Source organism: Mustela putorius, unplaced genomic scaffold (assembly GCF_011764305.1).
Source record: "Mustela putorius furo isolate JIRA1106 unplaced genomic scaffold, ASM1176430v1.1 tig00003899_pilon_pilon_pilon, whole genome shotgun sequence".
Classification (NCBI taxonomy): domain Eukaryota; kingdom Metazoa; phylum Chordata; class Mammalia; order Carnivora; family Mustelidae; genus Mustela; species Mustela putorius.
The window spans coordinates 20,495,628-20,639,806 of record NW_025422048.1 but is presented as its reverse complement, the minus strand read 5'-3'; the positions used below and the strand labels follow the sequence as shown (position 1 = coordinate 20,639,806).

Sequence of the window (144,179 nt, the reverse complement as noted above, 5' to 3'; positions counted from 1 at the left end):
AATCTAACCAAGTTGAAATCAAAAAAGCTATTAATGAGGTGCATTCAAAAATGGAGGCTCTCACTGCTAGGATAAATGAGGCAGAAGAAAGAATTAGTGATATAGAAGACAAAATGACAGAAAATAAAGAAGCTAAGCAAAAGAGGGACAAACAGCTATTGGACCACAAGGAGAGAATTCGGGAGATAAGTGACACCATAAGACGAAACAACATTAGAATAATTGGGATTCCAGAAGAAGAAGAAAGTGAGAGGGGAGCAGAAGGTATACTGGAGAGAATTATTGGGGAGAATTTCCCCAATAAGGCAAAGGAAATGAGCATCAAAATTCAGGTGGTTTATAGAATGCCCCTCAAAATCAGTAAGAATAGGCCCACACCCCGTCACCTAATAGTAAAATTTACAAGTCTCAGTGACAAAGAGAAAATCCTGAAAGCAGTCTGGGAAAAGAAGTCTGTAATATACAATGGTCAAAATATTAGATTGGCAGCAGATTTATCCACAGAGACCTGGCAGGCCAGAAAGAGCTGGCATGATATTTTCAGAGCACTAAACGAGAAAAACATGCAGCCAAGAATACTATATCCAGCTAGGCTATCATTGAAAATAGAAGGAGAGATTAAAAGCTTCCAGGACAAACAAAAACTGAAAGAATTTGCAAATACCAAACCAGCTCTACAGGAAATATTGAAAGGGGTTCTCTAAGCAAAGAGAGAGCCTACAAGTGGTAGATCAGAAAGGAACAGAGACCATATACAGTAACAGTCACCTTACAGGCAATACAATGGCACTAAATTCATATCTCTCAATAGTTACCCTGAATGTGAATGGGCTAAATGCCCCTGTCAAAAGACACAGGGTATCAGAATGGATAAAAAAACAAAACCCATCTATATGTTGCCTCCAAGAAACTCATTTTAAGCCTGAAGACACCTCCAGATTTAAAGTGAGGGGGTGGAAAAGAATTTACCATGCTAATGGACATCAGAAGAAAGCAAGAGTGGCAATCCTTATATCAGATCAATTAGATTTTAAGCCACAGACTATAATAAGAGATGAGGAAGGACACTATATCATACTCAAAGGGTCTGTCCAACAAGAAGATCTTACAATTATAAATATCTATGCGCCCAACATGGGAGAAGCCAACTATATAAACCAATTAATAACAATATCAAAGAAACACATCAACAATAATACAGTAATAGTAGGGGACTGTAACACTCACCTCACTGAAATGGACAGATCATCCAAGCAAAAGATCAACAAGGAAATAAAGGCCTTAAACAACACACTGGACCAGATGGACATCACAGATATATTCAGAACATTTCATCCCAAAGCAACAGAATACACATTCTTCTCTAGTGCACATGGAACATTCTCCAGAATAGATCACATCCTCTGTCCTAAATCAGGACTCAACTGGTATCAAAAGATTGGGATCATTCCCTGCATATTTTCAGACCACAATGCACTGAAGCTAGAACTCAACCACAAGAGGAAGTTAGGAAAGAACCCAAATACTAAACAGCATCCTTCTAAAGAATGAATGGGTCAACCGGGAAATTAAGGAAGAATTGAAAAAAAATCATGGAAACTAATGATAATGAAAATACAACGGTTCAAAATCTGTGGGACACAACAAAGGCAGTCCTGAGAGGAAAATATATAGCATACAAGACTTTCTCAAGAAACAAGAAAGGTCTCAGATACACAACCAAACCCTACATGTAAAGGAGCTGGAGAAAGAACAAGAAAGAAACCCTAAGCCCATCAGGAGAAGAGAAATCGTAAACATCAGAGCAGAAATCAATGAAATGTAAACCAAAAAAACAATAGAGCAAATCAATGAAACTGGGAGCTGGTTCTTTGAAAGAATTAATAAAATTGATAAACCCCTGGCCAGACTTATCAAAAAGAAAAGAGAAAGGACCAAAATAAATAAAATCATGAATGAAAGAGGAGAGGTCACAACTAACACCAAAGAAATACAAACTATTATAAGAACATACTATGAGCAACTCTACGCCAACAAATTTGACAATCTGGAAGAAATGGATGCATTCCTAGAAACATATAAACTACCACAACTGAACCAGGAAGAAATAGAAAGCCTGAACAGACCCATAACCAGTAAGGAGATTGAAACAGTCATTAAAAATCTCCAAACAAACAAAAGCCCAGGGCCAGACGGCTTCCCAGAGGAATTGTACCAAACATTTAAAGAAGAACTAATTCCTATTCTCCTGAAAGTGTTCCAAAAAATAGAAATGGAAGGAAAACTTCCAAACTCATTTTATGAGGCCAGCATCACCTTGATCCCAAAACCAGACAAGGATCCCACCAAAAAAGAGAGCTATAGACCGATATCCTTGATGAACACAGATGCGAAAATTCTCACCAAAATACTAGCCAATAGGATTAAACAGTACATTAAAAGGATTATTCACCATGACCAAGTGGGATTTATTCCAGGGCTGCAAGGTTGGTTCAACATCCGCAAATCAATAAATGTGATACAACACATCAATAAAAGAAGGAACAAGAACCATATGATACTCTCAATAGATGCTAAAAAAGCATTTGACAAAGTACAGCATCCCTTCCTGATCAAAACTCTTCAAAGTGTAGGGATAGAGGGCAAATACCTCAATATCATCAAAGCCATCTATGAAAAACCCACCGCGAATATCATTCTCAATGGAGAAAAACTGAAAGCTTTTCCGCTAAGGTCAGGAACACGGCAGGGATGACCATTATCAACACTGCTGTTCAACATAGTACTAGAAGTCCTAGCCTCAGCAATCAGACAACAAAAGGAAATTAAAGGCATCCAAATCGGCAAAGAAGAAGTCAAACTATCAGTCTTCACAGATGATATGATACTATATGTGGAAAATCCTAAAGACTCTACTCCAAAACTGCTAGAACTTGTACAGGAATTCAGTAAAGTGTCAGGATATAAAATCAATGCACAGAAATCATTTGCATTTCTCTACACCAACAACAAGACAGAAGAAACAGAAATTAAGGAGTCAGTCCCATTTACAATTGCACCCCAAACCATAAGATACCTAGGAATAAACCTAACCAAAGAGGCACAGAATCTATACTAAGAAAACTATAAAGTACTCATGAAAGAAATTGAGGAAGACACAAAGAAATGGAAAAATGTTCCATGCTCCTGGATTGGAAGAACAAATATTGTGAAAATGTTTATGCCACCTAAAGCAATCTACAATTTTAATGCAATTCCTATCAAAGTACCGTCCATCTTTTTCAAAGAAATGGAACAAATAATTCTAAAATTTATATGGAACCAGAAATGACCTCGAATAGCCAAAGGGATATTGAAAAAGAAAGCCAACGTTGGTGGCATCACAATTCCGGACTTCAAGCTCTATTACAAAGCTGTCATCATCAAGACATCATGGTACTGGCACAAAAACAGACACATAGATCAATGGAACAGAATAGAGAGCCCAGAAATAGACCCTCAACTCTATGGTCAACTAATCTTCGACAAAGCAGGAAAGAATGTCCAATGGAAAAAAGACAGCCTCTTCAATAAATGGTTTGGGAAAAATTGGACAGCCACATGCAGAAAAATGAATTTGGACCATTTCCTTACACCACACTCGAAAATAGACTCAAAATTGATGAAGGACCTCAATGTGAGAAAGGAATCCATCAAAATCCTTGAGCAGAACACAGGCAGCAAACTCTTCGACCTCAGCTGCAGCAACATCTTCCTAGGAACATCGCCAAAGGCAAGGGAAGCAAGGGCAAAAATGAACTATTGGGATTTCATCAAGATCAAAAGCTTTTGCACAGCAAAGGAAACAGTTAACAAAATCAAAAGACAATTGACAGAATGGGAGAAGATATTTTCAAACGACATATCAGATAAAGATCTAGTGTCCAAAATCTATAAAGAGCTTAACAAACTCAACACCCAAAGAACAAATAATCCAATCAAGAAATGGGCAGAGGACATGAACAGACATTTCTGCAAAGAAGACATACAGATGGCCAACAGGCACATGAAAAAGTGCTCCATATCACTCGGCATCAGGGAAATACAAATAAAAACCACAATGAGATATCACCTCACACCAGTCAGAATGGCTAAAGTTAACAAGTCAGGAAATGACAGATGCTGGCGAGGATGCGGAGAAAGGGGAACACTCCTACACTGTTGGTGGGAATGCAAGCTGGTGCAACCACTCTGGAAAACAGCATGGAGGTTCCTCAAAGTGTTGAAAATAGAACTGCCCTATGACCCAGCAATTGCACTACTGGGTATTTATCCTAAAGATACAAACGTAGTGATCCGAAGGGGCACGTGCACCCGAATGTTTATAGCAGCAATGTCCACAATAGCCAAACTATGGAAAGAACCTAGATGTCCATCAACAGATGAATGGATCAAGAAGATGTGGTATATATACACAATGGAATACTATGCAGCCATCAAAAGAAATGAAATCTTGCCATTTGCGACAACATGGATGGAACTAGAGTGTATCATGCTTAGCGAAATATGTCAAGCAGAGAAAGACAACTATCATATGATCTCCCTGATATGAGGAAATGGTGATGCAACATGGAGGCTTAAGTGGGTAGGAGAAGAATCAATGAAACAAGATGGGATTGGGAGGGAGACAAACCATAAGTGACTCTTAATCTGACAAAACTGAGGTTTGCTGGGGGAAGGGGGGTGGGGAGAAGGGGCGTGGGGTTATGGACATTGGGAAGGGTATGTGCTTTAGTGAGTGCTGTGAAGTGTGTAAACCTGGTGATTCACAGACCTGTACCCCTGGGGATAAAAATACATGTTTATAGAAAACAAAAAATTAAAATAATAATAATAATAATAAAATTAAATTAAATTAAAAAGAAGAGATTATATGGGTCCTGGATTCCTAGAAGACTCAAAATGTCTATAAAAGCTAGCATCCTGAGAGGAGTCAAGATGGCGGAGAAGTAGCAGGCCGAGACTACTTCAGCTAGGCGGAGATCAGCTAGATAGCTTATCTAAAGATTGCAAATACCTGAAAATCCATCGGCAGATCGAAGAGAAGAAGAACAGCAATTCTGGAAACAGAAAAACAACCACTTTCTGAAAGGTAGGACCGGCGGAGAAGTGAATCCAAAGTGACGGGAAGACAGACGCCAGGGGGAGGGGCCGGCTCCCGGCAAGCGGCGGAGCAACGGAGCACAAAACTAGGACTTTTAAAAGTTTGTTCCACTGAGGGACATCGCTCCATAGGCTAAACCGGGGCGAAGCCCACGCGGGGTCAGCGTGGCCTCAGGTCCCGCAGGGTCACAGAAGGATCGGGGGTTTCTGAGTGTCGCAGAGCTTACGGGTACTGGAACGGGAAAGCCAGTGACAGAGACAGAGCCGACAGTAAGCTCACAGCTCGGTGTTACCTTGAACCGGTCGCAGGCTCAGTGAGCTCAGAGCGCAGCCAGAGGTCAGGCAGACGGGAGTGACTGGGCACTGTTTCCTGAGGGCGCACTGAGGAGTGCGGCCCTGGGCTCTCGGCTCCTCTGGGCCGGAGACCAGGAGGCCGCCATTTGTGTTCCCGACCTCCGGAACTCGACGGAAAGCGCTCAGGGAACAAAAGCTTCTGAAAGCAAACCCGAACGGATTACTCACCCCGGCCCGGGTAAGGGCGGTGCAATTCCGCCTGGGGCAGACACTTGAGAATCACTACAACAGGCCCCTCCCCCAGAAGATCAACAAGAAATCCAGCCAAGACCAAGTTCACCTACCAAGGAGTGCGGTTTCAATACCAAGGAGAGCAGCAGAATTCCAGAGGAGGAGAAAGCCAAGCACGGAACTCATGGCTTTTTTCCTGTGATTTTTTTTAGTCTTGCAGTTAATTTAATTTTTTCTTTTTCATTTTTTTTTTTTTTTTTCTTCTCGCCTTCGGGTAAAATTTTTTTTTAACTGTTACCTTTTTCTTTTTTAACGATTTTTTACTAGTTTATCTAATATATATATATTTTCTTTTTTATATTTTTCTTATGTGTTTTCTTTTTTTTTAATTCTTTTCTTTTCTTTTTCTTTTCTTTTTTTTTTTCTTCCTTTTGGAACCTCTTTTTATCCCCTTTCTCCCCACTCACGATTTGGATCTCTTCTAATTTGGTTAAAGCATATTTTCCTGGGGTTGTTGCCACCCTTTTAGTATTTTACTTGCCCCTTCATTTACTCTTATCTGGACAAAATGACAAGACGTAAAAATTCAACACAAAAAAAAGAACAAGAGGCAGTACCAAAGGCTAGGGACCTAATCAATACAGACATCGGTAATATGTCAGATCTAGAGTTCAGAATGACAATTCTCAAGGTTCTAGCCGGGCTCGAAAAAGGCATGGAAAATATTAGAGAAAACCTCTCGAGAGATATAAAAGCCCTTTCTGGAGAAATAAAAGAACTAAAATCTAACCAAGTTGAAATCAAAAAAGCTATTAATGAGGTGCAATCAAAAATGGAGGCTCTCACTGCTAGGATAAATGAGGCAGAAGAAAGAATTAGTGATATAGAAGACCAAATGACAGAGAATAAAGAAGCTGAGCAAAAGAGGGAAAACAGCTATTGGACTATGAGGGGAGAATTCAAGAGATAAGTGACACCATAAGACGAAACAACATTAGAATAATTGGGATTCCAGAAGAAGAAGAAAGAGAGAGGGGAGCAGAAGGTATACTGCAGAGAATTATTGGGGAGAATTTCCCCAATATGGCAAAGGGAATGAGCATCAAAATTCAGAAGGTTCAGAGAACGCCCCTCAAAATCAATAAGAATAGGCCCACACCCCGTCACCTAATAGTAAAATTTACAAGTCTCAGTGATAAAGAGAAAATCCTGAAAGCAGCCCGGGAAAAGAAGTCTGTAACATACAATGGTAAAAATATTAGATTGGCAGCTGACTTATCCACAGAGACTTGGCAGGCCAGAAAGAGCTGGCATGATATTTTCAGAGCACTAAACGAGAAAAACATGCAGCCAAGAATACTATATCCAGCTAGGCTATCATTGAAAATAGAAGGAGAGATTAAAAGCTTCCAGGACAAACAAAAACTGAAAGAATTTGCAAATACCAAACCAGCTCTACAGGAAATATTGAAAGGGGTCCTCTAAGCAAAGAGAGAGCCTACAAGTGGTAGATCAGAAAGGAACAGAGACCATATACAGTAACAGTCACCTTACAGGCAATACAATGGCGCTAAATTCATATCTCTCAATAGTTACCCTGAATGTGAATGGGCTAAATGCCCCTGTCAAATGACACAGGGTATCAGAATGGATAAAAAAACAAAACCCATCTATATGTTGCCTCCAAGAAACTCATTTTAAGCCCGAAGACACCTCCAGATTTAAAGTGAGGGGGTGGAAAAGAATTTACCATGCTAATGGACATCAGAAGAAAGCAGGAGTGGCAATCCTTATATCAGATCAATTAGATTTTAAGCCAAAGACTATAATAAGAGATGAGGAAGGACACTATATCATACTCAAAGGGTCTGTCCAAAAAGAAGATTTAACAATTTTAAATATCTATGCCCCCAACGTGGGAGCAGCCAACTATATAAACCAATTAATAACAAAATCAAAGAAACACATCAACAATAATACAATAATAGTAGGGGACTTTAACACTCCCTTCACTGAAATGGACAGGTCATCCAAGCAAAAGATCAGCAAGGAAATAAAGGCCTTAAACGACACACTGGACCAGATGGACATCACAGATATATTCAGAATATTTCATCCCAAAGCAACAGAATACACATTCTTCTCTAGTGCACATGGAACATTCTCCAGAATAGATCACATCCTCGGTCCTAAATCAGGACTCAACCGGTATCAAAAGATTGGGATCATTCCCTGCATATTTTCAGACCACAATGCTCTAAAGCTAGAACTCAACCACAAAAGGAAGTTTGGAAAGAACCCAAATACATGGAGACAAAACAGTATCCTTCTAAAGAATGAATGGGTCAACCGGGAAATTAAAGAAGAATTGAAAAAAATCATGGAAACAAATGATAATGAAAGTACAACGGTTCAAAATCTGTGGGACACAACAAAGGCAGTCCTGAGAGGAAAATATATAGCGGTACAAGCCTTTCTCAAGAAACAAGAAAGGTCTCAGGTACACAACCTAACCCTACACCTAAAGGAGCTGGAGAATGAACAAGAAAGAAACCCTAAGCCCAGCAGGAGAAGAGAAATCATAAAGATCAGAGCAGAAATCAATGAAATGGAAACCAAAAAAACAATAGAGCAAATCAATGAAACTGGGAGCTGGTTCTTTGAAAGAATTAATAAAATTGATAAACCCCTGGCCAGACTTATCAAAAAGAAAAGAGAAAGGACCCAAATAAATAAAATCATGAATGAAAGAAGAGAGCTCACAACTAACACCCAAGAAATACAAACTATTATAAGAACATACTATGAGCAACTCTACGGCAATAAATTTGACAATCTGGAAGAAATGGATGCATTCCTAGAAACATATAAACTACCACAATTGAACCAGGAAGAAATAGAAAGCCTGAACAGACCCATAACCAGTAAGGAGATTGAAACAGTCATTAAAAATCTCCAAACAAACAAAAGCCCAGGGCCAGACGGCTTCCCGGGGGAATTCTACGAAACATTTAAAGAAGAACTAATTCCTATTCTCCTGAAACTGTTCCAAAAAATAGAAATGGAAGGAAAACTTCCAAACTCATTTTATGAGGCCAGCATCACCTTGATCCCAAAACCAGACAAGGATCCCACCAAAAAAGAGAGCTATAGACCGATATCCTTGATGAACACAGATGCGAAAATACTCAACAAAATACTAGTCAATAGGATTCAACAGTACATTAAAAAGATTATTCACCACGACCAAGTGGGATTTATTCCAGGGCTGCAAGGTTGGTTCAACATCCGCAAATCAGTCAATGTGATACAACTCATCAATAAAAGAAAGAACAAGAACCATATGATACTCTCAATAGATGCTGAAAAAGCATTTGACAACGTACAGCAGCCCTTCCTGATCAAAACTCTTCAAAGTGTAGGGATAGAGGGCACATACCTCAATATCATCAAAGCCATCTATGAAAAACCCACCGCGAATATCATTCTCAATGGAGAAACTCGAAAGCTTTTCCGCTAAGGTCAGGAACACGGCAGGGATGTCCATTATCACCACTGCTCTTCAACATAGTACTAGAGGTCCTAGCCTCAGCAATCAGACAACAAAAGGAAATTAAAGGCATCCAAATCGGCAAAGAAGAAGTCAAATTATCACTCTTTGCAGATGATATGATACTATATGTGGAAAACCCAAAAGACTCCACTCCAAAACGGCTAGAACTTATACAGGAATTCAGTAAAGTGTCAGGATATAAAATCAATGCACAGAAATCAGTTGCATTTCTCTACACCAACAGCAAGACAGAAGAAAGAGATATTAAGGGGTCAATCCCATTTACAATTGCATCGAAAACCATAAGATACCTAGGAATAAACCTAACCAAAGAGACACAGAATCTATACTCAGAAAACTATAAAGTACTAATGAAAGAAATTGAGGAAGACACAAAGAAATGGAAAAATGTTCCATGCTCCTGGATTGGAAGAATAAATATTGTGAAAATGTCTATGCTACCTAAAGCAATCTACACATTTAATGCAATTCCTATCAAAGTACCATCCATCTTTTTCAAAGAAATGGAACAAATAATGCTAAAATTTATATGGAACCAGAAAAGACCTCGAATAGCCAAAGGGATATTGAAAAAGAAAGCCAACGTTGGTGGCATCACAATTCCGGACTTCAAGCTCTATTACAAAGCTGTCATCATCAAGACAGCATGGTACTGGCACAAAAACAAGACACATAGATCAATGGAACAGAATAGAGAGCCCAGAAATAGACCCTCAAATCTATGGGCAACTAATCTTCGACAAAGCAGGAAAGAATGTCCAATGGAAAAAAGACAGCCTCTTCAATCAATGGTGCTGCGAAAATTGGACAGCCACATGCAGAAAAATGAAATTGGACCATTTCCTTACACCACACACAAAAATAGACTCAAAATGGATGAAGGACCTCAATGTGCGAAAGGAATCCATCAAAATCCTTGAGGAGAACACAGGCAGCAACCTCTTCGACCTCTGCCGCAGCAACATCTTCCTAGGAACAACGCAAAAGGCAAGGGAAGCAAGGGAAAAAATGAACTATTGGGATTTCATCAAGATCAAAAGCTTTTGCACAGCAAAGGAAACAGTTAACAAAATCAAAAGACAACTGACAGAATGGGAGAAGATATTTGCAAACGACATATCAGATAAAGGACTAGTGTCCAGAATCTATAAAGAACTTAGCAAACTCAACACCCAAAGAACAAATAATCCAATCAAGAAATGGGCAGAGGACATGAACAGACATTTCTGCAAAGAAGACATCCAGATGTCCAACAGACACATGAAAAAGTGCTCCATATCACTCGGCATCAGGGAAATACAAATCAAAACCACAATGAGATATCACCTCACACCAGTCAGAATGGCTAAAATAAACAAGTCAGGAAATGACAGATGCTGGCGAGGATGCGGAGAAAGGGGAACCCTCCTACACTGTTGGTGGGAATGCAAGCTGGTGCAGCCACTCTGGAAAACAGCATGGAGGTTCCTCAAAATGTTGAAAATAGAACTGCCCTATGACCCAGCAATTGCACTATTGGGTATTTACCCTAAAGATACAAATGTAGTGATCCAAAGGGGCACATGCACCCGAATGTTTATAGCAGCAATGTCCACAATAGCCAAACTATGGAAAGAACCTAGATGTCCATCAACAGATGAATGGATAAAGAAGATGTGGGATATATACACAATGGAATACTATGCAGCCATCAAAAGAAATGAAATCTTGCCATTTGCGACAACATGGATGGAACTAGAGCGTATCATGCTTAGCGAAATAAGTCAAGCAGAGAAAGACAACTATCATATGATCTCCCTGATATGAGGAAGTGGTGATGCAACATGGGGGCTTAGGTGGGTACGAGAAGAATCAATGAAACAAGATGGGATTGGGAGGGAGACAAGCCATAAGTGACTCTTAATCTCACAAAACAAACTGAGGGTTGCTGGGGAGAGGGGGTTTGGGAGAAGGGGGTGGGATTATGGACATTGGGGAGGGTATGTGCTTTGGTGAGTGCTGTGAAGTGTGTAAACCTGGTGATTCACAGACCTGTACCCTTGGGGATAAAAATATATGTTTATAAAAAATAAAAAATTTAAAAAAAAAAAAGCTAGCATACTTATTACCGTTTTCTTAGTGTTTCCAAAAATACCTTTTCTGAACCTATTTAATGACTTTCTGGGTGCCACATACTGCATAATTTTTCTCTTTTAATATTATTTTTTGTTCATCTAAAGAAAATCTCTTGGGAGCAGATAGGAGAACATCAAAGGAGGCAGGCTTTCTCATTTCTAAGCTGCTCAGTCTGGCATCATGAAGCACCTAGTGCTCAACTCACATGTTGTTTAACTGAGTTGGAGGCTGATTTTTGTCTTTTAAAGCGAAGCAGGCTACCTTGAGTATTAGGTGGGAATTTTGAATACATGGCATCTGGAATGAGTTGGAATACTCAATCTGCCCTTCTCTGGAGAGCTGGAGGCAGGACCCACTTCTTTGTCAGCCATGAAGTGATTTCCTTACTGTAGACGACAGGCTCAGGAATCTAAGAAGATCTTTCAGCCAGCAGCTGTTGTCTAAGTGTTGGAACTGAGGTCAGAGAGTCCTGACCAGAAAGATGCCCCATAAACCTGCTGACCTGCCTGGCAGTTGAAAATGCAAGATTCTTTCCCCAGGGCTTGAAATTGGCTTCCCCTCTTCATTAAAAATGAAATTCATAGAATTTAGAAGTTCATGAGGTTGAAACATCACTTGCTGAATTTGCCTTTAATGGCTTCTCACTTCTCATCTGTGTTTTCCTGTGTTCCAGCCTCCTGTCAGCATGTCCATAACATAAAGAAAATAGACCCTTCTCAGCAAAATACCTTGAAGTTTAGAAATTACAAATACCTGAAAAAGAAGAGAGCCTGTGCCTTAGTTGGCTATATAAGTTAAAAATGTGTCATCTCCTATTTTTAAATTATCTTTTGTTTTTTTTTTATTTCCCCCAATGAATCTTTGCAGAAGTTAGGTAACCATAAATACAAGTCAAAAAGAAGGCCCTCCCCACAAGGTAACTGGCAAGATTTTCAGCCATAATCATCATGACCAAATAGCTAATCATCATATATAATCATGCCCTTGACATTTCCAAAGGTTTTCTGAGATCTAAAAGTGTATCCCTTCAGGAAGACATCAAATAACAAGGTAAAATGGGGAAATTATGGCAAAGTTTAGCATTGTCACTATATCTTGTTAAGTTTTTTGAAAGGTAGTATATAAGCTCTGATGTATGGTGTGATTTATTTACTCATGTATTCTTTCAGCAGATATTTTTTAAGAACGTACTATATTTTAGGCACTATGCTACACACTGAGGATATAGTCCTAGGCAAGATGGACCTTGCCTTCACTGCAATGAAAGCAGCAATTACAATAATATGTGATGCATTCTGTAAGAGGTTATCCTCTCAAGTTGCTGTGAGACAATAATGAAGGGATATTTTTTCTGGACCTGGGAGTTGGAGTGGAGTTAGGAAGGCTTTCCACTGGTGGTGAAATTTCAGCTAAAACCGGAAGAATAAGTTAGACTGGCAGGATGTGGGCAGATTTTAGTTCTAGTTCAAGTCGACTATAACTAAACAGGCCAAAACTGTGAGGCTATCATTGTAAAAGAGAAAGAAGTAGGGCAAAAAAAAATGTAATTGATCAACTGGACAGATGCCAGGTCATAAAAGATTTTCTAAAATGTGTAATAAATTTAGACATTATCCTTTGGCAATGGGAAACCACAGAAGGCTTTTGAGCAGGGAAGTGACATGATAAGATTTATGTTTTAAAAGGTACATTCCAGCTATAATGTAGAGCACTGACTGGAGGATGGGGAAAGAGTAGATGCCAGGAGACAATGAGAAATAATGGTGGCCTGGAAGGGAGTGGTAGTCTGGTGCAATGAAGAAAATGCAGAACAATGGAGAGATTTGAGAGATACTTAGGAGTTAAGATGTATAGGACTTGGTGATTGAAAATAAAAGAGGAGAAAAAAAGGTGTTAAGGATAAGTCTTTGATCTAGGGCATAAGAAAGTGTGTGGTTGGCAATGCCATTCACAGGGGTAAAGAATGCACAGGAGACTGTCCAAACTTGAAGGACTGTGGAGAGGGACAAATGAGTTTAGTTTCAGAAGTTTTGAGTTTGTAGGACATGTAGTATATTCCAGTAGAGACACTTAATCAGTAATGAGGCAAAGCTTGGGATGAAAATCTAACTTGAGAGCTGCCATCATTTAGAATATACTTGAAGCTATCAAATAAGATTGCCTAGGCAGAGAATGCAGGGCAAAAATTAAAAACGGCTGATGCTCAAGTCCTAAGAAATCCAACATTTAAAATGATACTGAGAGGGAAAAACTAGGAAGTAAGAGGAAAATCAGAAGAGTTGTATCATAGAAGAATAAGAAAGGAATGTGTTGAGCAAAAGGGAGTAGTCAACAATGCAGTATGCTGCTGAGGAGCCAGGTAAGATGTAGACTAAGTGTCCCCTGGATTTAACGACATGGAGATAATTTTCTGTTCTGTATCCCAGTTGTCTCACTCCTAAAATGTAGGAATTGGGTTCATCTTGGTCTTACCCAAATTCAACTAAGTGCTTTGGCTTTTATATGCTTTATATGTTGGGCTTCTTTACGTAAGATTCTATTTGAAGAAAAAAAAACTCTATGGATTAAAAAGAATCTAATGAAAGCTATAGGAACTAGATACTGGACTAGGAATTCCAGCTCTAGCTGGAATACTAATGATATTAGCTATTAGCAATATTAGCCCTTCCAGCTCTGACATTCTGTGATTCTATCTACTCAAGATGCACTCCAATCTATACTTATTTTACTACTATTGTCTCCAAATGGTTCCTGATATAGATATTCAACCCTAATTGTTGGCCTCCTTATATTGTCAACTCCATGGTAGTTTCTTTGTATCCCTTTCACACTTCTCTCTATTGAAATCTTTCCAAATTAATTTAAGAGCTCACCTTCTCTCTAAAGCCTTCACTGACTTCAAGTCACACTGACAGTATATAACCCTGCCTTTGTTTTAGCAACTATCACACACTATCTCTAACTTAATAGCTCTCTGTTTGAGACATGTTAGTCTTATCACTCCAGTGAGATTGTAAACTCCTCTAGAGCATCAACAGTGTATTTGCTTGCCTATCGCCCCATGCCTGGCACAGGCTACATGCCCAGCAGTGCCTAATAGAAGCCATTTTTCTCCTAAAACTGGTATGCTGCCTGTCTTTTTAGCTGTTAATGCAGCAAGACCAAGCCCAACACTCTGACATCTGTGTAATGCTTATTGCAAAAGATTTTCATTCTATGGCATTTGCCATAGTTGATGGGGTGGGGCAGGGAAATGTCAATATTTTAGTTGCAGTAAAGCATACACATAAACACACACACACACACACACACACACACACACATCAAAAACCACACAAGCAAATGCCACAGGAAAGAAAACAGCAGGCACTGCGCTCAGGAACCTAGGACCTTTGTTCCAAACCTTCAAATCCCAGCACAGGTCTGGCCTTAAGAATAAATATTTCAAGCTAAGAGGTATTCATTTCTAAAGAAGGTCATGTTTGAGGTCATAGCTAGTAGACTATACTGCTTTAATGGGGACAATATAAAAATCATACATTTTCTAAACAAGGGCTTTGGGAATGGCTTTGCTTTGGCTTGTGATGCATTTACCCTAGAAGGAAAGCAGGTAAACATGGTTGAGACTTTCATTAAGCTATGAAAATTGATGGAGCCCATTATCTCCTTCTGAAACTCAGCCAATATAAGAGGAGAATGGAAATGACTTAGAAATGGAAATGAGGCACTAACAGAGGTATGAGTGGCATCTAGGCAGTCTGACTGTTATAGTAGCCTATAAGGAACTGGGGGTCCTTCTGGGGGAAAATTTTTGACTGAAGTCAGTTAGCTTTTTTGAAGCACCTCTTGTTCCTATAAGCCTTAGTGTAGCACTCTGTTGTAGATAATATTAAAATACAACTTTGCTGCTCCTTGCTCTATAGAAATCTACAGTACAGTTGGTAGGAGCAAGGACAAAGATATCTGAAATAACAGAAGAACATTTATAAAGTGGTATGAGCTGAAACAAAATGTAAATTAGCTTCAAGCACCCAGAGAAATGAAGAGTCGGGAAACCACATGATGTGTGTATATCTCCATGTGTATGTGTACCCACTTATATCTGTTAAGGAGGTGCTGGTGCAATGATTTGGCAAATTGAGCTTTATCCAGAGGAAGTATATGAGCTAGAATGCTCTCTTTCAATTTGTCTTAACTGTCTTAAAAATAGGGCAAGAATGCCCTATTGTTGAAAGAAATAGGGCATTCTTTGTAACCATATAAGCAATGGGTACAGAAGCAAAAATAAACAGTACATGTAGGGGCACCTGGGTGGCTCAGTTGGTTAAGCATCTGCCTTTAGCTCAGACCATGATCCCAGAGTCCTGGGATCAAGCCCCATGTCAGGCTCCCTGCTCAGCAGAGAATCTGCTTCTCCCTCTCCCTTTGCCCCTCCCCCCACTCATGTGGTCTCCCTCATTCTCTACTCCCACCTCAAATAAATAAAATCTTCTTTAAAAATTGTGATGTAGGGGCACCTGGGTGGCTCAGTGGGTTAAGCCTCTGCCTTCAGCTCAGGTCATGATCTCAGGGTCCTGAGATCGAACCCTGCATCAGGCTCTCTGCTCAGCAGGGAGCCTGCTTCCCCCCCTCTCTCTCTGCCTACTTGTGATCTCTGTCTGTCAAATAAATAAATAAAAATATTTTTTAAAAACTGTGTATGTAAAGAAAAGAATAAAAAATATATAGGTTAGGGGTACCTGGATGGCCCAATCATTAAGCATCTGCCTTCAGCTCAGATCGTCATCCCAGGATCCTGGGATCCCTGCATCTGGCTCCCTGCTGAATGGGAAGCCTGTGTCACCTGTCTAAATAACCTGTGTATATATATCTGTTATGTGTATATATATATATGTTATGTTATTTTTGTAAACAAGGCTGGGATTCTGGAGTTCAGCAACAGGCATGCAAAGGTCAGTAGTGGGAGAAAAGTTGGATAGATCAGTTAAGACAAGTCGAAAGAGAGCTTCAAAACCCACAGCTCAGGGCACCTGGGTGGCTCAGTCAGTTAAGCATCCAACTCTTAATTTCAGCTAAGTTCATGATTTCAGGGTTGTGAGATGGAACCCTGTGTCAGGCTCCACATTCACAAGGAGTCTGCTTGAAATCCTCTCTTCCATCTCCCTCTAGCCCTGCCCCCAAATGCTCTCTCTCTCTCTCTCTCTCTAAAAGAAATAAATTTTTAAAAACAAAAACAAAAAATAAAACCCACAGTTAACATCATAATCAATGGTGAAAGACTGAAGTCTTTCCCTCTCAGGTCAGAACAAAATAAGGATGTTCACTTTCACCAATTCTATTCAACATTGTGCTGATGGTTCTAGCCCAAGCAATCAGGCAAGAAAAAAGAAATAAAATGCATCCATATTGGAAAGGAAGAAGTAAAACTGTCTCTATTTGCATAATATAGAATCTTAATATTTAGAAAACACTAAGGAATCCACCAAAAATCTATTGTAACTAATAAACATGTTCATCAAGACTGCAGGATATAAGATCAATATACAAAAATCAATTGTATTTCTATACACTTGCAATGAACAATCAAAAACTGAAATTAAGAAAACAAGTATACTTCCAATAGCATCAAAAAGAATAAAATACTTAGGAAGAAACTTTAAAAGAAGTGAAAAACTGGGGCGCCTGGGTGGTGCAGTCAGTTAAGCATCTGACTCTTGGTTTCAGCTCAGGTCATGATCTCAGTGTCACGTGATTGAGCCCAGCATCAGGCTCCATGCTTGCTACAGAGTCGTTTGAGTTTCTTTCTCTCTTTCCTTCTTCTCCTGCTCCTCCCACTCATTCTTTCTCTCTCTTTCTCCCAAATAAATAAATAAATAAATACATAAATCTTTTTTAAAAAATTAGAAATGAAAAACTGATACTCTGAAAAACTACAAAGTATTGTTGAAGGATATTAAAGATCTAAATAAATGGGAAAACATCCATGTTCACAGATTGGAAGACTTCATATCATAAAGATGGCAATATTCCCCAAATTAATCTGCAGATTCAACATAATCTCTATCAGAATCTCAGCTGACATTTTTGTAGAAATTGACAAGCTGATTCTAACATTAATATGGAACTGCAAGTTTCCCAGGATAGCCAAAACAACCTTGAAAAAGAAAAAAGTAGGAGTACTCACACTTCCTGATTTCAAAACTTTACTAAAAACAACAGTAATCAGGACAGTATGGTAGTAGCACAGGATAGGCATATAGATCAGAAGAATAGGATCATGAGTTCAAAAATAAAATTATGTATCTAAGATCAACTGATTTTCAATAAGGGTGTGAAGACCATTTAGTTGGGGAAAATATTCCCTTCAATAAATGATGCTGGGACAGCTGGATAGTCATATGCAAAAAGAAAAAAAAACACACCTCACACCTTACACAAAATTAACTCAATATGGATCAAAGACCTAAATGTAAGAGCTAAAACTATAAAACTCTCAGGACACATAGATGTAAGTCTTCATTACCTCAGATTTTACAAAGAATTCTTGGGACACCAAAAACATGTCCAACAACAACAAAAAAAATAATGTGGACTTCATCAAAATTTAAAACTTTTGTGCTTCAAAGCATACCATGAAAACAAGTGGAAAAAAGAACAGAATGAATGCAAATATCTGTAAACTATATATTGAATAAAGACTTGTATCCAGACTATAAAAAGAACTCTTACAAATCACCAATAAAACGACAAATAACTCAACTTAAGATATGGCCAAAAGATCTGAATAGACATTTCTCCAAAGAAGATACAAATGGCCACTAAGCACATGAAAAGATGCTCAACATCATTAGTCACTAGGAAAATACAAATTAAAATCACAATGGAACACTGAAAAAATAAAATTAAATTTATAAATAAATAAAACAATAAGATATCATTTCATACGCACTAGGATGGATATAATAATAAAGATAAACAAGGGTGCATGGCTGGCTCAGTTGGTACAGCATGTGATTCTTGATCTCAAGGTTGGGAATTTAAGCCAAAGATTGGGTATAGTTTACTTAAAAATAAATCTCAAAAAAAAAAAATAGATGACTAGTACTAAGTGTTTAGGAGAATGTGAATTAAGTGGAAACCTCATACATTTCTGATGGAAATGTAAAATTGTGCAGCCACTATGGAACACCATTTGGCAATTCCTCAAATAGCTAAATATAGTAATCATATGACCCAGCAATTCATAACTATATACCCAAGAGGAACCTAAACATATGTCCACACAAAAGTTTTCAAACAAATGTTCATAGTAGCACTATCCATATAGCCCAAAAATGGAAATACAAATGTCTATCAACTGATGAAAGGATAGCCAAATTAGTATATCCATATGATGGAATATTATTCAGCCATAAAATCCAAAGTATTGATATATGCTATAATGTGAATCAAACTTGAAAACATTTTTCCAAATGAAATAACAGTTATATTGGACATACTGTATGATTTCATTTATATGAAATGTCTAGAAAAAGCAATTATAGATTACCAATTGCTTAGGATTGGGGCAGGGAAAAAGGGTAAATAGAGAGTGGCTACTAATGGATATGAAGTTTCTTTTAGGGGGAATGGAAATTCTAAAATTAAATTGTGATGATGGTTACACAACCCTGTGAGTATACTAACAACAACTGATTGTACAATTTAAATGGGTGAATTGTATGATATGTAAATTATATATGAATAAAACTGATATCATGAGTTGAATTGTATCTCCCCCCAAAATATGTAAAAATCCTAAACCCCAGTACTGGTAAATAGGACCTTATTTATAAACTTAATCAAGATTTAATCAAGTTAAGATGAAGTCACTACATTGGTTCCTAATTCAACATGACTGGTGTCCTTATGAAAAGAAGAAAATTTTAACAAAGACACACAGGGAAAATGCCATGTACAACAGAAGCAGAGACTGGAGTAATGCATCTGCCAACCAAAGATTGATACCCACCACAAGAAGACAGGAAGAAGCAAGGGATGATTCCAGCCAGAATCTCAGAGGGACCATGGCTCACTGATACCTTGATTTCAGGCTTCTAGCCTCCAGAGATGTGAAACAATAAATTTCTATAGTTTTAAGTCACCCAGTTCATGGAATTTTGTTATGATAACCATAGCAAAACAATATAGCTATTAAAAATAAATAAAGCAACCCAAAGTGTTTCAACTTGTAGGAGATTTAAAAAATAATTAAGAGACCTAAATTTCTTGTCCCAATTTTCTCCTGACTCTCTGGATGACATAAGGCAAGTCACTAGCTCTCTCTGAGCCTACATTTTACCATTTATAAAATAATGCAAGAATTGGGTTACATAATCACTAATGTCCTCTCAAGGATGACATTCCCACTGGTAGTAGAACTAATTAACTTTACAGTTCTGAAATGTCAGCATGGGGTCCCAAATTCAAAAAACACTATTAAAAACTAGGGAAATATTTTGTAAACAAATCAACTTTGTCCATCTTGAAGCTCTTTTGTTCACCTTGAAATCTTGCTGGAACTAAAATCACACCCATTTCTTCTTAGCTCCTACAGGAACATGAAATCATTCTCCAAGCCTTGTAGGGACTATGAACTGAGACATAACATACTAAGACATAATACAGTTGTGAATTAAACTCCATTTGTTCTCTTACACTTTAAAAATGCAGAACATTCTTTCTAGCATTGTATTAATATAAAGCTTATGTGATGCCAACAACTAAGCCTCATTTAACTAAATAAAGAGCATTGTCCTAGTTCTTGTTCTGGCTTGTATTCAAAGATACTTTATGTAGTTTGTAAAACATTGGTTTTGATATATATTAAAGAAATATCATGCTGACATGCCCTTCATTATTAAAAATGTACAGGATACTTATATAACACAGAATGTGTTCAAAATGGTTTCCAATCCCCTTTCTATGTTTTAAAGATTTGGAACATAAAAAGCTTTCCTTTATGCTTCCTTTATGCTTTTTTTATACTCTTTTTATCTCTCCTGTGGTCCTTTCTCTTTGCAAGAAAAGTCACTTGACCCTCTTGACACTGGCAAAATCCTTTGTAGCTCAAGAAATGGAGTATGTATCAGTTGCTGAATTGCGCCCCAGCCATAAAAAGTGTCTTTTCTTCAATACATAGCCTCATGTGAAGTTTAAATTACCTTCCCAGATCACCACAAACCAGCAGAATGCTTTTTCATAGGCTGAATATTCAGGAAGCAGTTTTTTATTTAGTTTCAAAATAATGAACTCTTCTAAGGGTCAGTCATTGGCTTTTTGGCAACTCATTATGGTTTCTATTTAATAGCCTGCCTTTGCACTTAAGGTTTTCTAACTTACTACTGCTAATATGTATCAAAACTTTTTACCCTGTAGGTTTTAATAAAATGGCATTTTTAATTTCATGCTACAGTAGTTAGTTTTAAATTTATTCAGTCACTCATTCATTCAGCAAGTATTTGTTGAGTGTTGTGCAAAGCTAAAAAGTTAAAATTTTTACAAATTAAAACACATTTCAATATAATACATGAGTTGTTATTTAGAAGAAATTTAGAGGGGAACCTTCTGTCAAGTAAGTAATCATTTGGTAAAGAGATGCCTCTAACTTAATGTATGCAGCATTGAGTTTATTTAAAATAAGGACCTTATTAGTTGAAAGGATGGAACATTAATATTCCTAATGGGGCACGAAATGTGGTCTTGAGCCCACATAAGACAGAAAACTGGAATTGAGACTCCTTTTTAAAATTAGGATCCTCAAAAATCTACCCGTTCTTTGTAAAAGAGATTGGAACAATTTCACCCATCATCTCAGGAAAACATCATCTAGGATACTTACAGGATCCTGGGAGCTACAGATTGAAAATAAATTCCTCCATCAGAAGTAACATTCTGAGTATGTGACACATTTTTGCATGGGTGTGCCCCATTAACATTATTCACATAGAATACGACAATAAATTAACATAAAATTTGGTCCAGACCTGGTAAGACTCTTAAGGTTCTTATGGAATTGAAACCAATTACTTAGAAATACCTCCACACCCCATGGTATGAAACACCCAAGAAAAGACAACCTTGAGTTTATAATAAAAACATACAGACTAGAGGCACCTGGGTGACACAGTGGGTTAAGTGGCTGCCTTCAGCTCAAGTCATGCTCTCAAGGTCCTGAGATCAAGCCCCACATCATGCTCTCTTCTGTGCTTCCTGCTGAATGAGGAGTCAGATTCTCACACTTCCTCTGCTGCTTCCCCTGTACTTGTGCTCTCTTGCTTGAACACACTCTCTCTCAAAGAAATAAAAATCTTTAAAAAACAGACAAACATGTTTGTATATGTATTAAAAGCTTTTTTTAAAAAAACAATGGGGCATAGTACTTGTTTCAGCCTATAGGTCTGATAGCTCAAGTTAACTACTTTCTGAAAATGAAAGAATTTGGGAATTAAAGATACCAGGGCTGAAATAATGACAATGAAAATAATAGCTACTTTATATTATTTATCAACTTATACATGACTATTTAATCCTTAAGTTACACGTATTGATTACTGACACTCATTTTGTAAGGTCAAATCACTGTTCATCTTACTGGAACAGTTTTTGCCTCATCTAACACAATTTTTCAGAGCACATCATTTCAACTTCCAAATAGTAGAAGAAATATACAATGGAATATTATTCAGCCATAAAAAAGAATGAAATCTTGCTGTTTGCTAGACAAGGACAGAGCTAGAGAGTATAAGCAAAATAAGAAAGCCAGAGAAAGGCAAATACCATATGATTTCACATATATGTGGAATTTAAGAAACAAAACAAATGAGCAAAGGGGGGAAAAGAAAGAGAAAGATGTAAATCAAGAAACAGACTCTTAACGAGCGAGAACAAACTGATGGTTGCCAGAGGAGAAGTTGCCGGGGAGGGGAGAGAAGATGGGTGAAACAGATGAGGGGGATTAAGGAGTACACTTGTTGTGATGAGCACATGGTGATGTATGGAAGTGCTGAATTACTATATTGTACACCTGAAACTAACAGCACTTTATGTTAACTCGAATTAAAATTAAAACTTAAAAAATTTGGGGGTGCCTGGGTGGCTCAGTGGGTTAAGCCTCTGCCTTCAGCTCAGGTCATGATCTCAGGGTCCTGGGATCAAGCCCTGCATCAGGCTCTCTGCTCAGTGGGGAACCTGCTCCCTCTTTCATTCTCTCTTTGCCTGCCTCTCTGCCTACTACTACTCTGCCTACTCTCTGTTTCTTAAATAAATAATAAAATCTCTAAAAAAAAACTTAAAAAAAATTTTTTTTAATTTAAGGTACAGCATGTTAAAAATACTATGAAATTGAAAGAAAAAGCCATCAGTAGAAGAAAACTATGAAAGGAAAAAATGTCATATGTAAAAGCAAACATATAATAAAGGTACCAGACTAATCACTTAATACACATAAAATGTTATATATAAACTCAATGGTAACCACAAATCAAAAGCCTATCATAATTACACAAAAGATAGAGAAAGGAATCCAAACATAACACTAAAGAAAGCCAACAAACCACAACAGAAGAAAAGAAAAAGAAAGGAACAGAGAACTACAAAAACAACCAGAAAACTATTAACAAAATGGTAAAAAGTACATAACTATCAATAATTTCTTTAGGGGCAACTGGGTGGCTCAGCGGGTTAAGCCTCTGCCTTTGGCTCAGGTCATGATCTCAGGGTCCTGGGATCAAGCCCCACATCGGGCTCTCTGCTTGGCAGGGAGCCTGCTTCCTCCTCTCTCTCTGCCTGCCTCTCTGCCTACTTGTGGTCTCTCTCTCTGTCAAATAAATAAATAAAATCTTAAAAAAAATAATTACTTTAAATGTAAACAAACTAATTGCTCCCATCAAAAGGCATAGTGTGACTGAGTTGAATAAAAAAACAAGACCCATCTATATGTTGCCTGAAAGACACTCACTTTAAACCATGCATACTGAAAGTAATGGAATGGAAAAACAAATATGATCCAAATGGAAGTTAAAAAAAAAAACAAGCTGAGGCAGCAATACTTATATCAGACAAAAGAGACTTCAAAACAAAGATTGTGGCAAGAGACAAAGGGCACTACATAGTGATAAAGGGATCAACCCAACAAGAGGACACAACAGTTTTAAATATCTATGCACCCAACATAAGAGCACTTAAATACACAAATCAAATATTAACACACATAAAGGGATAAATTGACAGTAATACAATAATAATAACTTTAACACCCCACTTACATCAATGGATAGATCAGACTCAAATTGAGAAAAAAAAAAAATCAGTGGCTTTGAATGACACATGAGGCCAGATGGACCTAACAGAGACTATTTCATCTAAAACCAGCAGAATACACATTCCTTTTAAGTACACATGGAATACTTTCCAGGATATATTACATGTAAGGCTACAAAACAAGTCTCAATAAATTTAAGAAGACTGAAATCATATGAAATATCTTTTCCGGGGGAGGAGTCAAGACAACAGAGAAGTAGCAGGCTGAGATGACATCAGCTAGCAGGAGATCAGGTAGATAGTTTATCAAACCATTCCAAACACCTACAATTCCAGCAGGAGATCAAAGAGAAGAGCAGCAATTCTAGAAACAGAAAATCGACCACTTTCTGAAAGGTAGGACATGCAAAGAAGTGAATCCAAAGCAAAGGGAAGATAGACCGCTGGGGGAGCAGCTGGATCCCAGCAAGCAGAGGAGCAATGGAGCACAAAATCAGAACTTTTAAAAATCTGCTCCCCTGAGGGACATCAGAGCCTAAGCTGGGGTGAAGCCCACACGGGGACAGCAGGGTCTCAGGGCCTGCTCCAGAGGCTAAGTGGGGGTGGACCCCTTGCGGGGACAGTGTGGTATTGGGTCCCGCAGGGTCACAGAAGGATCAGGGGTGTCTGAGTGTCACAGACCTCACAGGTAGTAGAGCAGGGAAGCCGGCTACAGAGACGGAGCCGAGAAGTGAGCTCTCAACTCGAGGTTACCTTAAACTGTGATCCATGGCAGAGTCAGGCCACTGCTCTGTGAGCAGAGACCCCACAAGATCCAGGGAGACCCCCCTGGAAGAGCACAGGGATCTGCTGGGTTTGGAGACTCCAGGCAGGGCTGTGTGCCAGAGAGAGAGAGAGACACTTGGTCACAGGCTGGGTGAGCTCAGAGCACAGACAGAGGCCAGGGAGATGGGAGTGATTGAGCACTTTTCTCTGAGGGTGCACTGAGGAGTGGGGCCCCGAGCTCTCGGCTCCTCCAGGCCAGAGATTGGGAGGCTGCCATTTTCATTCCTGTCCTCCAGGGCTCAACAGAAAGTGTTCAGGGAACAAAAGCTCCCATAAGCAAACCCGAGTGGATTACTTAGCCTAGGTCCTGATAAAGGCAGTGGAATTCCGCCTCAGGCAAAGACACTTGAGAATCACTACAACAGGCCCCTCCGCCAGAAGATCAGAAAGAAATCCCCCCACTTACCATGGAGAACAGCAGAATTCCAGAAGAGGAGAAAGCAAAGCATGGAATTCATGGATTTCTCCCCATGATTCTTTAGTCTTTCAAAGTTAATTAAAATTTTTTTAATTTTATTTTTTTCTTAAGCTAAAATATTTAAACTTTTACACTTTTCTCTTTTAACATTTTTTAACTAGTTTATCTTAACAATACCCTTCATTAAAAAAACTTTTCTGAAACATCGTTATTAAAGTCATATTTTATCCTTCATTGTATCTAACTTTATTTTTTGTATACACATAGGGTTTTTTCTTCTAAAAAACTTTGGGATATAACTTCTTCTAATAGATCAAAATATACCCTAACTAATGTAGGACTTTGTTCTAGTCTCCAGCCTGAGCAAATTCCCTCCACTTTCTTTTTCGTTATTATCCCAACCAACTTATCTCATCAATTCATCTTTTAGAAATTTTTTTAAAAGTTTCATTTTATAGTCATATTGCATCCCTTCATTGTGTTTACTCTTATTTTGTGTATGTGTGTGTGTGTATTTTTTTTTCATTCTTTAAAATTCTGGGAGGTAGTTTCTTCTAAGAGACCTAAATACTCCCAGAATTAAGTGGGTGACTCTGTTCTATTCACCAGTCTAATATATATTTTTTCTTTTTTATATTTTTTCTTTATTTTTCCTTTTTAAAATACTTTTTACAACTTCTTTTTACTCCCTTTCGTCCCCCCACAATTTGTGTCTCTTCTGATTTAGTTAAAGCACATTTTCCTGGGGTCCTTGCCACCCTTTTAGTATTTTATTTGCTCCTTCATATATTCTTATCTGGATAAAATGACAAGGCTGAAACACTCAACACACACACACAAAAAAAAAAGAACAAGAGGCAGCATCAAAGGCTAAGGATCTAATCAATACGGACATTGGTAATATATCGGATCTAGAGTTCAGAATGACGATTCTCAAGGTGCTAGATGAGGTAGGAAAAGGCATGGAAGATATTAGAGAAACCATGTCTGGAGAAATAAAAGCCCTCTCTGGAGAAATAAAAGAACTAAAATCTAACCAAGATGAAATTAAAAAAGCCATTAATGATATGCAATAAAAAATGGAGGCTCTCACTGCTAGGATAAATGAGGCAGAAGAGAGAATTAGTGATATAGAAGACCAAATGACAGAGAATAAAGAAGCTGAGCAAAAGAGAGACAAACAAGAATTGGATCATGAGGGGAGAATTTAAGAGATAAGTGACACCATAAGATGAAACAACATTAGAATAATTGGGATTCCAGAAGAAGAAGAAAGAGAGAGGGGAGCAGAAGGTATATCGGACAGAATTATCCCTAATGTTGCAAAGGGAACAAGCATCAAAACCCAGGAGGTGCAGAAAACCCACCTCAAAATCAACAAGAATAGGTCCACACCCCCATCATCTAATAGTAAAATTTACAAGTCTTAGTGACAAAGAGAAAATCCTGAAAGCAGCCCGGGATAAGACATCTGTAACATACAGTGGTAAAAATATTAGATTGGCAGCAGACTTATCCACAGAGACCTAGTAGGCCAGAAAGAACTGGCATGATATATTCAGGGAACTAAACGAGAACAACATGCAGTCAAGAATACTACATCCAGCTAGGCTATCACTGAAAATAGAAAAAGAGATTAAAAACCTTCTAGGACAAACAAAAACTGAAGGAATTTTTAAGCATCAAACCAATCCTACAGGAAATATTGAAAGGGGTCCTCTAAGCAAAAAGAGACCCTAAAAGTAGTAGACCAGAAAGGAACAGAGACAATATGCATAATAGTCACCTTACAGGCAATACAAAGGCACTAAATTCATATTTCTCAATAGTTACCCTGAATGTAAATGGGCTAAATGCTCCAATCAAAAGACAGAGGGTATCAGAATGGATCAAAAAACAAAACCCATCAATATGCTGTCTACAAGAAACTCATTATAGACCCAAAGACACCTCCAGATTGAAAGTGACGGGGTGGAAAACAATTTACCATGCTAATGGACATCAAAAGAAAGCTGGGGTGGTAATCCTTATATCAGATAAATTACATTTTAAGCCAAAGACTATAATAAAAGATGAGGAAGGACACAGTATCATACTCAAAGTGTCTCTCCAACAAGAAGATCTAACAATTTTAAATATCTATGACCCTAACATGGGATCAGCCAACCATATAAACCAATCAATAATGAAATCAAAGAAACACATCAAGAATAATACAATAATTGTAGGGGACATTAACACTCCCCTCACTGAAATGGACAGATCATCCAAGCAAAAGATCAACAAGGAAATAAAGGCCTTAAATGACACATTAGACCAGATGGCCTTAAATGACACATTAGACCAGATGTCCATCTGTGTATCACAGATATACTTAGCACATTCCATTCCAAAACAAAAGAATACACATTCTTCTCTAGTGCACATGAAACATTCTCCAGAATAGATTACATTCTGGGTCAAAAATTGGGTCTCAACTGGTACCAAAAGATTGGGATCATTCCCGCATATTTTCAGACAACAATGCTCTGAAGCTAGAACTCAATCACAAGAGGAAACTTGGAAAGAACCCAAATACATGGAGGCTAAGGAGCATCCTTCTGAAGAATGAATGGGTCAACCAGGAAATTAAAGAAGAATTGAAAAAGTTCATGGAAACAAATGGTAATGAAAACACGTTTCAAAATCTGTGGGACACAGAAAGGCAGTCCCGAGAGGAAAATATATAGCGATACAAGCCTTTCTCAAGAAACAAGAAAGGTCTCAAATACACAACATATCCCTACATCTAAAGGAGCTGGAGAAAGAAAAGCAAAGAAAGCCTAAACCCAGAAGGAGAAGAGAAATCATAAAGATCAGAGAAGAAATCAATGAAATAGAAACCAAAAAAACAGTAGAACAAATCAATGAAACTAGGAGCTGGTTCTTTGAAAGAATTAATAATACTAATAAACCCCTGGCCAGACTTATCAAAAAGAAAAGAGAAAGGACCCAAATAAAAATCATGAATGAAAAAGGAGAGATCACAACCTACACCAAAGAAATACAATTATAAGAGCATATTATGAGCAAATATATGCCAGCAAATTTAACAATCTGGAATAAATGGATGCATTCCTAGAGACATATAAACTACCACAACTGAACAAGGAAGAAATAGAAAACCTGAGCAGACCCATAACCAGTAAGAAGGAGATTGAAGAAGTCATCAAAAATCTCCCAACAAACAAGAGCCTGGGGCCAGATGGCTTCCCAGGGGAATTCTACCAAACATTTAAAGAAGAATTAATACCTATTCTCCTGAACCTGTTCCAGAAAACAGAAACGGAAGGAAAATATCCAAACTCTATTATAAGGCCAGCATTACCTTGATCTCCAAACCAGACAAAGACCCCACCAAAAAGAATTACAGACCAATATCCTTGATGAACAGAGACATGAAAATTCTCACTAAAATACTACCAATAGGATACAACAGTACATTAAAAGAATTATTCACCATGACCAAGTGGGATTTATTCCAGGGCTGCAAGGTGGGTTCAACATCCGCAAATCAATGGGATACAATACACCAATAAAAGAAAGAACAAGAACCATAAGATACTCATAATAGATGCTGAAAAAGCATTTGACAAAGTATAGCATCCTTTCTTGATCAAAACTCTTCAAAGTGTATGGATAGAGTGTACATACCTCAATATCATCAAAGCCATCTATGAAAAACCCAAAGCAAATATCATTCTCAATAGGAAAAAACTGAGAGCTTTTCCCCTAAGGTCAGGAACATGGCAGGGATGTCCATATCAGCACTGCTATTCAATATAGTACTAGAAGTCTCAGTCTCCTCAATCAAACAACAAAAAGACATTAAAGGCATCCTAATTGGCAAGGAAGAAGTCAAACTCTCACTCTTTCCAGATGATATGATACTATATGTGGAAAAACCAAAATATTCCACTCCAAATCTGTTAGAGCTCATACAGGAATTCAGTAAAGTGTCAGGATATAAAATCAATGCACAGGAATCAGTAGCATTTCTTTACACCAACAACAAGAAAGAAGAAAGAGAAATTAAGGAGTCAATCCCATTTACAAATTGCACCCCAAACCATAAGATACCTAGGAATAAACCTAACCAAAGAGGCAAAGACTCTCTACTCAGAAAACTACAAAGTACTCATGAAAGAAATCGAGGAAGATACAAAGAAATGTAAAAATGTTCCCTGCTCATGGATTGGCAGAACAAATATTGTGAAATTGTCTATGCTACCTAAAGCAATCTACACATTTAATGCAATCCCTATCAAAATACCATTCATTTTTTTCAAAGAAATGGAACAAATAATCATAAAATTTATATAGAACCAGAAAAGACCTAGAATAGCCAGATGAATATTGAAAAAGGAAGCCAAAGTTGGTGGCATCACAATTCCAGACTTAAGCTCTATTACAAAGCTGCCATCATAAAGAAAGTATGGTACTGGCACAAAACCAGACACATAGATCAATGGAACAGATTAGAGAGCCCAGAAAGAGACCCTCAACTAATCGTTGAAGAAGCAGGAAAGAATGTCCAATGGGAAAAAGATAGTCTCTCCAACAAATGGTGTTGGGAAAATTGGACAGCCACATTCAGAAGAATGAAACTGGACCATTTCCTTACACCACACACAAAAATAGACCCAACATGGATGAAAGACCTCAATGTGAAACAGGAATTCCTCAAAATCCTTGAGGAGAACACAGACAGCAACCTCTTCGACCTCAGCTGCATCAACTTCATCCGAGAAATATCGCCAAAAGCAAGGGAAGCAAGGGCAAAAGTGAACTCTTATGACTTCATCAAGATAAAAAGCTTTTGCACAGCAAAGGAAACTGTTAACAAAATCAAAAGACAACTGACAGAATGGGAGAAGATATTTGCAAATGACATATCAGATAAAGGGCTAGTATCCAAAATCTATAAAGAACTTATCAAACTGAACACCCAAAGAACAAACAACCCAATCAAGAAATGGGCAAAGGACATGAACAGACATTTCTGCAAAGAAGACATCAGATGGCCAACAGACACATGAAAAAGTGCTCCACATCACTTGGCATCAGGGAGATACAAATCAAAACCACAATGAGATACCACCTCACACCAGTCAGAATGGCTAAAATTAACAAGTCAGGAAATAACAGATGCTGGCGAGGATGCAGAGAAAGGGGAACCCTCCCACACTGTTGGTGGAAATGCAAACTTGTGCACCACTCTGGAGAACAGCATGGAGGTCCCTCAAAAAGTTGAAAATAGAGCTACCCTATGACCCAGCAATCGCACTACTGGGTATTTACCCTAAAGATACAAACGTAGTGATCCAAAGGGGCACGTGCAACCAAATGTTTATAGCAGCAATAACCACAATAGCCAAACTGTGGAAAGAACCTAGATGTCCATCAACAGAAGAATGGATAAAGAAGACGTGGTATATATCTACAATGGAATACTATGCAGGCATCAAAAGAAATGAAATCTTGCCATTTGCGACATGGATGGAACTAGAGGGTATTATGCTTAACGAAATAAGTCAAGCAGAGAAAGACAATTATCATATGATCTCCCTGATATGAAGAAGTTGAGATGCAACGTGGGGGGTTTGGGGGACAAGAAAAGTATAAACGAAACAAGATGGGGAATCCCATGTGGCTCAGTCAGTTAAGCATCTGCCTTTGGCTTGGTTCATGATCCCAGGATCCTGGGATCGAATCCTACATTGGACCCCTTGCTTGGTGGGGAGCCTGCCTCTCCCGCTGCCTGCTGTTCCCTCTGCTTGTGCGCGCACGCTCTCTCTCTCTCTCTCTCTCTCTGACAAATAAATAAATAAAACCTTTAAGGAAAAAAAAAAAGAAACAAGATGGAATTGGGAGGGAGACAAACCATAAGAGACTCTCACTCTCACAAAACAAGTTGAGGGTTGACGGGGGGGAGAGGGGTAGGGAGAGGTTGGTGGAGTTATGGACACTGGGGAAGGTATGTGCTATGAAGTGTGTAAACCTGGCGATTCAGAAACCTGTAGCCCTGAGGCTAATAATACATTATATGTTAATAAGAATTTTTTTAAAAAGAACATCTTTTTTCGGAGGAGTCAAGATGGCGGAGAAGTAGCAGGCTGAGACTACTTCAGCTAGCCAGAGATCAGCTAGATAGCTTATCTAAAGATTGCAAACACCTGAAAATCCATCGGCAGATCGAAGAGAAGAAGAACAGCAATTCTGGAAACAGAAAAACAACCACTTTCTGAAAGGTAGGACCGGCGGAGAAGTGAATCCAAAGCGACGGGAATATAGACCCCGGGGGGAGGGGCCGGCTCCCGGCAACCGGCGAAGCAACCGCGCACAAAATTAGGACTTTTAAAAGTCTGTTCCGCTGAGGGACATCACTCCAGAGGCTACCCGGGGTGAAGCCCACGCAGGGTCAGCGTGGCCTCAGGTCCCGCAGGGTCACAGAAGGATCGGGGGTGTCTGAGTGTCGCAGTGCTTGCGGGTATTGGAATGGGAAAGCTGGCTACAGAGACAGAGCCGACAGTAAGCTCACAGCTCGGTGTTACCTTGAACCGGTCGCAGACTCGGTGAGCTTGGAGCGCGGCCGGAGGTCAGGCAGACGGGAGTAACTGGGCGCTGTTCTCTGAGGGCAAACTGAGGAGTGCGGCCCTGGGCTCTCGGCTCCTCCGAGCCGGAGACCAGGAGGCCGCCATTTGTATTCCCATCCTCCGGAACTCTACGGAAAGCGCTCAGGGAACAAAAGCTCCTGAAAGCAAACCCGAGCGGATTACTTACCTCGGCCTATGGTAAGGGCGGTGTAATTCCGCCTGGGGCAAAGACACTTGAGAATCACTACAACAGGCCCTCCCCCAGAAGATCAACAAGAAATCCAGCCGAGACCAAGTTCACCTACCAAGGAGTGCGGTTTCAATACCAAGGAGAGCAGCAGAATTCCAGAGGAGGAGAAAGCCAAGCACGGAACTCATGGCTTTTTCCCTGTGATTTTTTTTAGTCTTGCAGTTAATTTAATTTTTTTCTTATTCATTTTTTGTTTTTTTTTTCTCGCCTCCGGGTAAAATTTTTTTTTTAACTTTTACCTTTTTCTTTTTTAACGTTTTTTAACTAGTTTATCTAATATATATATATTTTCTTTTTTATATTTTTCTTATGTGTTTTCTTTTTTTTTAATTCTTTTCTTTTCTTTTTTTTTTTCTTTTTCCTTTTTTTTTATTTCTTCCTTTTTGAACCTCTTTTTATCCCCTTTCTCCCCCCTCACGATTTGGGATCTCTTCTAATTTGGTTAAAGCATATTTTCCTGGGGTTGTTGCCACCCTTTTAGTATTTTACTTGCTCCTTCATATACTCATAACTGGACAAAATGACAAGACGGAAACATTCAACACGAAAAAAAGAACAAGAGGCAGTACCGAAGGCTAGGGACCTAATCAATACAGACATTGGTAATATTTCAGATCTAGAGTTCAGAATGACAATTCTCAAGGTTCTAGCCGGCCTCGAAAAAGGCATGGAAGATATTAGAGAAACCCTCTCGAGAGATATAAAAGCCCTTTCTGGAGAAAAAAAAGAACTAAAATCTAACCAAGTTGAAATCAAAAAAGCTATTAATGAGGTGCAATCAAAAATGGAGGCTCTCACTGCTAGGATAATTGAGGCAGAAGAAAGAATTAGTGATATAGAAGACCAAATGACAGAGAATAAAGAAGCTGAGCAAAAGAGGGACAAACAGCTACTGGACCACGAGGGGAGAATTCGAGAGATAAGTGACACCATAACACGAAACAACATTAGAATAATTGGGATTCCAGAAGAAGAAGAAAGAGAGAGGGGAGCAGAAGGTATACTGCAGAGAATTATTGGGGAGAATTTCCCCAATATGGCAAAGGGAACGAGCATCAAAATTCAGGAGGTGCAGAGAACGCCCCTCAAAATCAGTAAGAATAGGTCCACACCCCGTCACCTAATAGTAAAATTTACAAGTCTCAGTGACAAAGAGAAAAATCCTGAAAGCAGCCCGGGAAAAGAAGTCTGTAACATACAATGGTAAAAATATTATATTGGCAGCTGACTTATCCACAGAGACCTGGCAGGCCAGAAAGAGCTGGCATGATATTTTCAGAGCACTAAACGAGAAAAACATGCAGCCAAGAATACTATATCCAGCTAGGCTATCATTGAAAATAGAAGGAGAGATTAAAAGCTTCCAGGACAAAGAAAAACTGAAAGAATTGGCAAACACCAAACCAGCTCTACAGGAAATATTGAAAGGGGTCCTCTAAGCAAAGAGAGAGCCTACAAGTAGTAGATCAGAAAAGAACAGAGACCATATACAGTAACAGTCACCTTACAGGCAATACAATGGCACTAAATTCATATCTCTCAATAGTTACCCTGAATGTTAATGGGCTAAATGCCCCAATCAAAAGACACAGGGTATCAGAATGGATAAAAAAACAAAACCCATCTATATGTTGCCTCCAAGAAACTCATTTTAAGCTCTAAGACACCTCAAAATTTAAAGTGAGGGGGTGGAAAAGAATTTACCATGCTAATGGACATCAGAAGAAAGCAGGAATGGCAATCCTTATATCAGATCAATTAGATTTTAAGACAAAGACTATAATAAGAGATGAGGAAGGACACTATATCATACTCAAAGGGGCTGTCCAACAAGAAGATTTAACAATTTTAAATATCTATGCCCCCAACGTGGGAGCAGCCAACTATATAAACCAATTAATAACAAATTCAAAGAAACACATCAACAATAATACAATAATAGTAGGGGACTTTAACACTCCACTCACTGAAATGGACAGATCATCCAAGCAAAAGATCAGCAAGGAAATAAAGGCCTTAAACAACACACTGGACTAGATGGACATCACAGATATATTCAGAACATTTCATCCCAAAGCAACAGAATACACATTCTTCTCTAGTGCACATGGAACATTCTCCAGAATAGATCACATCCTCTGTCCTAAATCAGGACTCAACTGGTATCAAAAGATTGGGATCATTCCCTGCATATTTTCAGACTACAATGCTCTAAAGCTAGAACTCAACCACAAAAGGAAGTTTGGAAAGAACCCAAATACATGGAGAATAAACAGCATCCTTCTAAAGAATGAATGGGTCAACCGGGAAATTAAAGAAGAATTGAAAAAAATCATGGAAACAAATGATAATGCAAATACAACAGTTCAAAATCTGTGGGACACAACAAAGGCAGTCCTGAGAGGAAAATATATTGCAGTACAAGCCTTTCTCAAGAAACAAGAAAGGTCTCAGATACACAACCTAACCCTACACCTAAAGGAGCTGGAGAAAGAACAAGAAAGAAACCCTAAGCCCAGCAGGAGAAGAGAAATCGTAAAGATCAGAGCAGAAATCAATGAAATGGAAACCAAAAAAACAATAGAACAAATCAACGAAACTAGGAGCTGGTTCTTTGAAAGAATTAATAAAATTGATAAACCCCTGGTCCTACTTATCAAAAAGAAAAGAGAAAGGACCCAAATAAATAAAATCATGAATGAAAGAGGAGAGGTCACAACTAACACCAAAGAAATACAAACTATTATAAGAACATACTATGAGCAACTCTACGCCAATAAATTTGACAATCTGGGGGCGCCTGGGTGGCTCAGTGGGTTAAGCCTCTGCCTTCGGCTCGGGTCATGATCCCAGGGTCCTGGGATCGAGCCCCACATCGGGCTCTCTGCTCAGCGGGGAGCCTGCTTCCTCCTCTCTCTCTGCATGCCTTTCTGTCTGCTTGTGATCTCTCTCTCTCTGTCAAATAGATAAATAAAATTTTTTTTAAAAAAATTTGACAATCTGGAAGAAATGGATGCATACCTAGAAACATATAAACTACCACAACTGAACCAGAAAGAAATAGAAAGCCTGAACAGACCCATAACCAGTAAGGAGATTGAAACAGTCATCAAAAATCTCCAAACAAACAAAAGCCCAGGGCCAGACAGCTTCCCAGGGGAATTCTACCAAACATTTAAAGAAGAAATAATTCCTATTCTCCTGAAACTGTTCCAAAAAATAGAAATGGAAGGAAAACTTCCAAACTCATTTTATGAGGCAAGCATCACCTTGATCCCCAAACCAGACAAGGATCCCATCAAAAAAGAGAGCTATAGACCAATATCCTTGATGAACACAGATGCGAAAATACTCAACAAAATACTAGCTAATAGGATTCAACAGTACATTAAAAGGATTATTCACCACGACCAAGTGGGATTTATTCCAGGGCTGCAAGGTTGGTTCAACATTCGCAAATCAGTCAGTGTGATACAACACATCAATAAAAGAAAGAACAAGAACCATATGATACTCTCAATAGATGCTGAAAAAGCATTTGACAAAGTACAGCATCCCTTCCTGATCAAAACTCTTCAAAGTGTAGGGATAGAGGGCACATACCTCAATATCATCAAAGCCATCTATGAAAAACCCACCGCAAATATCATTCTCAATGGAGAAACTCGAAAGCTTTTCCGCTAAAGTCAGGAACACGGCAGGGATGTCCATTATCACCACTGCTCTTAAACATAGTACTAGAGGTCCTAGCCTCAGCAATCAGACAACAAAAGGAAATTAAAGGCATCCAAATCGGCGAAGAAGAAGTCAAATTATCACTCTTCGCAGATGATATGATACTATATGTGGAAAACCCAAAAGACTCCACTCCAAAACGGCTAGAACTTATACAGGAATTCAGTAAAGTGTCAGGATATAAAATCAATGCACAGAAATCAGTTGCATTTCTCTACACCAACAACAAGACAGAAAAAACAGAAATTAAGGAGTCAATCCCATTTACAATTGCACCCAAAACCATAAGATACCTAGGAATAAACCTAACCAAAGAGGCACAGAATCTATACTCAGAAAACTATAAAGTACTCATGAAAGAAATTGAGGAAGACACAAAGAAATGGAAAAATGTTCCATGCTCCTGGATTGGAAGAATAAATATTGTGAAAATGTCGATGCTACCTAAAGCAATCTACACATTTAATGCAATTCCTATCAAAGTACCATCCATCTTTTTCAAAGAAATGGAACAAATAATTCTAAAATTTATATGGAACCAGAAAAGACCTCGAATAGCCAAAGGGATATTGAAAAAGAAAGCCAACGTTGGTGGCATCACAATTCCGGACTTCAAGCTCTATTACAAAGCTGTCATCATCAAGACAGCATGGTACTGGCACAAAAACAGACACATAGATCAATGGAACAGAATAGAGAGCCCAGAAATAGACCCTCAACTCTATGGTCAACTAATCTTCGACAAAGCAGGAAAGAATGTCCAATGGAAAAAAGACAGCCTCTTCAATCAATGGTGCTGCAAAAATTGGACAGCCACATGCAGAAAAATGAAATTGGACCATTTCCTTACACCACACACAAAAATAGACTCAAAATGGATGAAGGACCTCAATGTGAGAAAGGAATCCATCAATCCTTGAGGAGAACACAGGCAGCAACCTCTTTGACCTCAGCCGCAGCAACATCTTCCTAGGAACAACGCAAAAGGCAAGGGAAGCAAGGGCAAAAATGAACTATTGGGATTTCATCAAGATCAAAAGCTTTTGCACAGCAAAGGAAACAGTTAACAAAATCAAAAGACAACTGACAGAATGGGAGAAGATATTTGCAAACGACATATCAGATAAGGACTAGTGTCCAGAATCTATAAAGAACTTAACAAACTCAACACCCAAAGAACAAATAATCCAATCAAGAAATGGGCAGAGGACATGAACAGACATTTCTGCAAAGAAGACATCCAGATGTCCAACAGACACATGAAAAAGTGCTCCATATCACTCGGCATCAGGGAAATACAAATCAAAACCACAATGAGATATCACCTCACACCAGTCAGAATGGCTAAAATAAACAAGTCAGGAAATGACAGATGCTGGCGAGGATGCGGAGAAAGGGGAACCCTCCTACACTGTTGGTGGGAATGCAAGCTGGTGCAGCCACTCTGGAAAACAGCATGGAGGTTCCTCAAAATGTTGAAAATAGAACTGCCCTATGACCCAGCAATTGCACTATTGGGTATTTACCCTAAAGATACAAATGTAGTGATCCAAAGGGGCACGTGCACCCGAATGTTTATAGCAGCAATGTCCACAATAGCCAAACTATGGAAAGAACCTATATGTCCATCAACAGATGAATGGATCAAGAAGATGTGGTATATATACACAATGGAATACTATGCAGCCATCAAAAGAAATGAAATCTTGCCATTTGTGACAACATGGATGGAAATGGAGCGTATCATGCTTAGCGAACTAAGTCAAGCAGAGAAAGACAACTATCATATGATCTCCCTGATATGAGGAAGTGGTGATGCAACATGGGGGCTTAGGTGGGTAGGAGAAGAATAAATGAAACAAGATGGGATTGGGAGGGAGACAAACCATAAGTGACTCTTAATCTCACAAAACAAACTGAGGGTTGCTGGGGGGAGGGGGTTTGGGAGAAGGGGGTGGGATTATGGACATTGGGGAGGGTATGTGCTTTGGTGAGTGCTGTGAAGTGTGTAAACCTGGTGATTCACAGACCTGTACCCCTGGGGATAAAAATATATGTTTATAAAAAATCATATTAAAAAATAAATAAATAAATAGATAGATAAATAAATAAACAAACAAAAAACCCAAACAGTGATGCCTGGGTGACTCCATGGGTTAAACCTCTGCCTTCAGCTCAGGTCATGACCTCAGGGTCCTAGAATCAAGACCTACATTGGGCTCTCTGCTCATTGGGGAGCCTTCTTCCCTCTCTCTCTGCCTGCTGCTCTGCCTACTTGTAATCTCTCTCTCTCTCATAAATAAATCAATAAGTCTTTTTAAAAAACAGACTCTTAAAAACAAAGGACAAACTGGTGGTTACCAGAGGGGATATTGGTGGGGAGATGGGCAAAATAGACAAAGGGGATTAAGAGGTACAAACTTCCAGTTAGAAAATAACTAAGTCATGGAGATGGAATGTGCAACACAGGGAATATAGTTGATAATATTGTAATAACATTGTATGGTGACAGATGATGACTACACTTATGGTGAGCACTTAGTAATGTATAGAATTGTTGAATCAATACATTATATATCTAAAAGTAATATAATATCATATGTCAGTTAGTAGTAAGAAATTTTTCTCCTTAAATAATGAAAATTACTTATAGGATAATAAAAATTACTATACATACATTACTTATATGACGTTCTGTATTTAAAAAAAGTTCCCAGGCGAACCCTCCTACACTGTTGGTGGGAATGCAAGCTGGTGCAACCACTCTGGAAAACAACATGGAGGTTCCTCAAAATGTTGAAAATAGAACTACCCTATGACCCAGCAATTGCACTACTGGGTATTTACCCTAAAGATACAAACGTAGTGATCTGAAGGGGCATGTGCACCCGAATGTTTATAGCAGCAATGTCTACAATAGCCAAACTATGGAAAGAACCTAGATGTCCATCAACAGATGAATGGATAAAGAAGATGTGGTATATATACACAATGGAATACTATGCAGCCATCAAAAGAAATGAAATCTTGCCATTTGCGACGACGTCGATGGAACTAGAGGGTATCATGCTTAGCGAAATAAGTCAAGCAGAGAAAGACAACTATCATATGATCTCCCTGATATGAGTAAGTGGAGATGCAACATGGGGGGTTAAGGGGGTAGGAGAAGAATAAACGAAACAAGATGGGATTGGGAGGGAGACAAATCATAAGTGACTCTTAATCTCAGAAAACAAACTGAGGGTTGCTGGGGGGAGGGGGGTTGGGAGAAGGGAGGTGGGGTTATGGACATTGGGGAGGGTATGTGCTATGGTGTGTGCTGTGAAGTGTGTAAACCTGGTGATTCACAGACCTGTACCCCTGAGGATAAAAATATATTATATGTTTATAAAAAATTAAAAATTAAAAAAAATAAGTTCCCAGGCAACAAGTATGTATAGGCATAACATGCATAACAGTCCATTTTTTCCCACTAATAATTTAACACAATGATTAAAATATAGTCTCTGGAGTTTAACAAGCTAACATCTATTGAGGACTTACTAAGTGCCAAACCTATTCTTCACAGTAATGCTGTGAAGTAAAGTGTGACTTAGTGGCATTTTTTAGATGATGAAAACCAAGGCTCTGAGAATCTGAATTATCTACAGCTAGGGAGGATCTGATGGTAAAGCCCAGTGTCTCTACTCTAGCTGCTCCTATCAAGAGGATTATCTACCCAGAGACATGTTATGAAATTAGCCACAAGAAATCTGGTAGAAAGGGAATGTTGTCCACAATCCTTGTCAATGCTGTCAGAGCAAAATCTTGTTTTCAGTTCAACCAATGATTTCAAGTAATTTTGACAACAAGAATTCCAGAGAATTCAGATGTCTTTCCCTGAGCTTTTCAGATTGCTTAAATGTTCAAATTACCCAAAGCAATTGACAGATTCGTTGCAATTTCTATAAAACTTCCAATGGCATTTTTTACAGAAATATAAAAAACAATCCCAAAATTCATATGGAACCACAAATGACCTCAAATAGCCAAACGAAGTTTGAGAAATAAAAGCAATTTTAAATAGCATCCTAAGAGAGACTCTGATATTACATCCCTAAAACAAGGACAAAATGCTATGACAAAGGACCAGAGAAAAAGTTTGCGTATACTTAAAATGTTATTTCCAGGTGTGCCTGGGTGACGCAGTCAGTTAAGCATCTGATTCTTGGTTTCAGCTCAGGTCATGATCTTGGAGGTGATGGGGTTGAGGCCCGCATCTGGCTCTACACTGAGCATGAAGTCTACTTAGAGTTTCTCTCCCCCTCTTCCTCTGACACTCCCTCTTATACTCTTTCACTCTCTCTCTCCTCTAAAATTAAACCAATCTTTAAAAACTAAATAAAAATAAAGTGTTACTTTCAAAATAAAATTTACTGACAAGCTTGAGCATAAAGCTGAGGAAATTTCCCAGGAAATAGAAGAGACAAAGAGATAGGAAATACGAGCAAGAAGATTAGAGATAGAGAGAATCAACACAAAAATTCCAAATTTGGTTAACAGGAGTTTCATAAAAGAGAACTGAGAAAGGAGAAGGAAAGAAAATTACCAGAACAAAAAATACAAGATAATTTTATGGAACTTTTTGAAGAACAGAGTTTCTATGTCAAATGGTCCCCCCTCCCCACAGTGTTGGGCACAATGAAAAAAAAAAAAAAAAAAAACACTCCAAAACAGGCCACATCATTGTGAAATTTCAGAATGCCAAAAATCAAGAGAACTTTCTAAATGCATCCAAAGATTACAAAACTGTTCATCTACAAAGGTACAAGAATCACACTCACATATTTTTCATCGGCCACATCAGATGTTCAAGAAGACACCTGAACCATGCCTCCAAATTCTGAACAAATTCTCAAATGAGAATTCTGTATCTACAAAGTTATCTATCAAGTATAAGACTAGAATGAAAATACTTTCAGATATGTAAAATTCAGAGTTTATCTCTCACACATTCTTTCTTAGGAAGTTACTTGAGGATCTATTCCAGCAAGAAAAGGTAGTAAACCAAAAAAAAAAAAAAAAAAGACACTGAGATCCAAGAACCAGTGTTTCCACCCAAGAACTTCAGTGAAGAGAAGTCCTAGGATGACTGCTGTTCTTTGGAACTGGGGAGCAATCAAGTCAGATTGCAACAAGGTAAAGGGCTCCAGAAGTGAGATATCCATGGAATCAAGAGATGTACTATCTTTAAAAACAGGAACAACCTAAGGAGAGGATTAAGGCAAGAAATGCCTGGGAATTAGGAAAGCAACCAAGCTAGCAGTAAGTAATACAATGCCCACAGACCATTCTGGAAAGAAGTACTTAAGGATACAGTACATTCAGGCAAGAAATATACAAAATAAACTTATAAATAGACATTCTTGTTAAAATGGATTGGTGGTCCTGGCATTAAATCAATGTAAATATAAAGCTAAAATCAAGCAACTATGGAAACTGAGGTTATGGGGACTTCCCACCTCAGGTAATATGGTGAGTAATAACACTAAATTTATTGGACTCCCCTAGAGATGGCAGGGGCCTGGGGCAGGCAATGAAATATAAGTGGTATTTGGGGCTTCTAAAAGAGTCTTTTTGAGGGCAGCTGGCTGGCTTAGTCATTAGACCATGAGACTCTTGATCCCAGGGTCATGAGTTTAAGACCCACATTGGGCATACAGATTACTTAAAAAAATTAAGACTATGAAATAAAGCACATTTTGTTTATAAGGGTCTGTTTTACCTTCTTCCACCTTCTTCCTGCTTCTTGCTTGGAGTATAAACACAAGGACTGGAACTCCAGAAGCCACCTATGACCTTGAAAATGAAAATCATATACTAAACATGGTAAAGGAAGAAGATAGAGGAAACTAAGTTCCTAATGAGTTCATGGAGCCCTGCCCATGTCATAACCCTTACCTCCAATCTTCCTTTAGATGTGAAACTAAATCTTTATGTGTTTAAGTCACTATAGTCAGGTCTCTAGAAACTGGCAGTCAAACACAATTTCTAATCAATTACTAGAACATGAAATAAATGTATAAACTTGACATTGTGATAAATTTTATTTTTTAAAGCATAAATTATGGAAGGGGAGAAGAAAAAACAGTCAATCAATACTATTAAAATTAAAACAAGGTGGAAAAAGTAACAACCTCTTGATGCTTTTTAACATCAATTTTTTTTCCCTCAATCATACAGGGATCTATTAGAAACTGATATACCTTATGGGTAATAAATGTTTTTTGGAAGTGTATAGTTTTTTCATTTTCTTTGTATTGCATTAATTTCTAGTAACAGTACATTGAGTAATTTTAATAAAAATATGTATAATAGGATACAAATTTTTTTTTAAAAATTGATTCTGTACATCTATCACCTATCTACCTGCAATGAGATATTTAGAATGCTGTAAACCTCACATTAATGGTGTTTGTATCAGGGTGGTAAGAATTCAGGTGGTTGTAGCCCTCAACTTTTTACTTTGAACTGCTTAAATTTTTTAAAATAATGACCATGTATCATTTTTAGAGGAACAAAAAAGTCATTTTGAAATTAGATTAGGCTCAAAGGTCTCCAAAAATCTCCAAGCTCTGTAAGTCTATGATGTAATATTCTGTGAAGCAAACATAGATTCATAATTCAATGATAAAAGTCTCCAGATTTTTTTTTAAAAATGTCTCACTGAATCTTCTAGCCTTCTTTGATCACTGATCTTTGTCTAGGCACAAGCCAAATAGAAAAGAACTAAAGGACCTCAAATAATTAACCTTAGAAGACAGTGTGTTCTCATCAACTAAAAACAATTTTTTTAATATAAATGAAAATTTTAAAACAGGAAGCTTGCAGAGCACCTGGCTGGCTCAGTCAGAAGAGCATGTGACTCTTGATTTCAGGTCATGAGTTCGAGCCTCATGTGGAATGTACAGATTACTTAAATAAATCTTTTTCAAGAAGCTAAAGAAATAAAATGAAGCATGCTATCTAATCCCAGAACAATGAAGAAACATTAACTTACACAAAAAGTTATTCTAGTATTTAACTGTAATTATGGTAAACTGTTTAGAGAGGTTGTAAATACAGCTTCCATTGGCATCCTTTCTTCAAACAAGGAGTACAAACATATGATCTGGTAGGAATATTCACTATTCCCCTTATCTCCCAGCTCCTGCATATATCTTTGTCTTTATACACATCCTATAGCTTCCTCCTTCTTCTGTAATTTGGACCAATGCCATTTGCCTGGCAAAACTCAATCCTTCCCACCACTTTAGGCCTATAGCTCTTGGCTACACTATATACTATACTCTGTTGTAACAGTTCTCAGGGCCATAGTATATAACTGTGCAGTTTGTGCACTACATAAAGGCACACAGAGTGGAGAGTAACTGGGAGTTGAAGTCCATCTTGAGTTCAGTTGCCAAGCTAGGCTGGACCTGCCCAGATGAAATCTTTCTCATTAAATTTGCACAAAGGAAACTTATAGGTTCACATTAACTCTTAAAACTGTTGGGTTGAAATCAGAGTTTATTCATCTATTGTTCTTCCTAGATGGTGAACTCATCAAAGACCCTTCACAGAGTAGGAACTTAACATTTGCTTAATGGAACCTGAATAAATATAAGAGATAAACAATTCCCCTTACTCTCTTAACATCACAGTAAAAACAAGTGTCAGGTATTTTCTCTTCCTTTATTTAAGTTGAAATACATGTTTTTTAAAACTTCTATAGAAAAAAAGGAAGAATATAAAACTAAAATTTCATAAGTAATCATTGTATTTTAGGAACTTCATATATATTTCATTTGATGTTCTCAATAACCCTACCAATTGAGGCTTATTCAGAGTAATAGCCAAAATATTTAACAACCGGTACTGTATGGGCATCCATCCGTCAGAGTAGACATTGGCCAAATCAGAACAGAGTCCAGCAATAAACAGCTGCTCCACTCATGCTGGCTAAGTATCAGCTGAATGTCAGCCCTGAATAGATCATCCTCACCTTACCGATGGACAAATTAATGCTCAGAGAGGTTACCCCCACATAGCTTGTAAGTGGTAAGTGGAGAAACTAGGACTAGACCCTGGATGATTCTGAATCCCAAAACCAGTGCTCTTTTCACTATACCATGATACTTCTCCCTGTCTCCAAAGCCCAGCAGGAGTGTGGAAGTTGAGTCTGAGTTTCCTGAGTTCTAATCAAATGTCTATTCACTAGACTACTTACTTCCCCCAAAAGGAATAACCATTGTTTATGATTCTAGAATAATCACCCTCATTCCACAAGTCACATACAAAAAAGAGTCGTGTTGCTTTAGAGTCACGGTTCATATCATAATAAATCTGAGTGAGACATTTTTATTACTTTATATATTGAAGGGGTCAGCAAAAGGAGACAATTCTTGAATAATGTTCCTGACTCCCTCTGAAATACTAAAAGTCTGCATTCTTTGAATTTGAACTACATAATGTAGTTTCTTTCAGCAAACACACTTCAACTACTGAAGAATAAACCAAATGTAATTTTGTTCTGTGAAAGTTCAGGGCAATACTTTGCATCCTACACATTTTAGTATCAGCCAAATTCTAGCTTAAGACCTCATATGTTCTATGAACATATGTTCATTTCTGAATCCTATTATTTACTCAGTCCGTGGATCAGCACTGATCCATGATGGCCAGACACTATACATCATGCCAAATCCTTACCAGGAATGAAAACATTCAACAATGCTTGGTTTACTTTTGGGTAGTTTTCCATCACAGCCCTGTAGGAGATTCTAATAAATCTGTTTCTACTGTGAAATCAGTTCTTCTCTGTAAAGGAAAGGGGATTTTCCCCCCATAGGTCAATTTTACTAAAATATAATACTAACAGGCAACCAACTCATTCTGATTTGTGACCAAAATTAATTTTTCTGGCAATAGAAGAGTGAACCTAGGGAAAGATTATCACTTTAAAAATGCTTTTTTAAACACCTGATTTTTTTTTTTACATATTAAGTGGTGAACGTTTTTAAAAATGCAAAACTTATAGACAGACACATTGAAATTGCTTTAAAATAAATCAACTGAATTACAAAATGTGTTACAACTATACTTACACAAGTACACAGAGAAAATACTGTACATATGCCTTCTGCAATATGAATTTTGAATCCTCTTTCCTTGCAAGTCACAGGAGTAGCATTCAAAATATTTAATAATCACTGTGGCACTAGGCCAATCAAAATGAAAGCCAACCCTAACCCTGGGACAGAAGCCTGGAGTCCTCTGCTATACCACAAATTAACTCTTTAGTTGCTGGGTAGTAAGAAGATCTTGGGGTTCTGAGTGAGAGGTCAAGTCAGCAGGGGTGGGAGAAACACTGAAGTGGCTCAGAAAAAAACCTACTTCTCACTAGGAGGTATTCAGTATTTTTTTTGGTATTCAGTATTTTTTTTGGTATTCAGTATTTTAATAACCAGTACAGCTGTACTAGCTAGCAAATAATTACCATTAGTATATTTTAATGTATATTATATTTTAATATTTTATTAAATATTACTATATTATTGAAAAATAACCAGTAGGGAAGGTAGCATCTGAAAACTAATCCTGCCAGTCAATATTCTATACTTAAAATATCCATTAGTGAGTGCCACAACCCAAGCCCCTGGCCTAACTACCCTACACTTAAACCCTGCTGCCCAGTCTACCATGTTATATACCATATGACTCGGACATTCACTGGTTACAGCCACCAAGACAGACCATAGCCAATGGAACTCAGTATGGACTCACAATCCAAGGGATGAAAAACCAGAGGCCAGCCAGCAATGCTTTTTGGCCTAACACAAAAAGATAACCTGGCCAACCAATCAGATTCCCAGTCTTAGGATTTTGAGTTAGGAAACACAAAAAGACTGATACAAGCAGGAGTAAGTCCTTTCCTGGCAGGAAATTAGAATGGGAAAGATGATGACAAAGCTATCACTACATACACAAAAGAAGAGAGCAACTAGGGTTGGCCACAAGTGGCAGCAGCTAATCGCAGAAGGGAGTATGTGCATCACAATCAGCACATGAAGAACGCTGATGATCCGGGTGCCAGGAGGGACAGAATGCAGAGACCTCTGTTTTGGGTTTACAGATGGAAGGCTTCCCACAGAACGGAAAACTCAGAAATAAACCCACAATTATAAGGTCAATTAATCATCAACAAATCAAGAAAGAATATATAATGGGGAAAAGTCTCTTCAATAAATGGTGCTGGGAAAACTGGACAGCAACATCCAAAAGAAAGAAACTGGACCACTGTCTTACACCATACACAAAAAGTAAATTCAAAATGGATGAAAGACCTAAATGTGAGACCTGAAACCATAAAAGTCCTATAAAAGAACATAGGCAGTAATTTATTTGACATCAACCATAGCAACTTTTTTTCTAGATAGGTGCCCTGAGGCAGAAGAAACAAAATCAAAAATAAACAATTGAGACTACATCAAACTAAAAAGCTTCTGCACAGCAAAGAAAACAATTAACAAAACTAAAAGGAGAGAGGGAGGAGCAAGATGGCTGAGGAGCTTTGATGATATTTAAGAGTCCTAAATATCATCTGGTCCTGGAGTTCAGCTAGATAGTTAACAAACCATTTTGAATAGCTACAAACTCAACAGGAGAGAGAAGTGAAGAAGAGCATCAATTCTAGGAACAGAAAATCAACCACTTTCCAGGAAAGTAGGAGTTACGGAGAAGTGAGTCCAAAGCAACATTTGGGAAGATAGACCATCAGGGGAGGGGCTGGCTACTGGCAAGTGAGAGAGCAGTGGAGCACAAATTCAGAACTTTTAGAAGGCTGCTCCACTGAGGGATGTCGCTCCAGAAGCTAAGAAGGGGGTGGAGCCCTTGCAGGGACAGTGTGGTCTCAGGACCTGTGGGGTCACAGTAGGATCAGGGGTGTCTGAGTGTGCAGAGCTCCCAGATATCAGAGCAGGGGAGCCTAGCAGTGGGCTCTCAGGTCAGGGTTACTTTAACTGTGATCTGCAGCACAGTCAGGCCACTGTTCTTCAAGCAGGGACCCAACAAGCAGCAGATCTGAGGAGACTCACCTCCCTCTTCTGGGACAAGTGACTCAAGATCATGCTGCAGGAATTTGCTGGGTTTGGAGACTCCAAACGGGGCCGTGTGCCAGAGATAGAAACACTCAGTCAGAGGCCCAGTGGGCATGGAGCATGGCCAGAGACCAGGGAGACAGGAGGGATGGACTGCTTTTCTCTGAGGGTGCACTGAGGAGTGGGACCCTGAGCTCTATCCTCCTACAGGGCCAGAGATTGGAAGGATGCCATTTTCATTGCTGTCCTCTGAAGCTGTACAGAAAGCATTCAGGGAACAAAAGCTACTGAGAGCAAACCCAAGCAGATTACTTAGCCTGGCCCCTGGCAAGGGCAAGGCAGTTCTGCCTTGAGCAAAGACATTTGAGAATCATTGCAACAGGCCCCTCACCCAGAAAATCAGCAAGAACATCCAGACAAGACCAGGTTTACTGATCAAAGAGAACTGCAGAACTCCAGAGCTAGTGGAATGCAGCACATAGGATTCATGGCTTTTTTCCCATGTTCCTTTAGTCTTTCAAAGTTAAATCTTTTTAAATTTATTTTTTCTGATTCTATTTTTTAAAATTGTTCCTCTTTCCTATTTTAATGTTTTTAACTATTTTATCAATACCTTTTTAAAAATCTTTTTAGATTTTCATTGTTATACTCACATTTTATCCTTTCATTGTATTTAACACATAGAGATTTTTTTTCTTTAAAAGTTTGGGATACAATTTTTTCTAAAAGATTAAAATGTACCCTAAATCTAGCACATGACTTTGTTCTGACTCCGGCCTGATCATATTCCTTCCTCCTTTTCTTTTTCATTTCTCAAACTTCTTTTCTTATAAATTCCTTTTTTAGAATCTTTTTAAATTTTCACTGTTACAGTCATATTCCAACACTTCATTGTGTTTGCCCTTATTTGTGTGTGTGTGTGTGTATATATATATTTATCTTTCTTTAACATTTTGGGAAGTAGCATCTTCTAGAAGACCAAAATACACCCAAAGCAAGTGTGTGTCTCCCTTCTATTCACCAGTCTAAAATGGTTTCTTTTTCTTTTCTTCCTCCTTTTGTGTCCTCCCAGTTTGGGGTTTCTCCTGACTTGGTTACTGTATATTTTTCTGGGGTTGTTGCTACCCTTTTAGTATGTTGTTCTCTCATTCATCTATTCTTATCCGGATAAAATGAGAAGGCTGAAAAACTCACCAGGCAGAAAAGAACAAGAGGCAGTACCGACAGCTAGGAACCTAATTAATATGGATATTAGTAATATGTCAGAACTAGAAAGATGACTATCAAGGACATAGCTTGGCTCGAAAAAAGCATGGAAGATACTAGAGAATTCCTTTCTGGAGAAATAAAAGAACTAAAATCTAAACAGGTTAAAATGAAAAAACCTATTAATGAGGTGCAATCAAAAATGGAGGCTCTTTCAGCTAGGATAAATAAGGCAGAAGAGAGAATTAGTGATATAGAAAACCAAATGATGGAGAATAAAGAAGCTGAGCAACAGAGAGAGAAACAACTACTGGACCACAAGGAGAGATTTTAAGAGACAAGTGATACCATAAGACAAAACAATATTAGAATAATTGAGATACCAGAAGAGAGAGGGTCAAAAGGTATATTGGAGCAAATTATAGTAGAGAATTTCCCTAATTTGGTGAATGCAAGAGGCCCCAAAATCCAGGAGGTACGAGAACCCCCCTCAAAATCAAGAAAAATAGGTTAGGTCCACAACCCATCATCTAACAGTAAAACTTATAAGTCTCGGTGACAGAAAGAAAATCCTAAAAGCAGCTCAGGACAAGAGGTCTCTAACACACAATAGTAGAAATATTAGATTGGCAGCATACCTATCCACAAAGACCTGGCAGGTCAGAAAAGACTGGCATGATATATTCAGAACACTAAGTGAGAAAACTACTGCCAAGAATACTATATCCAAGTAGGCTGTCATTGAAAATAGGAGAGGTTAATAAAGCTTCCAGGAAAAACAAAAATTAAAAGAATCTGAAAACACCAAACCAGCCCTACAGGAAATATTGAAAGGGGTCCTCCAAGCAAAGAGAGAGCCTAAAAGTAACATAGACCACAAAGGAACAGAGACAATATACAGTAACAGTCACCTTACCGGCAAAACAATGGGAATAAATTCATCTTTCAATAGCTACCCTGAATATAAATGGGCTAAATGCCCCAATCAAAAGACACAGGGTGTCAAAATGGAAAAAAAAAAAGACCCATATATATGCTGTCTGGAAGAAATTCATTTGAGATCCAAGGACACCTCCAGATTTAAAGTGAGGGTGTGGAAAAAAAATTAGCATGCTAATGGACATCAAAAGAAAGCTGGGGTGGTAATCCTTATATCAGATCAATTAGATTCTAAGCCAAAGACTATAATAAGATATGAGGAAGGACACTATCTCATACTCAAAGGGTCTGTCCAACAAGAAGATCTAACAATTTTAAATATCTATGCCTCTAACATGAGAACAGCCAGCTATATAAACCAACTAAAAACAAAATCAAAAAAGCACATCAGCATTAATAAATGATAGTAGGGGACTTTAATACACCACCCCCAACTGAAATGTACAGATCATCTAAGCAAAAGATCAACAAGGAAATAAAGGCTTTAAATGTCGCACTGGACCAGATGGACATCACAGATATACTTAGAACATTCCATCCCAAAACAAAAGAATAGACATTCCTCTCTAGTGCATATGGAATATTCTCCAGAATAGATCACATCTTGGATCACAAATCAGGTCTCAACTGGTACCAAAAGATTGGGATCATTCCCTGCATATTTTCAGACCACAATGCTTTGAAACTAGAACTCGACTACAAGAGGAAAGTTGAAAAGAACTCAAATACATGGAGGCTTAAGAGCATCCTACTAAGAATGAATGGGTCAACCAGGAAATTAAAGAAGAATTGAAAAAAATTCTGGAAACAAATGAAAATGAAAACACAACTGTTCAAAACCTTTGGGATACAGCAAAGGCAGTCCTGAGAGGAACGTATATAGCAATACAAGCCTTTTTCAAGAAACAAGAAAGGTCTCAAGTACATAACCTAACCCTACAACTAGAGCTGGAGAAAAAACAGCAAAGAAAGCCTAAACCCAGCAGAAGGGAAACAAGAGAGAGCAGATCAGAAATCAATGAAATAGAACCCCCCCCCCAAAAAAAAGTAGAACAAGGGCACCTGGGTGGCTCAGTGGGTTAAAGCCTCTGCCTTCGGCTCAGGTCATAATCCCAGGGTCCTGGGATCGAGCCCTGCGTCAGGCTCTCTGCTCAGTGGAGAGCCTGCTTCCTCCTCTCTCTCTCTCTCTCACTCTCTCTCTCTCTCTCTGCCTGCCTCTCTGCCTACTTGTCATCTCTGTCTGGCAAATAAATAAAATCTTAAAAAAAACACAGTAGAACAAATCAACAAAACTAGGAGCTGGTTCTTTGAAAGAATTAATAAGATTGATAAACCCCTGGCCAGACTTATCAAAAAGAAAAGAGAAAGGACCAAAATTAATAAAATCATGAATGAAAAAGGAGAAATCACAACCAACACCAAAGAAATATAAAAAATTATAAGAACAAATTATGAGCAACCATACACCAGCAAATTTGACAATCTGGAATAAATGAATGCATTCCTAGAGACATATAAACTACCAAAACTGAGCCAGGAAGAAATAGAAAACCTGAACAGGAGCACAACCAGTAAAAAGATTGGAGCAGTCATCAAAAATACCCCCCCCCCCCAGAAAAGAGCCCAAGGCCAGATGGTGTCCCAGGGGAATTCTACCAAACATTTAAAGAGGAATGAATACCTATTCTCCTGAAACTGTTCCAAAAAACAGAAACTTCAAACCTCATTTTATGAGGCCAGCAATACCTTGATCCCAAAACCAGACAAAGACCCCACCAAAAAAGAGAATTGCTGACCAATATCCTTGATGAACAGGGATGCAAAAATTCTCATCAAAATACTAGTCAGTAGGATCCAACAGTATTTTAAAAGGATTATTCACAACCAAGTGGGATTTATTCCTGGGCTGCAAGGTTTGTTCAACATCTACAAATCAATGTGATATAAAACATTAATAAGAGAAAGAAGATCCATATGATACTCTCAATAGATGCTAAAAAAGCATTTGACAAAGTACAGCACGCTTTCTTGATTAAAACACTTCACAGTGTTGGGGCACCTGGGTGGCACAGTGGGTTAAGCCTCTGCCTTTGGCTCGGGTCAGGATCTCAGGGTCCTGGGATCAAGACCCCCATTGGGCTCTGATCAGCACGGAACCTGCTTCCCCCTCTCTCTCTCTCTGCCTGCCTCTCTGCCTACTTGTGATCTCACTCTTTCTGTCAAATAAGTAAATAAAATATTTTTAAAAAATAAATAATTTAAGGGACGCCTGGGTGGCTCAGTTGGTTAAGCGGCTGCCTTCGACTCGGGTCATGATCCCAGCGTCCTGGGATCGAGTCCCACATCGGGCTCCTTGCTCGGCAGGGAGCCTGCTTCTCCCTCTGCCTCTCTCTGCCTGCCATTCTGTCTGCCTGTGCTCGCTCGCTCTCCCTCTCTCTCTCTGACAAATAAATAAATAAAATCTTAATAAATAAATAAATAAATAATTTGAAAATTTGATTTTTTTTTAAAACTCTTCACAGTGTAAGGATAGAGGGTACATACCTCAATATCATCAAAGCCATCTATGAAAAACCCACAGCAAATATCATTCTCAATAGGAAAAAACTGAGAGCTTTTCCCCGAAGGTCAGGAACATGGCAGGGCTGTCCACTATCACCATTGCTATTCAACATAGTACTAGAAGTCCTAGTCTCAGCAATCAAACAACAGATAGAAATTAAAGACATCCGAATCAGCAAAGAAGAAGTCAAACTCTCACTCTTTGCAGGTGATGTGATACTTTAGGTGGAATACCCAAAAGACTCCACTCCAAATCTGCTAGAACTTGCACAGGAATTCAGTAAAGTGTCAGGATATAAAATCAATGCACAGAAATCAGCTGCATTTCGATACACCAACAGCAAGACAGAAGAAAGAGAAATTAAGGAGTCAATCCCATTTACAAATTGCACCCAAAACCATAAGATACCTAGGAATAAACCTAACCAAAGAGGCAAAGACTCTTTACTCAGAAAACTATAAAGCACTCATGAAAGAAATTGAGGAAGACACAAAGAAATGGAAAAAATGTTCCCTGCTGATGGATTGGCAGAACAAATATTGTGAAAATGTCTATGCTACCTAAAGCAATCTATACGTTTAATGCAATCCTTATCAAAATACCATCCATTTTTTTTTTTCAAAGAAATGGAACAAATAATCCTAAAGTTTATATGAAACCAGAAAATAACCTGAATAACCTGAGGAATATTGAAAAAGAAAGCCAAAGTTGGTGGCATCACAATTCCAGACTTAAGCTCTATTACAAAGCTGTCATCATAAAGACAGTATGGTACTGGCACAAAACCAGACACATAGATTAATGGAACAGAATATAGAGCCCAGAAATAAACCCTCAACTCTATGGTCAACTAATCTTTGAAGAAGCAGGAAAGAATGTCCAATGGAAAAAAGACAGCCTCTTCAACAAATGGTGTTGGGAAAATTGGACAGCCACATTCAGAAGAATGAAACTGGACCATTTCCTTACACCACACACAAAAATAGACTCAAAATGGATGAAAGACCTCAATGTGAAACAGGAATCCTTCAAAATCCTTGAGGAGAACACAGACAGCAACCTCTTCGACCTCAGCCGCAGCAACTTCTTCCTAGAAATATCGCCAAAAGCAAGGGAAGCAAGGGCAAAAGTGAACTGTTATGACTTCATCAAGATAAAAAGCTTTTGCACAGCAAAGGAAACTGTTAACAAAACCTAAAGACAACTGACAGAATGGGAGAAGATATTTGCAAATGACATATCAGATAAAGGGCTAGTATCCAAAATCTATAAAGAACTTATCAAACTGAACACCCAAAGAACAAACAATCCAATCAAGAAATGGCCAGAGGACCTGAACAGATATTTCTGCAAAGACATCAGATGGCCAACAGACACATGACAAAGTGCTCCACATCACTCGGCATCAGGGAAATACAAATCAAAACCACAATGAGATACCACCTCACACCAGTCAGAATGGCTAAAATTAACAAGTCGGGAAACGACAAATGCTGGCGAGGATGCAGAGAAAGGGGAACCCTCCAACACTATTGGTCAGCCACTCTGGAAAACAGCATGGAGGTTCCTCAAAAAGTTGAAAATAGAGCTACCCAACGACCCAGCAATTGCAGTACTGGGTATTTACCATGAGAGACTATGGACTCTGAAAAACAACCTGAGGGTTTTGAAGGTGTGGGGGTGGGAGGTTGGGGGAACCAGGTGGTGGGTATTAGGGAGGGCACGGATTGCATGGAGCACTGGGTGTGATTCAAAAACAATGAATACTGTTACGCTGAAAAGAAATAAAAATTTTTTTAAAAAGATACAAATGTGATGATCTGAAGGCACACGTGCACCTGAATATTTATAGCAGCAATGTCCACAATAGCCAAACTATGGAAAGAGCCTAGATGTCCATCAATAGGTTAATGGATAAAGAAGATGTGGTATATATCTACAATGGAATACTATGCAGCCATCAAAAGAAATGAAATCTTGCCATTTACAATGACGTGGATGGAATATGAGGGTATTATGCTGAGTGAAATAAGTCAGAGAAAGACAGTTATCATATGCTCTCCCTGTTATGAGGAATTTGAGAGGCAAAGTGGGGAGTCTGGGGGTAGGGAAGAAAAAAATGAAATAAGATGCAATTGGGAGGGAGACAAACCATAAGAGACTCTTAATCTCACAAAACAAACAGGGCTACCAGGGGGAGGGGGGTAAGGAGAAGGTGGTTGGATTATGGACATTGGGGAGGGTATGTGATATGGTGAGTGCTGTGAAGTGTGTAAGCTTTATGATTCACAAACCTGTACCCCTGGGGCTAATAATATATTATATGTTAATAAATAAATAACATAATGGTAATTACAACTTTGACTTAGGAGGATTTGCACAAAAGGAGACTGCCAGAAACAGATCACTTATATTTATAAGTATGGATGTGCAATAGCACAGATCCAGTCTGAAGAATGGGAAAATTCTGGAACATCTGAGGGGAGTTGCTCACAAATTCCTCATGGAATCACCAAGAAATTAGTATCAATTTCCAAGTCATAAAAATATATCAAGTAGAGGGGCGGGCGCCTGGGTGGTGCAGTTGGTTAAGCATCCATACTTTTTTTAAAAAAAAGATTTTATTTATTTATTTGACAGAGAGAGACACAGCAGAGAGGCAACACAAGCAGGGGGAGTGGGAAAGTGAGAAGCAGGCTTCCCAATGGGCAGGGAGCCTGATGTGGGTCTCGATCCCTGGACCCTGGGATCATGAACTCCGCTGAAGACAGATGCTTAATGACTGAGCCACCCAGGAACCCCCAAGTGTCCAACTCTTGATTTTGGCTCAGGTCATAGGATAGAGCCGCACATCAGGCTCTGAACTCAGTGTAGAGTCTTCTTGTCCCTTTCCCTCTGCTCCTTCCCCCCACATGCTTTCTTTCTATAAACATCTTAAATAGATAAAATCTTTTAAAAATATATAGCAGGTAGAACTAACCAATGACCCGATGGTCAATGTCTAAATATGCACATATTAAAATTTATTAGAAACATAAAACTAAAAACTACATGTCATTTATAACATTGGCCACTCTGAAAACTAACCTGAGAAAATGTAGATTTGGTGGAAATAACCACCATAGAAAAACATGAAAAGTGGTGAAACTGCACATGATAAATTTTGTTATTGGCTGTAATTTTACAGAAAAATCACACATTCTTGAAAAAATAAGATCTGTAAAGTTTGACTCAGGGAAACCAGACCTTGATGAAAATCATATCCACAAATCAAAAATCTACAATGCCAAGTAAAGTTTACTATGAAAAAGAATTTATTGATAAGGCAAACCCTTACTATAAAGTTAAGACGAAACTAACCAATCCCAATGAAAATACGTTCAGTAGAATAAAATTACAAATGGAAAAAAATGGAAATAGTTTACCTTACAATTTAGAAAATTCATCAAGGACTTTAGTTGGCTTAAGGGAATCTGTTTCAACAAAAGCTTGCTCAATAAAATATCATCAATACTGGGGTATTAGGATAGAGTTCCATATACTAATAACAACAAAATGTAAGACAGTGCCTTAAACAGATGGAAAACTATTTCTCAATATAAAGGAGTCTGGAAGTGGGGATACCCCAGGACTGGAAGGCTGTTCCATGGTCATCAGGGACCCAGGCTCCTTCTATACAGTTGCTACACCATCCTTGATGTGCATCCATATAATTCAAGATGGTGGCTTGAACTCCAGCCATCAAGTCCTCATCCCAACCAGGAAGAAAGAAGAAAGGATGAAGAAAACTTCTTTTCGGGACACTTTCCAAAAGTTGCAATGTTACTTGTCTTTACAACTCATTGGTCAAAACCTGTATGTCTTAAGTTAGAACTTGTATGTCTTACCTCACTACAAAGGAAGCTGGGTAATGCAGGCTTTTAGCCAAGTGTCAGTGTGGAAAAACTGAAAATAGATGTTCTTATTTCTAAGCAAGAAGATATATATTGGGAAACGACTAGCAGTCTCTTATCTCTGTTAGCATGATTGTGATAAAACTGCTTATACTCAGAAACATGGAGTCCAAATATTCTTGGGACCAAAATAGATGGGGGGTCCAAATTGCTAGATCAAAAAGACTACTAGTTTAAAACAGAGTCAAAAATAAAATATATCTGTACCCTTCAAAAACATATCAGGAATGAAGGCTCTAAGTGATAGACTATGACTTTTCCACTAAGCTATGCACATGGGGACTCAAATGTTATAATTTGGGATACTACTAGATGACTGTAAGTCACACACTAACTATAAATCAGGACACCTTAACAGAAGGAGCCTGTGATAGATTCCCTTCCACACTCATCTTATATCCAGATCTTCTGCAATGTAATTTTGCAGCATCTCCCATCTAGAAGTAGAATCAATTTCTCTATCCCTTGAATCTGGTCTGGCTTTATGATTTTCTTTGACCAAAAGAATGTAGTAGAAGGTGTTTGAAATCTAAGCCTGGGTCTCAAGAGACTTGCAAGTTTTGCTCTTTCTGTTAGAACCCTGCCAGGCTACCATGTGAACAAGGCCAAGCTAACCCACTGGACAATAAGAAATATTGTCTTACCCCCACTGACCAAGCCAACAATCAGTCAACCACCACAACCAGTGTCACCTAACTGATCAGAATTTAACCAAAGACACATGAGTGAGCCCAGTCAAGACAAAAGAACTACCTACCTGAGCCCAGCCCAAATTGCCAACCCACAGAATTGCAAGTTAAATGGTTGTCTTGGGGCATGTGGCTGGCTCAGTTGGTAGAGCATGTAACTCTTGATCTTGGGGTTGTTTGGAGTTTAAGCCCCATGTTGGGCATGGAGATTACAAAATAATAAAAATAAAAATAAATGGTTGTTTCAGGCCACCAAGTTTTAGAGTGATTTGTTATGCAAGAAAAGTTAACTGATACAGAACCTAAATAAAACCAAGATTTGTTGTCTTCAAAGGCTGAAGCTGAGAATTCTGAATTCACTTCCAAATGTTTCCTTCAGTGTATTAATTCTAAAATCTGCATCCTGGGAGAGACAATCACTAGTTCCAGTTCTACAAGGTTTGGGCAGTGCAGCTTGCTATGCTCCAGCACCCACATAACATTGTGGAAGATTTCCACGTGAGGAAAATTATGGCAGGCAAATTATTCAACCAAAGTTTACAATGTTTTTTTTTAATTACAAAATAAAAACATTTTTAGAAACATAATACATGCATATTCAAATTTTAGCAGTATATGTGCATTTATAATAGCATATGAAAAGCATCACTCTTTCTCCTACTATCATGACTGGCAAACATGACCTTTCTCCCAGAAGAGACAACTCAAAATACTGTGACACCGTTGTATCATAAACAATTATTCACTGACAAATTTTATCTCACCAATAATCACAAAATATGATAGGTGATAAGAAATCCCACATAGGTGATACGATTCTTGTTAGAAGTTACCAAGTTTGCATTCTGTAACGGTACCTCTTCTGTAACAGTACCTCTTGTAACACTTTTTGTATTAGTCAATGTTCCAGCCACGTATCAACATGTATCAACCACAAGCTGTAGGACTTGACCTGACTATAGAAGTTAAGCATTGAAACAGTATAAGCATAGTGTTCATACTGGCCTCCAGGGGAAGGGGTTCAAAGTTCCTCTGCGATCCTCTCCCTATCCTCCTACACAAGTAGGAGGAGTGCTGAACTGATGGGTAAGATTCCCAAACACTTTTTGAACCGGAGTTTCTAAATGGGTAGAGCTTTGGGAATCTAAACAATCCCATAGAGAGAGAAAGCCTCTTTCTGGATTCATTCCCTCTGGAGTTGGTAGTTGTGAGGTTTTTTTCCTCATTGGAATGGCAAATTTTGAGATTTGATTTTGGCTTAAAGGAAATGCTAAACAATTCACCTTACTTTGGTTCTGAGTTCCAAGCAGCCTCTACCCTAAATCTCATTATGCTCAAGCACACCTCAGTAGCCCACTAAACCAGGGTTTGGAACAAAAATCCCAGTTAATAGAATGCTACTATGTTTCTTTTCTTTTTATGTACACAAATCCCTTGTGGAACACAAAGAGGTGGTAAGGTCAAGGCAGAATTTAAGTATTCCTGAGTCCCCTTGCCTATGACCATCATAATTTCATTCCTTAGCAGTACTTGCCTCTCACCTCCACCCCTAACATGGTCATGATCTCAGCAGACAAAGCAAATATGTGCCCCAGGAACTGACATTTGGAGAGCAAAGTCCCTCTAAAGAGACTGAGGTTCAGTCCTCCGACTTGAAGTACTGCTTCTGTAGGCCCAGAATATAATTTCCCGTGTGTAACAGGCAGGTGCTGGTATTGGTGCAAATATTCACTTTAGGAGCTAGGGTAGACTTCAAATTACAGGAAGAGCAAGGTCCTAAAATCTTCCTAAAATAAGCACCTTTGGCCTATTGGATTGGTAGATATAAATAATCACATGGCCAACTAGATGGCAGGCCCAAACTCTAACTCTCTTAATCATGTTTTAACCTGCATCCAGGGATAAAGAGAGAACGACAGCAAGAGGAAATTCTGGGGAACCTTCTCTAAAATTTTCAGAGTCCCTTCTCCACCATATGTTCTCATGTTGACTCTGACTTGAGCAATATCTAAATCCTAATCTACAAATTTGTGGAAAGAAGATAAAGGAATAGAGTAACAAAAATAACCCTTCATCATTTGCAAGGCTTATTCAGGAGAAAATACATTCCTTGAAATGGCTTTCTTGATCAGGTATCTTCAGTGAGCTCTGGTCAAATGTCATAATTATGGTTTTGGATTTCAGAGGCTTCAGAGTGTGGATACAATCACTGCAGGTAGAATTCACTAATAAGAAATTGAGGCCTTTGCTTCACAGTGAAAGTAGATTTTCTGAGGTGGAGAAGAAAATGTAGTGAAAGAAAAAAGTCAAAAAGATAGTTAGTAATGCCTGTACCCAGAATGCCTTGGCTTTGAGAAATGGGTTGGCCTGGAAATAGTGGGAGGCCCTTAGTCAGCAGGTACATTAATTATAGGGTATTTTGAAACTCTTAACCACAAGATACTCTGAGTTTTAGTTGTGATGGGGGGGGCAAACTAGGAAAGAATTAAGAAATGAAGAGAAAGATTAAAGCTTGAGATCTTAGAAACCAGGATAGATGGATAGATACATGAAGGAAAAAAGGACATACCTACAAAAATATAACCAGATGTAATTGTAATCATCTCTCACAAAGGTATGGGAGTCCATCTACCTAACCGTGAACAATACACCCAACACATACTGAGAAAGAGTAGATTGAATACTTGGTGATCAGAAAAAAATGGGTAAATTACCATATTTTACCCACCCGGGGGTGTATCATATGAGGCCATATGCCCTCATATGGCCAGTACAAAAACTAAATGGCATTTGGAGACTTATAGTTGGGTTCTAGGAAAGAACTGAATAAGGTATCAATCCCAACTGATGATGATGATGATCACATACCAAATATTCTAGATAAGACAAGACCTTATGCAAAGATCTTTACTGTCTTAGATATAGTAAACAGACTTGGATCTCTATCACTAAAGGAAATATATTAGCTCAAAACTGTATTCATGATGGGAGGTAGATAACTGCACCTACATGACACTCACCATCAATTTTCCATATATAGAAATCCTCAAAAATGGACCACAAAATTTGGTAGTACTATTTGAACAACTTCTAAAATGGATCTCATGGGAACACGATGAGAAATTAACAAAACATGTCTTGGCAATATGGAAGACAAGGCTGAAAGCCAGTGGGTATGCACAGCTTGAATCTGACCACAATGGCCTAGATGAAATTCTCCCCAGTAGGGAAGCAATGTATCAGGAAATGAACAAATCATCCGGTCACCAGGCCAACAGATTAAAAAGCCTGGTACCACCAGACTGTTGTACTGGCTATATGTCATAGTATAGGGAGAAAGGGCAACGCTTGGTCCAGTTATCTAAATGGACCACTGCTACAGGAAAGGGGCGCCAACTACCACAGAGAACACTTCCAGAGACCATAGACTGGGCACTAGCTTTGGCCTTACCAAAAGCTTGGGAACCCTTTCACCTCTGCCTAATGATAATTCCCAATGCCATAACTGTTGGTTATATGAGAAAGTTTCCTTTGTTTACAGAGAGAAATCAGAACCCAGCACTTCGTACCAGGGTAGAATATCCTGATGTAATCCTATCACCTACTAAGTGTCCACAGAGGGGTAGACCTTCTAAGAACAGATAAATGATATACGGTCATTACTCTCCTTAAGCACTCTATACCTTTTAATGAAATAACTGAAGGCTAAGAGCTATGTACACAAGGTGAGTGTCTTAATTTGGGTTTCCCCAGTCTATCATACAAAGGGTAGAAAAACCTTCCAAGGCCTCTGATGGAGTTCTCAGACAAAGCCCTTAGACAAAGAGATACTGGCAGTTCAAATCAGCTAGAGTACACAAAAATGATAAGGCTGAGGGATAGGGGACATGACAAACAGCATTAGCTACATGTATTTTAACCACAGGAAAATCGTATCCCTTGTCAATTGGGCAGGATAGCTTAGGCAAACTAAATGAAGGAGACATGGAATAGAATACTGACAGAAGTTTGAAATTTGATGACAACTTGAGTTCAGGATTTGGTAAGAACAGCTACAGAGAAAGTGATGTGGACACCAGCACTGCCATGGGCCTTGAAACTGGCACAGGAATCTGAACTAGCTGGCTGCATTGGCTACTGCACCATAGAGGAGGAACACATAGACCACAGTGGAGACCTTTGTCAGTAATTGGGAAAGAACAGCATTTTATTTTGGAGACAGTAGATAGTTTCACCAGTTGAGTTCAGGCTTTTCAAACCAAACACCCAGCACCTAAGATAGCTGCAATACCTTCTCTTAACTGGGAGGTCTCAAACAATGAATCCAGTTTGGGGGCATATTTCAAGGGGGAATTGTATAATGCAACAAGTACCCAGATTTTCCATATAGCAAAACCACTCATAGGCCAGGGAGCCAGCAGATAAAGGAGCTGTGCAATAAAGATTGAGATACAAATAGCTATCAGGCAAATGAGAGATTACTGAGCTCACCACCTTCTTTTGATTCTAAGGAAATTAGAGCCTGAGTACCCAGTGGATCAAGACAGATGCTTTCCAAGTGCCTCTGTGGGAGGATTATTGAAAAACCTATTCACCTCTTGTCTTCTACAGAGGTCCTGAGTGAAGAAAACCACTCAGGGTCCCTGTTCTTCTACTCACTTCCATTCTTGCACATTCTGCAAATAAGGTATCAGGAGGGTCAGATTCTCATACAATTGATTGGACCTTTTTTGCTGGTGGGCTGGATCATTATACATTTGCAAGATTGTCATGAAAACAACACACTCTTCTGCTTCCCCTGGCCTCCAAGCAGCTGGTAAACTACATGTCCTGCTTTTTCTCCTCAAAAGGGCAGTTAGGTCTAGGGCTACTACCCTATCAGTCTCAGTCCCTCGTTTGAAATGGGATTTCTTTCCCAGGACTTTTGAATTGTCTATCATACTTTAATTTCTCTGTGAGAACTGACAATAAGAGGTTTCAAATACAGACTCGGGGCATTTTGTATCTCCAACATTGTATTATTTGGACTGTGCTATCATCTGGTGTTCACTGCATGGGCCTCCTTGGTAGGCTATGTTCAACAATAATGCTGTACATAATCTAAGATAAGGAATAGAGTAGGTGGTGAATTTTTCACTAAATATAGTACAATCTTTATGTTAATGTCATGGATAAAACCATTTCACAAGTTTCTGAGGACGACACCAGAGGCATTCATTGAACATCCTGGAGAGTTGAATTTCACTTCTCTTTGGTCCAAGAAAATCTCCTAAGAGTCATGTAAAGATCAGGAAAATGGCCCCATGAAAAGGCTGGAAGAACTTACCTTCAGATTTTCTCCCCTAAAAGATAGTGACATACAGCTTAGCTATTAACCCCTCTGGGTTAACAGGGAAAGAACAAGCAGAGATTGTCAAATTTCCACAAAAGAAGTTTAAAGATCCTAATTGTATCAGCTCCCACCCTATATCTTAAATCCTAAGAAAAGAAATGCTAAGCCGATTGATCAGAGTCGACACCCCTCACTTTTCAGTACACAAAACTTGGAGGTTTCAGTAAAACCCTCCCAGGTATCATTTTCTGTAGCCCAGGTAACTACAGCATTTAAATCTCAATGAGTAGAAAATTCCAAGATTTTATTTTGGGTTTATGAGCTCTGGATTGAAGTTTGGAGTCAAAGCACCAGGTACTGCAGTATTACTTTGCTTACCTTCACCTGTTTTGTGGACCTTACAGAAAGGGTAGTTAAGACAGATTTGGGTAACTCTTTGTCCCTTGACCTAGTATCATCCTGACTTCATTGCCTAATAGCACCTCAATTTCACCCCAACTTCCAACAGAGTACAAGACTCTAAGTCCTAAGAATAGAAACAGTAAAAGGAATCCAATCAGAAGCATGGCAGTAAGAAATATGAAATCTAGACAATGAATGAAGACTTGGAAGAGTCCAGCAGACAGTGGATTGTCATTCTAGATCGATTCCTAGGTGTCAGAACCCCTATGAGAAGACTGAGGGTGTGAATTTCATGGCTACCCAACTTTTGCCGGAGACAGAATTGGATAGGAAATGTAAAGGATTTTGGTAGAGGGAGGGAGCAACTCTTTAGTGATCCAAACATTGTTTTGATAACTAAAATCACTGTCCTGCATTCCCAACTTTGCTTATTTGCTATGTGTTTCACACTAGATTCCAATCCATTTTTCCCTGTTCCCTTATAACCTGACCTTGATTTTGATTAATCACATGCTAACAGTTCCATGTGAGAGACACAGGTTCTTTCCTGAGCCAACAGGCCCTGTGGCAGAGGCAGTAATGTAAAACATTCCGCTTGTTCCCCTACATTTGCCAGCCATCTTTCACACACATAGGACCATGTGACTACTTTAGGACGATGAAATATAAATAGATGGGACATTTGTCACATGTCCCATGTCTGGACCTAGGTAATGAAGAACCTACATGAGATTCTTCAGCCTTTCTCCTACAGCAGCAGCAGAAAAGGCCACATGTTCCAGATGGTACAGCGACAATACAAAACCTTGAAGCCTCAGTCAGCCTGGAACCTTGAGTGACTGTGGGGAAGAGGTCTCCTCCCATTCTCCTATCCTTTTGACTTGCATGGAATCTGTAGTGTGAGCAAGAACTAAACCCTTGGTGTATAAAACCTCTGACACTTTGAAATTGTTTGTTATCCGAGCATAAGTGTATTCCTATAGAAGCCAGACCCCCTTCTTCTACATGCATAGCACTTATTTTGTACTCTTAACTTAGTTGTTAATAAATCTACATGTTACACCCAGACTCCTCCGAACTGGCTCTATGGGACAGAAGATCATGCACAATTCAGCAAGCAAAGCTTTAACTTTCAACCAAATACACAGTAGTGAGCAATGCAATTCAATAAACACAACTATTTTTCTACTGCACAAAACACAGGAAATAATTAAATTTCTTATAGACATTTCTTTATTATATTTTCCCACTTGAATATTTAGAGAATAATTTAAATGTAATGCATACTGACAGCAAGCACAGTATCAAATATTAGGGTTTTTTTTAATATTTTTCTGTTCTCACCCTTTATTCCTTTAGGAAAAAAATATTTAGATGACCTCAAAAGAAACAATTATTATGCTAATCACAGTATGCAGTAACACATACAAGCCCATACTCAATAGAAAAGAAAGCAACAAAGAAGTGAAAAAGTCTTTCTCCTCAAATCATTTTAATTCATTTTTCCACAGCCATATAAATTTAAAGTATGAAACAACAATAATACAGCTATAGAATCTAGGTTCTCTTTCAAAGCAGCGGCATATAAAACATAGAAAAGCTAAAACCTCAGCACAAGCTTCAAAAAGAACAAGGACTGAGAGGATTTTGATGAAGACATGAAATGCACAAAATACAGTACACAAAAATACTAGAATGCATAAAATATAAAGCTACACATTTCAGGTAGAAAGCATTGTAAAATATATAAAATATGCAAGAAATCAAAACCAAAGAGATTTTTCTTAGAGTACCATGAATACACTGGAACTGGCAATTAGCATTTGAAGATGGGAACAAGAAAATAGCAGTTTCCCATTTAAAACTTTATTTCTAGGCTTTAGGATTTCACCTTCTTGACATCCTTCTTTCCAGAGCTCTCAGTAGCTGACTCTGCTTTTCTTTTCTGTGACTAAAATGGAAACAGATTTAATGTTCTGCTCCAATATGCACATTTTTAAATGGCCCAACAATGTTAAATCTAGGATGTAAATGCATTAAAAAAAAATTTTAACATGAATATTCACTTCAATGTTATACTCACAGTTAATGTTCTATATAGCCCAACAAAATATATAACCCAATGTAAAATAACCTCCAAAGATTTTTTTTTTTAAGAAAAGACATAAAATACCCATCAAAAATAGTCAGCAAATGTCTACTTACAGATGGTACTATAAATGTACTTTCATCTTAAAGAACTACTTAATACTTAAAGTTTTCTGGACAAAATGCTATTTATGAATGTATTACTTTTTAAAACCATATGATAGATATTAAAATACCATATTTCATATATTCTATGATGTGCATTACTTTTTCACTTTAGCACCTCTGAAATCAGGATGCATCTTACCAATGATGACAAATTAGTTACCTGGCAGCAGTTTTACTTAGTGATACACAAAATAATGCTGTGTCTTACAAGAGGAAGCCATCTTAGACTTGATGAAATATGGTAGTTTATTTAACCACACTCAAATAAAATGATCTATTAAAGAATATTTTAAATTGTAGCTATACAAGGCAACCTGACTAGATTAAAATCAAGTCATCTTATTATTCAACAGTTAATTTATGACCAAGTAAACCAAATAAAGCTTTGCTGTCTGCTCAAAGTTCTTATTTATACTCATAGTTCCACAAAGATCAGAAAACTTATTTGATCAAATCAGAACTCCCAGTTTCAACCTCAGCCCCACCCCACCCCCCCAACCCTCTTCTACTCCCCCACGACAACCAGAGTCTCAATTCAAAGGATTTTACTTGCATTATACTTCTGCTTAAAGTCATGAGGAATTTTTTTTTTTTAAAATACTGAGCCCTGTTACTAGGGAGTTCCTAACCATATGCTCTACAAACAAATAGGGAATGCGGTTGTAGCATATTCTTTTTCTGTCAAAAACAAATCAGCACTTCATAAAAAGTTTTTATAATAGGTATCATGTGGCATTAAACATAATATAGGCATTTTAATTATGTAAAAAAAATGAGATCTACCTAAAAGTTAGGAAAATGCTGAAAATTTTACCATTGGAGTTTTAGTTGCCCGTTTCTTCTTTTCTGCTCTCTCTCTTTCCTCAATTTCCATATTTTCTTTCTCAATCAATGAAATCAGAGTATTACAGCGTCTCTGGAATTCCTAAACCAGATAATAAGAGAGTTTTAATTTCTGCAACTGAGACATAATCTTTAAAAAGTAGTAATTGTTTAATGGCATCATTTCTGTGGTACAGAATTCCTTAAGTTGGTATACTTCAGAACAATATTCACACAGGATATTAATAGATTCCACCAAAAAGATGAGGAGGGGTAAATGTTATTCAGTGGGTGAATGGGTAAACAAATGGTGGTCCATCCATACTATGAAATGTTATTCAGCAATAGAAAGGAAAGAACTATTGGTACACACAACAACCTGGATGAACCCGAAGTGAATTATGCTGAGTGAAAACAGCCAATCTCAAAAGGTTATTTATCATATTATTCCATTTATAGAACATTCTTGAAATGACAAAAGTTTAGGAATAGAGCACTTATCAATGGTGGCCAGGAGCTAGCCCAGGAGGAAGAGTGTGTGTGACTATAAAGAACCAGCATAAGGGAGTCTTTGTGGTGCTGACTACACAAAACCTACATGTGATAAAACTGCACTGAAACACACACACACCCACACACACACACACACACACACACACGAGTGCATGTATAACCAATGAAATACGAATGAGCTCTATGGATTGTACTAATATGGATTTCCTAATTGTGACCCTGTAATATAGTTATGTAAGATGTTACCATTGGTTAAAATTTGGTGAAGGGTAAATAGGGCTTTCCTATATATTTTTGTATAATTTCCTGTAAATCCTCTCAAAATTAAAAGGTAACAAAAGTCACATAAACAGGAAAGAGAGGAAGATCCTATTGCCAAAGTAAGTTTTGGAAATATTTAGGTTACAAATGTCAAACAGATTTCTCTACTCCAGGGCTTCTCAGAGACTTAACTTCCTGCTGAGCACCGTCAAGCACTAGATGGGAGATGTAGGTTGCAAGCAGTTCCCAAAGCTAATGAACCAGCAGAAATCTCTTCTTAGAAGATGTCTTGAGGGATTAGAGCTCTGAGGAGCATATCTCAGGAAATGCTGCCGGATTTGTTAATGCAAGGCAAACAACAGCTGAAAAGATTTTGCATTAACCTTGCCACTACCTGTATTTCACTGCCAGCGAATCAATGCATCCAAACTATAAACGGTTTTCATGAATGTATGGTGAGCATTAAACATATGATTCATTAATATAGGTACTCACACATATTAACCCTGTATACTCAGCTGTGTTTAGAGATAAATCATAGATAAACAATATTTTAAAGTATAGTTCCTATTCTGTATAAGCAAAAATGTCTGATACATACAAAATTGCTAAACACATGAAGAAAATGTCCATTTATTGGCAATTAAGAACCCCAACAAAAATATGGAAAAAATATAATAGAAATCACAGAAAATTAAAACATCCAAATATTTTAAAATTTTTCACTGAAACTAATGATCCAAGAAATGCAAAGTAAAATAATGCCATCTTTATTAAATTGTCAGTGATATGTGCACACATGTGTATTTGTATAGATCCAGTGTTGGCAATAAGATGGGGATACAGGCGTTGCCTGACGGGCTCAGTCCATTAAGCATCTGCCTTCGGCTCAGGTCATGATCCCAGAGTCCTGGGATCAAGTCCCACATTGGACTCCCTGCTCAGTGGGAAGCCTGCTTCTCCCTCTGCCTGCTGTTTCCCCTATTTGTGCATGCCTGCTCACTCACTCTCTCTTGCGTGTATGCACTGTCTCAAATAAAATTTTTTTAAAAGATAAGTTTAAAATCTACATTTAAAAAAAAGATGGAGTGGCGCCTGGGTGGCTCAGTGGGTTAAAGCCTCTGCCTTCGGCTCAGGTCATGATCCCGAGTCCTGGGATCGAGCCCCACATCAGGCTCTCTGCTCAGCAGGGAGCCTGCTTCCTCCTCTCTCTCTCTGCCTGCCTCTCTGCCTACTTGTGATCTCTGTCTGTCAAATAAATAATAAATAAAATCTTTTTTAAAAAATAAATAAATAAAAATTTTAAAAAGATGGGGATATGGGAACTCTCATTCTCTGATGATGGGATGCCAATGTTACTGCCTGTTAACAGACTGCACTGTAGTCCCCCAAAATTTATATGCTTAAGCTTAACACTCCCACAGTGTGACTATGTTTGAGTATAAAACCTTTAAGGAGGTAATAAAACTTAAATGAGGTTGTAAGGGTAGGGCTCTAACCCAACAGGACTGGTGTTCTTACAAGCGGAGAAGGAGGCACCCAGAGATACTTTTCTCTACACTCGTGCAGAGAAAGGACCACGTGAGAGCACAGTAAGAAGGCACCATCTACAAACCAGGAAGAAAGACCTCTCCACTAACCAACCCTGCTGGCACTGTGACCTTGGGCTTCCAGTCTCCAAAACTGTGGAAAAACTTCTGTTTAAGCCACCCCATTTGTGGTATTCCGTATGGCATCCCAAACAGACTACTGCACTACACTTTGCAGGGCACCTGGCTGGCTCTGTTGGTGAAGCATGCAACACTTGATGTTGGGCTGTGGGTTTGAGTCCTACCTTGGGTGTGGAGGTCACTAAAATAAAATCGTTAAAAAAAAAAAAAACTATATACCTCTCTGAAAAACAATCTGAGGGGGTTGAAGTGGCGGGGGGGTGGGAGGTTGGGGTACCAGGTGGTGGGTATTATAGAGGGCACAGATTGCATGGAGCACTGGGTGTGGTGAAAAAATAATGATACTGTTATCCTGAAAATGAATAAATGAAAAAAAAAAAAAAACCTCTATACCTTTCTAGAAAGCAATTTGGGAATATCAATGGAGCATTTTAAAAATTTCCTCTTTAGAACTAACAATTCCACTCCTAGAAACTTAAAGGAAGGAAGTAAGAGATGTATACAAAAATTTACAAAAGAATGTTTGGAGAAGTATTATTTTTAGCCAGGAAATACTGAGAACTAAATTTCTGATCATGTCAAAGTGGAGGGGCACCAGGGTGCTCATTCTGTTAGCCATCTGTTTTCAGCTTAGGTCTGGATCCCAGAGTCCCGGGATTGAGTCCCAGGATTGAGTCCTGACCATGTTGGGCCCCACTCAGTGGGGAGTCTACTTCTCCCTTTCCCTCTGCTCCTTCCCCCACTTGTGCTCTCTCTCTCTCTCACTCACTCACTTTCTCAAACAAAATCTTTTAAAAAAAGAGAGAGAAAATGGAATACACAGACACATCTTACAGTATATATGTATAGAGAAAAAAAGCAAGAGAATAGTAACTACAACATTATGAATAGTCAGCAGCAGCTACCTCTGAACATAGGACAAATGCTAAACTATTATTTTCATTTTCATGCTAGACTATATTTTCCAAATTTTCTGCAATGAACATTTAGGTCCTGGGCAACCTATACGCTTTGAAGAAATGGCAAATGGTTTTAACTTTCAAATTATAAGCCAGAAAAAATGATATACAACATAGGAAATGAAACATATGGAAAGATTATCAACTATCCAAGCATTTTCTACTTTCTAAAATTTCAAACCCAAAAGGAGGCAGAAAACCAAAGAGAGTCTACCCAGAAAAACAAATTCTCCTTAATGTTTTTTTAAAAAATTACTATTTATTAAAAATAACCTTACAAAACACTGGCACATTCAAGTATCTCCTGCATCCCCAATTACCCAAGGTTAAATAATTCAGGAAAAATAACATCCTTACTTACCAAAACAATAGTGGTATCTTTAATATGCAGACCAAATACTCTTCATAGCTTCATTCAATAACACACATACAAATTAAACAGCATGTTATCCAATTTATCTTTTATAAAAAGGGTTAGGTTGGCCCTGATAAGATTTGATTGTTGGTTTCTAGGGAGACTAGATAGAGTCTTTATGTAAAGCTGATTCTTGAATCATTAAGCTATACCCTCTGGCTGTTATTATTCTCAATAAGTAATAGTTGCCAGTGACTGCAGATATCTTTAGATACTTGTTCATGGTTCATATAAGGTGATTCAGAGGAAAAAAATAATACTTTTGAGACTGTCTCATATTCAGGGAAGTAGAACATTTCCAAATGACTATAAATAGACTGTATAATAAGTTCTTATCTTCATTCCTTTTAACATGTCACTAACTACTCCAGACACAGAAAAATACCCTCTCAAGAGAAAGGCACCAAGGAATGGAACAGTATGGATGTTACCTTCCTAGCATATGTAATGTCACCTTTCCTTACAGATACCAACCCCATTTTTTATTCACATGCTTAAGCACTGACTGACTAAACGGATGGTATCATAAACAGAACACTAGCTAAAACCAGAAATTACAAGGCAGAAGGCCAGATTATCAATAAAAATGGTGACTCGCTTTTTGAATAACTCAGTGAATGAAAAATTTCATTATGTCAAAAGCACCTTCACCTTATACAATTTCTCCTTTCACACCCATATTCTTCTAAATTCGTGTACATCTTTATATTCTTATTTTCCTGGGGCTACAAGGAATGTTTCTTGTGGTCTCTGTTTCCACAATTCTGTGGTCTAATTATCTTTTACCATTTCCCAATCAATGCTGGATTTAAGAATGAAGTTGGAGGAAGAAAAACAGCACACAAGAGGAAGAGAGTATGTAAAAAACAATAAAAAAACTGAAGAGGGTGGGGCACCGGGGTGGCTCAGTGGGTTAAAGCCTCTGCCTTCGGCTCAGGTTGTGATCCCAGTGTCCTGGGATCGAGCCCCGCATCGGGCTCTCTGCTCAGCAGGGAGCCTGCTTCCTCCTCTCTCTCTGCCTGCCTCTCTGCCTACTTGTGATCTCTCTCTGTCAAATAAATAAATAAAATCTTTAAAAAAAACTGAAGAGGGTGAGAAAATGACAAATGGAGGGGGCGCCTGGGAGGCTCTGTCAGTTGAGCGTCTCACTTGGTTTTGGCTCATGATCTCAAGGCCATGAGGTCAAGCCCTGTGCTGGGCTCTGTGCTCAGCATGAAGTCTGCTTGAGATTCTCTCCCTCTCCCTTTACTCCTTCTTCCCCCATGCTCTCTCTCTTTCTCATTCTCTCTCTCTCAAATAAATATATAATCTTCAAAAAATAAAAAGAAAATGACAAATGGAAAACTGGTGTTAGTATCTGTGGCAAAAAAAAAAAAAAGTACTGTGTTGCTACACATGTGGGAAATACTGGATTTTTAAAAAGTTAAACAAATTTCTTCAGGGCAGTACTTGGGAGATGCTGTACAGAGTAAGAGTGATAAAGCTAAGTTTGGATCAAAGGGCAAAGAACCTAGACACTAACAGTGAAGAACTTAGGAATTTTACTGAATTTAGCTGACAAAAGGATCTCATTAATGGATTTTTGAGCAGAACTGGTGATATAATCAAAGATGTATTTTGTACTTGGAAATCCTCCCTTGATAACAGACTCTCAATAGCATGAGTTCATAAAGTCACTGACTCTCAAGATTAGGATCTTTAAAAATCATTCAAGTTGATGCTGTATCCATTCTACTGGGTCTCTGCTAGTTAATTGGCTGGTCTTTCTGAATTCTTCCAATGATGGCACTACCAATAGATTACCTTCCAAGGCTCTGTATTCCACCTTTGGACAAGTTGAAAATGTTCCCTAATGCAGTACTGCCTTATATTTCCCACAATGGGTTCTAGGTCTAATTTTTGAAGTCACAGAGAACAAACTGATTCCTTCTTCTGTATGACAATCCTTCAGATATTACAAGGCAGCTCTCAGGCCACCACCACAATCACCACCAGACCTCCCAAACACCTCTCTTTTAGGCTAAAGAGGCTCTCCCTTTACCCATCCTTCATTTAACCAGAGCGCACATTTTTTCTGTGAAAAGCCAAATAGTACGTATTTTCGGCTTTGCAGACCACACAGTCTCTGTCACAGCTACTCAGCTCTGCCACTGTAGCATGAAAGCAGCTGTAGACAATACACGAATGAGTGAGTGTGGCTGTGTTCCCATAAAGCCTTATCTACAGATACAAAAATTTGAAATTTGTATCATTTTCACATATCACATAATAGTTTTTTAATTTTCTTCCAGCCATTTGAAAATGTAAAAATAAGTCTTGGCTTATAGGCCATAGAAAAACAGGTCGGGGTAGGGGGTCTGTAGTTTGGCAAACCCTGTTTTAAACTATAGTCTTTAGATTTACTTTATTTTTTTAAAGATTTTATTTATTTATTCGACAGAGAGAGATCACAAGTAGGCAGAGAGGCAGGCAGAGAGAGAGAGAGAAGGAAGCAGGCTCCCTGCTGAGCACAGAGCCCGATGCGGGACTCGATCCCAGAACCCTGAGATCATGACCTGAGCCGAAGGCAGCGGCTTAACCCACTGAGCCACCCAGGCGCCCCTTTAGATTTACTTTAAACAAATTATGCTGCCTCAGTTTTCCATACCTTTCTAATCGTTTGTTATTCTACTCAATGCAAAGTCATCCAAGTTCCAACTTTTGAATACTAGGATATATATCTCTACCTTTACTTAATAAATGATGAAATGTTTGCAATAAGCAGCATTGCCCCTTACTGTGCAGTGAATATCAATCATGCCAGGCACCAAGTTCAAATATCCTTTGCCCCAACACTCAGCTTCAAAGCATCAATTCAAAAGGCACAGAAAGCATCAGTAGACTTGAAGTGACTTATTGAAAGAGATTAAAGAGGCTCCACATTACATTTCCTATATACTAAAATCCTAGACACTAAGCCTACCTAAGTCTGAATGACAGAAGGTCTGTGCCTGTTATATAGTTCAAAGTCAAAAGCAGGTGAATGAACAAGGGCATTAAATAAATAAATAAATAAATAAATAAATTGCCCTCCACATTCGTGCCTCTAAATTTGTAGGTAGTTCTATAAAGTCAGAATTTTCTTCTACACTTCTTAGTAAAACATAATGGGTGTTTTTCTCCTTTGCTCTTTTATTAACTCCCTTAGCTTTACTTTAAGAATCAATACCTTCAACTGTACATTCTGTGGTATATTTTCCAGGTTGTCACTTTTGAACCTCTATCATACTTTAAGAAAAAGCAACAGCACTCTATATTAGAATCTTAGGGCCCAAGCATACTGGCAGTTAAATGGGAGTTAATAGCCCAGTAAATATATTCTATATTTCTCTAACAAGTATCAACGTTATGATACTTTTAGTTAACTGATGCCATTTACACATCATTATTTATAAAATGTTATTGTCATCTCTTCACAAGAAAACACATAAGTAAAAATACATAAAACGGACTCCCATTAGTGCATTTATCATATTTCAGACTGTTAGAACAGTTCAGTTTTCAATCCCATACTACAGTTGCTAATAAAAACACATATTTATAACAGGCTATTAAAGCTTATGAAATAGGGGCGCCTGGGTGGCTCAGTTGGTTAAGCGGCTGCCTTCAGCTCAGGTCATGATCCCAGCGTCCTGGGATCGAGTCCCACATCAGGCTCCTTGCTCAGCAGGGAGCCTGCTTCTCCCTCTGACTCTTCCTTCCACTCTGTCTGCCTGTGCTTGCTCTCGCTCTCTCTCTGACAAATAAAAAAAAAAAATAGCTTATGAAATAATAAAGCCTTCAGGGATGACAGCCAAACAAAAACAATCATTAGGAAAAGGTAGATGAAAAGAAGAGAACTTAAACCCATTGCTAGATTTCTTTACTTTCTATCTAAATCTGATCCAACTATAGGAGTTTATGAGATAGAAGTCAACTGAAGCACAAAAGTTCCGTGCTCGTTTATTCACTAAATGTCTACTTTGTGCAAGGTGTCCTGCTGGTCCCTTTAGATATAACTTAATTTCACTTGAAGGTTAAGAGAGCAGCAGTTACAAAAAAAAAAAAAAGACTCTGGGGCAGATGGTGAATATATTAGCCAAGGGAAGGGAAAAAATTGGAGGAACAGAGGAAAGACAGAGATACAAATTTGGATATTATCAGCTTATGTGGTAACTGAGGTAGACATATGCCCATTTCCATAGAACACTATTTCTAAAATGTTAATCTGATCATTGTCACTGCCCTAGTGAAGCCTTTCAGTGACTCCCTCCATTTCCTCTAGACTAATAACGGAACAGCAGCCAAGGCCCTTCATAATGTGGCAGCCCACTATTTCCTCATTGCCCAAGACTTCCCTCTTCACACCCTACCATACTAACCTACCCGCAATTTCTGAATATGCTGTGCTTGCTTATACCCTTGCATATGATATTTCCACAACCTGGAATGTAGTCCCATGGCCAACTCCTAGTTTTTCAAGACTCAGATCCAAGAAGGACCTCTTCTGGGAAGCAGTTCCTCTAACCTAACCCTCAAGGCAAAGGTAAACACTACCTCTCCTATACATGCCTCTGTATAGAACCTTTTCTAAAATTAAGGCTCAAAAGGAACATTTTATTCTTTTAGATGCACGAGGAACACTACCCCATGAGCATAAATATATTTTGTTTTTCATATTTTAATAATACTATAGTCAAGAATAACCCATCAATATATTTTACAGTTTACCAATTTTACCAATAGTGTATTAAATCATATTTTCATATTTCATTGTAATGCTCTAAGATACCAACATTGGGTATTAACACACAATTAAGTACTAATATATAAAATAAAATGTCACAAGCAGCATTATGTATGAAATTTCCTGGACTATGTTGCATAAGCACAAAAGTGTTATTGTTGCTACAGAACAAGTTGGAAATTTTTGAATTTGACTTTCATTTTTCTAAAGTATCTATTTAAAAAATCCTCTGTAATGGGACAGATAATTTATAAAATATCATGTCCCAAACTAATAACCTAATTAATATTTGCTATAGATAAATCCATAAAAAGGAAGCAAGCTAATAAAAAGCTATAGCAATATTTTCTAAAAAGTATTTTTTTTCTCCTACAGTTCTAATGAGGAATGTCATTGTCTTAATTTTAAATAAGGAACACTTTGATTAATAATAGAGTTGTGATTTGAAAACAAACAGTAATAAGGTAGAATTTTATTACAGTGTATATGACCGTGTACAATTCTTTCTCTGAGATGCTATCAGAAAAATTCATTTAACTACCTAAGACAGGGTAACTGTAAACAATTCATTACTAATACTTTGATTCAACTCCAAGGTACATGGCTACAGGCAAATGAGCACACAGCTTCTTGAGGTGGCTGAGAGGAGAAAGAAAAAACTCTTCAGAGGCTAAAAGGCAAGAATGTTTTTGGACTAAAATTAAAAGTCAAAGCAACCCTGCAAAGGATGCAATAAATGGCTATATCAAGAAATGTTCGGGGCGCCTGGGTGGCTCAGTGGGTTAAGCCGCTGCCTTCGGCTCAGATCATGATCTCAGGGTCCTGGGATCGAGTCCCACATGGGGCTTTCTGCTCAGCAGGGAGCCTGCTTCCCGCTCTCTCTCTCTCTCTGCCAGTCTCTCTACCTACCTGTGATCTCTCTCTGTCAAATAAATAAATAAAATCTTTAAAAAAAAAAAAAAGAAATGTTCTTCATCTCAAAGAGTTAAAATTCTGCCTTTTCTCCTATAAGTCCTTAAAAGCACCTAAGGAGGTCTAAGGAATTAAACATTGGGTATCTTCCACATGCCCTTTCCAGTAAACTTGAATAACGTGCTAGATCTTTTGAATCTCTCGGATTCTTTTCACATCTCCCAGTCACATTAAGTCTGTTACTAAATGAATGGAGATAATACCCTGAAACTCACTCCCTAAAAGGAATGGCAAAAAAATTAATGAGCTAATGTTAGTAAACAGATTGGCAAGTATTACATAAAGGATACTACATAAACACAGAGTATTCATTTCCTAACAGTCACTTAGTAAAGTCCTTTTAATTCTGATCTTTGAAAGTCCTAAGATTAAGACCCCATTATAAGACATCTTTCTTAGCAAGAAAATGGTAAGGCGATTCACATGCTCTGAGCTTAAAAATCTAAATTGATCATATCCTTCCTACTTGTTTATGCAAGCTCAATAGCGACTGATTACTTACTTAAAGACCACACAAGTCCTCAGAGAAAAAAATCACAATCTTTTTAGCACATAGAAATAGAACTAAAACTCATTTTCTCTTTTGTATAGCCAGCATTTTTAAATGGAGAAGAGCCTCAAAGAAATCTTCGTACTTTAGCTGAAGGCTTTCAAAGTGAGACATATTTAGAAGAGGAGGTTCATGCCTTTCAGCACTGTAAGACTGTTAGTTAAGTCAGAAGCCACATATTCAGTACTCTGAAATGGCTGAATAAAATATAACTATCAACGTTCTCACTTTTTTCCAAAGTATTTCACACTATTTATTGGCATCTCTGGGAAAAAGAGTCACCTTTAAGAAAACTATGTTTTTTAAAGACAGCTCCTTTAGTAAAGCTAAGTTTAAAGTTTACTCAGTAAGATTTTAATTTGAACACAGTGACACTCACATAATGTATCAAATTACAACCTTTGTAGTTCTAAGATAGGATTTTTCAATCAAACAAATTAACTTTGGAAAATACAACTGCCTTCTTCAAGAGGAAGTTCCTCTTCCTAGACTGTGCATGTGATTCACTATAAAGGAGCAATTATTTAAAATAAGAGGGCAGGGGTGCCTGGGTGGCTCAGTCATTAAGCATCTGCCTTGGGCTCAGGTCACAATCCCAGGGTCCTGGGATTGAGCCCCACATCAAGCCCCGCATCGGGCTCCCTACTCGGCAGGAGGCCTGCTGCTTCCTCTCCCACTCCCGCTCCTTGTGTTCCCTCTCTAGCTGTGTATCTCTCTGTCAAATAAACAAGTAAAATCTTTAAAAAATAAAATAAAATAACAGGGCAAAGGGATCATCTAGAATTATTAATAATCCATTCCTTTAATTCCTTAATGACTGATAATGCCATGAAATATTCCAAAAAGACAGTCTAACTATATGCATGTTCTAAAATATATTACCTATACTCTAAATCCAGAAATATAAACATAAATTATCCACTAAACAGGAGGGAAATAAAAACAATATGACAGAAAAGTTAACTAACAAAAAGCTTTGGATTAAAATATTTAAATATGAAATAAACCATAATATGTTCTTACAGATTCTTTAGAAATCATAAATTCCACCTCACGGAAGGACAAAGGTATCTTCGTTATTAACAGACAAAATAAAGGTTTCACTGTGTAATCACATAATTAGTTAATATCTGCTCTTTGGAAAATATACATTGGAGATTTAAATCTCTTGGTAAAGAAAGAAGTAAATGCTTTGTAGAAGACAGAGGGAAATAAGAATCTTTACAAAGGAGTTCAGAGACATCTAGTGGTTGATAAAAATATACCAGGGTTTTTTCTTAGAAAATAAAATAAAGTTAAGTGGTTCTATAGCCATGTTCTTATTACAAATAATGTAAGGTTTTTCTTGCACTTTTGAATCTGTTCCATCCTCTGCTTTAGTTTAATGATTCTAGAAACTGGAAACAGCATTAAACTCTCAACCTTTTAAAAAATGAGTAAGATATCATTGAAATAATACTCAAAATTCAGCAAATGTTCTATCACATAAAAGGGCACTTACGAACTGAAACATGATTCATTGACAAATGCAGGTAGGCATTTGTCTTTTACAAGCTGTTGATGCTGCTCTACATGAGATCATTACACACATAAAACTCCAAATGGCTAAAATTTTTAAATTCATGGCTTTTCAAAGGAGTTCTCTGCTAAACATGGTCATAAATGCACTGTGCTAGAAGATACCTTAAAAGGCCAACTAGCTCACTGCCAAAGTCTTCAGTCAAAAGAGAATCTCATTTTCAAAAATAATAGAAAAGCTATTTACATTGTTCCTCAATAATCTATTGCAATCATCTAAAGTACCCTGTTAAACAACTCTTTCCTCTCTCAAACATCAGCTTTTCATGCTACAGATTATTTTTTATTTTTAATTCGATCTTCCTATTATATCTTATTAACATATATACCTCTTCATATTCTTTGGTGTAAGCATAGCACTTTATTATTTTTTTTTAAAGATTCCATTTATTTATTTGACAGACAGAGATCACAAGTAGGCAGAGAGGCAGGCAGAGAGAGAGAGAGAGGGAAGCAGGCTTCCTGCGGAGCAGAGAGCCCGATGCGGGGCTCGATCCCAGGACCCTGAGATCATCACCCGAGCCAAAGGCAGCAGCCCAAACCACTGAGCCACCCAGGTGCCCCAAGCATAGCACTTTAAATTTTGTACCATACAGTGGCTAACTGAACTAACTAAAAAAATAAATATTCTTCTACACATTCTAAATAAATAAATAAATTTATCCCTATTAAATGTCATGTTGTGAGACGTAACCTGTCCATCATTCCAATTTCTCTAGTTCCTTCTGAATCCTGGCTTAATCCAAAGTATTTACTAGCTCTCCAGCATTATGCATTCCATAAACATTCTAATAATCCAAGACCACTCTAAATTTATGTTCAAGTTTTAAGAAATATTTGATCTTATAAAGTATCTACCCAAATTAGTGTCTTCAATATAGCAACTCAGATTTTTCTTTTCCTTTTATTCAGCTTGAACTGAAAATATAAAATGAATCAAATAAAGTATTAATCACTGTTTCACACCCCTATTCACACTTTAGGCCAAGAAAACACTTATGATAAACACCAACTACCTAAAAATGTCCATTGTTCAGGGGCACCTGGGTGGCTCAGTCAGTTAAGCGGCCAACTCTTGATTTCAGCTCAGGTCACGATCTCAGGGTTGTGAGATCAAGTCCCACATTGGGCTCCAGCACTGGACATAGAGCCTGCTTAAGATTCTCTCTCCCTCTCCCTCTGTCTTGTTCTCCCCCCATTTCTCTCTCTACCTCTCTAAAATAAAATGTCCATTGTTTAAATTGTTTGTTTCTGGTTCTTTTAATTTTTAGGCTATATAAATCTATTTTGTCTTAATTACCTCAGCTGACAAAAGACTGACAATCCTAACATTAAAAATGTGTTGCACTTAAAAAAGTGTTCAGTATCAATTTGAACACTGTCAAGCAGCAGTAGAATTTAACAGGAACAGAATTCATGTTAGAAAGTAATGAAATAAATTGCACAAAGCTAAAATATCTCTTCTACTTAATTATTCTCTCTTGTATCATATTCTTTTAAAGATTCAACTTGAGCAAAAATTCCTTCTCATTAAAAACAAATCCTTAGGTCATTCATACCACCTCAAGTATCACCTGCCTAATTACAAAGGGGGAAGGTACCTTTAAAGCTCTGGTGGTCATCAGATTAACCAAGTGATCAAACTTAGCATTACCAAGAGCGGACAACCTATGTCAACGAGCCTCCTGATGTGATGTGGTAAGTACACATCACTTATGTACATTCTTGCCCCAAATGCTTAACCTAAATTTAACAATAAGCAAATGAGTTAATGTGGGACATTCTACAACACAATAAGCCCAGGCACCTTAAAAAAGCCACTGTCATAAAAAACAAAAAGAAAAAGAAAAAGTTGTATATTGAAAGAGACTGAAGAGAATCAACAACTAAATGCAGTATGTGAACTTTGTGTGGATCATCAATTTAAAAAAAAGAGTTGAAAGACGCCTTGGGAACACCTGGACAATTTTGTACGGGGAATGTATACTACATGACATTACTGAATCAATGTTAACATTGTCAGGTAGGATAAAGCTATTATGGTTATGTAAGAAAAGGTCCTTATTTTTAGCAGATAAATGCTGAAGTATTTAGAGATGAACACTCATGATGTCTGCAACTTACCAACTGGCTCAGAAATCTAGATTTATAGATTTATGAATACCAGATACAGGTATGTATTTCTGAATATAGATATATTTCTGTATTTCTGAATGTAAAATACAGATTCTATATGTATATATAGATTCTATGCATGTATGTTAAGTACGTATCTGGGCAGAGGACAAAATGTTAACAATTAGAGAATCTAAATGAAGAATATACAATATTTGAGATTTTTCAAGATAAAAAGTTGAAGGAAATAAGAAAAGAATACATACCATGGCAGTTCTAGACTTGATAAACCAGTCAAATCTAAACTGAGGAGCATTCCGTACACACTGTCTTAATTCTTCATATACGTTTTCCCTATCAAAGCCCATTTTGTGTAACATACAAATCAAGAATCTATCTTCTTCCTCAGTATAGTTCTTTCCTTTGCTGGTTCCATACTGAATACGCAACTGATGAAATGGAGCCTTGTATCTTGCAATCTGTAAATTTAAACAAAATAGTGATTTTAGTTAAATGTGCAATAACTCAAAGCTAATCATCCTGTCAATTAAAATAGTCTAATAATAATTTGAAAATTATGAAACATAGTACTTTGGCATCCAGGGCTTTCTTGATACTGATCCTTCGTTGAATTCTTGCTTCTCCACGTTCAATCTGAGCCATAATTTTTTCAATGTCTTGTAATTCATTGCAACGTTCCCAAAAGACAGCTGAAAAACAGAATTATTACTTTTCAGTAACTTTACTACCATCTTAAGCAAATGAATCCAAGGAGCTATAAAACAAAGAATTAAGATCCCTAATAATTCTTTAAGATAACAAAGAATTAATAAAAAATAAAGAATAATTCATGTATTTCTTTTCATGAAATATGGAATTTTTAGTTATCAACACCAAATGACTAGAATTTCAAGATACTACAGACACTAATTTAAGCTATGTGTTCATTCAAACATGATACAGAAAGGACCAAACATATAAAAAGAAGAGACGGTGACCATATAAACTTAAAGAACATAGCTTCCCAGCATGCAAAACCAAAAATGAAAACCACTGGGGTGCCTGGGTGGCTCAGTGGGTTAAAGCTTCTGCCTTCGGCTCAGGTCATGATCCCAGGGTCCTGGAATCGAGCCCCGCATCAGGCTCTCTGCTCTGCAGGGAGCCTGCTTCCTCCTCTCTCTCTGCCTGCCTCTCTGCCTATCAAATAAAAAACAAAATCTTTTAAAAAAATGAAACCCATTATCAACAGATTACTCAAACTTCCTAAGAAACAGCAATTTATACCAAAACTTGCTTTACTTTTGGAACCACTCACTATACTTATAATATTTCCAATGACCTGTATCTTGTTTTCTAAACTTACTTAAAATAGCCTTTTCTCTTAAAGACAAAAAACAAAAAACCCAACAAAGTCACCCAAATTTTATGTATGATTCAAATAATTTGGCTGTATTATGTCACATGTTATGACTTCAGTGAAAGATTTTTTAATACCATACTCTACCTTCTCAAACTTTTCGTTTTTAGAGCCTATCATAAAAGGAATGTTAGAGCTCTCTGACTTTTATTTATTTTTGTGGGGGTGGGGCTTCAACAACAAACATTTATTTTTCACAGTTATAGAAGCTGGGATGTTCCAAGATCAAGGTGCTGGCAGATGCCAAGTCCAGTGAGAGCCCACACTCTAGTTCATAGATGACCGTATTCCCAATGTGTCCTCACATGGTGGAAAAGGAAAGAGCGCTCTTTGGGGTCTTTTATAAGGGCACTAATTCCATTCATAAGGGCTCTACTTTTATGACCTATCCCAAAGCCCCCATCTGCTAATACCATCACGCTGAGGGTTATGATCTCAACATAGAAATTTGAGGGGGAAACATCCAGCCAAGAGCACAGAATTCGTACCGTAGTGGGCCATTTTCTTCTTTGCACTGGACATTAACCACCCATCTCAGCATCACATGAGGAACTGGCACTTTCTGACTTTCATAAGCACCTCTGTTCATTTTTCATTCTACTTATTCACTCATCATATAAATGCCTGCTATGTATGATATACCCACAAACAGCCAATTGTATTTTCTTTTATTACAACAAGCTACATGAAGTCATTCTAATCTCCCTACTCTCTAACATGACCCTATTTAAGCTGTCCTGAGGTAGTCATGCCACCAGAACATCTGACATGGTATTTTTTTAATCACTTGTTTTCTTACAATTTCATACACTTGATGCTATTTTAAAGAAAATTCTATTTCAGAAAAATCTCTCTGCACAAAATCTTAGACTCTTTTCATTCTATTCTTGCTACTAGAATTTCTCTCTCTCATCTATTTTTGCCCTCTCTAAGACCCCAAATGCCCTAAACTATATGGCAAAGCTTAAGAGTAATAGTAATGTTATGCTGGAATCAAGGAAAAGGTAGTTCTTAAATTTGATGTTATATGAAATAAAAACTCAATATAATCAGCCTCAAAATTCCCTGGTAATCACCAGAAACCCTTTCAGATTTCTAAAATAAAAAGCATCTTTTCTCAAAGAACCTGGATTTCTTCAAACACTAACACTCTAGATAAATTAAAAGCTGTTCCTAACTTATGTCAATTGTCAGTGTAATTATTAGTACTATAACGTTTCCTCCCTGCTATTTACCACTAAAAAAACACAGAATTTCAGTTGTTAAGCTAAATAGACTTTGAGAGGTTAACACTGAAATCTAAACCTTCGTATTATTGCTTCAATAAGAAAAAATGCTCTAGACTCTTAACAGTTCATATTCAGACTAAATGTGAAAGTTCAACCTATTTGGAAGTTAGAAACTTGCTATCCTATATATAGAAAACTTGCTAGAGATAATTACCTATCTTTAATAAGATTTGTTTCAGAAGCCTGAGGTTGGATGTGCTGTGACATGGGAATTAGTATTAACTCCATATGCTTCAAGACCAAAGACACAGCTGAGTAAGAAAGAGAGATGATTCTAGAGCCAATCAAAAGATTTATTCAACCAGGCTTTTTAGATCTATTCCAGCTTGCCCCAAGTTAATGGAATGCACATGACCTGCCTGGAGTTGACTGGAACCCTGAGGGTGTATGAAGATATAAAATGGCCTGAGAGGAATTTTCTACTTCAAGGATGACCTAGAAAGACACTAAGCCAATCCTTTGAACCTAAAGTCTCAGATCTGAATTGCCCAGAAGACCAAATTCCAGAGATGGGAAAGTGGGAAACTAAATTTTTCAACACTCATTCAATAGCTACCTTTGTTTCATTAGGGCTTTACTTATCTCTATTAGCTAACTACTGATGATAATAGCAGTCCATTTAGATAATTTTTTAGATGATTTCTAAATATCTAATTCTAATCAATAATTAGATAATTTAGATAATTAGATAATTTCCATTTTTGTGGAAATACAATTATATTTTATATTTTCACTTACACTTTATTTGTAAAAAGTTTAGAAAATCTCTGAACAATGATACAATTAAATTGACACTAAAGAAATGAATAAGGTTACAGTTAAATACTATTTTTAAGGTCATATACAAACCTGAATATTCCATGACCTCCTCAGGGGATTTGCCCTCCACCTCTCGAGCTATATTATCAATGTCATCTCTTCCGTACTTTTCATTAGCTTTAATAAACTGGTTAAAATCTCGCTTAGTCCAGTTTGTGAATCCCTGTGAACAGAAATTAAGCATTATCAATACAACTTAAATTAGCAAACCCATTTATTGTTTTACTTTCTATACAATGATACATTAAAAATAGTTTAAAAGCCTTAAAGTGCCCCTCCTTACAAAATCCCAGGTTTTTTTAGAAAGAGAAGTTGAGTGCTATAAAAATAACTGCTTTTCTATCATGAAGAGAATGCACTTCTCTCCAAGTATTATGAACGGATTTATAGTTCCAAGATATTGTGCAGTTTTTAATTCCGTATTTAATAGATGCCTACATTAAAATACAAATGCAATGATACAAAAATGCTAATACAAATAATAAAACCCTGATATTCTAGTACTTAAGCAGTTTTTTTCAAAGATCTGTTCCCCATGTAAATTACGAAAGGAATGTGATCGCATTAGATCAAAAAACACAGAGGAAAAAATAAGAATGCAGAAAAAAATGTGAAGCTCTTCTTCACATCATTCCAAACTACAGGTGACTTGAAGAACATGTGTCTGAATCGTGTAGGCCCACTTATAGATGGGTTTTTCAATAAATACTGTGCAGTGCTGTAATGTATCTTCTCTTTCTTATGATCTTCTTAATACCATTTTCTCTTCTCTACCTTACTTTATTGTAAGAATACAGTATGCAATACATGTAACATAAAAAATATGTGTTAATCAACTGTTTATGCTATCGGTAAGGCTTCCAGACAACAGTAGGATGTTATTTAAGTCAAAAGTTACAGGAAATTTTTCAGCTACATAGGGGGTCAACACCCTAACTCCCATGTTGTCTAGGATCAACTGTACTGTGAATAAATCATTTCTATTCAAAATTGTATTCATAAATAGAATTTATATAAACAGAATATTATTGATCCCACTCACTTTCTTTATTAAAAGACAGAACAGTTTAACCAATCATGTCCTAAATCTCTTTGGTATTATTAGTATGTCTGTGAAGTCATAAAACCAAGAATTTTTTTCCATTCCTTATATCCAAACCCATAACAAGGTGATATCCCTCCCTGGCTGTTCAAGACTCTATCTCAAGCCTTTAGCTGATGAAGATTTCAGATGACCCCACATTTTGTATCTTTGCCATGGTATTTTTAAAAGATTAATTGTTTAAGTCACCAGAGAAAGTGTTTAAAGGTGAATTCAACTACTAGGAGGGGCAAAAAAATTGATTTTACTTCTAATTACAAACTAGAGCAATTTCTCAGTTGATACTGTATATTCACAATATAGTATACATTCACCATATACTGCAAGCCAAGTAGCATTCTAAGACCATAACTTTATTTTTATGTTCAGGAAATAAATCGTGAAAATAAAACATGAATATTTAAATGTTTTATTTTATTCTGCTGTAAGTCCTAATGGCCAACTGCAATTACATTTGCAAACTAAACTTTACAACTTCCAGGCATTTGGCTCAAAAACTTATGAATATAATTTGTAAAAATTCATTCAGTAAAATTACACATCATAACAAAGAAGAAACCTATATAACAAATAAGATATAAATACAAAAACTACCTCTCAATAATTACTGTGGCAACTTTCCTAGCACTGTGCCTTGCATATTGTTCAAAAGAATTTGTTGAATAAATAAATCTTGCTGGCATCTTTCTACACTAAGGTGGTTTCATACAGTATACATGTTTGTTTATTATCTTGCAAAAGTTTTTTAAGCTATAATTTTTTAATCTCCTATGGATTATTCATCTTCTATAGATTATTTGTATATTGTTTCTACACTCATAAGACTTATTAAAGCCACAATGACCAGAAAGCATTATTATTTTGCTCAAATGAAAACGTTCCATATTTAGTAACTATTAGCTTTTAATTATACAATAATCACCTTACAAAGTTTCAGAACTCTCTCACTGTTACATTAAAGCTCTTTCCAAGACAAGATAAAAGGCATTTTGAAAATTAAATAAAAGATTAGTAGAGTATAATTTCAGAGGACAGTTTACAATCAATAAAATAAATGTAAACTTTCAAGAATATTCTAGTACTTATTGCTTATCAGGAGTCTTACATGGTTAACATAATTGATAAAATGTATGACTTCATAGAAATAACTGACACTTATATTTTGCATTTATGTATTTCCTAGCATTTCCAAATGGGTGTATTCTATAAACAGGATAAAAAATAGGAATAGCTGATGTAAATGTATGTTTACAAAATAGCCCTGTGTGTTGTTGATGTGTCTAATCAGCCCATACAATAAAAGGTAAATGTGTTCTGTATTTTTTTTCTACCAGTTAATTAGAAACACTTCAGTCACTTAAAATATTTTACTTGGGTAAGAAGTTTTTCTTTTTCTTCAGTCTCTTCTGGTGTAAGAGGTTCAGCTGTATCAATCTTTTTTTGCTCCTCTCTTTGAGCCACAGCTGGATTTGGAATATCGGGATTCCTTGGGACCTATAAATCAAGAGATGAATTATAAGTAAACTGTTGAGAAAAATTAATTAACAGTGTATATTTATATATCAATCTTAGAGTTATTTCAACAGTAAACAATATAAAGTCATACCAGAATGACATATAATCTTCTCCACATCTAAGTACAATTATATTACCAAGATAAAAACCATTCTTAACGTGCTGCATGGTATTTTAGGGTTAAACCCCTTGCTAATTGCCACATTATATTCTAGATTTAATTATAACTGTGGGGACACCTGGGTGGCTCAGTTGGTTAAGCGGCTGCCTTCGGCACAGGCCATAATCCCAGCGTCCTGGGATCGAGTCCCATATCGGGCACCTTGCTTGGCAGGGAGCCTGCTTCTCCCTCTGCCTCCACCTGCCACTCTTCCTGCCTGTGCTTTTTCTCACTGACAAATAAATAAATAAAATATTTTTTTAAAAGTAATTATAACTGTGGAACAAAATACATCATTGTAATATTGTAATATAGGGTAGTAACAATAATGGCATTATGCCAACACCAACATTATATAATAAAATCTCAAGCCCAGAACAAACAAAAAGTTTTGTGGTATAAAAAGAGCCCATATTCACCTGGCAATACAGACCAGGAGAGAGCAGTGCAATGCACCTGAAGTATGTATTGAATGCTCTCATCAGGTCAAAATGCAAAAAGAAAGAAGTGCTTTTACTGCTTGCCAGGGAATGGAAAGGGAGAGCATCTTCACATAAAATGTAAAGACTGGAAGAAGTGAGAAGATAATGAAGAACCAAAAAAAAAAAAAGAGAGAGAGAGAGAGAGAGAGAATATATATATAAAAGGGAAAGGGTAGCAGAGCACACAAACAGTTATGATGGAACCAGCAATCAAGAGAAAAAGCTACAGTAGCAGTGACCAACAGAAACTCTAGTGTTTTAGATACAGAACTACAAATACACTGCCAACTGAGAAGAGAGCTCAAGTCCAAAAGACTGAGGACAGAAACTCAGCTCTCCAAATAGGTAAGCAATAAGCCATTCACCTGTATCCCAAAGCTGTGGCCCCTATGTTCCATGTGGCACAGTGAACACAGACAACCATTACAGCTCAGCAATACGGAACAGCATTCATTGTAGGCAGGGACAAACTAAGTCACTCAGGCCAAAGCCTCACATCATTTCTATGTGCACCTGCAGTAACAATGTAGCACCCTTGATTTAAGATAGCAGGTACAGGGGCACCTGGGTGGCTTAGTGGGTTAAGCCTCTCTGCCTTCAGCTCGGGTCATGATCAGGGTCCTGGGATCGAGCCCTGCATCGGGCTCTCTGATCGGCAGGGAGCTTGTTTCCCCCTCTCTCTCTGCCTGCCTCTCTGACTACTTGTGATCTCTCTCTGCCAAATAAATAAATAAAACCCTTTAAAAAAAAAAGATAGCCGGTACATAACATGTGTGGTATATTTTATAGGATTCCATTAAACATGAAAAGGATTGACATTAGCCTTCCACTGTTTGATATGTACACCTACCACAAACACCTCATTCCCTAGAGTTATCAGATAGTCATGGTTTTACTACAATGTAGTTATGTTTCAGAGTACACTTCCCTAATTGATATACATTTTCAGAGAGTTTGAAACTATAGCATGGCAACTTGAAAAAAAAATTTTTAAGATTTTATTTATCTGTCAGGGAGAGAAAAGAGCAAGTGAGCCCAAGAGGGAGAACAGCAGGCAGAGGGAGAAGTAGGCTCCCCAAGGAGCAGGGAGCCCGATGTGGGACTCGATCCCCAGACCTTGGGACCATGACCTGAGCGGAAGGCAGCCGCTTAACCAAGTGAGCCACTCAGACATCCCGAAAAAAATATTTTTTAAAACGACTGCATCCAGTAGCTTTTTAAATATAAACCCCTGGGTTTATATTAATATAAATATATAAATAAATATAAATATAAAATAAATATAAATAAATATAAACTAACTAGGTTTAAAAGAATTACTGAAAGAACACGTTCATTTGCAATCATAAGTACCACACAAATTAATAAGTACTGATTAAATGTCTATTGTGTCCATAGCACTATGACAGGTATTCACTGGAATATAAAAGCAGTAGACATGATCCTTACCTACAGGAAGCTCACAACCTAGTTGTGGAATTTTGAAATCTAAGGGCTTGGGGAAATGTAGAAGACGGAAACAACATTCTAGGTTGGAACAGTATGAGCAAAAATGGTGAAAGCAAAGCCAAGAAGGACCATACAGGGTTTATATTGAAAAGGAGTAGAAACAAGACCAGGTTGAGATAGATTTACAGGGGCTTTTGAAATTATACAGCAGTGGGGGCATCTCGGTGGCTCAGTCGGTTAAACATCTGACTTTTGATCTCAGTTCAGGTCTTGCTCTCAGTGTTGTGAATTCAAGCCCTACACTGCGCCCCATGCCGGGCACGGAGCCTACTTTTAAAAAAAAAAGCTATACAGTAGACAGCAGCAACCACTAGAGATTTTTCAGTAAAAGACTAAAGTGCCAAAACATAGTGTTTTCACTTGTAAGCTCTGTGCTGGATGGACTGAAGCAAGGAAGCAACTAGAGGTAAGAGAACCAGCTGAATGGTCACAATCTAGAAATGAGGTATGACCACCTGGCCTAGGATGGTAACAAATGGAAATGGAAAAGAAAGTATAAATTAAAAATGAAATGCAGGCTAGTGATAAGCATAATTAAAAATAACTTTTATCTGGGGCACTTGGGTGGCTCAGTGGGTTAAGCCTCTGCCTTCGGCTCAGGTCGTGATCCCGGGGTCCTGGGATCGAGCCCCGCATCGGGCTCTCTTCTCAGCAGGAAGCCTGCTTCCCCCCTCTCTCTCTGCCTGCCTCTCTGCCTACTTGTGATCTCTCTCTCTCTGTCAAATAAAATCTTTAAAAAAATAATAACTTTTATCTTTTATATTTATTTTCTTGGGTAACTTTTTCAATAACTAAATTTAATTTTTAAATTAGACACCAGCAATTCCATTCCTGTATATCTATAAAAAGACCTTTGCAAAAATGTTCACAGCAGCTTTACTTATAATAGCCAAAAACCATAAAACAGCCCAGATGTCCACCGACATGAGAATGGATAAGGAAACTGTATAGCCTTACAATGGAATCGTACTCAGCAATAAAAGGAATGAGCCACTGATAATGGGACATGAATGCATCTCAAAAAACATTATGTTAAGGGGAAGATACCTTGCACATAATGTATGATTCCATGTGAAATTCTAGGGAAGAAACTAATCTCTGAAGGAAAATATCAGAACAGTGGTTGTATCTGGGGAGTGGGTCTAGATATTGACTGGGAAGAGGCAATTTCTGGGGTGACAGAAACGTTCGAGATCTTTCTAGAGGTTCCAGTTATGTCAGCATATACATTTGTAAAAATACATCGAATGAAACACTTAAAAGTTTATACATTTCATTATATGCAAATTTTACCTTAAGAAAAGAATCAAATAAATATTGAACTCTGGCTAATGATAGGCACATTGAAGTGTTTCTGGGTGAAATATACTTATGTCTCCAACTCTGAAATGCATTTTAAAAAGTTGGACAGGAGTGCCTAAGTGGCTCATTCAGTCGGGTGTCTGCCTTCAGCTCAGGTCATAATCCTGGAGTCCTGAGATCCAATCCTGCATAGGGTTTCACTGCTCAGCGGGGTCTGTTTCTCCCTCTGACCCTCTCCCCTCTCATACTTTCTCTCTCACTCACTCTCTCTCAAATAAACAAATAAAATCTTTTTTTAAAAAAGTTGGATATCCATTCGCTAGAGGCTGGACGAATGGACAAAGAGATGACAAAGCAAATACAGTAAGATGTTTATTGGAAAATATATGTGGTGTGTATAGAGATTTCACTATACAACTATTTCAATATTCTTGCATGTTAACAATCTTTTTCATAACAAAATGTTTGGAAAAAAGTATAGGCATAGCTTTAAAAATTTAACAGACCCTTGCTGGTATGTGAAATAACTTTGGCTTCAAACGTTAACTGAAGAAAAACCTCTTTAATTTTAAGGTATTTCTCTATCAAATAGCTTCAAATACTTCATGTCCAATAAACCATATTTTAACAAAGCATTTCATTAACACTGAACTTTATGCCAGAAAACATAAATGGACCTAGAAACATACCCACATAAAATAAACTGTTTACTCCTATGTACATATCCCCAATACTAAAAATTGTCCCTTGAACTTTAATAAAAGCAAACTCATATTGCATTATATTATACCATTAGTTTTTAGGCCCCATGGCAGACTACTACTTTCACATCCACTGCTCATCTTTTTAATACAACAAAACTTTAGAATGACTTCATCAATGTTATGTTAACTATTTTATTTTTTTTAATTTTTTAACATTCTTTTATTTTTGTGTGTGTGTGTGTGTTCCACAGTTCATTGTTTATGCACCTCACCCAGTGCCCCATGCAATACATGCCTTCCTTAATACCCACCACCAGGATATGCCAACTATTTTAATTCAAATACATAACTGGTAAAATTTCTAAAACTAGAAATGAATCAAAATCCCTATATTCCTGTACCTCCTCCCACAAGAAAAAAAACCTCTTAATATTCATCATTTTTAAAAGCTGTTCATTTTTTATTTCATGAGGTTGTTGTCGGCATTAAACTTCCTGGAGTGATTTCAAAGTGCTATGTAAGAATTAAGTACACAGGGATGCCAGGGTGGCTCAGTGGGTTAAAGCCTCTGCCTTCGGCTCAGGTCATGATCTCAGGGTCTTGGGATCGAGCCCCACATCAGGCTTCCTGCTCAGCAGGGAGCCTGCTTCCCTCTCTCTGCCTGCCTCTCTGCCTACTTGTGATCTCTCTCTGTCAAATAAATAAATAAAATCTTTTATTTAAAAAATCAAGTAGACAAATTATAGACTAACAATACTAATGAGATACCTAAAAGCTATCTCAAGCAACACTTAATACAGCCACAATTTAATCAGTTACCTTTCAAAAGGAAACAACTCAATGATTACTTGGATTTCTAGTCAGACACTAAGGAATTTGCAATTAAGAGCTATGTTCTATGGAAAAGTGAGAAGAAAATTCTGGTCTTGGCTAGAACAAGTTTTAGCAAACATTTCATAGAAACATGGAAAAATGAATTAAATGTGGCAGCACACAAACTGAAATCCACACACTATACTGTTCTACCACGGCAAAAAGGTGGCTCACAATGGCACATTACCCAAACTCACAAAGATTATGAAACTTCCTCCATTTGTCAAATGTTTCTATCTGTCCCTAAAGAATTTTTTATGAAGAAAAATGTTAGAATGTTTTACAGCTTTCTTCACTTCAAATATGGCAAAAGCCTTTCACTCCAGGTCTTAGATTTGTCAAGGGACTTCTATCTAGATCCTCTGGATTTTTAAATTCTACACTTGAAATTTCAGTTAAGTCCTCCTCTTCCAACAGAAGATTTCAGGGAACACAATGATTAAATACATTAACTCCTTTAAGTTGCAAGAGCAATAAAACTGCTAAATGTGTCTAACTTGCAACAAGGTCAAAGCTTAGACAGCAAGGAGAATTGACACATAATGCACTGCTACCCACCAAGTGGTTAGGGCAAAACAAACAATACTTCTCAGCCTCAAATAAAACAAAACTCCTTATTTCCAGATATTATCATGAGCAATAGAGTTGTGACCTTGCTATGTTAGATATCAGGGAGGGAAAACAAAATAGAAAATAAAAATGCAAATAAGCAAGATCTGGAGAAAAATGCTCTTTACCAAGTGCTTCAAAAGTACGAAGCCCAGGGTGCTTGGGTAGCTCAGTAGGTTAATCATGTGCCTTTGACTCAGGTTATGACCTCAATGTCCTAGGACTGAGCCCCTGGTCAGGCTCCCTGCTCAGCTGGGAGTCTACTTCTTCCTTTACCTCTGTCCCTCCCCCACAACTCGTGTGTGTGTGTGCGCGCGCACGTGCACGCTCTCTCTCTCTCTCTTTCTCTGTCTCAAATAAATGAAAATAAAATCTATTTTTTAAAAAAAAGTACTGAGGGCACCTGGGTGGCTCAGTGGGTTAAGCCTTCCGCTCTGCCTTCCACTCAGGTCGTGATCTCAGGGTCCTGGGATCAAGTCCCGCATCAGGCTCTCTGCTTGGCAGGGAGCCTGCTTCCTCCTCTCTCTCTCTGCCTGCCTCTCTGCCTACTTGTGATCTCGCTCTGTCAAATAAATAAATAAAATCTTTTTTAATTAATTAATTAGTTAATTAAAATTTAAATTTAAAAAAGTACTGAGCCCCTTGCTGTCCCACCCAAAATCACTACAGAGTAAGGCTATGGGGACTCAAAATTGACAGAACAGTACCATACACCATAATACCCCCAGCTCTAAGACTACACCTCTCTCCCTTGAGCTAGCAATCCTTTAAGCAGAGGGTGGAAAGGAGTCCCTTTCTGAGAACCTAACTATGCATAGAGAATACCAGGTAACTGCACTGTAACAATTCTGTTCAATTGAGAATAAACTATTGCTCCATTCACACTGTGGTTCTGGTGAGTTTTCTGGAGCTATAGTGGGAAAAAAAAAAACACATTAGGTATCTTCGAGAAGATATGTATCAGAGTTACCAATATCACAACATCCCTGAAAAAAAAAAAGCAGATTTTGCAGATGACTAGCATGCCATGCTCATCCGTCTCTACTGTGAATTCAAACACAACACCTACCTAATTAAAGCACCCAACTTAGCTCAGATCTGCATCCGCTGGTAAAGAATGGAAGAGACAAGGTTCAAAAAGAGCCAACATCCAGAATGTACTCTTAATTTGTCTCATAAATCCTCAGCTAAATACGCATATATATGAGCACAAGGCAAGTCTTCAGATGATACAGAGACAACTCAAAATGAGGATAAAGAGAGCACAGGGCTAGTAGAGTGGAAGGGGCTGGATTTTCCTTCCACCACCCCCACCAAACCACTATACTCCAAGCCACCACCATCTTCTCTCATCTTTTCACACTTTAACAGCCTCCTAGCTGGTTTTCCTGTATAAACTCATCATTCTCTGTACTGCAGCCAGAGTGATCTTTTAAAAATGTAAATCTGATCCTCTTCTACCATTTAAAAGTTGTTTGACCCAGGGAAAATTACTCGACCTCTATGTGCCTCAGTTTCGCCATCTATAGAACAGGGATGTAGTTTCCGGGCTGTTATGAGGATAATGAGCTAATCTTCTGAAAGAACTCAGAACAGAAAGCAACACAAGTAAGGACGAAATAAGTATCTGCTATTAGTATTTTACCACCCACCCATCCATCTGCCTTAAAAAATACCATAGTGGTTTTCCTCTGCTCTAGAGCTAAAGTTCAACCTAATTAATGTGACCTACAATGAATGTTCAGCACTTCAGATGGTCTGACTACTCAGTCACCAACTTCATCTCACCCCTCTCCCTCCTTACCAACACTGGGCTGCCTTCAGTTTCCAAAGGGGCCGTTGTCCTTCCTAATACAACCTATGGTCTCCCTGCCCGAGCTCTTCTCTCCCACACTTCCATTGATTAATTCCTGTGTGTCTCTCTGATCTCAGTGCAATAACACTTCCTTAGGGACCATCACCCTGATCTCCCAATCCACATTAGATACACACTGTCATGCTCCCTCATAGCACCCTCTGTAGGCACAGAAAACAAATAATGTCATTACTCTGTGGCGTCAGCTTAATATCTGTCTCCTCCATTAGAGCACAAAATCCGTGCACTGAGAGACCTCGTCTTTCTTCTTCACTACTTTATCACCAATGCATGGCCCAGGACCTGACAGAGGAGTATTCAACAAGTATGGCTTAAGTGAAAAGCAGCCCTTGTTTCACTCATACACCCTTTTCCTGTCATGTATCTCTGGGAGGTGAGGAAGAGAAAAGAGTCAGGTGCCATCGCATCGATTCCATGTGGTCTTCCCTCTCCTCATTCATCCCTGTTCTCCCTTCTTCCACCTGCCTCCTTCTTGTCATCTTTTGCAGTTGTCCCTTCATTCCTCCCCCTTCTGAGGTTTCTCTCTCTTCCATCTCCTTCCAGTTGGCCACCACTCAACTGTGATTATGAGACCTCACCCCTAACCACAAACTGCCTGTAATGAAAGGAACTACTTGAATTAAAACCAGAGCTGTGGCCAGGATGTGGTGAGCGCTGTACTATGGCAGGGAACAGAATCTCCGAATCTCCAAAGAAGGAGCATAAACAGTCATATTGGCAGAGAGGACTTTTTTTATTGCTGATATTTGACTACTACTTGGCTCACCTCCCAAACAACAAGTCACACCACTATAAACACAGTCCTTATTTAGGGCTGCAAAAAGCAGCAGGGCTATGTCACATGCAGAAATAGCACAGAATGTCTGAGTGGAAAGAGCGTAACATTTGAACACTGAGAAACTGGAGTGGAGACCAGCACCCCTGTTAGCTATATGACCTTGAACGAGTACCTCTCTGAACTTCAGTCTCCTCACCTCTTATATGGAGGTGATAATAACACCTATCTCACAGGGCTGTTAGAAATCAATGATGTATGTAATAAAGCATTTCATAAATCATAAAATGCTCTACACAGATATTTGGTACTAACTGGGCTTAACATTTCAATTTTTCTAAGTCTCACTAATAGCAATCTACAAAAGTAACAAAACAATGATCTAAACCTAAAATCTATATAACTTTTAGTGGGATAATACATATTTATTTACCTCATGAAATATTACTACTTTATTAACTTTTACTGTTTTCATTTTTATTTTAGATCTACAATTTCCTGTTTCTTCTGGTATATCACCATTTTCACTTTCTTTGAAAGTGATTTAATTCCTGGTCTGAATGTTCAACCATGGTACTTTTATTCTTTGACAACTTCCAAAGACAGACTTCATCCAGTCATGTTGGTTAAATACATTCAAAGGTAATTGTATATCCCTAAGAGATTATAACTAACTTATATTCACTTTCTTATTCCTATTTATGTGTATATTGAAATTTGGTACATAAATAGCAAGCAACCCTTTTTTGTTCCATTTCAAAGAGTAATGCTCTCACTCTGGACAAATAGTACAAACACTCTAGAGATCCACTCTAGTTCCAAAATACAAATGAATTAAGTACCTGATACACATGAAGCTTTTCTCGGCACATTACAGCTACTAATCAAAATAATTGGGCTTTGTTCCACTTGTGATAAAGGTTCACAAAATAAATTTTAAAACACAGCTTCCAATTCATAAAATAGAAAACTTCATAAAATTACTATAGTATTAATATTTTTATAATTTTGCTTTTACTACTGAATTTTACACCTTTGGTTATCCCTTTCCATTCACTGGAAAGTCAATTTCAGCATATAGAAATACCAGGTATGCTTAATCTCTCAGTATGATACCGTTAGGGTGCCAAACATTCCCCTCACTAAAAACAGGTTCCTACCTATCTATATAAATAAGAATCTTCATTTCCAAAAGATCATTTTAAAATGATAGAACTCATTATCACACTTATCATGAACACCTAAGTGGCAACAATCAAATATAACTACCAATAGGGCTTTCATCAACCCAAGAACAATAAATACAAAAGTACTATTCCTTGGTCATTTTAAGGAAAAGGATTAAAAACTTCCTGTCATCTATCATATATTCACTTCTAATTAAACATATGCCTATTGTTCTTTCTACACATTCTTTCATTACTCAAATATTTAGCATTATTACAATAATATATGTTATTATCATTTTTGAAATATTGGATAATTCTCCATTAATCCCATTCTGTGATGCTCCTACTGGTGATTTAGTAGTTTAATGCTTGACTCCTAATTAAACCTCCTCTTTAATTTATTTTAAGATTTTTTTATTTATTTATTGGACAGAGAGAGAGAGATCACGAATAGACAGAGCAGCAGGCAGAGAGAGCAGGGGAAGAAGGCTCCCCAATGAGCAGGGAGCTTCATGCAGGGTTCCATCCCAGGACCGAGATCACAACTTGAGCAGAAGGCAGAGGCTTAACCCAATGAGCCACCCAGGCGCCCCTCCTCTTTAGCTTTAGAAACATCACTATTTTGATTTACTTTTATGTTCTCTTACATTAAAATAGAATGCTTTCTAGTCTGGTTTATAGATTATATTAGCTTAAAAGATTATATTATACTAATCTAAAAAAATTTTTTAAATAAATTAAATAAATAAAAACTTGAAAAATTACCTTATAGCCTATTGTCTTCCTATAATAAAGAATTTCCTTTTCCAGGAGCTCAAATAAACGTGGTGGGAAAAACTGAAAATCCTGGACATTTGGCTGCTTTGGAGGTCTTGGAGCCTATGGGAGAAAAATGCATTACATACATTTTTGTTTTCAATACATAAAGTGAACATACTTCTTTTACTATTTCTTTTATATATAGAAAAATAAATACAATGACATCCCTTTATGTTGTGGGGGCCACATCAAGTAATTTTATACATCAATGTTGTATTTTAAGGACTATAATGTTGCATTGATATAAGTCAATCTAAGTCACAGACAGACCATGTTTTACCATAATGTTTTACCTTTGGAACCTTTGGCTCGCTGACACGTAAAGCCTCTCTAAAGTAGGCATCCACTGCATAGTTCGCTTTGCGTTCTCGTTTAGGAGGTTCAATCCATTCCACCATCCCAAGCTATACATAAGAACAAGGAATTTAATTATTCCAAAATGTTTTTAAAGATCAAACACATCAAGGTTGTAGAAGCATAGAAAAACTAAAGCCATTCAGAAAAAGCAAAACTTGCACTTTAGAAGTCACAATTTTACACCCCAATTTCCAAACCCCTGTACTGTATATGCCAAGTTTAGGTGCAAGGATGCTTTTGTTTTCTTTTTTTTATAAGTAAGTTTAGTTGTTATTAAAAACTTAGTTCTTCCTTAGTAATTGAGAAGAATTTGCACAATCTGGTTAGTATTTTATGGAGAAATAAATAGTATTTAATATAGAAGACTAACATTGACTCTGGTAACTGAGTTAAGTGTATGAATTAGAAAGTAGCTGAAAGGGGTAAATGATGAATATCAACACGACAGGCATATGTCCCTTCAAATCAAGAGAAATTTTAAACTGAAATAAGGTCTTGGTAAGGTAGCTATGGAAAAGGTCAGTGGAATCAGAAAAAACCTGAATTTGAAACCAGATTCTGCCACTGTACCAGTTGTATAACTTGGGGAAGATTAATTCCTCCCTCTGTGAAATGGGAAGAGTAATACCTATCTTTGAGGATTAAATGTGACCACATAAATTAAGGCATTAGATAAAATGCCAGGAGTTAAACCTAAATTATTATTAAACACCCAAAGTTGAGTGAACAATGATGATTAGGTAGCACTACAAAACTCTACCCCAGTATCAGCTAGAAAATACAATTTAAAAGCCAATAGGCTAAACTGACAACACAAAATTCTGGAGTCTATAAGGATGGTTTTCCAGTTCAGGTGTTTTTCCTGATTTCACAGTGCTTATCCTAGTACCAGCACACAAAAGAGGCCACTAATCTACAATTAATGATCCCACTCTATTTGATCTTATCTAAGGATGGAATTCCAACCTTAGTATCATAGTTTAAGAGTGGATGATAAACTAAGATGACTAGGATGGTTAGAGATCTACAAACTCTCACAATGTCCAAAGAAGTAGACTAAAAACAGACATATCATGGCACTCACATATGTAAAAGCATATCAACTAGAAAAGAACACAGTTCTCTGTTGATCCATAAGGTTAAAACCAATGTGGAAAGTAGATTGCTACTCGACATAATTTAACAAATATGTCTTAAGTACCTATTGTATTATTTACAAGTCAATATCAGGGATACAAAGCTGAATGAAATAATCTCTCCCATCAAGGAACCTATAAGTCAAATAAGAAGTTTTTTGAGAACGAAAAAATATAAAACAGTGACATGAACTCTCCCAAAAGGAGGTAGATTCCCAGTATGACCATACTCAAATAGAGGCTGGATAAATGCCCTACAGATGGGATTTCTTAATTACAAAAAGGTTAAACTAAATGACCTTTAAGTTTATTTTAACTCTAAGAGTCTATGAGATAGTATAATGGGAGTTCACATAAAATAAAAAATACTCAGAGCACTGAAAGCAGTTTTGTTCCCTCCCTCAAATGGATTAATGTGAGAGGATAGAAATATAAAAGATAATTTACCGATGACCATTACGTCATTCGTCTCAACTGGAATGAAAATAAATCAGTAATAATTAAAGTTAACTTAGTCAAATTTAAGTTCTTAATGTATTGGCCATTTAACCCATACTTACATGCAGGTCTAGGTATTCAAATTTGGAATAAGTTTTTAGGGCCAATTCCCAAACTTTCAAATACACTAAATCATGCTGAATTAGTTTGTTTTAGATAAGAGTACATTGATACAAACTAATTCAGGTCAGTTTCTTCAGGATCAATGTCAGTCATTATGACTTAATTTACCAGGCATGGTTATAAAATATGCAACTGGTTCAACAAATCCTATATGAAAATCTACCTCATTGTAATTCCCATGATTTATGTATAAACAATATTTTTGTAGGTTTCAATTCTCTTCAAAGGATAATTTGAATCTATCTTAAGAACCTATCTAGAAAATATGAAAAGCCAGAGATAAAAGATAATGTCAAGTCAGAATATTTTTAAATCTGATTTTGTCATTCAATTATAAAAATATAAGTAATCATAATTATTACTAAAATTTCTCTTTATTTGTACATTATTTTACTGGAATTGGAAGCACAGGAAACCTGCTATATTAGACATAGACAAGTATTTTAGTAAGTCTAATTTACTCTAAGAATGTAGATTAGAAGTTTCACTGATATTTAGACCCTTCACTGTTTAATATTTTTCCACTTTATAAAACACTCTTAATACCAATAACCCGATAGAAAGAACTGTAAAATTTTAAAAATTTGTATCACACAATGAGATCTCAAAAACAATTTCTACCTTTTCATGCAAATCATCATGTTCACCTCATCAGAATAAAACATAAGCAGTCTAAATTAAGGTTATAGATAGAACAACTAGATACATGTAAGTCAAGACACTAAAAACTACCAAATATAATGATAGCAACAAAGCATTATCAGCATACTAGTTGCGATGCAAACTAAAATGGCTCACCTCTCGTTCTTCAGTAAAATCAATATCCAAAAATAAGCTTTCTTATTTTAACAAAATTCATTTCTGTGAGTTAAAAATATAACAGCTTTACAGAACAATTTCGGCAAACAAAACAATGATAAAATTGTATTATAACTCAAAAAAATAAAATAAATATCCATTGAGTCCATGCTGATATAAATGAGTACAAAATAAATGAGAAGAGACAGGTCTTCCTTACAGAAAAATCCCAGTTAATAAATGTAGATGGAATGAAAGAAATACAAAATTACTATTAGTCAAACACCACAATAACTGTTGCAGGCAAATGCTACCAACATATGCTAAAATCAGTGGGTATATGTTTGAGGAATGTATTCCCCAAGATATTTATCAAGGACAAAGGGGAAAATGGTATCTCTACAGTAAAAAAGCCCAGCAGACACCACCTCAACTAAGTGACAAGATTACTATTTCCTGTAATACAACACAACATCTTCTATTCTCTGGTAAGATGTACTGAAGACTTAACATTCCTGCCACGGCATTGTTGCCAAAAAATATATAATCTCAATCCAATCATGAGACAATGTCAGACAAACCCAAAATGAGAGACAAACTACAAACTAACTGACCAATACTCTTCAAAAGACAAAGAGACAAAGGAAGACTGAGAACTAACATAAATTTCAAGAGCCTAAGAAGACACAGCCAGGAAAAAAACAAGGTGGGGCAAGAGAATGAGAGGAAAAGTCACAGAATGAAAAGAAAATATTTGCAAACTGCATCTTATAAAGGACTGTTACCAAAATATAAAAAGAACTCTTAAAATTCAACAATAAGAAAACAATTTGATTTTAAAAAAGGGAAAAGACCTGAACAGATGCCTGACCAAAGAAGATACACAGATGGAAATAAGCAAATGAAAATGTGCTCAACATCTTATTGTCAGTGAAATGCAAATTAGAACAAGATACCACTACACACCTATTAGAATGACCAAAATCCAGAATACTGACAACACCAAATGCTAGTGAGAATGTGGAGCAACAGGAATTCTCATTCATTGCTCATGGGAATGCAAAATGGTATGGCCACTTTGGAAGAAGTGTTGGCAGCTTCTTACAAAACTAAACACAAGCTTATCATACACTCCAGCAATCATGCTCCTTGGCATTTACCCAAAGGAGATAAAAATCTATGTCCACCCAAAAACCAACACATGGATTTTTCTAACAGCTTTATTCATAATGGCCAAAACTTGGAGACAACCAAGATGTCCTTCAATAGATGAATGAATAAATTGTGATACATCCAGACAATGGAGTATTACTCAGCACCAAAAAGAAATGAGCTATCAAGCCATGAAAAAAAAACAAGAAAGTATATCTTAAATGCATATAATATACCTAAGTGAGAGAAGCCAATCTGAAAAGGCTATATACTGTATGATTCCAACTACATGATATTCTGGAAAAGGCAAAACTATGGAAAGTAAGAGGCTATAGAGAGAGAGAAATGAATAGGCAGAGCACAGAGGACTTTTTAGGGCAGTAACACTATTCTGTATGATTCTGTAATGGTGGATATATGTCATTACACATTCATCCAAACCCCCCGAATATACAATACCAAGAGTGAACCTTAACGTAAAAGATGGACTTTGGGGATAGATAATGATGTGTCAATGTAGGTTCAATTGTACCGAATGTACCACTCTGATGTGAGATATTGAGAGTGTAGTAGGCTTTGTTTATTTGGGGCAGGTGGATATGGGAACTCTAATTTTTCCACTTTATTTTGTTGTGAACCTAGAACTGCTCTTAAAAATAAAGCTATTTTTGGGCACCTGGGTGGCTCGGTGGGTTAAAGCCTCTGCCTTTGGCTCAGGTCATGATCTCAGGGTCCTGGGATCGAGTCCCACACCAGGCTCTCTGCTCAGCAGGGAGCCTGCTTCCCCCTAGCTCTGCCTGCCTCTCTGCCTATTTGTGATCTCTTTCTCTCTCTGTGAAATAAATACATAAAATCTTTTTAAAAAATAAATAAAATTTTTTAAAAAGCTATTTTTAAAAATTGCAATGTGAGATCTTGGATTGTATCCCCTGGAACAGGGAAAGAATGTTAGGGAGAAAACATGTTAATTTAAATGTACTATGATTATGTAAATTGTTAACATCAGGGGAAGCTCAGTAAAAGATATATGTGAACTCTGTACTATTTTTTGTAATAAAGTCATTTTCAAAGTCTATTTCTTTTAAAAATTAAAATTTTTAATTATAGCTCTTACAATTTCAAACAAAATAAATAAAATTCCCATTTTTTTCAAAGGATCTTTGCTGTCCAGGCAGTATATTACTATAACCTCCATTTGATAGTGGAAAAAAATGAGTACCCAAAGTCACCTAACTAGTGATACAGTTAGGAATTCAGCTTCAAAATCCAGGAATTCCACCATAATCTTATCCTGTTTCTCAAAAACAATAGTAGCAGCAGCAAAGGCAGCACAAATGATGAGAAGGATGATGGTAATCACCATCATCATCATCATCATCATCCATCAAAATTTATTAAAGATAGCAACTGCATGAAATCTGACCTACATCAAATTTCACTCCATAGCAGAACACTGTAGTAGGTAAGTGCCAGTGGGGTTTTTTAAATTATTATTTTAATTTTATTTATTTATTTAAGTAAACCCAACCTCCAACATTGGGTTTGAACTCACAACCCCAAGATCAATAGTCACACGCTCTACTGACTGAGACAGCCAAGCGCCCCCGTCAGTGTTTTTTAATAATAGTTATGGGAAGAATTGCTAATTTGAGAGTCTAATGGCTGAGGGTAAAAAGTTACCTTCTGTTTTTCTCTATAATCTTCTCCTTCAAACTTGTACAAACTTTGTTCAGTGTCCATTCTAAAATTTCTCAGAGAAGACTCTCCCATTTTCTGCAAGCGTTCATTCATCTCTGCAGTCTACAGTTCAATGCATTGAAATTAGAAAATTATCACTGAATTACTTATAAAAATCTGTGGGCTCTCTATCTTTTTAAGTCAGGTTTGACATGAAATACCCATTCTGTTAATTTACAAGGTAAGAATGCAAGGCTAACATTAAATGAATATAAATTTAACTTGCTCCAAGTATTTTAAATATTTATGTGGTTATTCAAGTATTCTCAATTAGGCTTTCTTTAAAATCTTTTATCCCTGAAGATGTAGCCATATAATATTTTCTGTCTTCTTTTACTATGTTTGAAATTATGCAAAATAATTTGAAAAAAAGTAAATTCAACACAAAATTACAATATTCTGAAATAGTTTATTACACTTTAACAAATAATGCTTTAGTATTTCATGAAATGTTGACAAAAGATTTTCAGTTAATGCAATGTAATCCAGTGTGTTGTGAAAATGTGGTCCTGATATATGTGATTGAATATGAAATTTATTTGGCTTTCAAGTAAATACCAACGTTATTTTGAATAAACATGAGATATAAGGTCATTCAATTTTAAACTCTAGTTCTTAGTCTTTCTTACCAAAAATCAAACTAAAAAACCCTAAACTACCTTTGGATAAAAATCTACAAATCCTTAGAGAGAATAGGAGTCATTTGAAACATGCATTTGAAACAACACGAATCCAATTAAGCATGCTGAAGTACTTTGATTTTAAAGCAATTCATCATGAAAACAAATGCCATTTTAAAACTGACCTTCTTTTCCCCTCTTTCCAAAAGAGTTGTAATGTCTTCATCTGTCAGCTCACTTTCTTTAGAAGCAAAAACATGGGTGGCTCCATGACGTATCATCTGCAACATTTCCTCTTTTGCCAGCTTGTTAGACTGTTGGTCAATGAGTCTTCCTAATAATAAAAATAAAAGTTGTGTACATTCAATTATATTTTAGAGAAAGAATAGCATAATACTTCTAATCAGACTCTATCACATTTAACCATAAGTAAAGCTTTATAAGCAGAGAAAATTAATGAGCTTTAAAGTTTTATTAATTGGGGCACCTGGGAGGCTCAGTGGGTTAAAGCCTCTGCCTTGGGCTCAGGTCATAATCCCAGGGTCCTTGGATCGAGCCCCGAATCAGGCTCTCTGCTTAGCAGGGAGCCTGCTTCCTCCTCTCTCTCTCTCTGCCTGCCTCTCTGCCTACTTGTGAACTCTGTCAAATAAATAAATAAAAATCTTTTTTAAAAAATGAAGTTTTATTAATGAATATACCTACAAGTTTTTCTTCTACCATACCTTCTATTTCAATATGAGTTTCCTTCCATAAAATTCAGGTAAAACTCAGAAGAACAGAACATTTTTTTCATTTTCAAAATTCATTTTTCAGATCAAATTTTTTTTCTATTAACAGGCACTCTCTAGAAAGTGTTTTAAAAAATTTTAGGGGTGCCTGGGTAGCTCAGTCAGTTAAGTGTCTGCCTTCAGCTCAGGTCATGATCCCAGAGTCCTGGGATGGAGTCTCATGTCCATCAGGCTCCACTTCTCCCTCTCCCTCTGCCCTTCCCCAACCTCCACTTGCCCATGCATATGTATATGTGTGTGTGTGTGTGTGTGTGTGTGCGCGCGCGCAAGTGCCTCTCTCTCTCATAAATAGTCTTAAATCTATAAAATAACTTTTTTTAAGATTTTACTTATTTGACACAGAGAGAGAGAGAGATCACAAGTAGGCAGAGGGGCAGGCAGAGAGAGAGGGGGAAGCAGGCTCCCTGCTGAGCAGAGAGCCCAAAGCAGGGCTCGATTCCAGGACCCTGAGATCATGACCTGAGGCACAGGCAGAGGCTTAACCCACTGAGCCACTCAGGTGCCCCTAAAAAATTTTTTAACAAGACATTTTACCTGCTAAGTAATATCAGGTACTTCAGGAGACATGCCACTAGCATTCAACTATAAGCTAGTGATGTTCAGCTATCTATTCCATATACTGAATGCAAGGCTTTAAATTAAACAGATCTAAATTAGCACTTTTTTAAAAACTGACTTTTTTCCTGTAAGTTTGCAAATTTTAGTCAACTTTAGAAGTAATCTCCTTGGGGCGCATGGGTGGCTCAGTTGGTTAGGCATCCAACTCGATTTCAGATCAGGTCATGATCTCCAGGGTCCTGGAACGCAGCCACACATTGTGCTCCTGACTCAGAAGGGAATCTGCTTGCCTCCCTCTCCCTCTACCCCTTCCCCCACAACACGCATGCTTTGCTCTCTCTCTAAAATAAATAAGTAAATCTTTAAAAAAATAAGAATAATCTCCCTTAAAGAAAATTCCATGTGTTTTGGGGATAAAAACACCTAATTAAGTTTACATGTATAATTACCTTGTTGTATAACAATTGAGTCAAGTCTCAGTTTTATCTCTGCTCTTTCTACAATCCTTTCTTCAACAGTATTATCAGTGATGAGACGGAACACACGTACTGGCTTCTTCTGACCAATACGATGTGCTCGATCCTAGAAGATAGAATCCTAATATAAGATATCTGGTATTTTGGATAAAATATATAGTACAGCCACAATATGCTATAAAATTCTGAATATAAAATTAGTTTCTGAGCTCTCTAGACATGCCACTTGTTAAAGAAGGATAATGAATATTAAGAATATCTATGAGGTGCCTGGGTGGCTCAGTCAGTTAAGTGTTTGCCTTTGGCACAGGTCATGATCTCAGGGTCCTGGGATCAAGTCCCCTTCTGGCTCTCTGCTCAGCAGGGAGTCTGCTTTTCCCTCTCCCTCGGCCTGCCACTCCCCCTGCTTGTGCTCTCTCTCCTCTCTGTCAAATAAGTAGAATCTTTTTTTTTTTTTCAAATAAAAAGTTCTATCTAGAGGTCTCTGTGACCAAAAAAAAAAAAAAATCTGCCAGTATTATACTATACTAGAAATAGAAAACTTCCAGAAAGGCAACAGCCAAAGCCCCTTTAAGACGAGGACTAGAGGGAGTTTACTAAGCAACTTTAAGCCACTGAATGCAAACATCTTCCACACTATCAAGTAGCTTTGTGAGGGGCAAAGTAGTTAGCAAGTGTTGCTATGGTGGCAAAAGTCTGCATAATCAAGCAGTTCTTTCTGCTTATGGAGGCAATTCAGGGATATATAATAAAAAGTAATAAAAATTAATGGTATATTAATATCCTTATTAGATAGTGGTCTAGAATTAGTCCTATGCTTTATAGTTGGTAAAGGTGACAGATGGCAAGTTCTGATAATACAAAAAATGCTAGGGGGAGTGTTTTTAAAACACAGAAGCTGCTAGAGCAAATAGGAGAAGGGAGGAGGACAGGTGAGAAAAACAAAGCAAAGAAGAAAGATTCAAAACAGCCTTTGAACTAAATATAAAAACACTAGAGCTCAGTAACAATTTCAACAAGGCACACTAAATGAGAATGTAACACCTCTACACAAATTTAAATTTTCAAACTCAAATCAGTAAATCATGAAAGATATACTAATTCAATTTCAATTTCAATACAATTTCAATGAAATGAAGTGCTATCAACAAGTTTTCCAGTTTAGTAACCCTGTATCTTACCGGGACTTACTTCTATTGAGTCATATTAAACAGGTAGCTTAGTACCATGCTGAAATAATGATAAAAAATCATTTTGATTTAAAAATGTCCTGGGATGCCTGGGTGGTTCAGTCAGCTAAGCGTCCAACTCTTGGTGTCCACTCAGGTCATGATCTCATGGGTCATAAAACTGAGCCCCACATCAGGCTCCGTGCTCAGTAGGGAGTCTGCTTGAAGATTCTCTCCCTCTGCCCCTCACTCCACTCCTGCATGTGCACACATGTGGGCACTCTCTCTCTACAAATACAAATAAATCTTTAAAAAAAATTAAAAAATTAGGGACGCCTGGGTGGCTCAGTTGGTTAAGCAGCTGCCTTTGGCTCAGGTCATGATCCCAGGGTCCTGGGATCAAGTCCCATATCGGGCTCCTTGCTCGGCAGGGAGCCTGCTTCTCCCTCTGCCTCTGCCTGCTTCTCTGTCTGCCTGTGCTTGCTCGCTCTCTCTCCCTCTGTCTCTGACAAATAAATAAATAAAATCTTTAAAAAAAAATAAAAAATTAAAATGTCCTGATGGTCAATGTTTTTAATTCTGTTACCAAAAAAAGGGGAAGGTGGGTAGTTTCCTCCCAGGTTTCAGCACCAAAAAATATAAATATAAATATATATGTATAATTTTTTAAAAGGAAGGACTTCTAAAACTATGCCTCACTAACATATGACTTTAATTGCTTCCAAAAATAGTAATTTATCCCATTAATTATTGAGATTTTGAGTGCATAGCTATTTTGCATCTTTGTACTTCTGAAATTACTTTTCTTCATCTCAAAATATGAGTCACACTGGCAGAAGTTGTAGCTCTACTTCAATAAATGACAGCATGACGACAGGTAAAAGAAATAGTTTCTTCAACTGTCTTTAAAAAAAGGATAGGATATTTTCCAATGGTGTCCTTAGGTATCAAATGCTTTCCTGGAATATATTCCTTTGTTATCTTTTTATTTCCTCATCCAAAGTGTTTTATTACAAAAGTTGAAATACCTCTCCCAATTTTAGTGCTGAGGATTTTAATATATCTAGTTATCCAGAAGAATTAATATCAACAGGTCACCCTTTTCATTAAGGCATATGTGTATGTCCTCTTCAATATTCAGGAATAGGAAAAAACATTTTTGTTTCATGATAAATGCCAAAATAGACACACAAATGCTGTATCTGGATTTGGGGTGTGTGCATTTGCTTTAGTTTCCTTTTTTGTTTTTTAATAGCACAGTATCTTTGTTTTCCAAGATAATCTATTTTAACATCTAGAAAATCTCCCAAATATTGCCCTTTGATCATAAGTTACATCTGAGCCTCATAAATAACAGTAGTATTCCCAGCTAAAATAAATTTCTGACATCATTAAAGATTACTAACCATAGCCTGTAGATCAACCTGTGGATTCCAGTCTGAATCATATAATATAACCACATCAGCACTTGCCAAGTTAATTCCAAGACCTCCAGCTCTGGTACTCAGCATAAAGATGAATTTGCTACTATTAGGAACATTAAAGGCCTCTATTGCTTCCTTTTTTAAATTGATACAGGAAATGGAAGAAAACAAAGAAAAATAAAATTATATTAACAGAGTCCTTAAGAAAAAAATATTTTTAACATACATGTTCTAAAGCCCACTTTATGCTATTCTTCCATCTCAAAAACTTAAGCATATATCTATATACTATACTGTGTGACTTGCTGTAGAAATTATATTACATAAAGTTCCTAATATTTAGAAGCTTACATCAATAGAGACAAACTGAGAACAATCGCATAGACAAATTTAACTAGGCAAGCAATAAATCATTTAAATTATTTAAAGCAACAACAGTGAAAATATTTTGAGGGAGAGCTGAAAAATATCTAGAAGATAAAATGTCAGCTAACTCAACTTCATTCCCATTAGTTTACAAAGTATTAACAAAGAAGGTATAGTTTGGAAGACCAACCGAGAAAGAAAAATGTTCAGAAATGTGAATGAGAGAACTGGATAAAGGGGAGGTTAAGCGGATTTATTTCCATATGATGACAAGAGGCAAACAGGAAAGTAATGAAGAAATTCAATAAGGTAATCCAGGGAAATTTAGTAAAGAGTCTTAAAATTAATGGGATGTTAATATCCTTACTATATAAAGAGCTCATACAAATTAATTAGAAAGAAACACTAAGACCCCAATAAAAGAATGAACAAAAAAATAGGAAAAAAAGAACAGACAATTCACAGAAGAACAAATACGAATGGCTAATAAATACAAAAATAATGTTCAATCTCACTAGTAATCAAATAAATGTAAATTAAAACATAATACCATTTTTTGAAGATTAAAAAATTATAATACTCAATGTTGACGAGGGGGCGGTGAGACGGGCACTCTCATACATTGCTGCAGGGAATGGAAATTGGTACAACCTTTCTGGAAAGCAATTTGGCAATATGCATCAAGAGTCTTAAAAATGTTCATACCCTTTGACCCAGTAATTCCACTTCTAGGAATTTATCCTAAGGAAATAATCAGAAATGTGCACAAAGATTTATGTATAAGGACTTTCACTTTACCATTATTTATAATAGTGAAAAATTGGAAACAACCTAAATGATCAACAATTGGGAGACAAATTATTTATAGTATGTCCACTGGATGTAATATATTTAAATTATTTTTACAATGAATTTTATTATTGGTATAGGAAAGAACAACATAATGCCGAGTAAAAATGTTACCAAACTTTACATATAGTATATATAATATAATATCAGCTTACTTATATAAATTATATATACAAAAATAGATTGGCCAGAAATACTTTTATTTTGCAAATTTCCTTCAGTAATCATATGTTACTTTTATGATCAGAAAATACAGGAAGTCAAATTTTTAATGAATGGAATGGCATGGTCGAAAGTTGCAGCAGAGAAGGTGACACTGCCACAGTCCATATAGCATGTAGAGGGCACAGTACAGAAAGCAGCATGGTGTAGTGAGAGGCAATTTGGTGTAGAGGAAATAGCAAAAACCTGGTGTTAATCATTACCATTTATTATATATGTGTTTCTAAGCAAGCTTTTAACCTCTCTGAGACAGTTTCAAGTAGAAAAAAATACTAGTAAATTATACTTTACTGAGCTGCTAGGAGAATTCAATTGGAACTATACATTGCCTAGCTTAGAGTCATTGCTTGACAAATGTTAGATCCTTTCTCTATAAAAGTGAGGAAGCCAATTAAGTAAAGGTTATAGGAACTGAGTCAGAGGATGACGAGAGACTCAGCCAGCTGAATTTAGCTGTAGCAATGAAGAAAGGGCAAATCTGAGAACTACTGAAAAGGAATTGCTGGCAAATAATTAGATTAAGGAATCAAATGTGGCTTCCCCTTCTTAATAGGAAAATAGACAAAATGACTATGTGGACAAAAGTATAATGGAAAAGTGGGGCATTTCAAAAAAAAAAAAGGAAGAATGAACAAAAGAAAGAAAATAAAATAACAGCTCTGACTTTGCTGTACCTAAAGTTAACATATGTAATTCAATATCTCTGAAGGGAGAAATTATTTGAAATTTTAAGAAACCAGAAAATTTTGGGTATAATTTGGTGAAGTCCACATTGCTCATAAGCAGGGAGATCAGTCAGAAATGTAAATTGGCTATTTGAGGTCAGAAAGCACCTACTTTTCTGCCTTAGTAACATCTTCATTCCAGGAAAAAGGGTCATTTTGAATACCACTGTATGGCTTGTGCTTAATGTGGATTTGGAGAAACCCATTCTGAAGAATAAATTAGCAAAAGCCAATCAAGCTTCAAGTTACGATTTTAGAAAAAGTGAACTACTATAGAGCAGGAACCAGTGTAAACTTTGAAACACCCCCTATTTGTAAACGTTATCAAAAATATTTCCCTAGGGCACCTGGGTGGCTCAGTTGTTAAGCATCTGCCTTGGGCTCAGGTCATGATCCCAGGATCCTGGGATCAAGCCCCGCATCAGGCTTCATGCTCAGCAGGAAGACTGCTTCTCCCTCTCCCACTCCACCTACTTGTGTTCCCTCTCTTGCTGTGTGTGTGTGTCTCTCTCTCTGTCAAATAAATAAATAAAATCTTAAAAAAAAAATTTCCCCAAAATGGGTAGCAGGGAAACCCTTAGTATGAAAAGTGCCTGTATGCCTGCTATGGACCTTATCCTATACTATAACCAAGCTTCAATAAGGAAGCACATAAGGGACAGAGTGCTCACTGAAGTTAGAGAAGGACAGGGACATGGACTAAGTCTGCAGCCTGAAATGGGGCCCTAAAGCTGAGAGGTAAAAGGCCTGTGTGCAATTTCATGACATGCAGTATATTCTAAACTACAGTTTAAAAACTGCATTCAGCGGGGCACCTGGGTGGCTCAGTTGGTTGGACGACTGCCTTCGGCTCAGGTCATGATCCTGGAGTCCGGGGATCGAGTCCCACATCGGACTCCCAGCTCCATGGGGAGTCTGCTTCTCCCTCTGACCTTCTCCTCGCTCATGTTCTCTCTCAGTCTCTCTCTCAAATAAATAAATAAAATCTTTAAAAAAAAAAAAACTGCATTCAGGAGCACCTGGGTGGCTCAGTGGGTTAAGCCTCTGCCTTCAGCTCAGGTCATGATCCCAGGGTTCTAGGATCGAGCCCCGCATCAGGCTCTCTGCTCAGCAGGGAGCCTGCTTCCCTTCCTCTCTCTGCCTGCCTCTCTGTCTACTTGTGATCTCTGTCAAATAAATAAATAAAATCTTTTTAAAAATTTTTAAAAATAAAAAAAATTAAAACTGCATTCATATCTATTATACCCAACAATCCTCACAATATTGTCAAAAAAGAAGCCTAGGTATTAATATTACCCTGATAATAAAGATACTAAGGCTCAGAGAATTAAATAGCTTGCATATACTACAAAGTGGTAGAGCTGGTACTGAAATTTAGGTCTTCTGAAACCAAGTTCAATGCATTTTCCACTATACCAGGAAATCACAATATTTGCCCAGAGCATGAGGATAGACTTAAAAGAGAGACCAAAGACAGAGCCTTGAAGGACCACAGAAAAGTGAAGCTAAATTAGCAAAGCCCTCCCCCCAAAAAAGTATTTAACATTAGACCCGTGACATTCGTGAGGGATAATCTAAAGATCTGTAAGAACTCCCAAATTTGAGAAAGACACTGGGTGCTAGCTAGGATTCCTCACTGGCTAAGTAACTCAGTCCTATACACCAGCCTTTTGGTATTCCAAGATACAAATGCATGATAAGCACCTATACCTATGTTGTCCAATTTCGGTTTTACAAAAATCTAACACTGAGATTATTTCCTTTACAAATTATTGTTTCATGAGTCTTTATGGTTGCTCATAAACTGGAAAAATCTCAACTGTTAAACTCCACAAATGGCGAGGGTCTACTGTAGGAAGCAAATCAAGAAAAGAAAATGGAAGAATCAGAGATTACATAGTAGAATGAGAAACAGTAACCAGAAGGTCAGAGATAGCAGTAGTTAGAAGAGTTAAGGGTGTAATGGTATAGTATCATTTAGATAAGGATGTCTTTGAAGACCTTGAAAAGGATGCTTTGTAAATAGTCAGTATAATGCAAGCCAAACTGAAGATCTGAGAGAGACAGAGAGGTGTTAGGGAGAAATTCAACACACCTAGCTCTTTTATTAAAAGGCCAAAGTTCAAAACTATGTAATGATGAGAAACATGGCTTAACTTAACTCTGATTTTTGAAGTTTTATTTTCTTTTCCTCACCTCTCTTTCTTCATGTGGGGTTTGTCCATCCAGTCGACAATACTCATAACCACGCCACATACAATAATCCTCCAAAATGTCCAGCAAGCGAGTCATCTGGCTAAAAATGAGAACCCTTGAACCTAAAACATTTCCCCCAAAAAAGCAAGTTATTCAACTTGTATAAAAACTAATTTGAAAATTACAAACACATAAGCAAACGTCACATGTAATATAAATATATAGTACATGAACACTTCATGAAACACATACACATACACCTTCGAGGAAAGCTATACAGAATTATACATTGCTGAGTTATGCATGTTTAAGGATTTCAAAACCTTCCACACGTACTGAGATGATTTAAAGTCTGCCTTTTCTCTGTCCTGAGGATGTGATCAGGACACACAACCTTTTACTAGACTACTGCAATAGTCTCCCAACTAGTCTCCTGTTTCTCAACTCTCATCCTCAGTAGAAGTCCTGTACTGCTTCAAAGGTTCTCCTCCAAACATACAAGTCTGATTGTGTCAGCTGACACAGCAAAATCTTCTATAACAAACCTTCCTCCCCACCTTCTAAACAGTCCACACTTTAAAGCATGTTGAAAAGGCCTTTCATAATCTGGCTCCATCCAGCTTTCCAGATTCATCAACTGCCACTCTACCCCAAATACTGTAAACTCTGCATTCCCTTTTTTCATGCTTCTGTTTCATTGTCCTGTGAAATGCTTCCCTCTCATTCTTCCCGTGATTTACTCCTAGACATTCTCCCAGGCTCACTACAAATGTCGCTTTTTTGAAGATTTCCCCAACTCTCAGTTTCTCAACATATGGCACTTATCACAATGAACTACAACTGTTCCTCCTCACTACACTGTGAGTTTGTCCAAGGCCAAGACGATTCCTAGCAGATAGTAAGTACTCAATATTTGCTGAAGGAGTGAATGAATCAATGAATGATGATATGGAAAATGTTATTCATACACAAGGCACTAATATAAAAAGTCATTTCATGTTAATGTATAGATTTGTAACTCACCCTGTTCTTTGAGTTTGGCCAACAGTTTATCAAGAACTACCATTTTACCACTGTTGCTGACAATGTGCTCATCAGTGGTATAAGGTGGACCAGGTTCAGCACCATCGAACAAATAAGGATGGTTACAACACTTCCGAAGCTGCATCAGAATGTTTAAGAGTCGCATCTTGTCCATCTTGCCAGCAGAGTTTAACACATCAATATCTTTCATCAGGATTTTTGTATACCTAAAATTTTTAACTATAATTAATCATTTATTATATGTAGTTGATGAATCACTAAATTCTACTGCTGAAACCAATATTATACTATATATTAACCAATAGGAATTTAAATAAAAATTTGAAAAGAAAAAGTAAAAAATAGTTTTGGTGAACATGTGGTGAAATAGGAAGATCTTATAAACTGACATGGATATGTTAGTACACTCTTTCTGAAGGGCAATTTGACAAGATAGATAAAAAGTTTTAAAATGTGAATATTCTACATCTGCAACTTTGTCCTTTGTAGATAGCAATATAAGTGGAATAATGTTCATCACAGCACTGTTTGTAATATTGTAATACTAAAAGTTACAGCAATCTAAAAAAAGTTCAGCGACATCAAGCAACATGCTTTTGGTGATCAGCATAGAGTCCTATCTAGGATAAACAACAAATTCAACTTTGAGACTAAATCTGATCAGCAAAACTAAGAAACTCTTGAACATTTTAACTTGTATGTTGCCTACAAACCTGTTTCTTCCTGCTTTAGTCATTGCTACAAATTGCTATCAACTGATTAACTATTCAGATAACCATATCTGATAATTAATTATTCAATAAATAAATATTTGCTGAAAGTTGGCATCCAACTTTTACTTGTTTGAACTAAAAACAATCACAATTTCTTACACCTAATTTTTATAAGGCATTTTTTTCTGATCCATAAACATTTTTCATTCTCTTTTGTTGACCTTTACCCAGGTAAAAATAGACCTATGTATCCACCTGAACAGTGATTAATATTTAATTATAATAACTGCCAACTTGTATTGAATGAAAGTGCCAGGTACCATGTGAAGGGCTTTATATAAATCATCTTGTTAAATCTTCACAACAACTCCCAGGTATGTACTAGAATCACTCCTACTTTATGAATGGAAATTCAGGCAGTAGTAAGAGAAGGAAAAAAAAAAACCTACTCAGGGCCACAGAAAGGGAAAAAGTCAGAGTTTGATCTTATATCTGAATTTAGAGAAATATACTCTTCACCACCATCCTATACTGGTTTCAATAGTAGAGAAGTCATTACATATTATAAGTGATCTAATTTTGTTTATATCAGCAACATTTTTCTTCTTTTTTTTTAAGTAGGCTCCATGCCCAACACAGTACTTGAACTCATGACTCTGAAATCAAGACCTGAGCTGAGATCAAGAGTCAGATGCCTAACCAACTGAGTCACCCAGGTGCCCCACAACATTTTGCTTCTTTTAGCAGCATTATTACATAAGCATGTCTAATTTAGGGTTCTTTGTATCTTCTCTTGTCATTTTCCTGCTTTGCCTGTATTTATCAAACCAATTCAGCATCTATTTTTATAATATCTACAATCACTACTCTCATCCATCTTACTGATGTTTATTATTATGGTTATTACTACTTACACTGATGGAAAAAGCAATACCAAAAAAATGCGCAAGTGACATTAGCCTCTTTAACCCTAACACTGACTCGACAAACTAAGTACTATTATCCCCATTTTATAGAAGGGAAACTGAAGTTATATAATTTACCCAAGCTAAATAGCTACAAAGGGGCAAAGTATGTGATTCAAATACAGGTCTTATAATTAACGAGGGCATGTGATATAATGAGAACTGGGTATTGTATAAGACTGATTAATCACTGACCTCTACCTCTGAAACCAATAACATTTAATTAATTAAATTTAAATTAAAAATTACTTTAAAAAAACAAATTACAGTTCTATAGACTCAAAGCCCATGCTCCTTCCCAAAGGCTAAATAAAATGAATGTTTTTGGTGAATACCAATTTTTTATCAAAATATTTGAACTACTTAACTTGTTATTCAAATAGAAAATGTAAATTTTGATCTAAAGGCACAACTAAAATTTCTTTTAAATTTAGCTTTGGAGAAAGCTACAAAGCTAGATTTTAATAAATCTTTACACATAAATGAATTCCTTGGAAATAAAATAGCTTACCATTCTCGTTGCATTTTACTCAGTCCCAAGTAAATCTTTATTTCCTTTTTAGGAGGCAGGCTCTTCTCTACATCAGTTTTTATACGACGTAACAAAAATGGTTTTAAAACCTAAAAAAGTGATAGTTTTTATAAAAGTTTGTAAGATATTTAATATTTAAACCACAGCACCCTAATGCAAAATTTACTTCCCAGTGCATAACCTGAAAAACACTATCAATACCAGTTGCCAATTTTCTCAATAAAAAAGAACAAATGGCCCATTAAAAAATCAGAACAGGGGCCCTAAATTAGATATTCATAATTTGATGGCACAAAATACATTAAAATGTAAGACAACAAGATAATTAACTATTGAATAAGCATGAAAGCATCTTTTTTTTAAAAAAAAAAGGTTACTGCCATACAACATTTGCTTCTTTATTCTGTATAGAAATATTTTTTTTAAGATTTTATTTATTTATTTGACAGAGATCACAAGTAGGCAGAGAGGCAGGCAGAGAGAGAGAGAGGAGGAAGCAGGCTCCCTGCAAAGCAGAGAGCCCAACATGGGGCTCAATCCCAGGACCCTGGGATCATGACCTGAGCTGAAGGCAGAGGCTTTAACCCACTGAGCCACCCAGGTGCCCCTCTGTATAGAAATAATTTTGATGGTAACAGAAATTTTTCCAGAAAAGACATCCAGATGACCAACAGACACATGAAGAAAAGATGCTCAACATCACTCATAATCAGGGAAAGGCAAATCAAAATTGCAATGAGATATCACCTTACATCTATCAGAATGGCTAGTATCAAAAAAACAAGAAATATTAAGAGCTGGCAAGGATGTGGAGAAAAGAAACCCTCATACACTGTTGGAAAAAAAATTGGTGCAGATACTGTGGAAAACAGTGTGGAGGTTCCTCAAAAAAATAAAAATAGAAATACCATGTGATCCAGTAATTCCACTCCTGGGTATTTACCCATAGAAAAAGAAACCACTAATTTGAAAACATATATGCACCCCTATGTTTATTGTAGCATTATTTATAATAACCAAGATACAGAAGCAACACCTAAGTATCCATTGACAGATAAATAGATAAAGAAGATATGGTCTCTCTATATATACGTGTGTATACATATATTCATACATACACACATGTATATGTATGTATACATGTGTATATATGTGTGTATGAATATATATTATATATACACACATTACATACACACACACACACACACACACACAATGGAATGTTACTCAGCCATAAAAAGGATGAGATCTTGCCATTTGTAACGACATGAATGGACCCAGAAGGTATTACACTAAGTGAAACAATAATATTTTTGAATCTTAGAGGAAATCTAAGTCAGAGTACGGATCAGAGAGTCTCTAGAAGTGAGATAAAAATGCAGGCCATTTCAAAATAGTTAAACATATGATTTAAGAGATAATGGTTCAGTATTAAGGAAGATATGGATGACTAGAGAAAAAAGATGAAATAATCAGTATATACCTGCGAGACAAATTCTATCACAGGAAAATAATAGAGCTACCATCACCGGTAGAGTATGTGCAGTGTGGCAGACGGTGCACTATGATCTTTACAATCCAGAGTACTAAATCCTTACAATAAATCTTTAAGGGAAATGTGATTATTTTTTTTAAGATTTTATTTATTTATTTTAGAGGGAGAAAGAGAGAGCACAAGCAAGGGAAGGGGCAGAGGAAGAGGTAGAGAATCTCAAGCAGACTCTGCATTCAGTGAGGAGCCCAAAGTGGGGCTCAGTCTCACAACCCTGAGATCATGACCTGAGCTGAAACCAAGAGCCAAATGCCCAAATGACTGAGCCACCCAGGCACCCTTCAATTTTATTAATTTAACTGAAGTCATTTTGCTAGTAAGTGGTAGAAGTCAAATTCAAATCAGATCAAACCGATTCTACAAACAGTTCAGTCCCTGGTTAGCCATTGTAAGCATGGACAAGTTCCTTAACTTTTCTGAGTCTGTTTCCTAATCCATTCATTAGAAAAAATTATGGTATATGTCTATTACAAGCATTTTATTTTTTTTTTAAGATTTATTTATTTGACAGAGAGAAATCACAAGTAGACAGAGAGGCAGCCAGAGAGAGAGAGAGAGGGAAGCAGGCTCCCTGCTGAGCAGAGAGCCCGATGCGGGACTCAATCCCAGGATCCTGAGATCATGACCTGAGCCGAAGGCAGCGGCTTAATCCACTGAGCCACCCAGGCGCCCCACAAGCATTTTAAAATGAGGATAATGATACCTATTTCCAAAGCTGCCATGAAAATTTATAGTAGTATTTGTGTAGAGCTTAACCACAGTAGACGTTAGTAAACAGTAGCCACTACTATTAGAGATCTATGGGAGGTAAGGAAAAGGAAAGAGTGAAAGACAACTTCTGATCTCTGGTTTGAGCCTCCTAAAATTGTCCAAGAGAGATTCCTTATGAGTTAAACTGCCTGTGAGACATTTAGAGAGAAAGACTTAGAAGGCAGTAGGATATACAGGAACTAGGCAAGAAATAATGGAAAGATAAATTTGGGAGTTATAAGTAGATAGGTGGTAGCTGTAACCATAGGAGTGGATCTCCAGGGAGAGCACATATGAAAAAGAAAGTCAAGGACAAAGCCCTACAAAACACTAACCTTTCAGGGGCAGACTGAGAAAGAAAAGCCCATAAAGAGGAATAATATGAGTGGCCAAAAAGGTAAGAGAAAATCCAAGAAGAGAATCTAATTCCTACCAGAAACCAGGTAGGAAAGGGTTTCATGCAGGAGTGGTTAGAAGTGCTAACCAGTGCAGAGAAGCCAAAATACCTAGCAAAAAGTATACCCTGAATTCAGCAACTAGAAAATGATTAAAGACCTTCCAAGATAAGTTTCAGTTGTGTAGGATGGATAGAAGCCAGTGGTCAATGAGGCAAGAGTAAATAGGAGATTAGGTAGTGGAGATGGAGAAAATAAACCACTTCTTCAAGCTTAGCTATCAAGGGAAGACACCAGAATCACAGCTAGAGACACACAGTGTGAAGAGAGTACTATTTTGTACATGCATGAGTGTGCGTGTGTATGGGTATGGGTTTGGATTATAACACAGCACATACTTGAGCATGTTTACATTTTAGTACAAAGAGTCAATATAGAGTGAAAGCTAGAAAAATCAGTCAGTAAAATGGATAAATTATGGGGAAAGGTCCCATAAGGAAACAGGGAGAAATGAGATCCAGAGTTCATGTCGGAAGACTTAGCTAGTGACCAAAGAAAATACCTCTTCCCTTCGGAAAGAAGGTAACACAGAGGCATATATCCTTGGAAGGGGGATATCCTTGAAGGAGTTCCTACCTAGTAACTTTTCCTTTTTCTTTTTCTTTGAGAAAATAATGATGTAATTTACTGAAAATGGAGGGGGAGCAGAGAGTATCTGGGATAGAAGCCTTGGAGTGATTGGGAAAGGTCTGAAGCAGCTGTTACTGGAAATGGGAAAGAATGCTGTAGAAGGCCATGTTCAAGGATTGCTGACATCATCAAACACCACCTTATGTTATAGAACATGAAACTGGAGTTGTTCCAACATGTACAATTGTGTATCTTTCTTTATCAGTGTTGAACAGCCCCAGTACAGAACAAGTCACTTTGCTAGTAAGTGGTAGAAGCAGAATCCTAACCCAGATTGACAAAGACATTGCAGTATTCTGGTTTCGGGCTTCCAGGAAGAAATGGCAGATGGACAAGAAAGTTTGGGAGTATTGGCAAAAGCATGGTTCCAGGGATAGAAAATGGACTCATTGTCTAATAGAGAAGAAAATAACAAAATAACAACAGGAGCACCTGACTCCCTCAGTTGGTGGAGTCTGCAACTCTTGATCTTGGGGTTGTGAGTTCAAGCCCTATGTTTAGTATAGAGATTACTTAAAAAGTAAAGTCTGAAATAAGGTGATGGATGAGAAAAAGCAGGGATCCAAGGACTGGAGGTCTCTGTAAGGTAATAGAATAAGTACAGAAGGGAGTAACATGCGTGAAAGAGCTAAATAAAGGAGACAAGAAGTTGTTATCAAAGAATTGAAAACTGGTATTTAATGAATGTGAGGGGTCACCTGGAGAAGAGTGGATGACAGAGAAGAGGGTGGAAGGGGGATCTGCAAGATAACTTCACCTTAAAGTTCTATACATGATGGTGAAGAACTAGTGGCTTACAAGTGGCACTGGGGAACTAGGAAAATACAGATGCCATCTTAAGCACCTGTGGGGTATGGGAATATGAACAGCCTCTACTGGAGAGGACCACATTATCCATGCAGAAGAGCTAAAGCAAAAAGGCTCTTTCCTAGACAGGCTAAAAAGAGAGCAGAGTTTATTTCCCAAAGAGGCTGTCAGAATGACTGTGAGGGAGACACAGTGAGACTGAGCCAGGAGGTAAACCTACAAGTTCAGATTCTATGGCAGTTTGTTTTCTAGCTTGGAATATATATTTAATTACTAAATTTTCTTGCCTATTACTTACTGCGTGAAGTCTTTCCACAAGTTTTTGATCACCAAGACAATTTTTAGTGTCAAACCAAGAGTCAAAGTCCTGTGGAAGAGTGAAAATACTGCAGTAAGCACACAGGTGGTTGGTTGGTTTTTTGTTTTTGTTTTTGTTTTTAAATAAACTCGATACTGTATAAATTCCTGTAAAATGACACAACAGTATTTAATTTTAAAAACACTTTCAAAAATACGTTTACTGTGATGGTCAATATTATTTATTTCTCAAAAATAGCTAAAATACTGAGGGAGTTAAAATTTGAACTCCACCAGCACTGTTTCCTTAAAATACTTTTATTAGGCTTCCGCATACCATAGTACCATTACATCTAGTTAAAAGTTACTGTATAGTGACTAACATGCCACAGTAATTTTTTAAAAAGAGTTTGGAGTAGAAGTAAGAATATAAAATTGAAGGCACATAATGACAACAAAAATTTTAAACAATAAAAATAAATCAAAGCAAGATAAGGTATATAAAGCAATGGATAACAGAACTTGGTACTTTTTATTACCAATTAATATCAGTAATGAGGAAAATAAGGCTCCAAAGTCCTTACATCATTCAATTCAGTTTGCTGCACTAACTTAACCTTATTTTAATGATAAAAACAATGTAAATCACACATTTACAAAATATTGTTTTTTGAATCACACATTAATTATGAGCACTTTAGTACTCACCAAATGTTAATGACTACAATAATCAAAGACCATTTTAAAGACTCCACCTGCCAAACTAGTATATAAAAAGCCTTTCCAATTTAATTAAAAGAAAATTTTGAATTTACAATTATGAACTCAGCCTATCTCATTTCAGAAGTTGTGACAGTAGTGCAATATAGGCAAAGTTTAACAGGCAGAATAATCTCAAAGAAAAGAAATATTATTCCTCTAAATAACCCCATTTAAAATATTTGTGCTTAAGAATGCTTTTTTCTGAGAAAACTGAAACACACAGATAAAGAATTAAAAATGAAAAAATTATAAATTTCAATCTACATTCTATGCTTTGAAAACAGAAGTCTATGAACATAAGAAAATTATATTTAAAACATATGACTTAAACTTACATCTGCAGAATTAAAGACATCAGGCAATAAAAAGTTGAGTAAAGCCCAGAGTTCATGCAGGTTATTCTGCAAAGGCGTTCCAGTTAGGAGCAAGCGGTTGGTTGACTTGAACTCACGAACAATCTCTGAAAGCTAGAAAAATAACAGTTATGTTAACATTACTTTATTTATTAGAATTCTCAAAATTCAGTTCTGTATCCAACCATGTTTTGAATAAAACAAAACTTGAACATTATTTTTCTATAGAAAAATATCCTAGCTCAGGTGACATTGCCATAATCAATCACAACTAAACAAAATATTCTAGGCATTTCTACACCTACAAGAATGCAAATCATAGTCTTACCTAAGACCCCTCCCTCACTTCAAAAAATGTATTTCTCCATTTTGGGTCCACAGAAACAGTCAAAACTCCATGGAATCCAGACTAGTCACTTTACACAATAATATCTCCTTCTCCCTGCCAATCATGTTCATCTACATACCTAGCCAAGTTCTAACTTGGCCTGGTGACAGTTTTTAAACACCAGAGCTGCACCCATTTTTCCTATCTTAGTTTAACTTTCTAAATATAAGACTATGAAAATCAAAGCACAAAAGCATAAAAGAACAACAACCTTATCAATAAAAAATGCACATTTTTATAACACTCAAACAATTATTCACTAACATGCATCTTTTTTTATTGGGTATTAGTTTCAATTTGAAATTAGTATCATCCACCTGGTGGTTTTCCTCCAGTTCTGTCCCTGTTTCTCCCAAAGTAGCCCAGTGATCCAAAGAGAGATTCATCGTAATAACTGATGCTTTTCCTACTGTTGATGGAGTTGAATGGCAAGAAATATTGATATTTTTCAAAATTAACACCATACTCTAATTCACAGAAATCAGATAACTCCACGAATGCTTTTTTCTAATCCTTATGAATACATATAAGCTGGTAGGCTCCTCAATAAAAGCCAAATCAATGCAAATAACTTTTGTACACCAAATATTACCAAAATACTAAAATACTGTATCACAACAGAGTTAGGCTGCAACAGATATAGCAAATGAACACTTAATTTTCTTTATATTAAAAACTGTGCTCAATCTTCATTTGCCTCATATTCAATAATTTAAACTTTAAAAAAAATTTTTAAAACTAACTTCATTCATATTCTGTGAATAAAATCACAATCTTCCAACCTTTTTTAATGCTGAATACACAGAAGCAAACAAACAGATATGGTAGTTAAAAGAAAACTTTAACAATGATATTGAAAAACTGGCTTACCTTAGATTTTTCATTCTTTATTCTATGAGCCTCGTCAATGACTAGGTATCGCCAATGAAACTTTTTGAATACAGATTTTTCTTTAATTACCATCTCATAAGAAGTAACACAAACATCCCATTCTCCTGGCATCATTTCATCACGAATAAAAGCAGCCTAATGCAAAACAAAGTTCCTCATATTAAAACACACTGATAAGATGGTCACAGAATTAAAACATCAAGAGAATATTAATAATTCTAAGAGACTTGGGAATCATTTAGTCTCATCCATTTTAAAGATAGAAAAACCAAGGCCCAAAGACACATCTGTGGGCAATTATCTAGATGACATGTTAATACATTCATTAACGTTAATTAATAACTCATTAATATTAATACATTCGTTAACAAAGGAAGCAAATGCTTCCCTAAAATGACTACAGCATATCCAATGAACCAGAGAAAATCTTATCACCAGAAGAGGACTACATTACTAAGCTCTCTTCATAAGACAGTCTAAAAAGAAATGGGCAAAGTAAACTGCCTTCTGAAAACCATGTTCTTACCAAGAGCCAAGCATTACCAACTATTACCAACACAGATTAACAAATGAAAGGAACTTAATATACATGAGTGATTTCAACATTTTGAAATCTCTTAATATGTTCCTTCCCTTTCTAGCAGGAATGAGTCACATATTTTGTTAAGGTTATGAAAGCCCATCAATGCTTTTGTGAACTTCCTGATGTTGTTTTGAGGCTACAGGTATGATTTTATAAAGGGGACTTGCTCTATCTAGTACAGGAGACTATTTAAAATAGTGATACTATTTAGAACTATTTTTAAATCTTTCCAGACAGTGGCCAAAATAGTAGCCAAGCTGACTGAGAGCATTTTCAACTTGTACAAACTGAATTCCAGATGTTACAGGTCAAAATAAAACCACAGAAGTTAACAGGGAGCAGCCAAATCTATATTGAGAAAGTTCTGATTAGTACTGTAAATCTGAAATTACAGTGCAAAAACAAAATAACTGTTCACTGCAAACTCATTATTTCATAAAGTCAGTTACACACCAAACACACTGTGGACTCATTCAACAAGTATTTACTGAATGCCCATATATATAAAAGAATCGCCTGGACTAAAGTAAAGAACAAAAAAAGGCCTTTCTAGCAGTCTAGGTTGCACTCTGGGAAGTGGTCATATTTAAAAAGGTAATTAAGACATTAGGGAACTGGGAGCAACATAGAGAGAACCAGGGTGCTAGACCGCTTTTAGTCTTGCCAACACTTTATCTTTCTTTGATTTTGCGAAACACTCAGTTTAATGGTTCCTCCTATAGTTTCATGAAACATATGCATATTTTTAAATTAAATTACCCCTACTTTGAATTTGTGTGACAGAATATTTAGTATCATATAATCCAAAAGCTCTCTTTATAAGTGACAAAATTAAGGCCCTTCAAGAGTCACTCAACGTCACACAGTCAACGGCAACTCTCGAACTAAAACCAGATCTCCTGTTTCCATGTCCAAGATCTTTGATGACTCCGGAGTAGAAAAGGAAGGGGCCAAAACTCAAGTTAGGGGGTGTCTAGCTGGCTCAGTTGGTAGAGCATGCAACTCTTGATCTCAAGGTTATGAGATCAAGTCCCACACTGGAATGTGGAGCCTACTTAAAAAATATGTAAAAACCCTACTTGGGATTCATACCTCTATATACTTGAGGACTACATTAGCATCAAACTGGATCAACAGTATTACTAAGAATTACCCAACTCAATCAAATACCTGTTATAATCGACATCAAATTTTAATAAAATATTGACCTCATAAAATGTTTACAAAAGACCAGGAACTATAAAGACCCAATATATCTATCCCATATGGCACCAAGATTCAAAATCTATCTATAAGTAATAATCTGGATTTTCTCTATACATACTGACATCAATCTCTAAATGTTGAATATAGTACATTATTTATGTTATTAATAATTACCAGTTTACAAACTCTTTCGCCCATGGCCCAGAGTAAAATTATAGTTTAGGTTGCAATTCTTAAAAAAAGGAGCAGTACATATCCCCACCATGTGTGAAACACTGTGCCATTTTCCATTCTATTGTATCTCAGTGTTTTAAAAAATTGTCACCACCAACATGAATTCCCGATATTAACAAGTAGCAATATGAAAAACACTGACTTTGAAGATTGGTTTTCAAGGTTAAAAAATTTTGAAGCTGCCAGTAAAATTCCAGTCTCCCCTGGGGTAGAGATAGGACAGTCACAAATTAAATACATCCACTCTTTCTTCAAAACACTCAGAGGTATTTCATGAAATCCTTGGATTCCATATAAGATAGTTGAAAACAACTGACAATTTTACTAAGACACATGAAAACACAAGCATAGCATATTTCCCTTTTGTTTATGATCTTCAAGAAATAATTTCAGCCAAAAATCAGTACTTTAGAAATGTAAAGTTTTATAAGGATTGGCATTACATCAAAGAACAGCAGTGAGAGGCACCTGAGTGTCTGCCTTTGGCTCAGGTTGAGATCTCCAGGTCCTGGGATAGAGCCTTGTTTCTGGCTCTCTACTCAGCAGGAAGTCTGCTTCTCTTACTCCCTCTCCCGCTGTCCCTCCCCCTGCCACTCCTGTTCTCTTTCTCTAATAAAGAAATTTTTTTTTTTTTTTTTAAGAAAAGAGGGTGACTGAGTGGCTCAGTTAGTTAAGCAACTGCCTTCGGCTCAGGTCATGATCCTGGAGTCCTGGGATCAAGTCCCACACGGACTCCCAGCTCCAATTTAAATAAATTTAAGTAATTTTTCTTCAAACAAAATAATAAGAATAAAATTACATAATTCATTATGTTACCATTCTTTTTTTTTAAAGATTTTATTTTTTATTTATTTGACAGACAGAGATCATGAGTATGCAGAGAGGCAGGCAGAGAGAGAGGAGGAAGCAGGCTTGATGCAGGGCTTGATCCCAGGACCCTGGGATCATGACCTGAGCCGAAGGCAGAGGCTTTAACCCACTGAGCCACCCAGGCACCCCTATGTTACCATTCTTTTGAGGATATCTTTTGATAACCTAACTAAATATGTAAAATTGAATTTACTCTAAACTATGTTCTCTGTAGGCAAAATAAAGGCAAAGTTTAATAATATGCTTTCTAAGCTGATTATTCATTTTGATATTTTTGCATAATTTATTTCTTTTAGATTAATTCTACAGTCCTAAATAATTGTAGCCTACTACATTGACAAATGGATAATTTAAGCAAGAGCTCAGAATTTCTAATATCTAAGAATGTATGCAGATATGTATTTTTCTATTCAAAGACCAAAACTGAAAGTTGTGTCTACGCATAAACACAAAACACAAGGCTCTCTGTACAAATAGAAAAGATTCCAAGGTATAAAGAAAAGATTCCACTACAGGTATACATATATACCAAGTCAAAGTCAAAAGTGAAAAATTTAAGCATAAATTAAGTCATGCAAATTTACAGTTTTGGTGTCAAAACAGCATAAATGATAGAGTCACTGAAAAGACACACTGTAGATAAGGAATTCCTTTATAAAAAATTATTCAAAATGCAACTCAAGAATGTTGAGGTTAATGACCTAGTTGAATTTAAATGCGGATAAGCATAGTAATGGATTGTCTGGGGGCACCTGGGTGGCTCAGCTGTTAAGCGTGTGTCTTCGGCTCAGGTGGTGATCCCAGGGTGGCCTGCTTCTCCCTCTAGTCTATACTAATGTCACAAAGTCGTTTTCTTAGACTCAAGTTAACTCTGTTTCATTCTGGCTTTCAGTTACTGTAGTTCTGGCGAAACTCAGCTACAAAGACCAAGTTCCTAGGGCGCCTGGATGGCTCAGCTGGTTAAACAACTGCCTTCAGCTCAGGTCATGATCCTAGAGTCCCCAGATCAAGTCCCGCACTGGGCTCCGGGGGAAGCCTGCTTCTCCCTCTGACACTCTCCTTGCTTGTGTTCCCTCTCTCCCTGTGTCTCTGTCAAATAAATAAATATCTTTTTAAAAAGTAATGGACTGTCTGTTATTAATAAGCAACACATCTACTTCACAGGAGTGTTGTGAGAATTAATTAATACATAAAAGGCACTTACAACGCACTTACAACAGAGCCTAACATAGAGTTACTTACTAGTAGCAGTCAACTTCAATGTCTTTTATGGTTAATAGCATACAACTTAACCCCAGAAATGATGTTATTCTCGATGGCCTCTTTAAACCTATTTCTCACTTACTCTCACATCCTTGTCTCCAACGAAACAAATAACGCGGAGGGATGGGACCCATCGTTTAAATTCATTCATCCAGTTGTATAAAGTAGACTTTGGAACTAAAACCATGTGAGGTCCAGGAATGTTTCGGTAATGTTTCAGGTAACCGAGCAAAGCAATCGTTTGTAAAGTCTTACCAAGACCCTGCATTATCATTACAAAGAAAAAAAAATCCGTAAGTGTTTATTTAATGAAAACATTTTATTATAATAACATTACAAAAGACATTTGTCAACTATGTCACATAGGGAAAAATTTAAAGACTTTTGTTTTTTTAAGTGAATAACAATTCCAATTTGTACTTACTGTGTGTACAAAAAGAAACCAGGGGACTTGCAGTTAGAAAGCTCTTTGTTACTCCTCTTAAAGGAGTCTACTTTATAATTTTTTCTAGAGGCAAAATTAGGAATTTTGTGTATGTTTCACACTCATTTCCTTTACCAGCCTGCTTAGATACTAGTCTTTCTTTCCCATTGTTCCCAACATTATTATATATGATATTATATATTATATATTGTGAAATATTCAGACTATGCATTTCAAGGGACTTGTGGCTCTCTGTACTTATACCTCACACCCTTGAAGACCTATGGAACCATAAAAGAACAGAACATAAAACAACTCTGCAGCCAGAATGGGCCTTAGAGATCACCGGGTCTGGTGAACTTTTTAAAAAACAGCATACTGAACGCCACAAACCCACCACCTAACTGATAAGAAAGGGAATGATGTTCTATGATGTGTGGTCTTTTAAAAGAGTTTCTGGCTTTATCTCTATGCAAGGTATATATTTGCTTTCATAAACCCAGACTTAAACTATTTTTATAGGGTTTATCCCATCTAATGTTTCACTTAATGAGATGCATCAAAACTTTAAAATATTTAAAATTCTTTTATCATGTAATTCCATTTTTAGGAATCCTCTGGAAATAATTTGAAAGGTGCAGAGAAACTAAATTACAAGGGCTCTCAAAACAGTATTATTACAGGGGCGCCTGGGTGGCTCAGTGGGTTAAGCCGCTGCCTTCGGCTCAGGTCATGATCTCGGAGTCCTGGGATCGAGTCCCGCATCGGGCTCTCTGCTCGGCAGAGAGCCTGCTTCCCTCTCTCTCTCTCTGGCTGCCTCTCTGTCTACTTGTGATTTCTCTCTGTCAAATTAATAAATAAAATCTTTAAAAAAAAAAAATAAAAAAAAAACAGTATTATTACATACCATATGTACATATATATCAACCCATATATATTAAATATACAATATCTATACTACACATCCATCCAGATGACCTGCAATAAGGGAGAAGATGAATAGAACCATGGTAACTTCCCATGATTAATTATTATAGAACTAACAATTATTTTTACAAATATTTGAATTATGTAGAAAATGTGTGAATGTGAAGAAATTAGAGGATCATATTATATGTAAAATATGATCTCAACTATATAAAATAAATACATTTGGACTTAAAATACTAAATGAAATATGCCAAAATGTCAACTGTGATTATTTCTATGTAGCATAATTATGATTTACTTTCAATTTTTTTCTTGATTTTTTTCCTAATTTTAATAATTAAAAAGAATCTGGTGTCAGCATAATTTCAGTATTAAGGATCTTTAGATCCTGTAGACAACCTGCAGCCAAGAGGAGCTTGGGGCAAGTAATCACGGTCTTTCTGTTATCCAATTAACCAAGCTCCTCCTCCTCTGAGCTAACTGTAGTCTCCAACCCAGAATACTAAATATAAGGACCTACAGACCCTTGATTTAAAGGACCTCCTGCCACACATCTAACAGTTCCTCAGCATCTATGGGATCAACTACTACACTACATATTATAGACCATAAATTGTCATATGGCTCTTCTGGATAAGAGTAATTACAAATATGGCTCCAGAGTCACATAAATATGAGTATCACTGGGTCATAAAGATCTAGAACTCCTCCCCCTTAATCCTATCTTATTCATTTGGTCTTAAAATACCAATCTAGGCCTTCATGTATTCCCCTGATCTGCTGAATTAGCATCTTAAATGCCTTACTTTTTCTCTTTGGTCATTTTGTTTATATACCCATTATTCCTTATTTCCCAGGTCCTACCTGGTATATCAGGACTCTGCTATATCAGGACTCAACATTGCTCTTTACTTCTTTTTATTCTATCTATTCACTTTCTGACTGCTCACATATTGAGGTGCTTATATTCATTCATTCACACTTTCATCATTTATTGTTTGGTTTATTCATCCACTCATTTAGTGTTTGGTTTATATACCCCACCTCATTACCAAAAGGATTTCAGGTCACCTACAAAGAAAATAGGTTTCAGGTGGCCTACAATGAAAACATGGAACGTTAATAATAAAATAGAAATAAAGAAGGGCTGGCCATTATGTCACACAGGGTCTCCATTTTGGCATTCATTTTGGCTCTGAGTTTCCTGGAAGCCAAAGTGCAAACAAAACAAAAACAAAAGTACAAGGAGGTCTTTTAAACCATATGGGGAAAATGCACTAAGAATTTTGTAGCCTGTGAAAGTAGATGTTCTTGAGGTTACTTAAAGAAACAATTCTAGACTTTACAAATGCCTTTTACATTGTAACTAAATAAAGCAGTTAGCCTTCAGGGCAGGGGAGGGGGGCAGGCAATACAGCTCAGGTATTTCAAATTTACTTAAAAATTGAAAACCGATATTGTGCTTTTAGCTATCGACTCCTTACCATTTCATCTGCCAAGATACCATTGACTCCATTTTCATACAAAGAGATCAACCAGTTCAGCCCTCGAATCTGATAATCTCTCAGTGGTCCTCCTTTCACATCTGAAAAAGAAATCAAAATGTCTCATACTTTCATTAATACAGTCAAATACAGGGGTGCCTGGGTTGTTCAGCTGGTTAAGCCTCTGCCTTCAGCTCAGGTCATGATCCTGGGGTCCTGGGATGGAGCCCCCTTGGTGGCTCCCTGCTCAGTGAGGAGTCTGCTTCTTCCTCTGCCCCCTTCCTCGTGCTCTCTCATGCGTGATCTTTCTCTCAAATATATAAATAAAATATTTTTAAAAATACAATCAGGAGGGCGCCTGGGTGGCTCAGTGGGTTAAGCCGCTGCCTTCGGCTCGGGTCATGATCTCAGGGTCCTGGGATCGAGTCCCGCATCGGGCTCTCTGCTCGGCAGGGAGCCTGCTTCCCTCTCTCTCTCTGCCTGCCTCTCCATCTACTTGTGATTTCTCTCTGTCAAATAAATAAATAAAATCTTAAAAAAAATACAATCAAGAATAATTTTTCTAAGACCAAACTAGAAAAAAAATACCAACATATGAGATACTTACATGAAGGTGACACCTCAAATCTAACACACACATTAGATGTTTTCCGACTCTCTGAGAGTAGCTCTTCATCTTCTTCTTGTTCGGTGCGCCTGTGGCGGTAGCTGAAATGAAAAGAAATATCCTTATATTCATCCCAAATATTAAGCTGTCAATTAAGCTACTACTGTACACTGTTAATGTCCGTCATGAAAACAAAAGTGAGTTCTAAGGTCTTGCTTAGAAGTTGATAGAACCAGCATACATTTTTATTGATTTCTAGTGAGGAAAAATTGTTGCTTCCAAAACTTATTTATACTGACAATAACCTTATTTTTTAAATACAGAATTATACTGAATAAGAAAAGACGGAATGAGAATATAAGAGGAGGGACAGGTGGAAACAGGAGGAAGAGAGGGAATAAAGTAGAGAGAGATGCCAACATACTCTCCAGCAGAAATTAAGCTCTGCTTGTCATCTTTCTTTATTCGGGGACGTCCCAATTTCATGTTCAGAGGAGATGTTGGAGATTTCTGTGCTGAAGGTTGAATGAAATGTGCAAAAAGTTCTGTCTGCTTTAATAAAAATTCAAATCTCTTCGCTCGGTCTGCTTTCTAATGTACAAAACAAAAGAACAAGTAATGACTCTCTTTCTTATTCGAAGTTATTTAACAAACACTTAAATTGCCCTGCTACTTTGCACTATGTTCTAAGCACTTTAAACATACAGCTCATTTAATTTTCTTAGTAAACTTATGAGGTGGGTACTAATATTATCTCCATTTTACAGATGATAAAAGTAAAGTAGGGAGAGGGTAACTAACTTGCCCAAGTTCCCATAGCTAGTAAGCAGAATTTGAAAATGACTTTTTCAGGTCCAAAAAGCAAATCTTCTTTCCAAAACATAACGATTTTCTTTTCCTAGTGAACAAAATAAAGCATCATAATATAAACTATATTCTAAATACAGAAATATAAATTATTAGCTATGCATCTAGGAATAATTAATATCTTAGAATACAGCATCATCTTATCTCAAAATACTGTGAATGCATGGTAAAATAATGTAATAAATATTTCTCCCTTCAATTACAGTGATCTGGAAAATTGCACTTTCTTAAAGATTTTATTTATTTGAGAGAGAGAGAGTGCAAGCGTGGGGAAAGGGCCAGAGGGACAAGCAGACTCCCCACATGGAGCCCAATGTGGGCCTTGATCCCAGGACCCCGAGTTCATGACCTGAGCAAAAGTCAGACATTTAAATGATTGAGCCACACAGGTGCCCCTGGAAAATTGTACTTTATGCTAATAATATAAAAAGTGAGCACAATTTGGAGGAAAAATATATACACACATGTAAGTAAAAATAGTTAATATATATTAACTGTTAAAAATTGGTGTGTTTTATAATTTCTCAATAAATTATAAAAGGATGTATAACTTATACCACATTAATGAAATAGAACTTCAATAAAAAAATCTTAGAAAACCAGAAGATATATACATCGTTCTAGATAAAGAAAAAAATGAAAATGATTTTTTAATTCCCAATCACTTTCTCACCACAGGAAAGAGAATATTTGATTGCTAATGAAGGCTGCATAACTAATAACACCAGAAAAGTACAAGAGTTCTTTAACATAAACACAAGAATTAGACAAGTACATTCAGACCAGAAGTTGGAAGGAGGCCAAACTTTTCCATTTTATGTTACCCTCACTGGAATGTTGTTTTTAGAGTTGTTAAAACATTAACTGTCTGCATCAGACGTGACCTTAGACATTTAGGCATGGAGTTTGGTAAAATCACTAGGAACAGCCAAAAAATAGACTTCATCTCTACTTATTTTTATATTATTGCAAAAACAACCCCTCAGGGGCACCTGGGTGGCTCAGTGGGTTAAAGCCTCTGCTTTCGGCTCAGGTCCTAATCTCAGTGTCCTGGGATCAAGCCCCGCATCAGGCTCTGTGCTCAGCAGGGAGCCTGCTCCCCCCCCCCCCGCCCTCTCTGCCTACTTGTGATCTCTGTATGTCAAATAAATAAATAAAATCTTTAAAAAAAAAAAAAAAAAAAAAAAAAACCCCCCTCAACCAAAAAGTTCAGTTCCAACTAAAATGAAAGCTAAAGTATGGATTTTATCTTTTAAGATTTTACTTATTTGACGAGAGAGAGAGAACACAAGTAGACAAGAGGCAGGCACAGAGAGAGGGGGAAGCAGGCTCCCCACTAAGCAGAGAGCCCCATGCAGGGCTCCATCCCAGGATCCTGAGATCATGACCTGAGCCAAAGGTAGAGGGCTAACCCACTGGGCCACCCAGGCACCCCTAAAATATGGATTTTAGTGAATAAAAATTTTTTTTAATAAAAACTAATTTAAATCTATGGCAAAGCAGTAGGTGGGCATAACTGAGATTATACTGCTTAAATATGTAATGTTTCCAGGTATTGGGCTAATCTCCTCCAGAAAATGTATTACTATATTACATGCTTTACAATGTATAACATTAATATATCCAAAGCAAGAAGAGAAGAAGAAAAAAAATATCAGTCTGGCTTTGTGACCTGCTTTCTTTCAGCCATACTGATGCTGCCACTGATTATGTTCACTTAGTGGAGACAGTATTTTTAGCTTAAAACATCTTATGATGGAGGTGGCAGCGTGGCTCAGTCAGTTAAGTGTCTGACTCTTGATTCAGCTCAGGTCATGATCTCAGGGTCCTGGAATGGAGCTCACACCAGGCTCTGGGCTCAGCAGGGAGTTGGCTTGAGGATTCTCTCCTTCTCCCTCCCCCACCCCTCAAATAACCTTTAAAAAAATATCTTGGGGGCAGCTATGTGGCTCAGTTGCTTAAGCATCTGCCTTCAGCTCAGGTCATCATCCCAGGGTCCTGGGATCATCTCAGATGGGCTCCCTGCTCAGCGGGGAGTCGGCTTCACCCTCACCCTCTCACTCCTCTGTGCCCTCTCATGCTCTCTCTTGCACTATCTCTCAAATAAATAAAATATTTTTAAAAATCTTATTATGGGATAAAGAGCACTTAACAAAAGTAAAGAGATGAGACTTCTCTTCCCAACTAGTCCACATAGTTTCTCTGATCCTTATTCTTTCATATGAAAACAAAGAGATTCATTTATTCAATAAAAAATCTATTATGATGGGGCTGCCTAGGTGGCTCAGTTCATTGGGTGTCTGACTTTGGCTCAGGTCATGACCTCTGAGTCCTGGGATCAAACCTCAAGCCCCAAGGCCAGCATTAGGCTCCCCACCCAGCAGAGAGTCTGCTTGTCCCTCTCCTTCTTGCTCTGCCCCTCCCCCTAGCTTGTGCTCTGTCTCTCTCAAATAAAAAAAAAATTTTTTTTTAAATCCATTATAATTGATTATATATTAAATTACTTTCCAATTCTAAAATCTAGGACCCTATATTCATTATACATACACTGATACTTTTTCAATCTTTCACATCTCCTCTGTAAAAAGCAACTATGGTGAAACTAATTTAAGACTGAGTTTCTTCAATAAGGAAAAAACCAACTATGGTAATTTACTATCCTACCCAAGAATATATTTACCATTTTCTCTTCATATTCTGGGTCCATTTCCTTTTCAGATTTAGAAGCTTTAGCAGCAAGTTTGAGTTGAAATGAAGAAACATTTTTCTAAAATTTCAAAAAAAAATAAGCCATCAAATTACAAAGCAAGATCTTAAAAGTGGTCAACATTTGCATCTGAAGAAAGTGAAAGTAATTAAATAATAAATAAATGAAACTGGACAACACATAGACCAAGGATGAGAGCATGTCATGAAGCAGGGCTTATAATTAATCCAGTTCCGAGGAGCTGAGGTCCAATGAAAAAATCTGACTTGTTAAAGCCAGAGAAATAACATTAATTAAACACCAAAAGGTGAAACACTGACCTTTTTCACCTTTTTTTAATTTAAAGCATAAAAAAGCCTATGACCATTGAATAGAAGATTCAAAATCTAGAATATGCTAATATTATCAACCACAAACCAAAATATTGAAGGAAAGTAAATATTAATTCTCAGAAAGACTTCTTTATGTAATGGAAACAAGCCAGACTCTCAGAAGAAGACTGTGGTTTCTGTTCCTGAAAAGACACGTTTTATTGTTTTCATATTCTAATCAGAACTTTAAAACTTTTTAATGTAATGCAATGTGTTCATTCCTATTTAAATAATAAAACAGTACAGTTTCTAACTTTTGGTTTATGTTAATTTTCTCCAACTGGAAAGAAAAGTATTTTTGACCATATTACATAAACATTTCATAGAAGCAGTTTCTCAAGGTTATCAACTATTAACTTTTGATATTTAAAAAGTTGTAATTTAGTGAAAACTGGCATAAGTCAGCTTCTTAAAAATACTGAAATTATCTGGAGGGTTATTTTATGCACACCATCCTTAGTAAAGATAAACTTGTCCTTGTAAATACAAATAGGCATATAAAATACACCACATTTCCTGTAAGAAATGGAGAAATAAAATAATAAAAACACAAATCTACCTCTTAGTACCAGAACCAAGAGCATTTGTTTTAACACAGACTGCACAAATCAAAACACAAATCTGTCTGTGAAAACTAAAGCCATTTTATCGTGACTTTTTGTCGACCAGTTTCCAAAAATTTAGGTTCTAAATCAACAAAATGTGATCTTAAATGTAAGAAAGACATGACTCCGATAGTTAATGAGTATGTCTTCCAACATTTACTGAAATTTCTATTTTGAGAAAATCCAAACAAAGATTATGGAATTTGACCCTTGTCAGAGTTCCACTTTGAAGCACTGATCAGGTACTGTTCAATTATTCTTAACCCAAATAATAGCCATCTTGATTTAAGCACCTCATATGTATATATCGTCTATGTGGGGTGTTTTTAATATAATCCTCGATGGGCAAGAACAGAAAACTGCTAAAATTCCCTCAACCCCACACTTTCAAACTGTCACATATACTCTAAATCTGATTTTATTTTCAAAGCAACAAGTAAAGAAAAACTGGGTAAACACACACACACACACACACACCTTTACCATTACTTGAAAAGCTGTATAAAGTCCAGTTTTCAACTTTCAAAACAGTCAAAATTACTTCCCCTCATATACACAAGTGTATATCTAATAATGTGGGACATAGATTTTACTCATAGAAAAATTAAAGCTTTAATTAGAAAAAATTTCACTCAATACTCTTGTCTACCTTGTGGTAGAATACTATAAAATTTAATTATATGCTGATTAAAATTCCTAATCTTGAGCAGTGCTATTAAAAGCTGTAGGTAATTACTTAATTGGCACTATCTTCCACAACAAATTTTAAAATACCTACCTTCTAAACCTCCTTTGTATATTTTCAAAAGTACACTTCTCACACAAGATAAAATAGTGACTAAAATAATCTAATGAATTTCTTATGGATTTTATTATCTGGTAGTTTAGATGCCATAAGAATATACCAAAAGGTCATCAAGATGCCCTGTCTTAAAGACCATGACCATTTTCTTGATGCTTTCATTACCAAAAACAGCAACTCCAACTTCCAGTGTTAGGTTATCCAACTATCACTTAAACCAAGTAAATTCTAGAACCAGAAGGTAAGCAAAAATGCCTTTCTGTAGCTGAATGTCACAGGTCAATCTACAAAATCTCATCTATATTACGCATCACAAGAGGCACTTCTTCAGAGCCTATTTTCTTTATTTGATAGACAATTCTAGCAAGTTTGATAATCTGGCTTGCTATACTACAGAGAATAAAAGCAGCAGCAAATGACATGGGAAAGATCACTAGAAGAAGACACAATGTAAAAGCAAGAAGGGATGGCAGAAGCCCAGGACTAAAACATGAGTCCACCACAGTAACATCCCTTTTCCTTACACACAGGGCTAATGATTTCCCTCTACCTACTGCATCACTTGTACTTCTGTCTCTTTGTATTTTTACAGTTTTAAATGGTTTTATGGTTTTGTAACATCGATGTCCTTTATTATAAATTCTTTCTGATCAAAGTAGATGAAGTGTTTAAAGAATGATAGCTAACAGCCTTACAATTGGAGGAGGAGAGAGAAAAATCATTAAGAGAATCAACACAATACTGGAAATGTCTGGGAAGCAGTTATTTAATTGAGGGGAAACAGCCTCCTGCATAAACTTCCAGAGCACAATAACTAATGAACATGAGGAACAGGTTAATCTGCACTTTCAGTACATCACTTAAGGAGTCAAGGGAGTGAGCAATCTATTTAGATTTGGGGGGTATGTTTGCCAAATTACTTTATTTGAAGGAATGATACAAATGAAAGAACTTAAGTAGATGTTTTAGTAGTCTTTAGCTTTTTCAGGAAAAATAAAAAAGATTTGGTGACTAGAGTAATAAACTTCAGGTACTCAGAAAGTTCCTGCCATCCAACATCTCATTTCCCTAAGCTGAGCAGACAAATGAGGTATTATCAGGGCAATTTCTGATGAGGTTACCTAATTCATTAATAGATATGTATCAGCTCAGTGTTTGTTACACGGGGTTTTTTATTGACTCCCAATCTTCTCACAATTCAAAAAATTTACACAATCTTGAAATTCAGCAACCTTCACTGCCATGTGAAAGTTTAGCCCCTACCTCTGCCCAGTCTAACGAATAAAAAGCACCTAGACTCATGTCTGAATTCTCCAATATGTGATTTTGTATTGACACTTGGCATTTGACCCATCTTTACAATATTGTCTTATTGATCCAAGTACCACATAGATCTTAAAATGTGCATGTTTTCTATGGTTTTCACTTAACACTACAATTGTCTTTCTGTTTAGTCAACCTTATAACAGTAAAATATGTCACTTAAACAACTGCTGCATTTAAAATCACTCTAATTCACGGCAAAAGGTGTTACTTTCCCTCAAAAGCTTTTCATTTGGTCGTATCCTATCAGATAATGATTCAGACAAAGCCACTTGAGATCTCTAAAGCATAATTTTAATTACCTACCGTTTTTTTAATTGTGATACGTCTACTCATAAACAGAAAGAAATCCACCCATAAACGATCCATTCTACAATTTTATTATACATCAACAATCCTTATGTCCCATCCTATTTTTTATTTCAAATCTGAACGTGTTTCATAGTTCTATTTGAATGTCTTGGTCCATATGAGATATGCCTTATGGAAATAATACATATTTTCTGGATTTGGCTTTAATAAGGTGTCTAAGCGGTTCCCTTACGTATGTTAGAAGCAGCTCATCCTAGCGACGCTGGGTTAAAGAAAAATTAAAAAATAAAAAAAATAAAAAGCCTGCGTGTGTCCAGGAGCCAGCAGCGCCCACTAGGAGAGGGAGGCGGAAGCCTGGAAGGCTTGGGGCCGGATTGGGGGACCATTTGGGTGGCCCTGGAGTGAAACACTATACCGTCGGGGGCGGGGCAGGAGAGGGTGAGGGTGCACACGTTGGAAATTTTCCTAAGCCAGCGTCCACGATTCCTCAGTTTGGGGTTTGGATTGCGGGGGAAGGGGGGCTAGGATGCGGAGAGCTCATTTTCTCGGGGTGACAGCCCCGCTTCAGCAGGCAGGGACCAAACGAACAAGGGATGATTTTTTTGCTGCCACCTAAAAGGCCGACATTGCCATTCAAAAAAACAAGCCTCTCCTATCGTCCTCCCCCTCCCAACCACCAGCACCTTAAAATTCAAATTTAAAAAAAAAAAAAAGCCCCAGCAGAACCCCTTTTGCGCGGGTGTGGGATTGAAGGGCCCAGATTTCCCAGGCAGAGGCCGACGGGAAGGGGGGGAGAGGGAGCGAGCTAGAGGAGAGGGAGAGGCGGAGGCTTTTTCCTGCACAGCCCCATCCCCCACCCTGTTACCCCAGTTCCGGGAATGTGAATGGGGCCGGGGGCTGTCGAGGGGCTCCAAAGCCCCCAGCTCCCAGGATAACGGGCACCCTCCACCCCGCGCCGCGCCCGTGCCCAGCCCCGCCCCCGCCCTCCAGGCGGCAAGAAGGAAAGGGGGAGGGGAACGAATGCTAGACTGTTCCGCCGCCCCCCACCCCCAGCGCGCCCTCGGCCCCCATCCCCGCGGAGCTCCGCCGGTACCTGTCGGCGCCAAAAGGTCAGGGCTTGGGCCCCTCGGAGGGGCCCGACTCAGGATTTGTTCACCACACACACACACACACACACACACACCCTTCCTATTTACCTCCTTCTTCTTCTCGCCCTTCTCCGTGGCCACGGTGGCTTCGGTGGCCGCGGCGGCCGCTCCCTCCTCCTTAGAGGTGGATGGCCCCGGCTGCTCGTCCTCTATGACCACGATTGTGGCGGTCGCATTAGCGGGTGCCACGGTGGCTGCCACTGCAGCGGAGTCCGGCTCCATGGCGTTGGAGCGGGAATGAGAAGGGGGACGAGGAAGGGGACGAGGGCTCCTGGGCGGCGGCAGTGGCTGCACTGGAAAGAGCTAGATGGAGCAGGGGTGGGGAATCACTCCGCTTCCAACCCCTTCGCTCAGCCCCCCCTTCTTTAAATAACCCTCAACCCTGCCCCACTTCCGTCCACCCACCCTACGTCATGGCCTCCCCCCGTCACCCTCCCCCCTTCCTCCACCCCCCCTCAACGATCGCGAGACTCCCCCTCCCCACCCAGAGCCCGGGCCGGCCCCGCACGACCAACTGTTGCCTGAGTGTGGGGCGCGGACTGGGGTGGAGGCGGGAACCCACAAGCCCGCGGCTCCCTAAAAATCTCCTTTCCCACACGCCCCCAACAGTCAGCCTGAGCTCCCCTCGCAGATGTGTGCAAAAGGAATCCTCTTTCCCTTAAATCTGCTCTTTGTACCTCGAGGCGCTCTCCTCTTCTTGCACAAAGAACTTTTCCTCTGCTAGTAACTGCAAGGCAAAAGGTCTTTCTCACCATTTGCAAAGCCCAGAACCCCTCCGGGGACTGCCCTTTCCCAGGTCTCCAAAGAGGGATTGGTGGTGCTATTCCCACCTTTATAAATTCTGCAGAAGAACTCCTTGAATCTCCTAATTGCAGCTGCAAACATTCTCTTACAAGGCAAAGCGTGACTTTTCGGTTTTATGTATATTGCTCTATTTGCAACTCTGATACTTCTCAGATGGCCAATGTGCAGGAGCCCTTCTTTTGCCTTCACTACTGAATTTTAAAACCCCTGCAGGGAGACAAAGTGAAGGGCCTCACAGAACGTGGGGCAAATCATGGTAGGTACCCAATATTAGTAATTGGATTGAATTACTGTGAGTTTATTGGTGTGTGTTCCTTTTGTACCCCTGTTATTAAGTAGTAATTAAACACCAATAATATGCGTGATCATGGATATGAAAGAATTTTGTAAAGGGTGGAACATTATGCAAGGTCAATTATTAAATATTATTGTTTCTATTTCTATTTATTTTGATCAAAAATGGGAAGATTTACATCTTAGTTTTTAAATTTCAGTCATTAGGTAGGAAACACAGAAAACACATCAAAAATAGCAGACCACTCTGCAGGGAGCCTGATTCCTCCTCTCTGTCTCTCTCTCTCCCTGCCTCTGCCTACTTGTGATCTCTGTCTGTCAAATAAATAAATAAAATCTTAAAAAAAAAAATAGCAGACCAAACCAGGATCACAAGATCTGTAATTTCCAAAATGAACCAAATGCTTTTCAAAGTATAGAAAAATCATGATTAATTTCCCTCAACACAAATTACCAACTAAAGTCAAGTATGATTTATGTGAATGGGAGGAAAGCACACAATTGTCCCCCAAATATCTCTTTTTCCTGGGGACAGTAGCCTAAATTCCTTTGTTTTAAACCTGCCACTCCTTAGTATGCAAAATCCTTGTGACATTTTAGTTTCTATGGGTCATTTAGACCTTAGCATGAAGGAGTGTGAGGTCCCATCCAGGGACTGGTTTTACCCAGAGAAGTTTTTAGAGGAAAGGAGCAAGACACTGGTGACTGAAGGAGTGTGTCACTGAGAATGGTGGTGCTAGCTTTGCTCTGATTTGCTTTTATTATGTTCTTATCATTTTCCCTTGTTTCCCATCCTGAAGTACACCTGTGTACTATACAATGGGTATAGGGATTCTCTGTATAACAATGGTTCATATTTCTGGAACATCAGCCTTAGTCAAAAAGTGGGATGGAATTAAGTCACTTAACTGATCACTTAAAACACTGTTTTTTCTATTAAATGTGCAGATGTATTAAGGAATGAGCTACAGAGTTGGAACTGTCTCCAAATAAAAGCTTGAGACTTCCAGTTAGACGCCCTACCCCTTCCCCACCATCTGTTCTGTCTCCTCAGTCATTAAAAGTCATTCGGTGGGGAATTCCATTCAGGAAGGACAAAAAGAGAAGGATTCTGCAATTCGTCCATTTACCTGACTTGAGAAGGATACTTTTAGACAAGCAGGATGGAAGATTTCTTTTTCACCAAACTGTAGCTATGGGGGATAGAATTCACCTTTCCTTGGGGTTTCAGATGAAAAGGGGGGTCAGTAAATACTTGTTATGTACTGGTGTGTTCCTGCTAGTGAAAATACTTTGTTACATTGTATTTCTCATTACCAATGTAGGGTATTTTGGTTACATCCTGAGCTAAATGTACTTTTATGAGGACATCTGGGAAACTCACATTTCTTTATAATAGCTTTTCTGTGGAAATGTGTTCCAAGTTCCAAAAAAAATTTAGAAATTAATTTGGGGGACAGAACATATTTGTATTTTGGCTATTTTCCATGTATGTATAATGTGATCCTTCCTTTTTCAGCATGACATTGCTGAAACTGCTACCAAGTAGTGCGTTTGGTTGGAAAGGTCAATGCTTGGTCCGTAGACCTTGCTTCAGGATTCATGTAAATATTGCCCTTTGGCTTGTGGCAACAGCTGCTATTTACAGAGCATGTGCTATCCTTATTTGCAAATCTGCCTAAAATTCATGATCTATAGACTCTGTTCAACAAGAGTCACCTCGTTTCTGAACCTACTCAACACCTTGCTCTATCTGCTACTACTTTCTCCTATTTTGTCTTTTCATTTGAAATTGCTATACTCCAGTAAGGTAGGAAAACAAAGCAAACTTTTATAGAGGACATTGGGGCCATATTTGAGAACCTCAAGACCAATCTTAATCTACTGAACAATATATCCATTCTGTCGAGTTGTGAATATTGCAGAATTTATTCAGTAGTCATTTTTATATAGCCAAACTTGTCAGTAGCTGCCAGAATGCATGTGCAGTGGTGATTTAAGTACTTTTATAAAGTTCATGAAGGCAAGGTCAAAGACTTGGTGTTCATTCTCTTACATTGAAACCACAGTATGACTTAAAACTACATTGTAATTCCACTTATCAATGTTGTTCAGAAGCTGGTACAAGGGATTCTGGTCACAGTATCTTGCTTACAACTATAGTAACAATTCTGTTCACAGCAGTAAGCTTTCTCACCATTCTTCTTGAAGACATTTATGATAGTGGAATTTCTGAAAATGTGATATTTCCTTGGTGCTCTGTATGTTAAGGAAAAGGTAATCGTAATAGCCAGTATGCATCCACAATTTCTTAAGCACTGTGCTAGGTTCCTTATGTAGAATATTGCTAATCCTGCTGGTGATTTTATGAAATAAATGTCATGATCCCTGTTTTACAGATCAGAAAATGGAGACTGAGGTTATATAACTTATCTAAGTTCTCACAGCTAGTGAGTGACAAAACCCAGATTCAAATCCCAGACCAGCTGGCTCCAAACTTCATCTTTCTACTTCACCTTTATTTTTTTTTAAGATTTTATTTATTTGTCAGAGAGAGAGAGCAAGAGAGCGAGCACAAGCAGTGAAAACAGCAGGCAGAAGCAGGCTCCCTGCTGAGCAAGGAGCCATGCAGGACTCAATCCTAGGACTCTGGGATCATGACCTGAGCCGAAGGCAGACACCTAACTGACTGAGCCACCCAGGCACCCCTCCACTTTGCCTTTATTAAGTTCTCTGTTCTTCACAGGGCTTCCTCCTTGACAGTAGAAATCATATTGGGAAAATTATTGAAAAATATTTCTGCCATCTGTCTCCATAGTGTTCCCTCTGGATTTATGAGGAGGCACTGTCCCTCTTAAGGCTCTGATAGTATGCACAGCCAGATAATTTCTTTAGCTCCACAGAAAAGTTGCTGTAAGGTGGAGGTTAGAGAATAACTTGGGATTCTTGCATGGCCTGTACCCAAAGTAAATTCTCAGAAGAGTGATGGGACTTAGGACTCAGTACAGGGTTGGGGAAAAACTAACTGAAACAATAGAAATGTGCAAGAGGAATTGTTTGCAAAATGTGCAAAACATTCATAAATGGAATACTATGCAATCATTATGAAGGATTATGGAAATACGTATCTGTTGGCATGCAAATATGCTGCTAACATCTTTTTTCCCCATTTTTTTAGTTTTTCATTTTATTTGTTTCATTATGTGTATATAAAGTATTTGAAAAAAATAAAGTATTTGAGTCTCAACAGTCGAAATCATGTTAAAATATATATTCATTAAACCTCTACTGCAACACTGCCTTATCTTTTTCCTGCTTCTAACAAGTAGCCACTTCAGTATTCTTTTTGGTTGTATTTCCCATTTTTAGACCAAAAAGCTGGCTATGTCATATTCTCCACATTTAGTGGAGATCACTCTATATTATATTAGTAGTCTTTCGGATGTTTATAGCTTCACGTTATATAATCATGTGTCTCTCCCCATTTCCCAAGTTATTTTCATCAAGGCAAGTCAATATGACAAATTCTGCCTAATAGGATAAGAGTAGAATAGATGTCTCTCTCCTAGGCCAGTTGTGTAAGAGCCAATTTGTGACCCTCTTGCTCCCTGTTCCTTTGCAGTCGTGGTGACAGAGGTCCCTAATATGCTGTTAAATGCAAAAAGGCAAGCAAAAAAAAATGGAATTGATCACATTTTTGAAGAGAAAGAAAGGAAGGAAGAAACTGTTTACACGAATAGATTTCCACAAAGGAAAAGGTCTCAAAGGTTCTACTCCAAATGTTAACAGTAGTTGTAGGAAGGTGGTGGGATTATGGATGAACTTTTTCCTTATTTTTGTCCCTCTATGATTTCTAATTTTCCTTGATGAGGGTGTTTATACTTATACAGTGAATAAATAACATTTTAAAGATTAATTGAAAAATATTGCTCAAAATGAGGCAAGTTGAAATAATCTCTAACAGATGGAGTAGGAACAAGTAGACAGGATGAGTCAAAAAAGGGAAAGAACAGTTTCATACCAAAGACACAAGGTAGTTATTTAATGTGTAAAATAAGAGAAGGAATATAAATTACTGGGCTATTTACAATGTTACCTGGCTAAGGAGCTATTTTTGAGGGGCACCTGGATGGCTCAGTGGATTAAAGCCTCTGCCTTCAGCTCGGGTCATAGCGGGGAGCCTGCTTCCTCCTCTCTCTGCCTGCCTCTCTGCCTACTTGTGATCTGTCTGTCAAATAAATAAAATAAAAAATCTTTAAAAAAAAAGGAGCTATTTTTGACATTATCATTTTAAGTTGTATGTAAAAGAATTCTTCTACTCTTAAAAATTATCACACAGGGACGCCTGGGTGGCTCAGTTGGTTAAGCAGCTGCCTTCGGCTCAGGTCATGATCCCAGAGTCCTGGGATCGAGTCCCACATCGGGCTCCTTGCTCAGCAGGGAGCCTGCTTCTCCCTCTGCCTGCCATTCTGTCTGCCTGTGCTCGCTCTCTCCCCCTCTCTCTCTCTGATAAATAAATAAAATCTTTAAAAAAAAAAATTATCACACAGGTGCGCCTGGGTGGCTCAGTGGGTTAAAGCCTCTGCTTTTGGCAAAGGTCATGACCCCAGGGTCCTGGGATGAGCTTGGGCTCTCTGCTCAGCAGGGAGACTGCTTCCTCCCTTCTCTCTCTGCCTGCCTCTCTGCCTACTTGTGATCTCTGTCAAATAAATAAAATCTTTTAAAAAAATAAAAATTATCACACAAATCCTGGCTCTGAAAAAAGATATAGTCGATTTTCTAAACACTTCCCAACCTGGAATTCTGTACACCAAAGTGTGTTAAAATATGTAACACATGCTAAGTAATCTGAATTGGGTTTGCTAAAAGCACATGGTGAATATTATTAGAAGCAGAATAACATAATTATTACCAACTTAGGCCTCTAGAGTCAGAAAGACTTGGAGTTCAAATGCTACCAAATTATTTAACCTCTCTAAGCCTCAGATTTACATCTGTAAAATGGATATAATATGTAACTCAAACCTAACTGGAATTAAATTAACAATTAAAAAACTAATTCAGAGTGACTTTATGAGGATTTAATGTAAAAATACATGTAAAACATTTAACATTGTCTTAGCATGCCATTTGCATGCAATGGCTGGTGGTTAACAAGAAGAAAAAAAACAACATCAGACTAAGCCAAGGGAAAAGCCAGGACATAAGAAAGTCAGTCTAGAAGTCAGTCCTGAACTAAAGTGAGAATAAAGCAAAGCTGTTGTTCGCCAAGTTAATTTTTCTGTTCATTATCATCTATTAGGGTCAACAATTTGGTGCAATTACACTTCATCAAAGGTAAGTTTTGAGGAGAAGCAGTCAATGAGGGAGAAGAGGATCAGCACATACATAGAACCCTACATAGAACATGACCTCCTTGAGGACAGGGACCATACCTGATTCATGTTTGTTAAAAGGCTGCATGAAATGAGGTGGAAGGAAAGAGGCCCAGGGGCTGGTTCCCTAGCCTCCACCCTCCACATATATCCTTCAGGTTTTATGTTGCCTTCTGTGGTTTCTCCCATTTTTCCTCCTCTAAGTTTGACTTAGGTGTCTATTTTGGCCAGATTTCACATGCACAAAAATATATTTATAGGACACTTTTGAAGGCTCTTTTATAGCTTGCCCACTATGGGTAGAACAAAACATGAAGGACTATGATGACTTGCAAAGAAAATGGATTAGGTCCTTGTCCAGCGCCTAGACCAATTGTCTCAAACTTGAACACATCAGCATTACCTGGAGGGCTTGTTAAAACTCAGGTAGCGTGCCCCAATCGCAGAGTTTCTGAATCAATAATTTTGGGTTGTGGCTAGGAATTTGCCTTTCTTTTCTTTTCTTTTTTTAGGATTTTATTTATTTATTTGACAGAGAGACACAGCAAGAAAGGGAACACAGGCAGGGGGAGTGGGAGAGGAAGAAGCAGGCTTCCTGCTGAGCAGGGAGTCCAGTCAGGGCTGGATACCAGGACCCTGGGATCATGATGGGAACCGAAGGCAGACACTCAAATGACTGAGCCACCCAGGCTCCCATGCTTTCTTTCTTTCTTTTTTTTTTTTTAAGATTTTATTTTTTTATTTGACAGAGAGCAAGAGAAAGCACAAACTGGGGGAGCAGCAGAGGGAGAGGGAGAAGCAGCTCTCCACTGAGCAGGGAGCCCCAGCATGGGGACCAGCAGAGGGAAAGGGAGAAGCAGGCTCCCCAATGAACAGAGAACCCGACACAGGGCTCCTTGTGGGGCTCAAGGCAGGGCTCAATGAGGGGCTCAACGCAGGAATTGACCCCAGGATCTAGGATCATGACTGGAGTTAAAGGCAGACACTTAACCAACTGAGCCACCCAGGCGCCCTGGAATTTTCCTTTCTAACAAGTTCCCAGGTGATAATGATACTACTGGCCCAGGGATCACACTTTAGAACCAGTAACCTAGACTAGAGATCAGCAAACTTTTTCTGTTAAAGGCCAGATAGTAAATATTTCAGACATCGTGGTCCTCAAGGTCTTTGTCACAATAACCTCTAATGGGGTAGCATGAAAACATCCAAAGACAATAGGTAGACACATGACAATAAATGGGGTCCAATAAAGCTTTATTTAGGGACACTGAAATTTGAATTTCATATAATGAAGTATTATTCCTCCTTTGATATTTTTGGACAATTTAAAAATATGAAAACCATTATTAGATTGAAGCATACAAATATTGGCATCAGGCTGTGTTCGCTGATTCCTACCTGAAAAAGGCTCATTATCTAGGGAAGACAAAACAAATACACATGGGAAAAAGAGACATAACAAAGCAATAAATGTATGAGAAGATTTTAACCTCAGTAGTCCTCAAGGAAATGCAAATTGAAGCCACAATGAGATACTGGTACACATCCACTAGAATGGCTAAAATGTTTTCAAGATTAACCACACCAAGAGTTGACAAGGATGAGAAGCAATAGGAACTCT

At 37.5% G+C, this 144,179-nt stretch overlaps 1 protein-coding gene across 7 annotated transcripts; it reads right to left on the bottom strand.

Annotated features, from left to right (window-relative positions):
* Positions 1-62,935: 62,935 nt before the first annotated feature.
* Positions 62,936-136,504, bottom strand: SMARCA1 (SWI/SNF related, matrix associated, actin dependent regulator of chromatin, subfamily a, member 1). Of its 7 annotated transcripts, none has more exons than XM_004780527.3 (25): positions 136,134-136,503; positions 131,498-131,584; positions 128,375-128,541; positions 127,951-128,051; positions 127,344-127,444; positions 124,588-124,767; positions 120,329-120,484; positions 119,053-119,184; positions 117,957-118,025; positions 113,444-113,553; positions 111,234-111,460; positions 110,211-110,332; positions 106,924-106,959; positions 105,835-105,987; positions 103,233-103,365; positions 101,623-101,771; positions 100,761-100,880; positions 95,310-95,420; positions 94,963-95,076; positions 84,595-84,717; positions 82,152-82,284; positions 79,188-79,306; positions 78,863-79,075; positions 64,760-64,901; positions 62,936-63,740 (listed from the first exon to the last, which is right to left on the bottom strand). In XM_004780527.3, the coding sequence occupies exons 1-24, from the start codon at positions 136,305-136,307 to the stop codon at positions 64,767-64,769; spliced, it is 3,165 nt and encodes a 1,054-aa protein (XP_004780584.1). In that variant the 5' UTR covers positions 136,308-136,503; the 3' UTR covers positions 62,936-63,740; positions 64,760-64,766. The 7 variants fall into 7 exon arrangements, with proteins under 7 accessions (XP_004780584.1, XP_004780585.1, XP_012905466.1 ...); XM_004780528.3 differs by having other exon boundaries at positions 62,936-63,671; XM_013050012.2 differs by having other exon boundaries at positions 64,791-64,901.
* Between the last annotated feature and the right edge of the window lie 7,675 nt (positions 136,505-144,179).

What these genes read in the sequence shown, in the direction of transcription:
- SMARCA1 (XM_004780524.3), bottom strand. Translation starts at nt 136,307, where the DNA reads ATGGAGCCGGACTCCGCTGCAGTGGCAGCCACCGTGGCACCCGCTAAT. An exon ending in AGGTTGATCTACAGGCTATG is followed by an intron (nt 103,366 to 105,834) that starts GTTAGTAATCTT and finishes TCTATCTTCTAG; the next exon opens with GATCGAGCACATCGTATTGG. An exon ending in GCGAGCCAAAGGTTCCAAAG is followed by an intron (nt 95,077 to 95,309) that starts GTAAAACATTAT and finishes TTTCTCCCATAG; the next exon opens with GCTCCAAGACCTCCAAAGCA.